General features: G+C 42.2%; 3 protein-coding genes across 4 annotated transcripts in view; 1 reads left to right on the top strand and 2 right to left on the bottom strand.

The window, feature by feature from the left end:
* Nucleotides 1-228: 228 nt before the first annotated feature.
* Nucleotides 229-38,776, top strand: scg3 (secretogranin III). 2 transcript variants are annotated; one of them, XM_034194361.1, is made up of 12 exons: nucleotides 229-618; nucleotides 1,670-1,716; nucleotides 5,132-5,174; nucleotides 5,367-5,591; nucleotides 11,284-11,426; nucleotides 13,814-13,972; nucleotides 14,053-14,290; nucleotides 14,551-14,667; nucleotides 20,179-20,262; nucleotides 20,644-20,754; nucleotides 21,788-21,877; nucleotides 38,320-38,776. In XM_034194361.1, the coding sequence occupies exons 1-12, from the start codon at nucleotides 516-518 to the stop codon at nucleotides 38,436-38,438; spliced, it is 1,479 nt and encodes a 492-aa protein (XP_034050252.1). In that variant the 5' UTR covers nucleotides 229-515; the 3' UTR covers nucleotides 38,439-38,776. The 2 variants fall into 2 exon arrangements, with proteins under 2 accessions (XP_034050252.1, XP_034050262.1); XM_034194371.1 differs by having other exon boundaries at nucleotides 5,367-5,579.
* Nucleotides 38,777-39,604: 828 nt separating this feature from the next.
* Nucleotides 39,605-78,836, bottom strand: lysmd2 (LysM, putative peptidoglycan-binding, domain containing 2). Its single transcript, XM_034194384.1, has 3 exons — nucleotides 78,406-78,836; nucleotides 56,335-56,684; nucleotides 39,605-40,223 (listed from the first exon to the last, which is right to left on the bottom strand). The coding sequence occupies exons 1-3, from the start codon at nucleotides 78,649-78,651 to the stop codon at nucleotides 40,175-40,177; spliced, it is 645 nt and encodes a 214-aa protein (XP_034050275.1). The 5' UTR covers nucleotides 78,652-78,836; the 3' UTR covers nucleotides 39,605-40,174.
* Nucleotides 78,837-129,151: 50,315 nt separating this feature from the next.
* Nucleotides 129,152-144,179, bottom strand: part of tmod2 (tropomodulin 2) — a 54,483-nt gene continuing 39,455 nt past the window's right edge. Inside the window, exons 4-9 of the mRNA XM_034194395.1 lie at nucleotides 140,976-141,044; nucleotides 140,765-140,895; nucleotides 140,568-140,675; nucleotides 140,319-140,462; nucleotides 131,106-131,250; nucleotides 129,152-129,543 (exon numbers count right to left, since the gene is read on the bottom strand). Coding sequence (XP_034050286.1) covers nucleotides 129,512-129,543; nucleotides 131,106-131,250; nucleotides 140,319-140,462; nucleotides 140,568-140,675; nucleotides 140,765-140,895; nucleotides 140,976-141,044 — 629 coding nt within the window. The 3' untranslated portion in view covers nucleotides 129,152-129,511. The remainder of the gene's footprint in view (nucleotides 129,544-131,105; nucleotides 131,251-140,318; nucleotides 140,463-140,567; nucleotides 140,676-140,764; nucleotides 140,896-140,975; nucleotides 141,045-144,179) is intronic.

Below are 144,179 nucleotides of genomic sequence, written 5' to 3' on the forward strand. Positions count from 1 at the left end.
GTGAACTGTCCAAAAAAAAAAAAAAAAAATGCCCTCAGACCCCAGAGAGTTAAACAAGTGTACAATAAATTAAATAAATTGATCATAAGCCATTAGTCTTTGCCATTGGTATTCTTGTAGTAATGTACACTTTAGGGCTAAAATATTTACATTCGTGGATGGACACTTTTTTCAGTGTCCTCCTCCTCGTCCTCTGGACAGACAGAAGGGGGCGGGGCCGTGATAGTGGGCTGTATTACTGCCTCAGCAGGTGATGCTGTGTCTCACACGGGCTCTCAGCCTCCCTGCTTATCCACAATCACAGAGGTCGACCGAGTTTCAGCACCGCAGCGCCTCGACAGCTCCGGTTCCGAGCGGATTCCGGCGCCACACCTCCCCGCCCGGCGCGCCTCTCACAGCGGCTGCACAGGACGCGGCGGCCCCGGCGGAGCTGTCCACACGTTCAGCGCTGCTCCTGTGGAGGACGCACACGGCGATCTCTTCGTGCTGGACACCGGGAGGCGCCTCCTTTCAGGATGGCGTCAGTGTCAGTGAGGCTTTGTGCGCTCCTGCTGCTCCTCACCCTGACTGTAGTGAGCCACATCACCGCCTTCCCCACGACCACAGCCTCCGTGGACGGTGAGTTCACACTGTGCCACGCACGTCTGCAACAAAGGGTGCGTAAAAAAACGGTGCCAGAAAAGCACATGATCCCTGAAAATACTGCAAAGTCAACCTAAACCTATTTTTTACCGATTAAGATTCATGCGTAAAGAATGAAAATCGGATTTCAGCGCAGTCAGACCGTGTAAAAGTCTGCTTGTGTGGAATTTTTGTTTCTGGAATTTGAGTTCATGCATGGTGTCTTAAATGGTGTAATATGCTGTGGCTCTTGCTTGATATTTTATTTTTCAGATGACCACATGAATGAAAAGTGAAGCCTTTAAACTTCATCTGCAGCTCAGCTTTGAGCTGCGTTTTAATCCCTTGTGGTCTATTTTCACTGCAGTTTAATCTTTTGTTTGATAATCCGATTAAGGTCTGCCTCTGTGCAGCCGTTTGCACCCATCAGGTCTCAATTATTAAAAAAAAAAAAAGATAGAATGGGTGCAAAAACAATAAGGAAAAGTTTTAAATATGATTATACTTACAGGTCTTTATAATTTTATCAAAAAGTGTGTTAATCTGTGCAAAATTTACAGCTGTGACCCACAAGATGTGAGTGCATTTTGGAGAGTATAAATCACACCTATTTTCTGTATGATCATCTTTTTAATTTGGGATTTTTGTGCATTATTATTGCCTACTGTTTATCCTTTTATGACTTGGGTTATCACTGAAAAAAATGATCCTTTGGATCAACTTTAAAAAAATGATGTAATTTGTTACAGCTATTCTTTTTTTTTAGTTTTTGACAATGTATATTTATGATTTGGTAAAGTAATTCCAGCAGATTTAAACTGGAAACCACAATTTTCCATTAGACCAATGTAAATAAGTACTTTGAATAACACTTTTTTTCAGTCTAGTTTTGTTCAGTGCTTTAAGCCCTGTGCAAGTAGTTATTCTAATAATTCGTATTAATAACAAACGCATTTCATTTAACGTGTACAAAAAAGACTTACTCATTAGCAATGATGAAGCCTTCCAGCTAAATGACTTAAATGTGTGTTTTTTCCTGCTGATAAAGCTGTGTACAACAGACAACTGACAGAAGAAAGACCACTACAAGAGCAGGTGAGACATTTCTTCATGTACACTTTATCTCATTTCCCATCCAATATCTGCCCACGCTGCTTTTATGGTCCTGGCTCAACCAAACTGGCTATTAGAGGAGCAAACATTATTAACCAGAGCTAATCCTGGGTGGAAACGAGCTGTTTGTTCAGTGTTTATCATTTCCATGAAAAAAAAATCACAAGCTGCTACCAATATTTTTGATTAATCAATATATTTCTTGACATTACAGATCTATATTTATGGCAGTGGTTCTTGTGTTGTTCCATATCTCCTTTCTCAATTTTGCAGCTGCCTTTCCAGTGTAGCTCGATCTACCTAAGGTTTATCAGGTCATTTTGGTGGTGCTGTAGTGTGCCTGAAATAGAATGTTTTGTCAACAGAAGTATACTTCTATTATAATATATTAGAATACAGCACGGAGGCGAGCTCACATGCGACATACAGTAGTGTTCAGGATAATACTAGTGCTATATGACTAAAAAGATGAATCCAGGTTTTGAGTATATTTCTTATTGTTACATGGGAAACAAGGTACCAGTAGATTCAGTAGATTCTCACAAATCCAACAAGACCAAGCATTCATGATGTGCACACTCTTAAGGCTATGAAATTGGGCTATTAGTAGAAAAAAGTAGAAAAGGGGGTGTTCACAATAATAGTAGCATCTGCTGTTGCTGCTACAAACTCAAAACTATTACGTTCAAACTGCTTTTTAGCAATCCTGTGAATCACTAAACTAGTATTTAGTTGTATAACCACAGTTTTTCATGATTTCTTCACATCTGCGAGGCACTAATTTTGTTGGTTTGGAATCAAGATTTTGCTCATTTACTAGTGTGCTTGGGGTCATTGTGTTGTTGAAACACCCAATTCGAGGGCATGTCCTCTTCAGCATAAGGCAACATGACCTCTTCAAGTATTTTGACATATCCAAACTGATCCATGATACCTGGTATGCGATATATAGGCCCAACACCATAGTAGGAGAAACATGCCCATATCATGATGCTTGCACCACCATGCTTCACTGTCTTCACTGTGAACTGTGGCTTGAATTCAGAGTTTGGGGGTCGTCTCACAAAATGCCTGCGGCCCTTGGACCCAAAAAGAACAATTTTACTCTCATCAGTCCACAAAATATTCCTCCATTTCTCTTTAGGCCAGTTGATGTGTTCTTTGGCGAATTGTAACCTCTTCTGCACATGTCTTTTATTTAACAGAGGGACTTTGCGGGGGATTCTTGTAAATAAATTAGCTTCACACAGGCATCTTCTAACTGTCACAGCACTTACAGGTAACTCCAGACTGTCTTTGATCATCCTGGAGCTAATCAATGGGTGAGCCTTTGCCATTCTGGTTATTCTTCTATCCATTTTGATGGTTGTTTTCCATTTTCTTGTCCATTTTAAAGCATTGGAGATCATTGTAGATGAACAGCCTATAATTTTTGCACCTGCGTATACGTTTTCCCCTCTCCAATCAACCTTTTAATCAAACTACGCTGTTCGTCTGAACAATGTCTTGAACATCCCATTTTCCTCAGGCTTTCAAAGAGAAAAGCATGTTCAACAGGTGCTGACTTCATCCTTAAATAGGGGACACCTGATTCACACCTGCTTGTTCCACAAAATTGACAAACTCACTGACTGAATGCCACACTACTATTATTGTGAACACCCCCTTTTCTACCTTTTTTTTTTACTAATAGCCCAGTTTCATAGCCTTAAGAGTGTGCATATCATGAATGCTTGGTCTTGTTAGGTTTGTGAGAATCTACTGAATCTACTGGTACCTTGTTTCCCATGTAAGAATAAGAAATATACTCAAAACCTGGATTAATCTTTTTAGTCACATAGCACTACTATTATTCTGAACACTACTGTAACTCTGCCCTAAAACCAGCGTAAGGCCCTTTGTGCATAGCATGGCATCTCTGAACACTCTGAGCACAAACTAAATTGAAATTCAGTCATTGGATTTCCAGCTAATAAATATATGTAGTCCCAACTAAAATTAAATGATCTTGCATGGATGTGCTTTTGTTGAGTTGGGGCGACATCTATTTATTAGATGGAAATCCTGCACATAACTGAATTGAGTTCATCCAATGAGTCATTTTTTTGAGCGTGTATTTTATATATATATATATATATATATATATATATATATATATATATATATATATATATATATATATATATATATATATATATATATATATATAGCAAGTGTCAGAGAGAAAACGCACCATGCTTGTTTAATCCATCACTAGTGTTCACAAGAATGAAAAAGGCAAAGGCTATTCGCCCAACCATGATTGTGTATTTGACACATTTTGACCACTTCTTTAAAGCTCTATTGCGGCATGAAAAGCGGCGTATGTTTGACACATTTAACGATGTTGTCTTTAATTACTGCGAAAAAAAAAAAACACTGTAATGGATGAAAGCAGACAAACTTCATAAGTTTTTTCAACGGAAGCCTGTTAACAATGACGGAACAGTTTTTAAAGTGTTTTTTATAGTTTTATAGTTTATAGTTTTTTAAAAGTAGGATGTTCCTAGACATCCAACTTCTCACTGATAGAAGACAGTCCTCCAGGGATTTTATGGGAGTGAAATTTCCCGCAGTTATTGGCATGTACAACTGAGTATCATCAGTGTAACAATGAAAGGCAATCCCAAAACTCCACAGTATACGCCCAAGGGGTGCTACATACAGGAAGAAAAGCAAGGGGCCTAAAACAGATCCCTGTGGAACCCCAAATCTCATGTCACCAAGGTCAGAGGTAGTGCCATTACACAAGACACATTGAGAATGACTGGACAGATATGACGTCAACCAGGCAAGGGCACTTCCAGTAATCCCAAAAAGATTCTCCAACTTATCGAGCAAAATATGGTGATCCACGGTATCAAACGTAGCACTGAGATCTAACAACACCAAAACCGTAGTGGTGTCTAAGTCCGTTGCTCACAGAAGATCTTTCACTACTTTAGTGAGCACTGTCTCTGTGGAGTGATATTTCCTAAAACATATGAACAAATATTCTACAAACATTCTTGGAATGTTGTCATACAATGCAACCAATAGAGAACCATGGACAAACGTTACTAAAATGTGTGGTGTTACTGGGATAACGCCGCACCAGTGGTTCCAATTGTCTCCTCATTGAAGGTCACAGGTTTCGTTCATCCTGTCTGTGTGGGGTTCTACCCACCATCAAAACATGAGGGTTAGTTTGGTCTTCCAGCTGAGGTTGGTGGCAGCAGGGATATTCAAGTTACTGTAAAAATTTTGAAACCACATGTGTGTAGATACTGTTGTGGTGCTGAGGTCATTTCCATATTGATATGGTTACATAGAAGTGCAGGCGTGTGCTCCTCAATCTGATCTCCTCTGATTTCCACAGATTGCTGAAGCAGACAGTGTCAAGGCTGCAGTTCAGTCAGCTGGTAAGACGAAACCTTACTGGAGATCAATTGAGTCTTTTATTTCCGAAAGCTGAGTGGCTTCATGTTGCAGTACTTCCAGTAAAATAAGCTTTATTGTATTGCTGTTGTAGCAATGACAGTACAACGTGCCAAACACATCACTGTTAACATGATGGTTTTCTTCACCAATTCTCTTGTTGGACAATTTTTCAGAGAGAAAATCTCCCACTGCCTCCAAAGACAAAGACTCCGACCAGAGCCATGATGAGTTTACTGCCCACAAATCCACGGCTGAAAGCCAGGAATCAAAGGACACTGCAGAGGTGAGCCAGAAGAAGGAGCAGTACATCCAAGATGAATCAGATTCCACCAAGAGTCGCCGTCTGGCTGAGGACTATGACTCCACCAAGAATGGAATGGAATATGGCAAGTACCAAGGTACACACACACACACACCTGTCTCACTGCACTATCGGGTCATGTTGTGAAGGGTTAACATGAGTGTGTTGGGTCTGAGTCCATCTGCCTGTTTCACTTTTGACCTGTCACCGAGGACAAACATTGCGTCACATCAGACTTAAAAAAAACAGTCTTCATCTCTTTTGCAGATTCTTCCAAAATCTAATAATTTCTATGTCAGTCCACCCATTTTTTTCCACCAAGTTCTGTGAAAATTGGTCCCCAGTGGTTCTGTGGTCTTCTAAATCCAGCAAAGAGAAGTGGGCATAAACATAAAACCCACCTTTGTAATCATTAGAAGACAGCCCTTAATTGAAAGGAAACTCTGAAGAAGAATGCTAAAGCAAGCATACAGTGTATTCTTGTGCTATGCAGTTCCTTGAATGGCCACTTGAGGCTCGCTTTAAATGTGAACAGGCACCCATGGAAGCCTATGTTAAAATGTCAAGTTTCTCTTTCCATGACACCTGTATGGTGGGTGATTTTTTTTTTTTTTTATAGCTCATTCTAATTTTTTATAATTTAGTTTAAGACATGCAGAGGCAATTTTAGACTTCCAGTTTTAGGGGTGCTTAGCACATTTTTAAAATTTTTAAAATATAGATGTCCAGAAATACAATTTCCCATGATTTCAGAGTGAAAACATTGTAAAAGTTGCATTCATTGTCAAAATGATAAAAAAAATAAAAAAAAATAACGCATATTAGCAATGGATAACGGCCCATACATAAAATTCCTGCATTCTGGTGCAGTTTATATAACAAATAATTTAATCTAATGTGGTGAGGGCAAATAGTAATTGCAACTTAGGAGCAGGTCTGAAATATTGAGAGGCTGAGTAAAGTATATTATCCTTGTTTTTATATTAGTCCTATGAGCCTATAGTTATTGAAGATTTTTTATTTCATCTTAACAGATTATTATGTCATAGTACTTAGTATAGAACACTCACCCTGGTATCACTTTTCAATTACATTTAGACAGTTTTAGGCATTACTTAGATTGTGTTTTAGTTTTGGCTATTCATTTATTTATTCTACAAACTGACTGATGTCTCGGATTTTCTAAAGTCATAAAAATACAGTAGTTGCAGTTGTTATGATCAGTGAGGTTTAGTGCCGTGTGCAGGAGGACCTGGTTTAGCACAGATGGTACACTGCACATAAATGGGTTCAGGATAAGAAATATATGAATATGAATTATTTATTGAATTAACAGCAAAGCATAGAAAGGACAGACAAGATCTAATGAAGTCATTAAAAGTAAGAAAAATAAAAATGTGTGACTTAAAAGTCAGAATTCATACCAAAACACCAGTAACACAAGTAAGACACCTCCACAGTCTGATACACATATTCAATTTACCCCGAGCTTCACTTTCCATCCTTTGCTATTCTCAATGTCCATATCTACTATCACATAAGGTCTATAGCAGGGTTCTAGCTAGGATAAAATTTTAGCGTAGTGGTAATGTCGAGGGAGTGAAGCGACCGGGGGGTGCAGAAGGGGGGAAGCTTTTGAAAATTCAAGCTAAAAATTGGCCATTCTAGGGGTACCCAAAGGGGAAAAGCCAGATACGACAGCATGTCCAGAAGGCTGGGGAAGTTTGTTGAGTGGGCAATCTCATTCTGGGTTATCCAGTACATGGCTGTCAGTGAGGCAGTCGGAGTCCATGGACATTTTTAAGTCAAGACTTAAAACCTATTTTTATTCCCTTTCTTATGAGTAGTTTTTATTTTATTATGTTTTATTCTTTTACTTCTGTTTTTAATTAGGTATTTGATTTATTTTATTTTTATTTATTTTATTTTTTTATGTTGAACTGTTCTGTGTGAGGCACCTTGAGACGGCTTTTGTTGTAATTTGGTGCTTTATAAGCTGATTAAGTTGAAATTGAACAACATTTTATTGAGTCTTAAAGTAAATAAATATGAAATTGGTTACTGGATCCTTAAATTCTGGACATAATAAACTGTACATGGTGGATCCTTGATCTCTGGACATCAACAGAAATAAAATCTGTTAGTTTTTGTCGAACGCGTTTCCTTTCAGATATTATTATTGGCATGAATGTATTTCCATACCTATGAGCTGCAGCTCTTACAGCTGTGCTGCAGGTCAGGTTTATAAAGAATGCAGGACATCTCATTTTGGGAGGAAAAAAAAACATTTTAGTTGATTGTAGTTTATTGTCTGTATTGCAACGTTTATAAGAGGTGTCATTTTATTTAAAGCGGCGATTCATTTTGAAGTTATTAATTCTGAGCGGACTCTAGAGAGACAGAGTCAGAGAGCTGCGCAGCGTTTGAAGCTGTGACAACGGAACGGAGGACGATTCTCGTTTCTAGAGTGCAATAAGACAAGTGTCCCAGTTAGTGACTTTAATCCACACAAAAGTGACTCATGATATTTTAATGGCTTTCAGAGGGGTTAAGAAGCAGACTTACCGCTTCTGAAGAGCAGTGAATCAAAGAACCACAAGCCATTCAATCAAAGCATTGCTTTGATTCATGCTTCAAACTGGAGTCGCGCTGCAGAAATGGTTGATTACAGATGCTGTATTGAAAATCGTAACGGTCGAAAATAAGCATAACGGTCCAAAATTATAGCGTAACGGGCCGTAACGCAAGTCTGCGCTAGCTAGAACCCTGCTATAAAGTGCACAAACCTCACCTGAAGCTTTTTTTTGCTTTTGAAAAAAATGCTGTGATATCCATCACCGCACTGCAGGCTTGGTTTGCCACTTACTGCCAACAAATAAAAATACAAAATGAGTTTTATGATTTATGCCTTTTTAGCAGGAATTTAAATTATTCACTTATTATCATGCTGTGCATTCAACTTTGTGGTAAAGTTTACTGTCTTAATTCTGAAATGTTGGTTAAGGACCTTAAATAAGCATTTAAGGTCAGATCTGTGTACATGGTATTTGATGTAGGAGAGTGATTTGTTCATGGAAGCTACACAGATTGAAAGGCAACACCATTTAGTAGCTGACAAGAGGATTTAGCTGAAAAAAAAAAAGACAACACTGAATCAATCTTACATTTGACCACGCACAGCGCGCACTAATTTGTAGAACAATATACTGTGTTTTGCGATAGGTAGCCAGGTGAGTAAAATAAGCACTTCAGAAAGTTGCACTTGCTCTTCACATTCAGACATAAACTGTGAATAAATACCTCGCAAAAATCACTTGACAGCACGGCTGGGCGAGGTTACCACCAGCGATCACAGGACCACGTGACACAAACACATGCCAGAGCAGAGAGAGAGATGAATGCAGGTGCGCTTTGCAGATTGAACCATTTGCCCAAGAAGGGGAGATGATCAAATTACTGTGTTCTTGTAATGCACATTTTGGCATAATGCTTGAAATAGGTTGTTTAAAAAAACAGTAGTATATATATATATATATATATATATATATATATATATATATATATATATATATATAAATTAACAAATGTGTGATGGTGTCCCTGAAAAGCAGGGACACCATCACACAGACCATCTCTGTGTGGCCAACTGGTGCTGTGTCCATGCTTCAAGACTGCTTTGAGACCACCTATTGGCAAATGTTCAGAGCGGCTGCAACAACAGGGAGCAATGTGGACCTGGAGGAATACTCATCGACTGTGCACTGCTACATCCGGAACTGCATAGACAATGTGACCACCTTCAAGACCATCACCATCAGGCCAAACCAGAAACCCTGGATGACCAGAAAGGTGCGCTCCCTGCTGAAAATTCATGATGCTGCATGCAAAGACAGCAATGCAACAGCACTCAGAGCAGCCAGAAGGAGCCTGTCGGTGGGAATAAAAAGAGCTAAGTCCACATATGCCCTCAAGGTTCAAGGCCACCTCCAATCTAACGACCCGCGGAGCATGTGGAGGGGCATCAAATGCATCACGGACTACAAAAACAATGTAGCACACTGCTCTGCAGACCCATCGCTCCCGGACACTCTAAATGCCTTTTATGCGTGTTTTGAGGCGTCCAACACCACCACCCCCTCCCGAATCCCTCCCTCCACCAAAGACCCCCCAGTCAGCAACATCACTACAGCTGAGGTGAGGAACGTGCTGCAGAGGATCAACCCCGGAAAGGCTCCGGGCCCTGACAGAATACCAGGGAGGGTCCTTAAAGACTGTGCACACCAGCTGTCTGAGGTTCTGGCCGATATATTCAACACCTCTCTGTCCCAAGCCAGAGTTCCGCCGTGCTTCAAGACATCAAGGATAATCCCTGTGCCAAAGACCTCTGCACCATCCTGCCTCAATGACTACAGGCCAGTTGCACTCACCCCCATCACCACAAAGTGCTTTGAGAGGCTGGTGATAAGGCGCCTGAAGTAGACCATCGATTGGGACTGGAGATGAGCACCAGTACGCGTACAGGCAAAACCAGTCCACAGCTGATGCCATCTCCACCGTGGTGCATCAGGCCCTCTCCCACACACAGAACAAGGACCCCTATGCGAGGCTGCTGTTCCTGGACTTCACTTCTGCGTTCATCATCCTGCAGAAACTGGTTTCCAGGCTGGCTGAACTAGGAGCCCCCTCAGCACTATGCAACTGGATCCTGGACTTCCTGACTGAGAGGCCACAGAGTGTCAGGATCAACACCACCTAATCCTCCACCATCATCCTGAACACTGGCTCACTAATCTGCCCCACTATGAGGAGACTTATTTTAGAGAGTAAACTCTTCAGTGTTAACTCAACCCACAATGTGTTAAAAATAACACTAATCATGAGTTCATTTGTACAATTCTCACTTGATCTCAGTTACGCTTTCCATAGTGTTAAAATCTTAATTCTTTGAATGTGGTAATTTTCTTTGTTTCACAGGAAGGGTGCAACAGATTAAAAACTCGTAGATTGTATTGGAACACTCTGTCCTCAACTCTTGATATTTTGAAGTGATTCTTTCCATGCTTGGAACCAACGTGCATCAAGCCTGTGACTGACTGCATCGAGCCAAAACAAGGGCAAAGTGGCAAAGGGTGTCTGCTTATAAGATGCTCTGCTGACAGGAATGCACAACTGCTTTAGTTTCTCTGCAACTCTGCATTGACATTTAGATTAGTTTAGATACAAATTTATGAATCCCTTGGGAAGACTTCCTCAGGGAAATTGAGGTTCCAGCAGCATTGTATAGCAGTACACAGGGTAAGAAGCACACAGAGCAGTCTGTTGGTCTTCAGTCTGTTGGTCCTGCACTTGGGAAGGAGCAGTCTGTGGCTGAAGAGGCTCCTCTGGTTGCTGATGACAGTGTGAACAGGGTGACTGGTATCATCCATAATGTCCACCAGTTATTACTTTTAAAACCAAGTCACCAAGACAATAAATCTGTATTTCACGCTATTATGAAAACTTTGCAATTAATCTGTGGTTCCCATGTGTGCAGAACCATGGGGGTGGTTATTTAGGATCAAGGATCAACTATGATCCATTGAATGAATAATTCACAGTGTTTCTTTATGACATTTGAAAGTATATTTTCCACACTACAGACATGACTTTAACTTTAACACTGTTCTGATGTAAAACTGCAATTTTGATGGAATAAAATCAGAAAGCAGTTTTTCACATATTCCTAAAGACACAAATACACAGCTAATAACTGTATTTTCTTAAATCACATGTTGTCCCTCTTCTCTTAGATGATCCGGAGAGCTTCCGTCAGGTGGACGGCACTCCCCTGACAGCAGGGGATATCGTCCAGAAGATTGCAAACAAGATCTACGAGGAAGATGACAGAGGAGTGTTTGACAGAACTGTTTCCAAGCTGCTCAAGCTGGGCCTGGTAAGCTGTGAATTTGGAACATCATGTGGCACTCGAGTGGAGCTGCATGTGATGTGACATTTGCTCAACAGGAGGTCTGTCTCTGTTCTCCCTGTTAGCGCGCAGTCACACTAACAGATGTGTGAATTGTGCTGCGTTCCACAAAAGGAGAAAAAAAGATTTTAAGTGTAAAACATAGAACCTAGTTGCAGTGTGATCAGTCTCTGTCACAATTGTCTTTGGTGGTCCCTGATTCTTGTTTTCCATCCCTAATGGAAATAATTTATGCAGGAATACTGAATCAGCATCATTCACACATTTTAAGGGACACAAGAGATACAAAAAAGTATTCTCTCTGAAAAGTTTGAACAAGTGACAACTCATGTTGAGGGTCAGCACAAGTACCCATTCCATGCAAACTACACAAAAGGATAAATTAAGTGAAGAATTACAAAATTTCTCCTGTTGCTTGAACAAAAATCTCAAAATCTGGAAAGGCCTGATACAAATTCAGTAGGTGTTTTTCTCTTCTAAAGGGAGGAGATGTGTTGTTAGGTGTTACTGTAAACTACGTTACCCAGAATGCTCGGAACACCAAAATGAATGACATTAGTAAAAGTTCACCAAGAAACCTACACAAAAAAACAGGAAAAGAAAAAGGAACAATTATGAGTTTGTGTTCAGTTTAAAAATACTGATGTTTATTTTTCTCTTTTGAAAGGCAGGAGATGTGTGGTTAGGTGTTGCTGTAAACTACATTACCTTGAATGCTCATAAGGGAGTACCAAAATGAATGAAGGCAGTAAAGGTTCATAGAGAAACCTACACAAAAATAAACTAGAAAAGAAAAGGGAACAATTGTCATGAGTTTCTGTTCAGTTTGAGAGCAAATGCCCCCCCTTCTAAAGAGGAGAAAATGTGTGGTTGGGTGTTGCTGTAAACTACGTTACCCAGAATGCTTGTCAGGAGCATCAAGATGGCAGCAGTGAAACTTCGTAGGCAAACCTATGCAAAAATTACCTACATTATTCTCACGGGAAAGGTTTGCATGGCTTTATATGGAGAGGTGGATGAAGTAATTATTACTAGAAATCCTTAGTAGTTTGCCATAGAATCTGCCTTAGACTGCATGTATCCATACATTCTGTGCCTTTTACCTTCTGTAAAGCAATCCATTGAAATAACCTCGGGTTCTATTAATGTCCTGTGAACACGTCTGTGTAAAAGTATTTTTCTGCTGTTTATGTCAGACATGGAGGCTTGTAAAAAGACACATTTGTAATTCATTGGCTTATTTTTGTACACGCAAAATAGTCCACTGCTCTGTGTACAGATAAAAAACAGGTGAACCATGCACATTAGTTTTTTTATGTATGACAGGTGGACAGATCACCTGCTTTTCACAAGGAACACATTCAGCCACAAATTCAGCACTGCAGGTGTCTGCCTCTGTTCCTTTACTTTTTCTTTCTCTAATAAACAACAGTCAGTTAGTGTGCACAACATACACAATCTCTGATCTCCAAGATAATGAAACTACATTGTCCCACCACAAACTTGACTTTACACTGAAATAGGTCCATGCACGTGTGACTGTATCCATATCCATTATGCACCTGTGGCATGAAATGTGTAGCGGGTTTGGATAATGTTAGAGCTGATCTACGCATTGCTCATAAATGTATGGTTTCAGCGCCGCAAGCCCACTACAGTTGACTGAGCAATGTGTTTGTGTTAATTAAATAAGACGCTGATTATTTGCAGCCACCACCAGTCTGTCTGACAGTGCGTGCACTCAGTCCTAGTTGGACTGCGCTTGCTTGGGGACAACCTTCCACCAGGTGACATTGCAATTGAACATAGTCGCGCAGAGGTTGAGTGTGCTGTATGCTCAATGTCAACTTGGCCAGACAGTCGTCAAAACTCCTGGTAATCAGTAGCTGGCAGCAACATGATTCCACCATTTTTTTCTGGTCGCAATGAGGTTGCCGTCATATTTTTCCGCTTGTGTGACTGGGGCTTTCGTGCTTCAATTTACTGCTCGGATTCCTCCTTGGATTGTAGCACGGTGTACTCAGTCATTGTTAGCAACATCTATCAAAAACTTCATAGACAAACCTATGCAATGGGTACCTATGGACAGTACTGTGTGCACATTTTATTAAATTGGACACCAAAGAGACAGAATTGCTTTTAAAAAAGTACAAACTCAGCTTACACTATTGTTGATGCTTGGAACAACCATCTTGGATTATGAAGTTGGGCATGTGGGGTTCAAACGAGTGGATGAATTGGAATTCTGACTTCAGGGTGCAATCCTAGGGTGTGTCAGTGGGAAATTATGACCTACACTGCACTGTTACATGTTTGCTGTGGTACCTCAGGGTAAACTGTGTGTGTCTCTGCAGATCACAGATAGTCAGGCAGATACTCTCGAGTACCAGGTCGCTGAAGCCCTCCAGGATCTCATCACCAAAAATGCCAAAAACAATGAGATTGAAGATATTGATGACAATGATCAAGAGACAGAAGAAGAACAGGAGGACCAGATGTCAGACCCCAACACGGTATACACTGCAACAAGTGTTCACAATGATAATGTGACAATAAAAATGGAAAACAATTACACCGATGTTGGTATTTTCAGGATACGTGGCCATCGGCTAGGCGGCATTACAGTGATGATGATGAGGATGAGGATGAAGATGAGGAGGAAGTGGAAGAAAACGAGACTGAAGATGAAGTAGAAAGAGATGCAGAAGATGAGGGTGACGACACCTTGGACAGAGATACTGAGGAAGGCAATGAGGTGAGAACTGAGGACGGACTCCAGGACCTGCAGTACTTCCCCAACTTCTACCGTCTGCTCAGGAGCCTCGACTCAGGTAAACACCACTTCTCCAATCACAGCCACAGGCACTGCTTCAGTCTTTCTAAATTTACACTTGATCAATCAGGATCAGGACTATTGAGCTCCTGTTGTCATGACAATGATGCTGTCAAGGAACAGATGCTTGCTTTTCTTCCATGTACACGACGTGGATGAAAATCAACAGGTCCATGACCCCTGCAGCCAAACGCTGTGTGGTGTCTTGGTCACCATGGTAACCAGTGGCAATTGGTGTGTCTGGTTTGTCTGTTGTAGATCGGGACACCCAAGAGAGAGAGACGCTGATCACCATTATGAAGACGCTGATTGACTTTGTAAAGATGATGGTGAAGTACGGAACCATCACGCCAGAAGAGGGAGTGTCCTATCTGGGTAAGTCTTTAATTTTTTACTTTTTTTAAATAATTGGGTTCATTCAGGTTCAGTATAATCTGCAATGATATGTATATTATAACATTTGACCGTTAGCTTTCACCTAGTTCTATGAATTTCTGCATCTGTGCATTTCTCTGACCACATTCACATTACAGCCTGAAGTGCTCCATATCTGATATTGATGCTGGACACTCTCACTCACTCATCTTCAACCGCTTACTCCAATTAAGGGTCACAGGGGAGCTGGAGCCTATCCCAGCAGTCATAGGGCGTGAGGCGGGGTACACCCTAGATAGGATGCCAGTCTGTTGCAGGGCCACATATAGACAAACAAACACATTCACACCCACACGGACACCTACAGACAATTTAGTTTCCAAAGCACCTAACCTGCATGTTTTTGGATGTGGGAGGAAGCCACAGCACCCTGAGGGAACCCACACAAACACAGGGAGAACATGCAAACTCCACACAGAAAGGCCACAGTTCGGAATCGATCCCATGACCTTCCTGCTGTGAGGCAGCAGTGCTAACCACTAATCCACTATGCTGCCCCACTCTGGACATGTGGCACCAAAATGATTTTTGGAGTAGTGTGAACAATCTAAATAAAACCTTTACATAACACATGCAATATTTGAGTGAATACATATCTGGTAAAGTGATCAGAGTGAGAGCAGTCACGTTAGATTTGACATTTCTTGTTTCACAGCTTACATCTCTTTGTGTGGCCATTTCACTGACTGTTGTACAATGCATTTTGCATACAAGTGCTAATGCTAACAGTGTTAGCTTTGACCAGTGTTGCCTGCTTGCACACATTCTCATCATTTCCATCTGAAATGTCATGATTTTTTGCTGAATGCTTCTATGTTCGGGATCTAGTTGTAATTACACCAGAGTTAAATACAACGTGCAAACATGAAAGTGAATGATGCAACATAAATATCAGATTTAGCTAATGAAACTATAAAACCTGCAAATGTGGACTCTGAGCTGGGCGTTTTATGCTAGTTACTGGTGGGTAAATTTGAAGATAATTAATCATTAAAAAATTTAGAACTGCAAGGTTGAGATATTACCAATGAATACATATCAGCAAAATACATTATTTCCTGCAAAAGTGCTAAAGCTTTTTAATACCAATGTATAAATATAGTTTGAGAACAGTTGCTAACCAGATAATCTACAAGCCTTTACATGAAGGGATTGTACTTGTATTCTTGAGTATTCACTTGTATCGGACTGCAAATTAAATTGTACATTGGTTTTACAAGTTTATACTTCCATAAGGCAGAATCTCATGCTGGTGATTAGTACTGTGACATTCAGTTAGCTTAGTATTGACTTTGCTAATAGGATAGTTGTTGCTATAAGGTAGCAAGCAGAGACAACTGAAAAAAGCAGCCCACAATATTGAGCTAGCTAAATAGCTGCTCGCCAGTAACAAATTAACAATTATGTGGAAAGGTGTATTAATATTTTCCAGTATTATCTTACCACTTCAGCTTTAACCAGTCTGTTAACATTTGAACAATTGTATTAGCTAAGTCCTGATTTCAAGCTAGATAGTTATAGCTACCTACATGTTGTTTGATAGCATCGCCATTTTGGATGAGCCTTTTTACGTAAGCATTGACAAAGCTGTTTTCCTTCTTGCTTGTCAATGCTACGTATTGGCAAAGAGAAGCAAAGCTGACTGTAGGGTGTAAAACTCCGACGTAGCCGTGCCAGCAGCAGCGGCTTCTTTCAGTCTGCTTACAAAACACATTGAAAGCTAATTAAAAATGAAAACAAACTCTAAAAGCAGAGGCTGACTATCACTGTTCTAATTAAACCTGCTGAATGGTACAGCAGTAACTAACGGGTTATTCTGTTCTTACAGAGGAATAAATTATATTAGAGCGAGGCAGGTATATACAAATAATGCAGCATGTTTCCTGGGAAACTCCTTGGTCTCATGTTGTGTTGATTTTGCAGCGATAATAGGATGACATTTCACCATCACCTAGCAACAGGCTATTGCCCCATGTCACGCCACGCCATGCCACGCCTCCACCCCCAAACGACTCGATGAGTCACACAGGTACACATCTAACCGCACAAAGCTGTCAATCAAAGCTAATCAGCCTGAAGGTGAGAGAGTGAGAGAGAGTGATACTGGGTAGGTCAAAGCACATTTTAGGCAGTGTGTGGATGGACAAGATAAGTTTCCACCCCGTTACAGGTGGGAGGAAGAAGAGAAAGCAGAGATGGAAAGTGAGATGGTTAGATAATAAGAAAGAGGAGGCAGGAGAGAAACATCAATGAGAACAAACCTTCATGTCCAGTTATAAATCTGCAGTCATAACCTTCTAAAATATTTTTCTTTCTTGATGAATCTTATTCAGCGTTTGGATCTGGCTTTTAAAAAGCACTTGTTTCAGTCATTGTCTGTCTGGTTCCTCTCGTCATTTTAATGTGAAACCTTTATTGACAACTTTGCAAATTTCCAAAGCAGTATGATCAAGACCCAGAACACGATCACACATCCAGATTACAGGTACTACAACTCTACTTGCAAAATGTCTTAATCCACAAGAATAGTAGTTATTTTACTTTATTCTTTTCGGCAACATGGTGGCTTAGTGGGTAGCACTGTTGCCTCACTCTTGCCACACCAAGAAGGTTGTGGGTTTTGCTTCCCACCCGGTCCTTTCTGTGTGGAGGTTGTATGTTTGCCTGGGAACACTCCGACTGCTCCGGCTTCCTCAGACTCCGAAAGACATGCAGGTGAGGTGGATTTGGTGAGTCTAATTGGACTGTAGGTGTGAATGAGTTTGGGTTGGTGTTCAAGAGGTCTTCTCCATCGAGCACTGATGTCATCTGTCCTCAGCATGCCCAGGCCATGCTTGCTTCGAAGAGATCCATGTTCTTTGGGGCAGGAGCTGAAGATTACTTTGGTGGCATTGATAAAGCCTCTGCTGTCATTTCTGTTGGTGAGGGCTTGGATTTCAGTAGCCTTGTTGGACCACCAATGAATTTTCAAATTGCAAGTTTCACTTCGATGAGTGCCTTTACTTTGCTAGAGTCAAAAGTTTTCTCTTGTGGGGATGGATCTTTCTGAAGGTTGAGGAACGTTTTTTGATTTTGGTCATTGGAGGAACTGGTTGTCCTAGTGTTTCCTCTTCTGATGTCCGACTGTTTCTTGGTAAGCTGTTGTCATGGCTTTTTCTGGGTCTCCAAGCTTGGTGATGTTGAACCTGTTGACAGTTTCACAGTGACTAGGCCTTCTCTTGGGGCGGATGTTCAGCCGGATCTTGGAGCACATCAGATAATGATCCTTCCAACAGTCATCTGCACCAGTCATTACCTTGGTGGACAGGACATCTTTCTGGTTGCACTTTTGACAATCATGTAGTCGAGCAGGTGCCAGTGCTTTAAGTGAGAATGTTGCCAGGAGACTTTGAAATTTTGCATGAAGATGGTCTTTGTGATGAGAGTGTGCTCAGTTTACTTCATGAGGAGCAGCATGTAGGTGACATTGCATAGTGTTCACTTGCAAGCTGGAGGTGGAGTATCATCAGCTGTTCACTGATACCCATCAGGAGTTCAGTCAGTTTTGGAAGGAGAAAGTTCTTGATGGCAAGCCGATGCCATTGGTTTGTTGTTTTCCCTCACGGAGCCCTTTCCAGAAGAAGGTGTAGCCCCTTGTGCCTCCTATAGCTGGCTTTCTCCTGCTCATCTTGTTTCACTCAAGGCGATGATGTTTGAGGTCAAGTTTCTGGAGTTTGCAAGAGACAGTAATTGTTCACCTTTCAGGTCAGCCAGATCTGTTGTTGTCCATCAAGGGTTCATATGTTCTATATCCCAGATTGCTAGTGACATGGTAATCCAGTCTTGTTAAGGTACAGCAGACTATGTTTAGAGCACCTTTTGTAGCTCCTTCTCTGTTCGGGGTGAGCAGAGTGGATCCTAACTAGGGCAGCTCAGTCGCAGAGTGTTATGGTGTGTCCTTTGTCCATGTCTGCATCCTGTGTTTGTGTTCTCAGTGTCCGGCCCCTGTCTGTATCTGTGGTTATCTGTTCTTGTGGTCTGTCTTTTGGTGTGTGTGTGTGTGTGTGTCCTTGGTCATGGTGTGACGTCAGTGTCTGTGGTCTGTCCTTTGTCTGGATCCCTGTCTATCTGTCCTTATCCTCTGCCACCCCCTTGTGACTGGTCCTGTTGTTGTTTGAGTTATCTATGTGTTTTTATTTTTGTATCTGTCCTTGTCCTTTGACTTCCCTCCTTGTGATTGTTCCCTGTGATGTTATTGTCTACGTCCCTGTGGATTTGCATGTCTGTGTACTGTCTTTATCCTTGTCCATCTTTGTTTATTTTACAGTTCTGCAGTTTAGTTCTCTTTGTCTTTGTAGTCTGGTTTTATTATGTCTCATTCCTGGGTTTATTTGATCTTGGTTTTGTTTCTTTATTGATTATAGTTTGTTCTTCCACTTTTATTTTAGTGGTCATGGTTTGCTTGTATGTTTTGATTAATATCTTCCTGTGTCTCTTCCCCAGCTGTTTTTGATTTGTAATTACTCTCACCTGTCATCTGTTTGTGTGATCACCCCAGTGTGCATTTAAGCTTCAGGTTTTCCTTGTGTTGTTTGCTTTGGTTTCTCCTGTGCCTTGTGATTTGTAAGTGCTTTGAGTGCATCTTTGTCACCTCCAGTTTAGTAGCTGTATTGTGTTCTGTGTTTTGTTCATTTCTGTCGTTACCCACTTAGTGGTTTTTGCTTGAGTGCTTTTTGCCTTGTGTTTTGATCTTTGCTTCATTTTTCCCCCTGTTGTTTTCACGTGGGTTGCTGGGCTATTTTTGGTACTTTTGGTTGAATAAATACCTACCAGTGATTTCACCTTACCTCCTGTTTTGTGACTGCCTGTATTTTTGGGTTCTTCTAGTAACGGCAGTCATAACACAGATACAGATGCTGAAAAACCCTCCTGCTTCTTTCAAGGGTCTGATGACTGAATCACACATCTGCTGCTTCTGTGCCAAGTCCGAGCATCATAGTTAGTACAGTTAAAATAAGTGTAAAAAAAAAAGGCATTGCATGATAATGGAGGATAGTGTGTTTTAACAAAATAAATAGTCAAATTAAGAGCAAGTATATTGACACTTTATGTGTGATGTGATTATTTTTTGTGCTACTATTAGTACTGTTTTCATGCAGCATATGCACTGTGTCTGTAGTGAGACTGATCTTTTGCTTTGTTGTATTCTTTAATCTTCCAACATAGACTGAATATAATTAATTTTATGTTCTGATTGGGTTAGAATGGGGTCTTTTATGTTCAAGCCCGTCAGATCTGTTTTTCCTTCAGTAGATACAACTCTGTTCTCATGATAATTGCCCTCTGAGTCACACAGGAACTGCGTATGTCTTCCAAACGGCATAATAAATTCATTCCGCCTAATTAATTCTGTGGACAGAGTTCACGTCATAAATGTAAAGTAAATGTTTATTCTCTCTCATCCACCTGCAGAAAATCTGGATGCTATGATCGCCATGCAGACCAAGAACAAACTGGGCAAGTCTCTCATGCTCCCTGACTTCACTGGACCTGCTGGTAAAATTAATTTAAATAAATAAAAATATAATGTGTCTGACAGCTGGGATGTGGCCACTATTTAGAATAATGTTGAAAACTTGATTGTCTAAAGGTTGATTCTGTAAAAAAATATAATCTCAACCTTTTAAAAAACCTTTGTAAAATAGAGCAAGACAAACCTGAAAATAGCTGTATTTTTTTGTTGTTGTTTTTGATCCCTGTATACCAGTTATTGAGAAACTCATTTACAATCCATAATATGGAGACATTCCAGGATAAAAACATACTTTTTGGGCATTTAGACTTCCCATCAATATGTGGGGTTAAGAAGATCTCAGCTACAGTATGTCTCAAACTGATGAATGATTGTAACCTCTATGATGTGTTTTGTGGTTATAGGGAAAAACTTGGATGAGGATGACAACACCAAGGCCGAAGCAGCCAAGATGCAGAAGGAGTACGAGAACCTGAAAGACTCTACAAAAGAGGAGCAGCCCCAAACGGAGACAAGTCAGTCTGACAGACACGTGCCCAATGTAATGTGACGTAGACAACAGTGTGTAAATGAAAATTTGGTGCATGTTAATGACCGTAAGCACAAAATAAAAAGAAATCAGCCAGTTAAATTGCGGTATGCAGGTGAAGGCACATCTTTATTCAAATATAATATACATGGAAGATATATTTGTATTGCCCTTGCTTGGACTGGGTGTTGGGTAGGGCTGTGAAGTCCAACATGTGGATGCCAACAGCTGGAAAATGCCATGGGTAGAGGTGGGCGATACCGGGAATTTTGATATTGATCCGATACCAAGTAAATACAGGCCCAGTATCGCCGATATCGATACCGATACTGGTACTTTTTCATATTTAGGCTTCATAGACCCAAAGGATCCAAAAGACATAGGATAGAATTTTGTCAAACATTGTACGTGACAACAAAATACATTATTATCACAATCAATATTTTTGTTTAAAAAATATCACTCAACACAACTTAAAACAAAATCTCCTGAGGTAGAGAGCTGACAAACCACAATACTAGGGTGCACAACTCCGTGTTGTGTGACACAGCGCAGCACTGCTTTTACAGACAGAGAGTAGACTTTGATGAATCTGCGTGCGCAGCAGTCAGTGCGTGCGGGAGAGAAAAAAAGCTTGACTATCGATCTTTTTACACGAAGATCATTCAGTATCAATACCCAGCGGTGGTATCTATATTATCAATATTAGGATCGATCCGCCCACCTCTAGCTATGGGGCCACTCATGTCATTTGGTTGCATCCTGCCATTCAGGACCCAGCGTGGATTCGTAGTGTGATGGATGCAGTAGTGCGTGGCACCAGCACATCACCACATCACCTTATTTGATTATTTACTCATATAACAGTAATAAATGTAAAATTGAACTCGCTCTTCTAGGTGTTCAAGTCCTGTAACAGAATGAGTCTGCATTATTTCCTAGGTTTTCTATTATATCTAACTTTAAAAAAACCTTGCTTTTTCATTTGGTTCTTCGTTTGTTTCTTCTCCAAACTTCAGATGTGCCTGGAAAGTCTGAAACCTATTTGGATGCCATCCGGAAGAACATCGAGTGGTTAAAGAAACACAATGAGGAAGAAGGCAAAGAAGGTGAGTCGAACTCACACCAACATTAAAATCCTCTCTGTAAGACAAGGTTTATTTATGTAGCATGTTCTGTATTTGGACAAAATTACAAGTGCTTTCTGTAATGCATTAAAAATGCACTGTAAGATGTTAAAACACAAAATGAGGTCAAACCAAAATTTAAAAGGAAAGCAAGCCGGATTATGTCTTTTCTATTTGAAGCCTTCAAGTCCTTCATTAGTTCCTTATTTGTGATCTTGAGGTTCTGGTGGTCCTTTGTAACAAATGCTTGTCAATTCCTGGATAATAATTTGGCCTTGAGGTTCTTATATAGTAGATGGTGCAGTTGGCCATTGCAATGAGAATCTTGTCTAGATGGCTCTTAAGCAGATCCAGAATTATGCTCTGGAAGCCAGTTGTATAGGTAGGCCCATATAGGACCCCATCACACTCAGATAAAGGCCATGATGGCAGCACCGTGTCCTGAAAATTTTGATGAACACTGTGGGGATGTGGTCAAAATAGAAAAGTTTGTTCTTTTCAAGTCCATACTTTGTATGAAATTAGTGGGAACATGTTAATTGCAGTAAGAACGTGGCAGGGAAGGACATAATCATGATAATGTTCTTACTCCAAATAATCAGATAGCACTATGTGCATACCTCATTCAGTGTGTATCCTTATCAGTACTGCGTCATGTGCTGCATTTTTTTTTTCAATTGTTCTGCAAGTTTTCTTGTGTCCACATGTAGGTTGAACAATAAACTGCAGTCAGAAAAAAAGGTCTGCTGCCAAACACACTATTAAAGACAGTGAAATGTGCATGCTTGTGGGTGAGCATGTAGGCGGACACAGTCTTTGAAGGGAACCTTCATTGCTATGAAGACGTGGGTGAGAATGTTTTATTTTTTTTGGTTGCATAGCAGCACCATGGACAGGGATCGGCACATTTCAGAACGCAGCCCTCAGACTGCTGCTGTTGTGAGATCCCATCTGTGCACGTCAGTCCCTACTAGGTTGAATTGCATCAGTAATATTAGTAATATTGTTACTACATCCTTATTATTTTCTTACTGCATCCTGATTCAACCATGTCCTCATGACATCTTTTTGAACATGTCCAACATTTGGTCACATCCATGCAGAGCAGACCAAATCTTTATCAGTTTCTACAGTATCCCTACCATGTGTACAAGTTCATGTTGCATCCACCCAGTTTTTTGCAGATGTAGTGGAAATGTGAGTGTGACAGGGTTTTTAAATACAGCCACAGGTTCCAAAATTAACTCCTAATTATGCAAGCTTTTACAAGTATACTCAACAAAAATATAAATTAAACACTCTGTTTTTGTTCTCATTTTTTCATGAATTCAAAGTAAAAGTTGTAAGAATTATTCAAGGCACATAAAAGGCTTATTTCTCTCAAATTGTCTTCACAACTGTGTCTGATAGTGTGCATTTAACCTTTGCTGGGTTGGTGTGGTACATGATTGTGGCCTTACAACTGCACGTGTAACCATGGCAGCACAGGACCATCACATCTGGCTTCTTCACCTGAGATCAGAAAGGCAGACAGCTGACGCAGCAGCTGGTTTGCACAACAAAGAATTCCTGCACAAACAACCAGAACCATCTCAGGAAAGGTTATCTGAAATCTAGTCTTCTTCACTAGGGTTCTGACTTGGCGGCAGTTAGGGAATAACCCATTTGTGTCTGATTTGTGGACGAAGGTTTGACCACATTACTCCCATTCTGGCATCCCTTCATTGGCTACCGGTTTCTGCCAGATCGGATTTTAAAGTATTATTGTTGGTTTATAAAATTGTTCACGGACTGGCACCTTCCTACCTGGTGGGCTTGGTTAAGCCCTACATACCTGCGCGGCTCTTGCGTTCGCAGGGCGCAGGGCTCCTGTGTGTTCCAAGGGTGAACAAGACGTCCGTGGGGTATAGAGCCTTCTCCTACCATGGTCCCACTCTTTGGAATGATCTACCTGCTGTTATTAGGTAGTCTGACACGGTGGAGACTTTTAAATCAAGACTGAAGACCCACTTTTTTAGACTGTCTCATCATTAATTTAATCTGTTTGTGTTTGCTTTGTAATTTATTTTTATTCTACTGTGTTTTATCTTTTTATTGTGCTTTTCTTGCTTTTAATTTTGATTTTAGATTAATTTGTGTTGTTGTGAATTGTGTGAAGCACCTTGGGGCGACTTTGTCGTGAGTTGGCGCTATATAAATTAATACATTGAAATTGATGTTAATACTGGATTTTCCAGTTGCAAATTGAGTTTTACTGGTAATGCATTAGCGGAGATAGTAAAAAGGAGTTATGCCGGAGTTTTACTGGCTCCAATAGCGTGTCGCTGGTAAAACAGATATTTGCAACTGTAAATTCCAGCATAAACATCTGCAAATCATCAGACACAAGGGGGTTATTCCCATTCATATCCAATCCCATCGTTTGCATCGTTTATTTTTCTGTAAGTAATTTGGCTGGAGAAACCTACCGTAGCAACAGCGTCTTCATGCCAAACTGTAAATTCTGTGAGCAGACCCACAGATTTCTCCATCTTGTCAGCTGCATTGAGTAATTCTGTATCAGAATCCACATCAATACTTTCGTATGATAGATTAAATTCACCCATTTCGGCATCATCGTCGCTGCACTAGTTTCTCTCGCTCTCAGCTGACGGTGCCATTATTGACATCTGCGTAGCAATGCGGTCAGGGTGCGGAGCAATACATAAAATGTGAAACGGTCGAATATTTTGCCACCGTCAACGCGATATTTTATGGTCTGAAATCTCACACGATTAACCAATCAGATTTGCAGAACAAATGTAATTGGATGAGAAATCGATTTTATTGGGCAAATCCTCACTTTTAACGACATGTGGCACTGTAGAGAAGGGATTTTGTCACAGATGAATCTCTGTTTACGCTGTAGTCATATGTCAGACAGCATGTATGGTGTTGTGTGGGAGAGCAGTTTGTTGTTGACGTTAGTGTTGTGACCAGAGTAGTCCGTGGTGGTGGCGTATGGGCACACATAAGCTACCGACAGTGCGTTCTCATACATTTTATTGATGGTAATTTGAAAGCACAGTGATCCTGTATGAAGACATCTTGTGGTCCATTGTCAGGTCATTCCTCCACCGCCATCACTGCAGAGATGTTGCAAGGATCTGTACACAGTTCCTGGAGTCTGAAAACATCCCAGTTCTTGCATAGCGTGCAAATGCATATTCAGAAAAGTCACCTGTTGAGCATGTTCAGGATACTTTAGATTGACATTTATGACAGAGTTTCAATTCCTGTCAGTATCCACCAACTTTGCACACCCATTGAAGAGGAGTGGACCCTGTTGATGAATAGATGAAAACTGCGTGAATCCAACAAGAATCAGCCCAATAAATGCATTTTTTAAAAAATACTTAAAATTGATTCATTTAAAGTGTGCGTACTTTCGCTTCATCTGTGAGGTGGAGATCAGCCAGTGGTTCAACACATAGTGGTGTGTGTTTAAAAAAAATACAGGAACACACTTTCAATGCACAATAAGTGTTGTGTGGGCCGCTGAAGAGGAGGTACTGCTGGCCCACCACCACAAGATGGCGCCCTGCTTGAAGTGCGGGCTTCAAGCACGAGAGGGCGTCGGAGCAACCAGGAGTGACAGCTGTCACTCATCCACTACTCATCACCACCACCATAAAGGCCGGACTGCAACTCCACCTCCCCGCCGAGAAATCAGCTACCATTCAGGTAATTTCTCTGTTGACTCAAACCGTTGAGTGATAATCTGAACTTCTTTTGCAGCCGTTATCCTGTGGTGTTCTGCCTTATCTGTGGGATTGGCGTTTGGTGTGACAGCGACGGCTTCGCCTCACACCCAAACCAGATAAGTGGTTAAACAGGAGCTGCACGAGTGTGTGATTGGAGGTGGAGGTTCTCCCTCCTTTACTGAACACTGACTGTGGATTACTGAGTGTGCGAACTCACACTCATCAGGACTGTCTCTGTTTCTGCCAGCAGTACCGGGTCTGACTGCTGAAGACAGCGGCCACCTGGGGCGCAGGGCTTGGCGGCTCCGGTGTTCTTCAGCTCCGTTGGTGGTGGAAGCTGTGTGGGGATCCAGCTCTTCTCTCGCCAGGCGTCTTCTATCGTCGAGCCTGCCCACACGTCACCTGGTGTATGATTGACAGTCCACCATATTGTTATTGTCTGTACGTCGTTGTGCGATTCACAACATTAAATTGTTACTTTTGGCTTATCCATTGTCCGTTCATTAACGCCCCCTGTTGTGGGTCCGTGTCACGTCACTTTCACAACAATAAGTCTGTTTCAGATGATCAGCGTTGTGTGTCGTTTTGTCAAGTTCTCGCTTCTGCTGCAACATTGATTAGCTCCTTACACCGGTTACAGCGCCACATATAGGCCCGGTGTATATACTACAGCATTTTCAGTGGGTTTGTGTATATGTATTGAAGCAGTGTTAGGTTTATGGAACACTGTTTCAAAACGACAAAGAAAAGATTGTATCCGTTTCCATGTGGACAACGCCTGAGTTTGTCATTTTAGATAAAATGTAAAGCTGAACTTGCAGGAAATGTCTTCCACTGGTAACTCAAAAAGCCAAAATGTTAGAGGTTCTTCCTGACAAAGGAGGTTGTCCGAACGGGGGTGTTGACCTCATGCCCCATCATCACCACCACCACCACCACCACCCTGCACATGACCTCTAGCGCCATCATGCTCTAGATTTCCGGTGAGAGCCCTGAAAGGATGGAAAAAATGACATATGTATTATTTAATTTATCCATTATTTATAAATACAAGTTATCAGGTAGGACAAATGTGTATAAACTGAATTTAAAAAGTTATATCTCAGAATATGAACATAAGGCAGCCTCGGAGTGTTGGTTTCCCACCTTTGTTGGTAGATTTGTGCATTAATGTTTTGTATGTTGTGTATGACATGTAACTGTTTAGTGCTTATGAGTTATTTATTCTTGTTTGTCATATTTTATGATCAACCTGGCAGTGGTAAGACCAATTTTTGTTTATTTTCTAGGTTAATCATTCAGAAATTCATTAAAAGTTGCTTGGTGGAGGACGGCGGTGGGCACTGTTCAGCTAATCCGATAACTAATTATCAAAGCTAATGTTTTTGTTAGCGCATTAGTTTTTCAGATGCTTTAAAACCATCATCGGACCAATTATCTTCCAATAAATTTAGTTCTGATAACTTTCAGTCCGCTAACATTTTTTTCTGGTAAAGTGAGCAAAGTTTAACAATCAAAAATATTTGGAAACCCTAAAATCAAACATTTTAATCCCTGTTGTGTGTAGATCAGTGGTTTATGGCAGACTGGCTGTCGCTTGTTGATGACATCATCATCAAGCGCAAGACGTGATTGGCCGGTCGACGCATCGAGCATTGTGGGTAGTGTAGTTCAGCACAAACAAAACAGACTAATTTTAACATTATTTTATCAATGCATTAATGGACGTATTTCAGTTATTTAAGCTGCAGGGTTCAAAGCCTGTGAAAAAAGCAGCAGCGTTTAGTTTGTAAATGACGGTGTAGCTAATACCGAGATAAACTTTGACTTCTAATACTGTGTTTTACTGGTTTTGAAAGATGATGACAGTGTTTGGGGTTTTATTTTTATTCATTAATTTTTCATGTGTTCTTTTAGTGTTTGTGATCGTTGAATTTACCCAGAAGCCCCTGTGATGCTTAAAGTGAAACTCGGCTGAAAGTGTAAACTGAATAAAAGTCTGAATAAAAGTTATCGGTTATCTGCAATAAAGATACATTTTTTAGCAGTTTAACATCATAAAAGATAACTTTCAGTTATCAGATTAATGGTTATTGACAGTGGTGGCGCCAATAATGAGCCAAGCTCCCCTCAGCTCCCCTCAATAATTCTGCCAATAATGTGAATAGCGACTGACATATTTGTGGATCTCAACTGCAGTTTTGCACTGAGAATGTCTCAATATTGCTTTTTATCCACCAATGCTGAATCACCCGTCACAAACAGAATTTTCAGTTTTGCAAATAAACATTTATTTGTAAAAACCCACACAAGTTACAAATCAGAAATTTGTGTTTGTGGATCACAAAGCACATGATTCTAAGTGATGTGTGTGCATTGATACCACATTTTAGAGGAGCACAGGTGACTAAAACATATACCTTGGTATTATAAAGCAATTTACTATATATTGTTCATTTTGACGACATTTTGTGGAGCACCTCCAACTTTTACCCCCTCAGCCCCCCCCCCCCCCCCCCCCAAAAAAAATAAATGTCCTGGCGCCGCCACTGGTTGTTGAGGCTAACATTTTGGTTAGCTGTGCCCACCACTGGTGAGGGACGTCATGTTTATCTGAGTTAATTTTATGGTTTCTGCTTTAATGAGCAGTAAACGATTCATCTAGTAAGAGGCAGAATCATTTGGAAGCTCTGCCCCTCTTCACTGCGCTGTTTTGCAGATCCGACTGAGATCAGATGCGAGTAAAGAACGGACAACCTTTTGTTTGCCGGAATTTGCATTTGAAATGAATGTTGGATAGATGTTCCACTCCAGATCTCAGGAACCACATGAGGTTCATTTCATTCCTGTTTGCCAGTATCTATGGTCTGTCTGTCTAATCGTGCATATTTTAATTTGGCACATGCAGTCATGAAGCCTTCTCACTACAAAAAGCAAATACACTTTGTTCTGTACAAATGCTGCAACTCTAACTGAAAGTGACACACGATCTGCAAACGGCACCAGTTTTTTTTTCACACAAAGTCCTGCTGTAAGACGAGAGGCCTGCTGCTCCAGTGTAAAATTAATGATCACTGGTGCTTAATTAAGCAAAGAGGAATGAAATGTTCATGAGTTTCCATTATGCTGCACATCCGTCCACTGGTGGTGATCACAGCAGGGCAGCTCATAATGACAAAAAAGCCCCAAGATTTCAATGAGATGAGTGTTTGCTGGCCTGATTTACTCTGAGCTAATAAACAGGTGATCCACAGTGGAAGACACATTGACAGGAATCACTGAAGAACACAACGTATGGCCCAGATTCCTAAAAAGAAACTAAAACTGCTACAATGATCAAAGCCTGGCTCTTTGCTCACAGAGCGTGATGAGTGGGGAGCAGTCTACACCTTTTAATACGGGGCTCATCTCTGACCCGGATCTATTCAGGACACCTCATTAATATTCTAGCGTGGGCAGCGGTTGTCTGGGGCAACAGGAGCCTCAATGCCCCTCTGTCAGTAATCTGAACAGATAATCACACACTAAGTTTGCACACCCCCACATTACCCCGTTTTCCTGCCATCAGATTTCTCTGATGGTATCCAGCACTTGAACACACCTCGTACCAGTTGAACTGCTCTTTAAACGACTTTGCCGGTTGCCTGTGCCTCCTTTTTTTCCCCCCGTCGTTTGTCTCCGTCTCCAGAGCTGCGGGGTAAGAAAACCTGTCAGAAAATACAAAAGTACAACAGGCAGTTCATTGTGTTCACTCCACTAGAAGCAGCCGTTAGAAGGATCCCAGCGGGCTGCCGGCATGCAAATGTGTGAACGCCTACACACAGCACAGATTAGCCTCGGAGGAACAGATGGACAGAGAGGCGACATCCTGCTTTTGGCTCTTTGCCTCACACTAAAAAAAGCGGTGCTGCCTCCACTTACGATTTCTTAATCGTCGACACTGTCACGAGTGTTTCATGTGTGTTGAGGTGACGCGGGACATTTTGAAATGCCGTGGGATTTTTGTGGCTGTTGCCACATGGGTTTGATTCAAGGAGACGGCCTGCAGTGTAGAAAGTCCCCAATACTTTCCTTTCATTTTGCACATTCATATCTGTTGAGACACTCCCACTGACCTGGAACACTGCAGGGAGAAAGGAACAGGTGCAGGGGAGGTGGGTGTGACAGGCAGCATTTGTTTTGCATTTAAAACAACAGGCACAGAAAAATATCATTTTCTTCAGACTGCTGAGGATGTAACATTTTAGTGCCTGAGTGTGTTGATTCTACCTTGAAGTTTTAAACTTTTCAAACTGGGCCTCATACGTTAGGTGTTTTTGGGTTCAGCGTTTCACTTGGAACAAAAGGGACTTTAATTGCTATCCATCATGGGCTAAACAGCTACGGTGTAATGGTACAGCGGCAAGCTGGGTGTGCATGATAAATAAATGGACTGCGTTTATATAGGGCTTTTCCATCTACATCAGATGCTCAAAGCGCTTTACAGTAATGCCTCACATTCACCTCGATGTCAGGGTGCTGCCACACAAGGTGCTCACTACACACACCGGGAGCAACTAGGGGATTAAGGACCTTGCCCAAGGGCCCTTAGTGATTTGCCAGTCAGGCTGGGGTTTGAACCAAGGATCCTCTGGTCTCAAACCCACAGCTTAACGACTAGACCATCACCTCCCATGTTCATGTGGGTTCCTTTCTTCATCTTTCTAACATGCGATTTGGTGAATTGGACACTTTTAACTGACTGTGTGAGTCAGAGTGTGAATGTGTCTGTTTATATGAGTCCGTCCTGCAATCGACTGGCGTCGTGTCCAGGCAGGGGGTATCCCACCTCTCACCCAGTGACCGCTGGAATGGGCTCCAACCCCACCACCCCTGTGACCCTTAACTAGAATAACCAGTTTTTTTTTTTTTTGGAATAAATGAATGACAATCAGAAAAAAACCCTCACTTGTACATACAGTAGTGTTCAGAATAATAGTAGTGCTATGTGACTAAAAAGATTAATCCAGGTTTTGAGTATTTTTGTTATTGGTACATGGGAAACAAGGTACTAGTAGATTCAGTAGATTCTCACAAATCCAACAAGACCAAGCATTCATGATATGCACACTCTTAAGGCTATAAAATTGGGCTATTAGTAAAAAAAAAAAAGTAGAAAAGGGGGTGTTCACAATAATAGTAGCATCTGCTGTTAATGCTACAAACTCAAAACTATTATGTTCAAAACTGCTTTTAGCAATCCTGTGAATCACTAAACTAGTATTTAGTTGTATAACCACAGTTTTTCATGATTTCTTCACATCTGCAAGGCATTAATTTTGTTGTTTTGGAACCAAGATTTTGCTCGTTTACTAGTGTGCTTGGGGTCATTGTCTTAATGAAACACCCATTTCAAGGGCATGTCCTCTTCAGCATAAGGCAACATGACCTCTTCAAGTATTTTGACATATCCAAACTGATCCATGATACCTGGTATGCGATATATAGGCCCAACACCATAGTAGGAGAAACATGCCCATATCATGATGCTTGCACCACCATGCTTCACTGTCTTCACTGTGAACTGTGGCTTGAATTCAGAGTTTGGGGGTCGTCTCACAAGCTGTCTGCAGCCCTTGGACCCAAAAAGAACAATTTTACTCTCTTTAGGCCAGTTGATGTGTTCTTTGGTAAATTGTAACCTCTTCTGCACGTCTTTTATTTAACAGAGGGACTTTGCGGGGGATTCTTGCAAATAAATTAGCTTCACACAGGCGTCTTCTAACTATCACAGCACTTACAGGTAACTCCAGACTGTCTTTGATCATCCTGGGGCTGATCAATGGGTGAGCCTTTGCCATTCTGGTTATTCTTCTATCCATTTTGATGGTTGTTTTCCATTTTCTTCCATGCGTCCATTTTGTCCATTTTAAAGCATTGGAGATCATTGTAGATGAACAGCCTATAATTTTTTGCACCTGCGTATATGTTTTCCCCTCTCCAATCAATCTGGCTTCATCCTTAAATAGGGGACACCTGATTCACACCTGTTTGTTCCACAAAATTGACGAACTCACTGAATGCCACACTACTATTATTGTGAACACCCCCTTTTCTACTTTTTTTACTAATAGCCCAATTTCATAGCCTTAAGAGTGTGTATATCATGAATGCTTGGTCTTGTTGGATTTGTGAGAATCTACTGAATCTACTGGTACCTTGTTTCCCATGTAACAATAAGAAATATACTCAAATCCTGGATTAATCTTTTTAGTCACATAGCGCTACTATTATTCTGAACACTACTGTATCTAAGAAAAAACTAATTTCTGCGATAAGATCAAAATAAATTACAAATATACTACTACAGAAATAGTAATAATAATAAAGGATTATTAACTGAGCAAGCAAGATTTTAGCAAGTCTAAGATATATATATATATATCTATATATATATAGATATATATATACGCGAACTTACAGTATCGCCCAAATATAAAAGCTGCTGACGGCTCATAGTCAGACTTGTTCGTTTCACCTCCATGAAGAACTTGCTAACAGATGGCCCGGTTGTTAGCTGGTAAGCTTTCAATCTGTGTTTTTTCCGATGCTGTTTAGATATTTATGGAGTATGTTCATGTCCGACTTGGTTTTTCTAATTGTATTTTTAGCTTTCTGGTTTGTAATGAATGTGATACGCATTCCAGACTGATTGTCATGGTAACCAGTCTGATATTTTCCCATATCAGATATATAGACCATAGTGACCATGCGATGCTACGCGCGTGTGTAGCATCGCAGCATTATAATAATAATAAATATAACACAATGCACAATGATCCCTTACAATAGGTCAACGTTGGCCATGATTCGATCCATCGACATCAACAGCCTTTTTGCTTAATGATTCCCTTATTGGTTCTTCAGAGTGGCTGTTGTTTTGGGGGTGTTTGTCAGGAAAAATGGAGCAGAACCTTTTACAACAGTCTCAAAACTGTAAATCCAAAACATCAACATGAAATTGTTTAACAATTTACCTCGATCACACCCCGCACATCCGTTGATGAGAGAGGGAAAGATGACCAGGATTCAGACTATTGCTCAGTTCTGACCTCGTCAGATTTAATAACAGATTCTGTCAAAAACATAAACGTTCTCACTAACAGGAGTTCAGGCTGGTGCTCTGCAAAGGACCTTGACTGTCTAAAGCCTAATGCTTTTTATCCCTGTCTCAATCCGTCCTCTAACAGTGTGCATGGCTATGTTTGGGCATTGTACTCATCAATCTTGGGTCTTCCAGTTCCACTTCTCATCCTAGCGCTGTGCAGTCTTCTGTACTTGACACGCGGTGTCCTTCAGGATAATTACCTAAAAAGGAGTTGTTTTGTGCATTCAACCATGTCTCATTCTATCTGCAGAAAGTCTGACCCATTTATCAGTTTCCCACAGTCTAAACCGTCTCACCCAAACAATTATATCTTGCATCTTTCACACATATTCAGCAGGTGCACAGTAGTTACACAACAACAGCTACAAAGAAAAACTTGCAACGAAGAGAAGAGGCAACGAAGGAAAAGAAGTCGTTTGCATAATATATTTTGAACTTGTCCAAGGTCTGTGTCCAAAGAATGTTCCCTGTGAATTGGAAGACCCTGGCAGTAATAGGACTGGACTTATGCTGAGCACAGACAGATAGCCAGATGCAAATAATAATAAAAAACTGCACTGGTCTCTGAATCAATCACTCCAGGACATCCATCCATTTTCTATACCCGCTTACTATAATTAAGTGTCATGGGGAGGCTGGAGCCAATGCCAGCAGTCCTGGGGTGTGAAGCAGGGTACACCCTGGGCAGGATGCCAATCTATCACCAGGGTCCACGCCAGGGGGGTCCCATGTTCATAAAGCAATCGAATAATTCTATAACATTTACATTTACTCTGGGGACTACCCAGCCAGTGGGGAATAAGTTTCATTACACTAGAAGCCTTCCTGAAAGGCGCTTGTAACTAGGTTAAGGATATGAGTTCCTCTTTATGTTCTCTAATGCCCATATACCAACACAGTGCAGATTAGCTACCTAAACTCTGTAATTCAGAGTATCTCGTCAATAGTTTTACATCCTCATTGAAGGACAACTTTGGATGCTGTAGCTCCTCTGAAAAAGAGAGCTTTTAAATCAGAAGTGCCTGACTCTGCTGGTATAACTCACAAACTCGCAGCTTAAAGCAGATAACCCGTCAGTTGGAGAGGAAATGGCATCTCCACTAATTTAGGAAGATCTTCACCTTAGTCTGGGAAAAAGGAGGTCTTTTGCTCTATAAAAAGCCCTCCGTATAAGCTAGGACCTCATTACTACTCATCACTAATTGAAGAAAATAAGAACCCCAGGTTTCTTTTCAGCACTGTAGCCAGGCTGACAAAGAGTCAGAGCTCTCTTGAGCCGAGTATTCCTTTAACTTTAACTAGTAATGACTTCATGACTTTCTTTGCTAATAAAATTTTAACTATTAGAGAAAAAATTACTCATAACCATCCCAAAGACGTATCGTTATCTTTGGCTGCTTTCAGTGATGCCGGTAAATGTTATTAAGAAATGATCAGACAGAAGGGAGTTTTCAGGGAATACTGTTAAGTCTTCAATTTCCATACCATAAGTCAGAACAAGATCTAAGATATGATTAAAGTGGTGGGTGGACTCATTTACATTTTGAGCAAAGCCAATTGAGTCTAATAATAGATTAAATGCAGCGTTGAGGCTGTCATTCTCAGCATCTGTGTGGATGTTAAAATTGCCCACTATAATTATCTTATCTGAGCTAAGCACTAAGTCAGACAAAAGGTCTGAAAATTCACAGAGAAACTCACAGTAACGACCAGGTGGACGATAGATAATAACAAATAAAACTGGTTTTTGGGACTTCCAATTTGGATGGACAAGATTAAGAGTCAAGCTTTCAAATTAATTAAAGCTCTGTCTGGGTTTTTGATTAATTAATATGCTGGAATGGAAGATGCTGCTAATCCTCCGCCTCAGCCCGTGCTACGAGCGTTCTGGCAGTGTGACTCAGGGGTGTTGACTCATTTAAACTAACATATTCATCCTGCTGTAACCAGGTTTCTGTAAGGCAGAATAAATCAATATGTTGATCAATTATTATATCATTTACTAACAGGGACTTAGAAGAGAGAGACCTAATGTTTAATAGACCACATTTAACTGTTTTAGTCTGTGGTGCAGTTGAAGGTGCTATATTATTTTTTCTTTTTGAATTTTATGCTTAAATAGATTTTTACTGGTTATTGGTGGTCTGGGAGCAGACACCGTCTCTACGGGGATGGGGTAATGAGGGGATGGCAGGGGGAGAGAAGCTGCAGAGAGGTGTGTAAGACTACAACTCTGCTTCCTGGTCCCAACCCTGGATAGTCACGGTTTGGAGGATTTAAGAAAATTGGCCAGATTTCTAGAAATGAGAGCTGCTCCATCCAAAGTGGGATGGATGCCGTCTCTCCCAACAAGACCAGGTTTTCCCCAGAAGCTTTGCCAGTTATCTATGAAGCCCACCTCATTTTTTGGACACCACTCAGACAGCCAGCAATTCAGGGAGAACCTGTGGCTAAACATGTCACTCCCGGTCTGATTGGGGAGGGGCCCAGAGAAAACTACAGAGTCCGACATTGTTTTTGCAAAGTTACACACTGATTCAATGTTAATTTTAGTGACCTCCGATTGGCGTAACCGGGTGTCATTACTGCCGACGTGAATTACAATCTTACCAAATTTACGCTTAGCCTTAGCCAGCAGTTTCAAATTTCCTTCAATGTCACCTGCTCTGGCCCCCGGAAGACAACTGACTATGGTTGCTGGTGTCGCTAACTTCACATTTCTCAAAACACAGTCGCCAATAACCAGAGTTTGGTCCTCGGTGGGTGTGTCGCCGAGTGGGGAAAAACGGTTAGAAATGTGAATGGGTTGGCGGTGTACACGGGGCTTCTGTTTAGGGCTACGCTTCCTCCTCACAGTCACCCAGTCGGCCTGCTTTCCCGGCTGCTCGGGATCTGCTGGAAGGGAACTAACGGCGGCTAAGCTACCTTGGTCCGCACCGACTACAGGGGCCTGGCTAGCTGTAGAATTTTCCACGGTGCGGAACAGAGTCTCCAATTCGCCCAGCCTGGCCTCCAAAGCTACGAATAAGCTACACTTATTACAAGTACCATTACTGCTAAAGGAGGCCGAGGAATAACTAAACATTTCACACCCAGAGCAGAAAAGTGCGGGAGAGACAGGACAAGCTGCCATGCTAAACCGGCTAAGAGCTAGTAGCTGCGCTAAGCTAGCGGATTCCTAAAAACACACAAAGTGAATAATGTGTAAATAATTTAGAGGTGATTCAGCAGAGGGAGTGCTTTAGTTAAGGCACGTGAAGATTACACTGTGAAACAAATCGTTATCTAGTTATATAGATCAATCTAACTGTGCAGATTAAACAGCTAACAGATACAGCAAAACACCGCTGTGCTCCGGAACAGGAAGTGATACAATACCGCAGTGAGAGCCAACCACCAGTAGAGGTCAGTCAAAATGGTTGATATGGGACTAAATGCTAAGTACGCCATTCTGCTGTTCGTATGGGTCAGTAAATGTTAATAATAATGAAACAAAGGCTAAATAGTTTGTGACAAGGACCAACTCGAAGTAAACAAAACTGTCGCACATTGGAGCCAGCGGTAACTGCACATGCGAGGCCGTTATGCCCGTGAAAACTGTCGGCTAACATAAGACGTTCAATCTGAGTTTAACCATCAATGTGAAACAGAGATTAGACGGATGATGTTTGGCAACTAAGTAATTATAGTAGACTAAAAGATTAGACTGCTTTATGAATCCGGGCCCAGGACATTCATATTATTATTAACCTGCTCGTGTTGATTTACTGATTTGGTAGAAAACAGCTTCAGGTTTGACTTTCAGGATTTCCCTGCATTTTGCTACATTTGTGCATTGAACCCTGCAGGTATCTTCTTAACGCCCGGTCCCACTGGCGTTTAGGAAGATTTCCATATGGATTGCGCACAAAATTGGCTCATATTCGCTAAACATCTACAATATCCGTGAAACATGCTTGTATGAGTCGGCCGACATCTGCACACGTCCGCAATTATCCACAGAGGCACGTTTTTCCGTTGCCAGGATTTTTGAGCTCCACAAAATTGTGGTTGCGGATGACATCCGCCTTACAAACTCAATACATACTGAAGCTATGCGCTGTATATCTGCCGTTATCCACTGATATCCGCAACTGACGGGGATTTGCGGCTTGGCAGCAGACTTGGAAAGTGTGTAAAACGGATATATTGCGTGCCTATCACATCCACATCACAAACTAAAGTAAGTTGCAACGAATGCATACAGATTGACCGTGTCTAAACGTTTGTATTACGTCTGCTTTGCATCTGATTTGCAATTTGCGAATGCATAACAAACATGTCACGTAACCCAAAATACTATATGTGGCAGAAATCGACATACCTGCCAGCAGCGCCAGTCCAGCTGTGGAGACGTACAGATGTAGGTATGGATCCCCAAAGACATAATAGCTGCTGCCGTCTAACAACATACTGTAAATCCCCAGCTGCAGAGAAGTCAGCCGTGGACCTCAGTTCTCTTTCAGAATGTTTAACTCCAACAAAAGGAAGAGTTGCTGTTACAGCCGCAACTCATGCCGAACTTTCTCTTTTCATGACACTCTAAAAAAAAAAAACACCATCTCACAACTTCCAGCGGCTTCCCCTCCCGCTCTCCGAACTCATGAACAGTTAACCCTTGCATGATAACATGAACATCAACTCTATGATCATTATAATACCAATCAACTTGTCCGAGTCCAGCAATTGCTCCAGAGACTGTGGTGTTGGTGTGAATAGTGATGCCGAAAGGCGCTTCTTTTATGATCGCAATGCAGATGCTGCGCACGCGCAACACGTGCGCAATGCATTAACAATACATCTGTAATACTGCCGTGATAATCGCAATGCGTCCGATCCGTTTCCTCAATACATGCATTATACAACCATCATTATTCGTCATATATTCGCTATATATTATTAATATAGCCATAATTCATACTGGGACATTTGTCATTTTTGGCCAATTTTGTTGCGGACAAGAACAAACGCCCATAATTTGTATACTCAATTCATGCGCAATTAAGCCTCTCCCCAGTGGGACTGGGCCTTAACAACATGGTGCTGCAACCACCGCCACACTGTACGGATGGCGTGTCTGTGACATCATGCAGCGTTTGGCTGACATCTAATATAGTGTTTCGTGTGATGGACGAAAAGCTAAATTTTGGTCTCAGTGCAAAGAAACTGAAACCATCAGAAACTCTAGCTGAGGTATCATGAGTTTTGTCTCTACCATAATGCTGTGACAGTGCTGCAGTCTGAATTATTTTTTTAAATGACAAATTAAAGTGTGTAAAACCCAAAGCTTTCCTTTTTTTTTTTTTTTTTTAACAGCGGTGCAGTGACTCCCTGTATCCAGAAACATACAGTGCCCTTAATCTTAATTGATAATGAGCTCTGTAGTAGATTAGGTCTTGTTTGGGTGTCCCATTTTAAGAGGTCACAGCTTCTGACATCTGACCTGTTAGTCCCCAGTCCATAAATCCACCGAATTCATGCGTTTGTCCCCACAGATTACGATCTCTCCAAACTTAAGGACTTCATGGACCAGCAAGTTGATTCTTATATTGAGAAGGGGATCATCACCAAAGACGAAGGCGACACCATCAAGAGAATCTACAGCAGCCTGTAACTCCATCATTTGTCCTCCAATCATCTGCTGGTCCCCAAATCAAAGAGCTCCAAGAAAAGCCTGAATAGTTCTCATTTGATACAGCATGGTAAAGCATATATGTATTCAGATAAACCAGGAAATCTTATTCACTTAGATTTTTCCCAAATGCATATAATAAATATGTATCCTTTACTCTGGCCAAAATGATTAACTACATTTGCACGCAATGACTGCGGATTAATAATCAGTTTAATATTTAGAAATAAATCAAAAGTTGTTCATATAACCTGCTCACACACCTGACTAGAATGATTTATTAAGGACTGATTTTTTTTTTTTTTAAATGTTATTAGAGTACGTCGCTGTATGTTTATTCTCAAACGTTTCTGAAGCATTTACCAACAATTTACATGTATATCAAACTATACTTATTCAGCATTATGTCTGAGCCCATTATGACCCTTTTCCCATGTAAGACCCTAACGTGTTCTTGCTTTTATTCTACCATTTTTTGTGCATCATGTTAAGTGCTCTGTTCTGCTGTTATTGTTCTGGAGCCCACTAGGGGGCAATGGTTGTTTAAATTTCTATCAGCTTGTCTCTGTGTTAAACATTTCCATCCCTTTAGAGACACAAAATGAAGTATTTTTAAATGTAAATATTTGTGATTTTTTTCCTAATGTGTAAAACCAATTAAAGCATTGCCTTTTCTTTACAAGTGTTATTTTACTGAGGACATCCTGCAGTGTGTGTGTGCGCGCGATAAAAGTATGCTTAGGTGATGGTGGTTTGGCGAAAAATTCTTTTAACCTAATTTATATGCAGAAATACAGAAAAAAAAATTCGTAAATTACAGTCAGCTCACGTACTTGTTGGAGATCAGGTTGGTGAGTGGATAAGGAGCTGGCCTGCTAAACTGCAGGCCTGAGTCTGAACCCCACACATGCTGCCCATCTGTGTCAACCTACATTATCTCAGTCCACCCAGCTGCAAATGAGTAGGAAACCTACACTGGACTAGCATCACATCCAGGGGGAGTTATACACTCATCAACTTGACGCTATAGAACCCAGAGATAGGCACTGGCACCAACGGGCCTCAGTGCCTACATAGGCCTTACTTCTCAAGGTGATGCCTATATGGTGCAAGTATCAGGTGTCCAATGAAACAGTGGCACTGTACTGTCCTTTAAATAGATATTTATTCTCCCTCAATAAAACCAACAGAATTGTAAAGCACATTAAAACAGCTGTCACAGACAGATACACGCATACACAAATGCATTCACACTTCAAAAATATATAGTTCCTTCAGCTCTAAAAAGGACAATAAATATTTGTACAAAGCAAACAAGTTAAAAGGCTCAAGTCCATTCGCTGCTCCTGTTTGGATTGTGCACATACGGAGGGGGTGGACACCGAAGAGGAGATATACTTGCCGATGGTGGTGGCGCTAGTCTATGATGGGATTTAGAACATGAGAAGCAGTTAGCTAACAAGCTAATCCTTCTGCAACCGGTTAATGCAAAAGTAAGCAGCAGGTGGGTACTGTACAGCAGCTTGTGTCTTTGCTACGAGCCTCCACGTAAACCTGTACAAAACCGCAACAATCATATACAAGTATATTATAATTGGTACATTTTGACAAATGAAAGGCAAATGGGACATTTTTTTTTCCAATTTAATATGGTTTTTGGTAAAAGCAACATAAGAAAACTGAGCAATGAGGCGCATCTGAGTGACTGTGGCTCGTCTTTAAATCTGGTATGATGTCGTGGCGGCTGTAGAGGTCCCCTCACTGCTCCTGCGAAGGAGGACATTCAGAAGTTTTAGTTTTCTTGGCATTTTCCACAGTGGAAACAAACATTTAAATGCAGATTCCTCCACTCTTTTGAGTTATGTGCACAGCACAATGGATAGGTGTGCACTTTGTGTGAATAATGGATGAAGCTGTCACAGCTGAAGGCTCATCTGGGCAGACGATGGTCTCAGCACCATACAACATCATCTTGGCCTACGCTGCTTTTATTCATTTGATCTGGCACTTTTTTTTTACTGCAGAAATACACACAAGCCATCAGAGTCCTTCATAGAGGAGAAAGTTCCTTCATCAAAGTTGTTCTTCAGGTCCATACTTCATCAATGCAAGCAAAAGAACAGCTACTCATGAAGTGCAACTAATCAGTATGTGACCTACATGAATTATCATCAGTCGAGGATCAGTGACGAGAAAAGACACGTCTGACACCAACACCACCCAAGAACAATTTTCAAATGAACATTTGTGTAAAGAAGTTCTTAATGCATTTTTGTGTCCAAGAGGCCTTTTATGTCACTGAGCACCGCACCAGATCAATAGTGCACATTCCAAAGTTACCAAATCAGAGAAGAGAAACTCAATTACTACTGGTGGTTGGCTCTCACTGCGGTATTGTATCACTTCCTGTTCCGGAGCACAGCGGTGTTTTTCTGTATCTGTTAGCTGTTTAATCTGCGCAGTTAGATTGATCTAGTTATCTAGATTACGATTTGTTTCCCAGTGTAATCTTTACGTGCCTTAACTAAAGCACTCCTTCTGCTGAATCACCTCTAAATTATTTACACATTATTCACTTTGCGTGTTTTTAGGAATCCGCTAGCTTAGCGTAGCTACTAGCTCTTAGCCGATTTAGCATGGCGGCTTCTCCTGTCTCTCCCGCACTTTTCTGCTCTGGGTGTGAAATGTTTAGTTATTCCTCGGCCTCCTTTAGCAGTAATGGTACTTGTAATAAGTGTAGCTTATTCGTAGCTTTGGAGGCCAGGCTGGGCGAATTGGAGACTCGGCTCCGCACCGTGGAAAATTCTACAGCTAGCCAGGCCCCTGTAGTCGGTGCGGACCAAGGTAGCTTAGCCGCCGTTAGTTCCCCCCTGGCAGATCCCGAGCAGCCGGGAAAGCAGGCTGACTGGGTGACTGTGAGGAGGAAGCGTAGCCCTAAACAGAAGCCCCGTGTACACCGCCAACCCGTTCACATTTCTAACCGTTTTTCCCCACTCGACGACACACCCGCCGAGGATCAAACTCTGGTTATTGGCGACTCTGTTTTGAGAAATGTGAAGTTAGCGACACCAGCAACCATAGTCCAATTGTCTTCCGGGGGCCAGAGCAGGCGACATTGAAGGAAATTTGAAACTGCTGGTTAAGGCTAAGCGTAAATTTGGTAAGATTGTAATTCACGTCGGCAGTAATGACACCCGGTTACGCCAATCGGAGGTCACTAAAATTAACATTAAATCGGTGTGTAACTTTGCAAAAAACAATGTCGGACTCTGTAGTTTTCTCTGGGCCCCTCCCCAATCAGACCGAGAGTGACATGTTTAGCCGCATGTTCTCCTTGAATTGCTGGCTGTCTGAGTGGTGTCCAAAAAATGAGGTGGGCTTCATAGATAATTGGCAAAGCTTCTGGGGAAAACCTGGTCTTGTTAGGAGAGACGGCATCCATCCCACTTTGGATGGAGCAGCTCTCATTTCTAGAAATCTGGCTAATTTTCTTAAATCCTCCAAACCGTGACTATCCAGGGTTGGGACCAGGAAGCAGAGTTGTAGTCTTACACACCTCTCTGCAGCTTCTCTCCCCCTGCCATCCCCTCATTACCCCATCCCCGTAGAGACGGTGCCTGCTCCCAGACTACCAATAACCAGCAAAAATCTATTTAAGCATAAAAATTCAAAAAGAAAAAATAATATAGCACCTTCAACTGCACCACAGACTAAAACAGTTAAATGTGGTCTATTAAACATTAGGTCTCTCTCTTCTAAGTCCCTGTTGGTAAATGATATAATAATTGATCAACATATTGATTTATTCTGCCTAACAGAAACCTGGTTACAGCAGGATGAATATGTTAGTTTAAATGAGTCAACACCCCCGAGTCACACTAACTGTCAGAATGCTCGTAGCACGGGCCGGGGCGGTGGATTAGCAGCAATCTTCCATTCCAGCTTATTAATTAATCAAAAAACCCAGACAGAGCTTTAATTCATTTGAAAGCTTGTCTCTTAGTCTTGTCCATCCAAATTGGAAGTCCCAAAAACCAGTTTTATTTGTTATTATCTATCGTCCACCTGGTCGTTACTGTGAGTTTCTCTGTGAATTTTCAGACCTTTTGTCTGACTTAGTGCTTAGCTCAGATAAGATAATTATAGTGGGCGATTTTAACATCCACACAGATGCTGAGAATGACAGCCTCAACACTGCATTTAATCTATTATTAGACTCTATTGGCTTTGCTCAAAAAGTAAATGAGTCCACCCACCACTTTAATCATATCTTAGATCTTGTTCTGACTTATGGTATGGAAATAGAAGACTTAACAGTATTCCCTGAAAACTCCCTTCTGTCTGATCATTTTTTAATAACATTTACATTTACTCTGATGGACTACCCAGCAGTAGGGAATAAGTTTCATTACACTAGAAGTCTTTCAGAAAGCGCTGTAACTAGGTTTAAGGATATGATTCCTTCTTTATGTTCTCTAATGCCATATAACAACACAGTGCAGAGTAGCTACCTAAACTCTGTAAGGGAGATAGAGTATCTCGTCAATAATTTTACATCCTCATTGAAGACAACTTTGGATGCTGTAGCTCCTCTGAAAAAGAGAGCTTTAAATCAGAAGTGTCTGACTCCATGGTATAACTCTCAAACTCGTAGCTTAAAGCAGATAACCCGTAAGTTGGAGAGGAAATGGCGTCTCACTAATTTAGAAGATCTTCACTTAGCCTGGAAAAAGAGTCTGTTGCTCTATAAAAAAGCCCTCCGTAAAGCTAGGACATGTTTCTACTCATCACTAATTGAAGAAAATAAGAACCCCAGGTTTCTTTTCAGCACTGTAGCCAGGCTGACAGAGTCAGAGCTCTATTGAGCTGAGTATTCCATTATCTTTAACTAGTAATGAGTTCATGACTTTCTTTGCTAACAAAATTTTAACTATTAGAGAAAAAATTACTCATAACCATCCCAAAGACGTATCGTTATCTTTGGCTGCTTTCAGTGATGCCGGTATTTGGTTAGACTCTTTCTCTCAGATTGTTCTGTCTGAGTTATTTTCATTAGTTACTTCATCCAAACCATCAACATGTTTATTAGACCCCATTCCTACCAGGCTGCTCAAGGAAGCCCTACCATTATTAATGCTTCGATCTTAAATATGATCAATCTATCTTTGTTAGTTGGCTATGTACCACAGGCTTTTAAGGTGGCAGTAATTAAACCATTACTTAAAAAGCCATCACTTGACCCAGCTATCTTAGCTAATTATAGGCCAATCTCCAACCTTCCTTTTCTCTCAAAAATTCTTGAAAGGGTAGTTGTAAAAACAGCTAACTGATCATCTGCAGAGGAATGGTCTATTTGAAGAGTTTCAGTCAGGTTTTAGAATTCATCATAGTACAGAACAGCATTAGTGAAGGTTACAAATGATCTTCTTATGGCCTCGGACAGTGGACTCATCTCTGTGCTTGTTCTGTTAGACCTCAGTGCTGCTTTTGATACTGTTGACCATAAAATTTTATTACAGAGATTAGAGCATGCCATAGGTATTAAAGGCACTGCGCTGCGGTGGTTTGAATCATATTTGTCTAATAGATTACAATTTGTTCATGTAAATGGGGAATCTTCTTCACAGACTAAAGTTAATTATGGAGTTCCACAAGGTTCTGTGCTAGGACCAATTTTATTCACTTTATATATGCTTCCCTTAGGCAGTATTATTAGACGGTATTGCTTAAATTTTCATTGTTACGCAGATGATACCCAGCTTTATCTATCCATGAAGCCAGAGGACACACACCAATTAGCTAAACTGCAGGATTGTCTTACAGACATAAAGACATGGATGACCTCTAATTTCCTGCTTTTAAACTCAGCTAAAACTGAAGTTATTGTACTTGGCCCCACAAATCTTAGAAACATGGTGTCTAACCAGATCCTTACTCTGGATGGCATTACCCTGACCTCTAGTAATACTGTGAGAAATCTTGGAGTCATTTTTGATCAGGATATGTCATTCAAAGCGCATATTAAACAAATATGTAGGACTGCTTTTTTGCATTTACGCAATATCTCTAAAATCAGAAAGGTCTTGTCTCAGAGTGATGCTGAAAAACTAATTCATGCATTTATTTCCTCTAGGCTGGACTATTGTAATTCATTATTATCAGGTTGTCCTAAAAGTTCCCTAAAAAGCCTTCAGTTAATTCAAAATGCTGCAGCTAGAGTGCTGACGGGGACTAGAAGGAGAGAGCATATCTCACCCATATTGGCCTCTCTTCATTGGCTTCCTGTTAATTCTAGAATAGAATTTAAAATTCTTCTTCTTACTTATAAGGTTTTGAATAATCAGGTCCCATCTTATCTTAGGGACCTCGTAGTACCATATCACCCCAATAGAGCGCTTCGCTCTCAGACTGCAGGCTTACTTGTAGTTCCTAGGGTTTGTAAGAGTAGAATGGGAGGCAGAGCCTTCAGCTTTCAGGCTCCTCTCCTGTGGAACCAGCTCCCAATTCAGATCAGGGAGACAGACACCCTCTCTACTTTTAAGATTAGGCTTAAAACTTTCCTTTTTGCTAAAGCTTATAGTTAGGGCTGGATCAGGTGACCCTGAACCATCCCTTAGTTATGCTGCTATAGACGTAGACTGCTGGGGGGTTCCCATGATGCACTGTTTCTTTCTCTTTTTGCTCTGTATGCACCACTCTGCATTTAATCATTAGTGATCGATCTCTGCTCCCCTCCACAGCATGTCTTTTTCCTGGTTCTCTCCCTCAGCCCCAACCAGTCCCAGCAGAAGACTGCCCCTCCCTGAGCCTGGTTCTGCTGGAGGTTTCTTCCTGTTAAAAGGGAGTTTTTCCTTCCCACTGTAGCCAAGTGCTTGCTCACAGGGGGTCGTTTTGACCGTTGGGGTTTTACATCATTATTGTATGGCCTTGCCTTACAATATAAAGCGCCTTGGGGCAACTGTTTGTTATGATTTGGCGCTATATAAAAAAAAAATTGATTGATTGATTGAATTTTCAAAAAATATATGTTCATAAAAAAAAAAAATAAATAAAAAATAATGTGTACACCTCATAGTAGTATTCAGAATGAGTCTGTGGCACAAACCAAGATCCAGGACAAACTGAAAACAGAAGACAAGGCGACATTACTACAGTCTGGTCCATAAGTACAGCTAAACCTCGTGAGTCGTGTTTTAGCGATTTACTCGCTGTCGATTTGTGGACCCCAAAAACTTACAACCCTAATTCCCATGAAGTTGGGACATTGTGGAAAATGTAAATAAAAACAGAATACAATGATTTGCAAATCCTCTTCAACCTATATTCAACTGAATACACCATAAAGACATTTAATGTTCAAACTAATAGACTTTTTTGTTTCTGTGCAAATATTTGCTCATTTTGAAATGGATGCCTGGAACACATTTCAAAAAAGCTGGGACAGTGGTATGCTTATCACTGTGTTACATCACCTTTCCTTCGAACAACACTCAATAAGTGCTTGGGAACTAAGGACACTCATGATTGGGTATAAAAGGAGCATCCCCAAAAGTCTCACCCGTTCACTAGCAAAGATGGGGCGAGGATCACCACTTTGTAAACTACATGAAAAAAATAGTCCAACAGTTTAAGAACAATGTTTTTCATTATTCAATTGCAAGGAATTTAGGGATTCCATCATCTACAGTCCATAACAATCAGAAATTTCAGAGAATCTGGAGAACTTTCTACACGCATGCGGCAAGGCTGAAAACCAACACTGAATGCCCAGTTGAAGAGGATTTACAAAGTATTGTATTCTGTTCTTATTTACATTTTACACAAGGTCCCAACTTCACTGGAATTGGGGTTGTAGACTACTGTATAAAAGTCCATTTTGTTTTTACTGTTTTTGGCACGAACCGTCTGTGCGGATGATTCTGGATGCTGATTTCCTCTTCCTCCTGTGTGCGGTGGGTGTGTGTGTAAATTCTGGCCCAATCTGAACTGGCGGGAAGGATCTAAAAAGGAAGCTCGCATCCAAAAACTTTGAATTGTCCAGAATCGTCCGCCCTCATCGCTGATGTGCAGCAGCTGGAGGAGGAAGAACAAGATCCTGAACCCACTCCAGATGATGAAATCATCACCATCCAGAAAGGAATCACACTTCAAATGGCTGAAACTATTGTAACATGGCATGGTAAACTGATTTGAAGTTTTTTTGGTCAACCTCATTAACTCGCAATTTCAGATAACACGCGGCCCGATTTCGTGGACCCCAACTTGCGCAGGTTAACAAGGTCTATTTGTAGTGTGACTGGGAGCACAGAGCTGGCTCTGCCATCTTTGTCTGCAGAGAAACCACTCAACACTTCTCCACAAGAAAAAAAAAGCTACTCATTAGCTGTTTGTTGTCATATGGAAGCAGAAAAAAAAAAGAAAAATCCCACAAACAGCACATTTTAATCTTTAAGATGCAGGTGTAGCCAGTCAGTTTTGGGAGAGCCTGACCAATATGGATTTTTGGGGGGCCTCTACAGATATTAGAGAGTAAAAACTTTATACTTTAAATATCTGCTGATAAACACTGAAAAATGGCAATGATTCCTAATATTTTGTCATTAAATCCTTATAATAAAGAAATGCAATTTAGGCTTGATATTTACATAGTAACTATAAATTTAGCCTTCAACCAACAAATGCACAGCCATGCTGCCGTCGCTCAGACTCAGCATATCCATAAAATAGACGTCTCATCTATTTTGGCCTCATTTAGCTGGCAGCATAATGACCACGTCTCTTGTCGCTGTAAAATGCTGGCTCTGGCTGAAAATAAACGGCAGCTGGTAGGTTTGTCTCCGTTTCCTGTAGATATTGTGACCATGGGGTGATGGGGCTTCCAGCTGTGGTTAACAACATTGTGAACAATGCTGTCAGACCACCCTCTGCTGGTCCAAACTATGTAATGACAACATTTCCAACAGCCAATGTGTTTTTCTGTGATGTCGATTTGATAAAATAAAGTTGTTGATATCGGCAAAAATAGTGGCAACACCAATATGTTTGTAATGTGAGATCAGCAGCATTATCAGCTAACTGACATCAGTCGGCCTCTAGTTTTTGGCTTGCATGTCAATGTACAGACACACACACACACACACACACACACACTACCTCAAAGCATTTTCTGAGTTAATGATGGTAAGAAAGAATTGGTAAAATCAAAATTGTCGTAAGAAAAGGAACCATAACATCCATTACATGGAAGTGGTTTGGTTTTATATATATATATATATATATATATATATATATATCAACAACTCCTTGTCAGAAGGGCAGCAGACTGATGAAATCAAGCCAGGGTGTTTTTGAGCAGGCTCTGTTGATTTAGTAAACATTTTGTCACAAAGGATGAATGCTGTATGTGTCACTCTGAGCTACCGACAAAGAAACTTTCCATGTCGAAACACACAGGCCCTCTGACGAAGGCAAAGGTAACTTAATCTGATATTCGGTAGCCATTAGCAAAGACAAAGCCAGCGGCCGAATGGAAAATGTGATTGCTGTGAACTCGACACCGTAAAGCATGTTCGTATGGACTGCAACAGATTCAGATTCTGAAGAAAGGAAGCTGAAGTATGAAAAACCCACAGTAAAGGCAGGATCAAGGGTTAATGTTTGATTAGCATGGCAGATTGAACAATACATTTTAGATTATGTGGTATGTTACCGTGTCTATGCGTTGCAACGCCCCCCTCCCCAGTTTCATTAAAACTGATTAAAAGCCTATGTTAAAATAATTCATTTTGTGACTCCAACAAATCGTGCAAAGCAAAAAAAAAATGTGTTTAAGACATTTTTCTCATTTTTTTGCTTCTGCGTATTACCTGTGAAGTTGTCACAGAAGATGTGCGCTGGTAATAGTTGCATAGCAACAACGTCAATTTGTGAGTTTGCAGTATGAGAGTTGCGCATAAGACGGAACAGAGCAAAAGAGCAGCGTGCGCAAAAGAGTGATTTTGCAGTCAATAATGGATAAACACAAAGTTAAAAGCTGGATTAGTGTCGAATGTGTGTTTAAAGCCACTGAAGAAATGAAGTCAGCGAGAAGGAGAGCAGAGGCGGCTGTCCAAGAACGCATGCGCGCAAAAGAGAGATTTTGCAGACATTAACGGACGAACACAAAATTAAAACTTGGATCACGGTGTCAAAATACCTGTTAAACCGCTGAGGTGACTGTCCAGGAACCCGTGGTTCGGTTCTAGCCGGTCTGGTGCATTTAATGACTCTGGAAGACAGGTGAACTGCATTTTAGCGCACGGCGCACACTGCACTGGAGCGTCTATTTTTGGACTGTGTTCAAAAAATGTGACATCTTGAATGGACACTGAACTGAAAACCCACACTTTAAAAAGGGACCAAGTGTGGGAGGGCTGGAGGTTTGGACCAAACCCACACCAAACGTGCACCAGCGTCGCATTAACATGGTGCTACATGGATCATATGTGGCTTGACGTGGATCATATGCAGCGACATGAGTCATTTGAGGCTGGACGGGGCTCAAATGACAGGTTGGTCATGCCTCACTAGAGGCTGATACCTGGCACATGTGAGGTACAGAGAGGCACATAGAGGCTAATAGATAATAGTAAGAGATGACACTTGGATCATTCTTCAAATAAATCGCTGACACACCCATGCGTGGCTCATTATTCATGGCTTATTATTCGGTGGGACCGAGGCTTAAGAAACCACAGCCTTTTCACGACACTCATAGTGCAGGTGGAGAATAACGCCAATTTTACTGTATAAGCAAGCAAGATGACCAACAACTGCAATGTTGTGTAATGGAGAAGTCAATCACCTGACCTGAATCCAACAGAGGTCTTTACTTACTGCGGTCAGAACTGAAAGAAAACATGAGGAACAAAGAGACTGAAGATGCAGCAGTGAAGGACTGGCAGCTGATCACCAGGAACAAACCAAACATCTGCTGATGTCTTTGGCTTTCAAATTTCAGGTAGCCATCAACGGTAAAAAAAAAAAAAAAAAAAAAGAATTCATTAAATTCCTGACCATCTCCTACCAAAACAGAAAGTCCTCTTTTTACTACACTGCTCCCCAAATATACAGTGTCAATACCCTCAACTCAAATGAAGCTACACTTTGACATAAAATGTACCGTTTGACTTCACCAACAAGCTGTGAAAAAGTAAAATAACTTTGTGTGTGCCCAAATATTTATGATCCAAACTGTAAATTAATAGTGACATAATAACCGCAGTGTTTGACTAGTTCCACTAAGACACGAGACACGACATTAGTCGCAAGGAAGCCAAACAGACATATGGTCCATATTTGTTTTGGGACTTTGTGTTGAACAGTTTAAATATACTGCAGAGATAAAAGTGTTTGATGTGAGCACAGGCATGTGCGCATGCAAGCTTTGCTGAAGCTCATCTTTAAACATTAAACAGATTTCATAGGATGCCACACGGTAGCATTTAGCAGCATTTCACAGAAAAGCTAAGAGGAAACAAACACTGTTTAAATAATAAATTCCCTGCAATAACTATACTGACCAACAGTAGATGGATTTACTGATATTTTGAGAAAGGGGGTAGTGACCAAGTGCTTAGTGCGCTTGATTTCAGTGCAGAAAGTTCCTGGTTCAAACCCCACCTCCGCCACATTTCTCCATGTAATGTGGAGTTGTGTCAGAAAGGGTATCCGGCATACAACTTGTGCCAAGTCAACATGCAGATCCACCTCGGATTTGCTGTGGTGACCCCGAGTGCAAACAAGGGAGCAGCCGAAGGGTCTTACCTTTTGCTGCCAACAATTGTAAAAAGACAGCATTTCCATTGAATGCTTCCGCTGGGTTTGGTCATCTTGTGACAAAGTCATTTCACCAAGGCTCTAAGCAACAACGTAATTCCAAGTGTCATGGTGATAGATTGATAAGTCCTGCTAAATATTGGAATTTTCATTTTTAAATCCAATGTTGCCATAATTTCTCTCTTATAATGTTTAATAAGGTCTCTTACTTCATCCACGTCACGTCATCTGTGATGATTTCTGTGTATCATGTGACCTGTAACAGTGGAAAAAGTATTTCCATTGTGGTTTTTCAAAATAAGTATTTTTTTTTTAATCGCCTGAAAATTCACCTCTTGCTAGCATATAAAAATGTTTTTGCAAAATCTGCGAGGTGTTTTGAAATACACACGTTTCTATCAAGCATAATTCAATTTGTTATTTCAAATTAAGTGCTATTTGAAGTGTAATGGAAACCCAGCTACTGTGAAAACTTAACTGGACCAACTACTGATCATCTATCACATAGTATGTATACAACACTGTATCAGACCAATTTTCTCTCAGCCTCCTTCCTGTTAGACAGCTATTTCACTTCCTCATTCATTTATCTGCATCATCCTGTGAAGCTGAATCTATAGTTTAATCTACTTTTTGCCCTGATCTTTGCAGTACCAAGTAGTTTTCTTACAGCTCAAGCTGTTGGGACAATATATATATATATATATATATATATATATATAAATAAAATGTCTCTGTTGGCTGAGTAAAAGTCAAATGTTAATTGATTCTTGTACTTCATTTTCAGCTGCTTCCATGTACTTCTTTCAGGTACAGGACTGGACCCAAATGAAACTAACGCTTTAATATTAATTTTCATCTGTAATATTATACTTGTGATTAAATATTAAATAAATCAAAGATACACATTCTCTTCAACAGTGATTTTCTCCCATGTCATTTATTGTTCCATTGCAGTAGCAACAGAACAGCGTTGTGCTGAACTTTTATTTATGTATGGTTTGATTTTTTTGTTAGTGGTTGCCATGGTGAATCCCAGTATTGATTCCATTAACTCTGAGTTTTGTGCATACACAAAACTCAGAGCCATGTGTTAAGAGCACTCTGATCTGCTCGGAAGGACGTCAGGAGTGCTACAATCGCAAATCGGGGATATCCAGCATGTTGGCTCGTCTTGGCCTGATATCGCAGTGTGTGTGGTGTCCTCCAACCACAAACGAGCATACAGCCTGCTGAATGTGATGTGCAGCCAATCAGAAAGCAAGGTGACGGATGCACAGAGCAGAAAATAAAATCAAAACAGCTGTTCTTTTTCTTTTTGTATCCTTTTTTCCCCCTCTGTTGTAAATAGTCCACAAAGTATCTCCATTTGTTTACTGTGAAGTCACATTAATCTCGAGAGATTTTGTGAGATTTCCTGTCTGACCTGGGAATGTTCATGTGTGAAATCTTTTCGTGTGTGGTGTTGTTGTCCTGACCGTGTGGCTGAACACCACACTGTACGACCAAACTCATTAAATCTATGATTTTTTTTATCTGCACGTGTGGTCTCTCAGGTTTTGGAAACCTACTGATAATTTTAAAATCTTGCCATATGAACCAGGCTTAAGGGAGTAGTTAAGCAAAAAGGCTACTGATGTCGGTGGATCGAATCATTTCTTAACAATTCTCAAAAAGATCCGGTTCTTGATATCCATCCCTTGCACCCACCACTGGGATAAAATGTTCCGTCCGATCGCAATGCATTTCCAATAAAAACCACTCACATGTGATACCGGAGTCTTTCCCTGATTAAAAAAAAAACGTTTATTTTTTTTTTCACGCTGTGCTCTGACTCGGACCTGCAGCCTGACATGCACCTGTTAAATCATACACAGCAAAAGGCTGTGATTTGACTTTTCTGCTTTCACTCCATCTCCCATCATATTGTAATAGTTTTTGCAGGGCACATGCTGATTACATTTTGGGATCACATACGTTTGGCAGAAAAGTGCGCAACTTTACAGCACGAAGTCGGAAAAAGATGAAATTGTACAGCTTACCTTTGAAATGGAGGTGATGACTGTAGAGGGTCAAATTAATCCATAATAAGTCATAATCCAGTGATGGAGAACTTTAAAACGGTTACGTACATCATTGCATGACACGGAGTTACAGAGCTGCAGATGCGTAAATCAGGCTTCATATTAATTCAATCAATTATAAATCATAAATTGTAAATTTATGTAAATTAGATAGCTTAACTATTTCTATATTTATTTTGATAGTACCTTTACCTGGATGAAAAAAAATGTTGAAAACATAAAAGGTTAACTGAGTAGTTCAGCACAGTTGGACCCAAAATGGAGCCATGTTCTGAGTTGACGCTACTCTCTCAATTTTTGGGGGGGGAGATTTCAGCTACAGTTTAGCAAAAGGCACATGGGAGATGTTAGCTTTACAATCTTGTATGGTCACTCAGTTTTGTACGGAAGCATATTGCATTCACTGGATAAAAAAATTTTTGACCACTGATCTCATAATTACGAGATCTTTTCTCGTAATTACGAGATCTTTTCTCGTAATTACGAGATCCTGATCTCGTAATTATGAGAAAAGATCAGGTGTGTAAATAGTTTTATGTATATACTTCCGTACTTCCAGTCCCTCAGCACAGATGTGAGCTGAGCTCAGCCGATGATAACACACTATAATCAAACACAAAGTGTGGATTTTCCCCCTGAAGTGCTCCCGGATGAATGTCCAGGGAGGAGCACGGGGCGACTTCCAGCTTTCACTCACACAGACCCACCGACCACTGAGGGACACAGTGGGGCTCACTCCCACCTGGGCACATGCCAGTCTGTGTGCCCGAGCTGTGCCTCGCCTCGCTGGAGGAGTTTCATTCATCCAGCAACAGTTTAGTGGGAAATCCACACTTTGTGCGCGCGGTGGTGTGGATCACAGTGCAGTGTTGGAGGTTACAAATTGGCCTATTTTTGATTATGACTCGGGCACTCACGCTTGGACTGGAAGTACGGAAGCAATTACACACACACACACAGAAAATAAATAAATAAAAACAATAGCTTGATCTCATAATTACAGCGACGTGGAGCATAATTTCTTGTTATAATGTGATAATTTCGCGTTATAACGTGAAAATACCGCATCATGAAATAACATGATAATTTCATATGACGAAATAACGTGATAAGTATCATGTTATAACATGAAACTTTTCACGTAATTGCATGATACTGAGCCAAATATATATTAGGGCTTGGCAGCTCAGAGCTTCCGTACGTAAGAAAGAGAGCGACGTCCAGCACGTCAGACTGGGCTTTCCGCCGGAACAGTCCCAAGGACTTGAGATGCCTGCGCAGTGTTGACATACTAATATTAATATCATCCTCATTTTTAAGAAATATCAGTATTTCCCAGTGTCTCAGACCGAGAAGGTGGTAACAGCAGATTAATTGCAACAGCGCCATCATGCCCGCTGATCATTGAGGAAGCGCGCATACGGGGAAGCTGGAGACCACTGATCTCGTAATTGCGAGATCAGGATGTCGTAATTGCGAGATCAGGATGTCGTAATTGCGAGATCAGGATGTCGTAATTGCGAGATCTTATCTCGAAATTACGAGATCTTATCTCGAAATTACGAGATCAGTGGTCTTTTTTTTTTTTTTATCCAGTGAATGCAATACGCTTCCGTAGTTTTGGAGAACTGTCTACTCAAAACAGACTGCAGTACCATACTGTTTGCATTACTTAAAGATCGAGGTAAGTAAAATCCAAGACATATTCAGTGATTTGGAAATGTTAATGTATCCATCCCATGAATTTTCTAAAGAAAACTATCTGTAAAAGTGATTATTTAAAGCTGCGGAACATGCATGTCTGTATTATTTAATTCTCTATATGAATGAATTTTGTGTTGTTCAGTAACTGTACATTTTATTTAATATTCAGATCATACAAATACAGTTTGTTTGCAGTTATTTATGAACATATTTTAAACTCTTCACTTAAAATACAGGGTAACCAGTAATTCCTACCAGGACTGTATTCATTATAATTTCTGACTAGAAATGTCTTTGTGGCACAATCGTGGTTCATATTCCCACATGTAAAGCATCCTTCTAGATCAGCTAAGTCGGTGCATTTCACAAATTGGTTTCCTGCAGACACGGCTCGTTGTTGTAACGAGCCTCTGATTTATAAGGCAATCAATGCAGCAGGACAGAAGTGATACTGTGGGTGCTTGTGATGCTGTTCAAATGTGGTTACAGGTCCCTACTTATTCCTGCTTCCTGTGTCACTGTATCAGACCCACAACCCCAAAATAGTGGTTTCACTGTCCTTCCTCCTTCCTTTGAACGTAAACATACCTACACTCGAATTTGCATCAAGATGTATCAAACTAGCATTTAATGTGGACTAAGTCATCAAGTTTGAAACTTTCAAGTTCCATCTTAATGAAAACACCAACTGTAGATGATGCTAAATGCTAGCATCAACCGTGGTTAGTGTACTGGTGTAACCTTATTTAAAAATAAATAAGAAATGAGTGTAGTGACATGATACAAATGCTGTCGCTAATTTCTCCGAAAATATTATCCTTATCAACTTTCCGTTTTCGTAGCGTTCATCCTTGACCCAAAATACATAAGCATACCAAACAGAAAATGTCAGCTCTCCCACGTTTCTGCATGCACACCATACACACACACACACAAGTCACTTGGTTATTATAATATAGATATAAAACATTTTCATTTTTGGTTTTAATTTACTTATTGTGTATTTTATGTCACTGACAATTTGTGCAAATGCATACTAACGTTTTATTGTCATGTATTGGAGTGAACATGTTTTGATGGAATTACCTAATGATGTTTTCAATGTTTCACAAATACCTTAAGAAGTATTGTAAGTTTGAGTGGTTGTTGATTGTTAAGCTACAATTACTAGATATAAGAGGTTCATGATGAACTATTTTATGGTTTCCATCATACTTTTCAGATATATGCCACAGAAACTTTGTTTGACAGATGTAGTACTGTATGTTTGATGGTATAATGGGAATGTTCATGTGTGAAATCTGGTCATGTGGTGTTGCTGTCCTTACCGTGTGGCTGAACACCACACACTTTTTTTTTTTTTTTTAAATCACCACGTGTGGTCTCTCAGGTTTTGGAAACTTACCGATAATTTTAAAATCTTGCAGTATAAACCAGGCTTAAGGGAATAGTTAAACAAAAAGGCTATTGATGTCGGTGGATCAAATAATTTAACGATTCTCGAAAAGAACCGGTTCTTGATATCCAAATGGTATATCTTCCTCAAAAATTATGTGACTTGCATTTTTTTTTCGTGACTGTCAATAAATTTATCGAATATTCAAATTTACATGTTTTAGACTGATGCACCATCTTTGCTCAGACATTAAATGTCCTTGAAATGGAATTGAAACTTACATATTTTTTGGCTTTTTTTTTGCAATTGTTTTCATTTTTAATTCAGATTTTTGGTGCTACTATGGTTCGCCTATGTTTTCTGATTAAAACAAGTGTCATTTATATAATAAACATGTAAATATTAGCAGAAAATGATAAAGATGGGATTATCATTGCTTCTTACCTGATCGTGAAACTGCCCATATTGTGATATAATTCTGAAGCTATATCGCCCACTCCTACCTGGCAGTACAACCACAAAGAAATCAAGGGGTTTTTTTCTGTTTCATTTTTACTTCTTTTTGTTCTTAATGAGACTGACATCTTAATAATTGATAAGATTCTTGAGTAAAAAACAAAAACAAAACTCAAATTTAATATGAATAAGAATGTTTCAACATTCAAATTGGTCACTAAATTTGATTTTCTTTTGACCTACTGATTTTTTTTTAAACTACGAAATACTACATTTTTAATGTATTTCCTCAGTGCTTAAATTTGTACAGTGGTGTAAGTCAATAAAAATAACCAAGTGTGATCATTCACAGTCATTTTTAAAGATGGACTCACATTAAAATACCATAATAAGATATAATTTGTATGATTAAGACCCTTACCTGTCTTCTTCCTCTTCTTTCAGCTTGCGCGCCGCCTGCTTTGATTGTTTAATTTGTAAGTCCAGTCTGTGTAAGAAGTCTTTGGCTGACAGCTCCTCCGGTAGGGGCTGGACAGGTTTGGAATCATCAGCAGGTGGGGAAAGGGGTGGGGAGGGCCCATCAATATCCTGCAACACAGCATAGGAGGTATTGGATTCTTGACACGTTGTCTCCAAATCCCCATCAGGAGATTCCAGAGACAGTCCATTAAATATGCAGCGCTTCTCTGACACCACTGGGATGTTGAGGCTGTTTCTCAGGAAGATGCAGTCATTGCTGAATAACTTGTTGGCTCTCTTAATTTGCTCCATCTGGAATCACGGCAACAACAAGAACAATGTTATTAGCAGTACAAATATGACAGTCCCTATGCTCTTCAGTAAAGATTTCAGTTTCATATATATGGTGCTACTGTTAATTTCTTCAGTGAGTGTTTTTGTTGTTGTTTTTTTTGTTGTTGTTTTGTTTGTTTATTTTTTGACATTTTTCACTTTAGTGCCAATAGTGGCACTCAGTGTGTACTGAGACATTACATAGCGGAATATGAAACTAAATTCTTAGAAGGGAATTTCCTGTAATTAACTGCGAAAACAGTGAATTCAGGGAAAATCAAGAGTTAGGATGAAGGACAACCATGGCTGAAATGGTGAATTAGAAGTACATATGAATTCACAGAATTGGAGATTCCCTGACAGTAACAATTTTCCAAATGTGATCAGCCCAGACTTGCACTGTTGCTATAATCATGCTGTTAATTTGTCAAAAATCAATTCTGTCAAGCATGAAATTCCCAAATAATGAGAGTACTGAGCTAATGAACTAATGGTAGGATTTTTTCGTGGCTCAAAATGGATCTTGTTTCTGGCACATGTACCATATCTTTTGAAGTACAACCCCTGGCAAAAATTATGGAATCACCGGCCTCGGAGGATGTTCATTCAGAGGTTTAATTTTGTAGAAAAAAAGCAGATCACAGACATGACACAAAACTAAAGTCATTTCAAATGGCAATTTTCTGGCTTTAAGAAACACTAAGAAATCAAAAAAAAAAAAATTGTGGCAGTCAGTAACGGTTACTTTTTTAGACCAAGCAGAGGAAAAAAAAATATGGAATCACTCAGTTCTGAGGAAAAAATTATGGAATCATGAAAAACAAAAGAACGCTCCAACACATCACTAGTATTTTGTTGCACCACCTCTGGCTTTTATAACAGCTTGCAGTCTCTGAGGCATGGACTTAATGAGTGACAAACAGTACTCTTCATCAATCTGGCTCCAACTTTCTCAGATTGCTGTTGCCAGATCAGCTTTGCAGGTTGGAGCCTTGTCATGGACCATTTTCTTCAACTTCCACCAAAGATTTTCAATTGGATTAAGATCCGGACTATTTGCAGGCCATGACATTGACTATGTGTCATTTTGCAAGGAATGTTTTCACAGTTTTTGCTCTATGGCAAGATGCATTATCTTGAAAAATGATATCATCCCCAAACATCCTTTCAATTGATGGGATAAGAAAAGTGTCCAAAATATTTACCTTTACCTGACATGCAGCCCCATATCATCAATGACTGTGGAAATTTACATGTTCTCTTCAGGCAGTCATCTTTATAAATCTCATTGGAACGGCACCAAACAAAAGTTCCAGCATCATCACCTTGCCCAATGCAGATTCGAGATTCATCACTGAATATGACTTTCATCCAGTCATCCACAGTCCACGATTGCTTTTCCTTAGCCCATTGTAACCTTGTTTTTTTCTGTTTAGGTGTTAATGATGGCTTTCGTTTAGCTTTTCTGTATGTAAATCCCATTTCCTTTAGGCGGTTTCTTACAGTTCGGTCACAGACGTTGACTCCAGTTTCCTCATTTGTTGTGCATTTTCAATTTTTGAGACATATTGCTTTAAGTTTTCTGTCTTGATGCCTTCCTTGGTCTACCAGTATGTTTGCCTTTAACAACCTTCCCATGTTGTTTGTATTTGGTCCAGAGTTTAGACACAGCTGCCTGTGAACAACCAACATCTTTTGCAACACTGCGTGATGATTTACCCTCTTTTAAGAGTTTGATAATCCTCTCCTTTGTTTCAATTGACATCTCTCGTGTTGGAGCCATGATTCATGTCAGTCCACTTGGTGCAACAGCTCTCCAAGGTGTGATCACTCCTTTTTAGATGCAGACTAATGAGCATATCTGATTTGATGCAGGTGTTAGTTTTGGGGATGAAAATTTACAGGGTGATTCCATAATTTATTCCTCAGAATTGAGTGATTCCATATTTTTTCCCTCTGCTTGGTCTAAAAAAGTAACCGTTACTGACTGCCACAATTTTTTTTTTCTTGATTTCTTATAGTGTTTCTTAAAGCCAGAAAGTTGCCATTTGAAATGACTTTAGTTTTGTGTCATGTCTGTGATCTGCTTTTTTTCTACAAAATTAAACATCTGAATGAACATCCTCCGAGGCCGGTGATTCCATAATTTTTGCCAGGGGTTGTAAATAAGTAACCGTTACTGACTGCCACAATTTTTTTTCCTGATTTCTTATAGTGTTTCTTAAAGCCAGAAAGTTGCCATTTGAAATTACTTTAGTTTTGTGTCATGTCTGTGATCTGCTTTTTTTCTACAAAATTAAACAACTGAATGAAAATCCTCCGAGGCCGGTGATTCCATAATTTTTGCCAGGGGTTGTATAAGCTGCACAACCTCACATACTTGTGCTAAAAAAAGTGACATACTCCGGAAAACATGGTCCATGCATTAATGGCCTTAGATTTGCAGATTACTTAAATAAAAAGAAAATAATTGAGAAATTATCACAAAACAATCTCAAAACTGAAGGTGTGCTGTTCTATAGATAAATGAAAAGGCTACAGCAGTTCAATAAACTAAGTGTTCACTGACTTGGAGCTGTTCCACATATGTCTTTATGTAACGGCTGAATGGATCCTTGTCATTTGATTGGTGCTTTGTATGTCACATGACATGGATTATTTATCCCATTTGTGTTGCATTGCATTTAGAGTGCATTTTTGGTTCCATTTAGAGTGTAATTTTGGTTCCATACATTTGATGCCATTGCATTCAACACACACACACACACACACACACACACACACACAACAAATCCACTGCGCTGTAAGCCATCTGATGTGACTTTTTTCGCTGCACTGAGGAAATACAGTTTTTTTTTTTTGGTAGTACACGCGCGCAAGCACCGCACGCATGCTCACACAAGCTGGGTGGCACTTAGTTTTAAAACAAACATGGCGGAGTTTGTTTTGCTGACAGATGAAGATTTGATGCACGGCATGGCGAACTTCATCATCAGAATTATTTCTGGACTCCTATTTAAAGTTTGTGTTGGATTACTGATGTCAAAGGTAGCAGTTTCGCACCAAAGCTGGATTAATTTCTGACGTAATTTTTTTTGCCGCACTGAGGAGGTACCAAAATGTAAATCCCTTTTCTGTGGTTTGGAAATTAATATAAAATGACAAGGATCTATTTTAGCCGTTATATAAAACAAATAATGAATGTTTTTACATTCTTTCAATGGAACAAATATTTAATTCAGTGAAAGCTGAAACATACCATTCAACAAGGCAAAGCAGAGTTGAATGGTATGTTCCAGCTTTCACCTCATAAAACATTCGTACCATTGAACTGATAAACATTCATTATTTGTATAATAGTCAATAATGACTACTTTATTACTTGCTAGAGAAGCCAAAATAAATTATTTTTAATTGTAATTTTGTACTATGCTACAAATGATTTGACCAGTAGATGGCAGTATGATGATGACTAAGGATTTTTTTCTCAGAGGTAGATGCTAATCTTGGAAGATCTTTCTATGCAGATAATGGTGCATTGGAGGTTTTTTTTTGTTTGTTTGTTTTCCCCATGGATGGCAGCGCATGCACACGCAGCGGCTCCTCTCGCTCCCAACACAATGATGTTTTTGTGTTTTTTGTGTTTCTGTTCATCGTGCTCGTCTCACCCTTACATCTCTAGGTGCACTTATTCCCGGGAGTTTCTGCTTGACATCTGCAGAAATACGGCCAGAATCACGCACCTAACTACAGCGAACTTGGAAAAGTTACGTGAGGACGGCTTACTCCGGACGCCTGTCAATCCCCAACCCCCACTCCTGTATCCAGCCCACAGTGGAGGCGCCATGGACGGAACCTGAGGAAGCAGAAGAGGGGCAAGCGCAGAGGTATCAGGGCTAGGTTAACCGCCAGACCTAGGGATGGGTATCGAGAACCGGTTCCTTTCGGGTATCGTTAAGAAATGATTCGATCCACCGACATCAATAAGCTTTGTGCTTAACGATTCTGTTATCGGTCCTTCAGAGTGGTCGTCGTTTTGGGGGGTGTTTGTCAGGAAAATGATCATTTCTCTACATTGATTACAGACCCTGCAGCGGGTCCGTTATCAACTTTTCTGCAGCGCGGCTTTGCTCTGAACCTTGAATCAATTGAAGCATGGTTCGCAGATTGAAGCAATGCTTCAACCTGTTGCTTTGTTTATACTTTCTTTCTTTCGCTTAATTTTCCCCCGCTAAAACCCTAAAGAGCATACGTCTGAGTATTATTTACCTTTTCTATGTTAAACCGACCTGTTATGGTCTTCTGAAACAGTTGATAGATGTATTTTATAACTTAAAAACGGGAGCAATGCTAACGCGTTAGCATGTCTATGGCATTTTCAATGTTAAAAGTTAGCATTACGCATTTGCAGCTGCCATCACGTTCGGGTGCATCTGTTTTCAAATTGGAATATTTCTTAAATTTATTTTTGCTTATATATTAATAATCTAATGCTTATTATATACAATTTTAGAGAAAAAGACAAAAAGAACCTGAATAGAAACACAACAGAAAATATAAAAACAACTAACAATGAACATACATAAATAAATAAATACATATAGAAATAAATAAGTGTTTCCTGTCAACACCTAGTGACTCTCACACCTCCATTTCATCCCTGTCTTATTTAATTTTAATGACAGTTTGTTTCGGTCAAACCATATTTTCAGTTTGTTAATTTCTTCAGTGATTTCCTCCAGAACTATCTGCCAAACTAGAAAACTGCTGCATCCTAGAAAGAGCAGAATACTACTGGAATGAATTTGAATTCACTGCAGTTTATCGTCTGGAATAGTCCCAGATTGCATTTCAGAGCTTCTAGAATTCAAACATTTTCGTGCAGGTGGTGTTGGGGGGTAATTTTGGATTTCAGCTTTTTTGTTTTTCACCACTTTCATCCCTGAATATGTCAATCGTGAGTCACGTTTGTGCGGATTAAAGTTACTAACTGGAACTCCTGTCTAAACGAGAATCGTCCTCCGTTCTGTTCACACAGATCCAAACGCTGCACAGCTCTCTGACAAGTCAAAATAGAACGATAGAATCCAGTCTGAAACACCGTTTTGTTTATTTTTATTTATGTCCAGAGATCAAGGGTACAGTGACCAATTTCATATTTACTTTAAGACTCAATGAAATACATAGAAAACCTGTAAAGCCTACTTTTAGTACAAAAGGTATCGAGGTATCGATAAGGGAATCGATAAGGAATCGGATCGATAAGCAGAATCGATAGATAAAATCTTATCAATACCCATTCCTAGCCAGAACTTACTGGCCGGCTATCCCTTCCATCACCCTGGCCAACGTACGCTCGCTGGACAATAAACTGGACCATATTCGTTTACTCCAGACATCTTCCAAGACTGGAGGTGAGTGCTGTGTCTTTGTTTTTGTGGAAACATGGCTCAACGACAGCGTCTCGGACCATGCTATCCAGCTAGCGTGGCTAACATGCTACCGGGCGGACAGAGTGCTCGTCGAGGGGGGAAAGTCCCGTGGCGGAGGACTCTGTGTTCCTGGTGCCGCAATGCTGTTGTTGTTTGCAAGCACTGCTCACCACTGGGGGAGCTGATGATTATTAAGTGCCGGCCATTCTACCTGCCGAGGGAATATACTGCTATTCTGCTGGCAGCTATATACATCCCTCCCAGCTCCAACAACAACAGGAGCGAGGCACTGAACGAACTCCACAAGCACATCAGTGAACAGCTGACAGCCCACCCTGATGCCTTCCTCAGCCTGGCTGGGGATTTCAACCATGCCAACCCCAAGAGTGTGTTTCCACAACTCCATGGACATGTCAACTTTCCCACTAGAGGCACCAATATCTTGGACAATGTTTACACCACACACAAGGAAGCCTACAAAGCTTTCTCCCTCTCCCACCTTGGGATCTCCGACCACTCCACTGTTATGCTAATGCCTGCATGCAGACCGCTGGTTAAAGTCACAAAACTAGCCAAAAAGGTGATCCGGGTGTGGCCAGAGGGGGCATCAGAAGCGCTCCAAGACTGTTTTTACACTACTGACTAGAGCATGTCCAGACAGACAGCCACCTACAACAACACCACAGACCTCCAGGAGTACACGGAGATCGTCACTGTCTACATGGGGAAGTGCATGGATGACGTCACGGTCTCCAGATCCATCACCATTCGAGCCAATCAGAAACCTTGGGTGACAGGGGAAGCCCACAGGCTCCTGAAGGCTCAAAACGTTGCCTTCAGAGCTGGGGACGAGGTGGGCCTAAGGACAGCCAGGGCCAACCTGTCACGAGGAATCAGACAGGCTAAGAGACAGTACTCCAGGAGAATCGCTGACCACTTCAAGGACAGCAGAGACTCCAGGAAACTACGGCGGGGTATTCGGACCATCACAGACAATAAGTCCACCCTGCAGATCTGCGACAACTCCCCCTCTCTGTTGAATCAGCTGAACAACTTCTTCGCTCGCTTTGAGGTGGACAACAACATTCTAGCACAGAAGATCCCTCCGCATTCTGACATCCAGGTGCTGTCACTACCGTCGGACAGCGTGAGGTGAACACTCAGAAGGATCAACGCGAGGAAAGCCCCTGGTCCCGACGATATTCCTGGTCGGGTCCTAAGGGACTGTACTGAGGAGCTCACGGATGTCTTCACGGACATCGTCAACATCTCGCTGAGACAAGCTGTTTTCCCAACGTGCCTCAAACCACCACCATCATCCCGGTCCAGAAGAAGTCATCTCCCTCCTGCTACAATGACTACTGCCCAGTCGCACTCACTCCCATCATTATGAAGTGCTTCGAGCGGCTAGTCATGGACCACATCAAATCTGCTCCCCCCCCCCGGGCCCCTACCAGTTTGCATATCAGTCCAACCGCTCGACCAACGATGCCATCTCCACTGCCCTCCAATCAGCCCTCTCTCACCTGGAGACCAAGGACTCGCACGTCAGAAGGCTGTTCATCGACTTCAGCTCAGCATTCAATACAATCATCCCCCAGCAGCTCATCCACAAACTAGTCCAGCTGGGACTCAACAACTTCCTGTGCAACTGGCTGCTGGAGTTTCTGACAGGGAGACCACAGGCAGTTCGGGTCAGCAGCAACACCTCCAGCACCATCAGGCTGAACACAGGAGCCCCCCAAGGATGTGTGCTGAGCCCTCTCCTCTTCACTCTGCTGACCCACGACTGCACACCTACATCCAGTTCCAACCTCTTCATCAAGTTCGCAGATGACACGACTGTGGTGGGTCTCAATCAATCAATCAATCAATCAATTTTTTTATATAGCGCCAAATCACAACAAACAGTTGCCCCAAGGCGCTTTATATTGTAAGGCAAGGCCATACAATAATTATGTAAAACCCCAACGGTCAAAACGACCCCCTGTGAGCAAGCACTTGGCTACAGTGGGAAGGAAAAACTCCCTTTTAACAGGAAGAAACCTCCAGCAGAACCAGGCTCAGGGAGGGGCAGTCTTCTGCTGGGACTGGTTGGGGCTGAGGGAGAGAACCAGGAAAAAGACATGCTGTGGAGGGGAGCAGAGATCGATCACTAATGATTAAATGCAGAGTGGTGCATACAGAGCAAAAAGAGAAAGAAACAGTGCATCATGGGAACCCCCCAGCAGTCTACGTCTATAGCAGCATAACTAAGGGATGGTTCAGGGTCACCTGATCCAGCCCTAACTATAAGCTTTAACAAAAAGGAAAGTTTTAAGCCTAATCTTAAAAGTAGAGAGGGTGTCTGTCTCCCTGATCCGAATTGGGAGCTGGTTCCACAGGAGAGGAGCCTGAAAGCTGAAGGCTCTGCCTCCCATTCTACTCTTATAAACCCTAGGAACTACAAGTAAGCCTGCAGTCTGAGAGCGAAGCGCTCTATTGGGGTGATATGGTACTATGAGGTCCCTAAGATAAGATGGGATCTGATTATTCAAAACCTTATAAGTAAGAAGAATTTTAAATTCTATTCTAGAATTAACAGGAAGCCAATGAAGAGAGGCCAATATGGGTGAGATATGCTCTCTCCTTCTAGTCCCCATTAGTACTCTAGCTGCAGCATTTTGAATTAACTGAAGGATTTTCAGGGAACTTTTAGGACAACCTGATAATAATGAATTACAATAGTCCAGCCTAGAGGAAATAAATGCATGAATTAGTTTTTCAGCATCACTCTGAGACAAGACCTTTCTAATTTTAGAGATATTGCGCAAATGCAAAAAAGCAGTCCTACATATTTGTTTAATATGCGCATTGAATGACATATCCTGATCAAAAATGACTCCAAGATTTCTCACAGTATTACTAGAGGTCAGGGTAATGCCATCCAGAGTAAGGATCTGGTTAGACACCATGTTTCTAAGATTTGTGGGGCCTAGTACAATAACTTCATGTCTTTATGTCTGTAAGACAATCCTGCAGTTTAGCTAATTGGTGTGTGTCCTCTGGCTTCATGGATAGATAAAGCTGGGTATCATCTGCGTAACAATGAAAATTTAAGCAATACTGTCTAATAATACTGCCTAAGGGAAGCATGTATAAAGTGAATAAAATTGGTCCTAGCACAGAACCTTGTGGAACTCCATAATTAACTTTAGTCTGTGAAGAAGATTCCCCATTTACATGAACAAATTGTAATCTATTAGACAAATATGATTCAAACCACCGCAGTGCCTTTAATACCTATGGCATGCTCTAATCTCTGTAATAAAATTTTATGGTCAACAGTATCAAAAGCAGCACTGAGGTCTAACAGAACAAGCACAGAGATGAGTCCACTGTCCGAGGCCATAAGAAGATCATTTGTAACCTTCACTAATGCTGTTTCTGTACTATGATGAATTCTAAAACCTGACTGAAACTCTTCAAATAGACCATTCCTCTGCAGATGATCAGTTAGCTGTTTTACAACTACCCTTTCAAGAATTTTTGAGAGAAAAGGAAGGTTGGAGATTGGCCTATAATTAGCTAAGATAGCTGGGTCAAGTGATGGCTTTTTAAGTAATGGTTTAATTACTGCCACCTTAAAAGCCTGTGGTACATAGCCAACTAACAAAGATAGATTGATCATATTTAAGATCGAAGCATTAAATAATGGTAGCGCTTCCTTGAGCAGCCTGGTAGGAATGGGGTCTAATAAACATGTTGATGGTTTGGATGAAGTAACTAATGAAAATAACTCAGACAGAACAATCGGAGAGAAAGAGTCTAACCAAATACCGGCATCACTGAAAGCAGCCAAAGATAACGATACGTCTTTGGGATGGTTATGAGTAATTTTTTTCTCTAATAGTTAAAATTTTGTTAGCAAAGAAAGTCATGAAGTCATTACTAGTTAAAGTTAATGGAATACTCAGCTCAATAGAGCTCTGACTCTTTGTCAGCCTGGCTACAGTGCTGAAAAGAAACCTGGGGTTGTTCTTATTTTCTTCAATTAGTGATGAGTAGAAAGATGTCCTAGCTTTACGGAGGGCTTTTTTATAGAGCAACAGACTCTTTTTCCAGGCTAAGTGAAGATCTTCTAAATTAGTGAGACGCCATTTCCTCTCCAACTTACGGGTTATCTGCTTTAAGCTACGAGTTTGTGTGTTATACCACGGAGTCAGACACTTCTGATTTAAAGCTCTCTTTTTCAGAGGAGCTACAGCATCCAAAGTTGTCTTCAATGAGGATGTAAAACTACTGACGAGATACTCTATCTCCCTTACAGAGTTTAGGTAGCTACTCTGCACTGTGTTGGTATATGGCATTAGAGAACATAAAGAAGGAATCATATCCTTAAACCTAGTTACAGCGCTTTCTGAAAGACTTCTAGTGTAATGAAACTTATTCCCCACTGCTGGGTAGTCCATCAGAGTAAATGTAAATGTTATTAAGAAATGATCAGACAGAAGGGAGTTTTCAGGGAATACTGTTAAGTCTTCTATTTCCATACCATAAGTCAGAACAAGATCTAAGATATGATTAAAGTGGTGGGTGGACTCATTTACTTTTTGAGCAAAGCCAATAGAGTCTAATAATAGATTAAATGCAGTGTTGAGGCTGTCATTCTCAGCATCTGTGTGGATGTTAAAATCGCCCACTATAATTATCTTATCTGAGCTAAGCACTAAGTCAGACAAAAGGTCTGAAAATTCACAGAGAAACTCACAGTAATGACCAGGTGGACGATAGATAATAACAAATAAAACTGGTTTTTGGGACTTCCAATTTGGATGGACAAGACTAAGAGTCAAGCTTTCAAATGAATTAAAGCTCTGTCTGGGTTTTTGATTAATTAATAAGCTGGAATGGAAGATTGCTGCTAATCCTCCGCCCCGGCCCGTGCTACGAGCATTCTGACAGTTAGTGTGACTCGGGGTGTTGACTCATTTAAACTAACATATTCATCCTGCTGTAACCAGGTTTCTGTAAGACAGAATAAATCAATATGTTGATCAATTATTATATCATTTACTAACAGGGACTTAGAATCAATCAATCAATCAATCAATCAATTTTTTTTATATAGCGCCAAATCACAACAAACAGTTGCCCCAAGGCGCCTCATATTGCAAGGCAAGGCCATACAATAATTATGTAAAACCCCAACGGTCAAAACGACCCCCTGTGAGCAAGCACTTGGCTACAGTGGGAAGGAAAAACTCCCTTTTAACAGGAAGAAACCTCCAGCAGAACCAGGCTCAGGGAGGGGCAGTCTTCTGCTGGGACTGGTTGGGGCTGAGGGAGAGAACCAGGAAAAAGACATGCTGTGGAGGGGAGCAGAGATCGATCACTAATGATTAAATGCAGAGTGGTGCATACAGAGCAAAAAGAAAAAGAAACAGTGCATCATGGGAACCCCCCAGCAGTCTACGTCTATAGCAGCATAACTAAGGGATGGTTCAGGGTCACCTGATCCAGCCCTAACTATAAGCTTTAGCAAAAAGGAAAGTTTTAAGCCTAATCTTAAAAGTAGAGAGGGTGTCTGTCTCCCTGATCTGAATTGGGAGCTGGTTCCACAGGAGAGGAGCCTGAAAGCTGAAGGCTCTGCCTCCCATTCTACTCTTACAAACCCTAGGAACTACAAGTAAGCCTGCAGTCTGAGAGCGAAGCGCTCTATTGGGGTAATATGGTACTACGAGGTCCCTAAGATAAGATGGGACCTGATTATTCAAAACCTTATAAGTAAGAAGAAGAATTTTAAATTCTATTCTAGAATTAACAGGAAGCCAATGAAGAGAGGCCAATATGGGTGAGATATGCTCTCTCCTTCTAGTCCCCGTCAGTACTCTAGCTGCAGCATTTTGAATTAACTGAAGGCTTTTTAGGGAACTTTTAGGACAACCTGATAATAATGAATTACAATAGTCCAGCCTAGAGGAAATAAATGCATGAATTAGTTTTTCAGCATCACTCTGAGACAAGACCTTTCTGATTTTAGAGATATTGCGTAAATGCAAAAAAGCAGTCCTACATATTTGTTTAATATGCACTTTGAATGACATATCCTGATCAAAAATGACTCCAAGATTTCTCACAGTATTACTAGAGGTCAGGGTAATGCCATCCAGAGTAAGGATCTGGTTAGACACCATGTTTCTAAGATTTGTGGGGCCAAGTACAATAACTTCAGTTTTATCTGAGTTTAAAAGCAGGAAATTAGAGGTCATCCATGTCTTTATGTCTGTAAGACAATCCTGCAGTTTAGCTAATTGGTGTGTGTCCTCTGGCTTCATGGATAGATAAAGCTGGGTATCATCTGCGTAACAATGAAAATTTAAGCAATACCGTCTAATAATACTGCCTAAGGGAAGCATGTATAAAGTGAATAAAATTGGTCCTAGCACAGAACCTTGTGGAACTCCATAATTAACTTTAGTCTGTGAAGAAGATTCCCCATTTACATGAACAAATTGTAATCTATTAGACAAATATGATTCAAACCACCGCAGCGCAGTGCCTTTAATACCTATGGCATGCTCTAATCTCTGTAATAAAATTTTATGGTCAACAGTATCAAAAGCAGCACTGAGATCTAACAGAACAAGCACAGAGATGAGTCCACTGTCCGAGGCCATAAGAAGATCATTTGTAACCTTCACTAATGCTGTTTCTGTACTATGATGAATTCTAAAACCTGACTGAAACTCTTCAAATAGACCATTCCTCTGCAGATGATCAGTTAGCTGTTTTACAACTACCCTTTCAAGAATTTTTGAGAGAAAAGGAAGGTTGGAGATTGGCCTATAATTAGCTAAGATAGCTGGGTCAAGTGATGGCTTTTTAAGTAATGGTTTAATTACTGCCACCTTAAAAGCCTGTGGTACATAGCCAACTAACAAAGATAGATTGATCATATTTAAGATCGAAGCATTAAATAATGGTAGGGCTTCCTTGAGCAGCCTGGTAGGAATGGGGTCTAATAAACATGTTGATGGTTTGGATGAAGTAACTAATGAGAATAACTCAGACAGAACAATCGGAGAGAAAGAGTCTAACCAAATACCGGCATCACTGAAAGCAGCCAAAGATAACGATACGTCTTTGGGATGGTTATGAGTAATTTTTTCTCTAATAGTTAAAATTTTGTTAGCAAAGAAAGTCATGAAGTCATTACTAGTTAAAGTTAATGGAATACTCAGCTCAATAGAGCTCTGACTCTTTGTCAGCCTGGCTACAGTGCTGAAAAGAAACCTGGGGTTGTTCTTATTTTCTTCAATTAGTGATGAGTAGAAAGATGTCCTAGCTTTACGAAGGGCTTTTTTATAGAGCAACAGACTCTTTTTCCAGGCTAAGTGAAGATCTTCTAAATTAGTGAGACGCCATTTCCTCTCCAACTTACGGGTTATCTGCTTTAAGCTACGAGTTTGTGAGTTATACCACGGAGTCAGACACTTCTGATTTAAAGCTCTCTTTTTCAGAGGAGCTACAGCATCCAAAGTTGTCTTCAATGAGGATGTAAAACTATTGACGAGATACTCTATCTCCCTTACAGAGTTTAGGTAGCTACTCTGCACTGTGTTGGTATATGGCATTAGAGAACATAAAGAAGGAATCATATCCTTAAACCTAGTTACAGCGCTTTCTGAAAGACTTCTAGTGTAATGAAACTTATTCCCCACTGCTGGGTAGTCCATCAGAGTAAATGTAAATGTTATTAAGAAATGATCAGACAGAAGGGAGTTATCAGGGAATACTGTTAAGTCTTCTATTTCCATACCATAAGTCAGAACAAGATCTAAGATATGATTAAAGTGGTGGGTGGACTCATTTACTTTTTGAGCAAAGCCAATAGAGTCTAATAATAGATTAAATGCAGTGTTGAGGCTGTCATTCTCAGCATCTGTGTGGATGTTAAAATCGCCCACTATAATTATCTTATCTGAGCTAAGCACTAAGTCAGACAAAAGGTCTGAAAATTCACAGAGAAACTCACAGTAACGACCAGGTGGACGATAGATAATAACAAATAAAACTGGTTTTTGGGACTTCCAATTTGGATGGACAAGACTAAGAGACAAGCTTTCAAATGAATTAAAGCTCTGTCTGGGTTTTGGATTAATTAATAAGCTGGAATGGAAGATTGCTGCTAATCCTCCACCCCGGCCCGTGCTACGAGCATTCTGACAGTTAGTGTGACTCGGGGGTGTTGACTCATTTAAACTAACATATTCATCCTGCTGTAACCAGGTTTCTGTTAGGCAGAATAAATCAATATGTTGATCAATTATTATATCATTTACCAACAGGGACTTAGAAGAGAGAGACCTAATGTTTAACAGACCACATTTAACTGTTTTAGTCTGTGGTGCAGTTGAAGGTGCTATATTATTTTTTCTTTTTGAATTTTTATGCTTAAATAGATTTTTGCTGGTTATTGGTAGTCTGGGAGCAGGCACCGTCTCTACGGGGATGGGGTAATGAGGGAATGGCAGGGGGAGAGAAGCTGCAGAGAGGTGTGTAAGACTACAACTCTGCTTCCTGGTCCCAACCCTGGATAGTCACGGTTTGGAGGATTTAAGAAAATTGGCCAGATTTCTAGAAATGAGAGCTGCTCCATCCAAAGTGGGATGGATGCCGTCTCTCCTAACAAGACCAGGTTTTCCCCAGAAGCTTTGCCAATTATCTATGAAGCCCACCTCATTTTTTGGACACCACTCAGACAGCCAGCAATTCAAGGAGAACATGCGGCTAAACATGTCACTCCCGGTCCGATTGGGGAGGGGCCCAGAGAAAACTACAGAGTCCGACATTGTTTTTGCAAAGTTACACACCGATTTAATGTTAATTTTAGTGACCTCCGATTGGCGTAACCGGGTGTCATTACTGCCGACGTGAATTACAATCTTACCAAATTTACGCTTAGCCTTAGCCAGCAGTTTCAAATTTCCTTCAATGTCGCCTGCTCTGGCCCCCGGAAGACAATTGACTATGGTTGCTGGTGTCGCTAACTTCACATTTCTCAAAACAGAGTCGCCAATAACCAGAGTTTGATCCTCGGCGGGTGTGTCGTCGAGTGGGGAAAAACGGTTAGAGATGTGAACGGGTTGGCGGTGTACACGGGGCTTCTGTTTAGGGCTACGCTTCCTCCTCACAGTCACCCAGTCGGCCTGCTTTCCCGGCTGCTCGGGATCTGCCAGGGGGGAACTAACGGCGGCTAAGCTGCCTTGGTCCGCACCGACTACAGGGGCCTGGCTAGCTGTAGAATTTTCCACGGTGCGGAGCCGAGTCTCCAATTCGCCCAGCCTGGCCTCCAAAGCTACGAATAAGCTACACTTATTACAAGTACCATTACTGCTAAAGGAGGCCGAGGAATAACTAAACATTTCACACCCAGAGCAGAAAAGTGCGGGAGAGACAGGAGAAGCCGCCATGCTAAATCGGCTAAGAGCTAGTAGCTACGCTAAGCTAGCGGATTCCTAAAAACACGCAAAGTGAATAATGTGTAAATAATTTAGAGGTGATTCAGCAGAAGGAGTGCTTTAGTTAAGGCACGTAAAGATTACACTGGGAAACAAATCGTAATCTAGATAACTAGATCAATCTAACTGCGCAGATTAAACAGCTAACAGATACAGAAAAACACCGCTGTGCTCCGGAACAGGAAGTGATACAATACCGCAGTGAGAGCCAACCTCCAGTAGAGGCAAGCAAGAGATCATTGATCTCATCAACAAAAACGATGAAACAAGCTACAGGAGTGAAGTGAGCCGCCTGGCCACGTGGTGCACAGACAACAATCTCCACCTGAACGTGGAGAAGACAAAGGAGATTGTCGTGGACGTCAGGAGAGAGCCCGCTCAGCATGCTCCACTAACCATCAATGGCGCTGAAGTGGAGTGGGTGAGCAGCACAAAGTTCCTGGGTGTACACATCTCCCAATACCTGTCCTGGAACATCAACATCACATATCTGGCCAAAAAAAGCCCAACAGCGACTCTACTTTCTGCAGAAACTGAGGAAAGCAAGAGCCCCGACCCCCATCATGTACTCCTTCTACAAGGGTACCATTGAGAGCATCCTGACCAGCAGCATCACTGTGTGGTACGGTGCCTGCACAGTATCCTGCCGCAAGGCCCTGCAGTGCACTGTGAAAGCAGCTGGGAAGATCATCGGTGTCCCCCTCCCCTCTCTGCTCGGACATCTACCACACCCACCTCACCTGCAAAGCCACCAGATCGCAGGTGACCCCACCCACCCAACTCATAGCCTTCTTACCCTTCTGCCATCGGGGAGGAGACTGCAGAGTCTCCGGGCCAAAACCAGCAGGCTCAAAGACAGTTTCCTCCAACAAGCAGTCAGGATGTTCAACTCCCTCCCTTCTCTGCCCCCACCACCACCACCACCGCCACCACTGACCCTGCATGTCCACACACACCTCACTTTATCCTCCCCATTGCACTATTGCATCCACATCAGGACCGCCTGTACTGGTACATTAGTATACAGTCATTGCACTATCATCATCGTATTTAATGTCATACTGTTTACAATGGTACACTTTTGCCATTTGCACAACAGCATCATACTGTTATATTTACATGACCTACACTGTTTATACTGTTTTATATTATTTTTATTTGTAAATCAGTAATATTTAAGGTAAATTTTTTTACTTAGCTTACTAGTAGTTTTTATTCTATACTCTGCACCGTGGGTCTGAGAGCACTGAAATTTCATCTGTGCCTTATGTCGAGCATGTATAGCATATTTGACAATAAAGCTGACTTTGACTTTGAAGGGTCGAAATGCTGCACTTATTGGGAAAACGCTTCAGGTGGCTGTCAGCCCAGTGGAGAGATGAGGCAATAAGTGGGGATTCCATTTTTCTCTGAAAAAACAAAACAAAACACAAGCCATATATTTATCCAAAAAGCATAATAATCCACCAATTCCAATTAAAGTTAGTGTGCAGTCAGTTAAGCAGGTTCAAACTGTGCGGCTTTTGGGTGTCTGAATGGATTGTATCCAGACAGTTGTAACAAGATGTAAAAAGGCAGCAAATATCATGAGGTATTTGGCAGGGAGCTAGCATGAAGTCTCTGAATCAAATCTATTTTGCCATAATAAGATCTGCCTTAGATTGTGCATGTATTGTATACAGCTCAGCCGCAAAATCTCAGCTACAAAAGCTTGATGTGATACAAGCTCAGGCCCTCCATGTATGTTGTGGAGCTTTCAAGACATCGTCAATCCCAGCTCTTCAGGTAGAGGTTGGGGCATTACCTTTAACCTTGATGTGTCTCCAATCAACTATGGGGTACTGGACAAATTTACAGGCTCACAAACAAACACATCCTACCAAATCTGTTTTAAACCCATATTGAGAGTTTTGGTAGTGTTAGTGCACTTGCTTTCAATGCGGAAGGTTCCTGGTTCAAACCCCACCCCGGCTAGGGCAGTCACAATTATTACAATATTCGCCAATCACAATTAGTTTTCATATTCGTGAATATTTTTCATATTCGTGACTACTGTGAATTATTTATTTTATCCACAAAGTTGCATAAAACGACTCAGAATCTGCGGCAGCAGCAGCAGCCGCACGCAGCGTTGCAGCCTCTCTCACTCTGTTTCCCTCGTCGTGGTCGGATGGTTAGCGAGGCTAGGATATTAACATGGAGGGTGAGGAGGTTCTGGTTCAAATGCCACGTACCACGGCACCACTGTGTATGCATTTCGGTTCAAGCCTAACGATAAGGGAGAGCCCAGTAACGTGGAGGAAGTGATATGTAAACTTTGCTGTAAAAAAGTGCAGATCAAAAGCGCTAACACAACAAATCTGAGACAACATCTACAGACCCACCACCCACAGCAATATGCCGAATTTGGAAAGACCACACCACCACAATCGCCAGCCAGTGCAACAGCAGCTGGTGCATCCTGTTAGCTGGCTCTTAGCAAATGTGAGTTTGTTTCAGTGCTTGCCCTGTTGCAGCAAACTGATCACAATACATCCTCTTAAGGAATGGAGAAGATACTAATGTCTTTGCTTATTTCTTGATGTTCAAAACATTAAGAAATTTCTCTTATTAAATAAAGTGTAGAGTACAGCACAGATAGTGTCTCATTAAAGCTAATTATACTACGGTACTGCTAATTATACTACGAAACTGCTAATTGTGACAGCCCTAACCCCGGCCACATTTCTCCATGTAATGTGGAGTTGTGTCAGGAAGGGCACGTAAAATTTGTGCCAATTCAACATGCAGATCTACCTTGGATTTGCTGTGACGGCCCGAGTGCAAAACAAGGGAGCAGCCGAAGGAACTTAAATAGGAAATAGTTACAAGTTACAAGTGTTTCACGTGGGTTCCATCTCATTCTGAAATTGAGGACAATGAAGGAGTACATCAGCTGGCAAAAGCAGCTGTGAAATCAGAAATACAGATCAACATTCTACTTTGTAAATCTGAAGTCAAAACAATCACCAAGACAGAAATGAATAAAGCACAGCAAAAGCAATGGGACAAGGAATCTAAGGGTCAGTTTTTTGTATAAAATTCTGGAACAAGTTGTATCACAGAGACAGGGTAGATGGAGTCACAGGGAAGAAGAAGTAATCATGACTATACAGGTTTAAATCATACACAACATCATTGGAAAACATAAAACCGATCAGTGTTTAGATGCAGCAGCAGGGAGACTGCTGAGGAAGCGTTACCGGAGTGCCAAACATACGACAGACAGCAACAAATTCTATTAGATGATGTCAGAGCGCTAGGACTAGACATGGGCCGATAACCAGTTTCACGGTATACCGCGGTATGAAAAAACCACGGTATCAAAACCACTAAACTTTTCTGTTACACCGTCCCTACAGTATGAGCGGGTTATGAGAATTTTTGACAGGCAGAGCGGAGGCGGCTGCCGCCCTTCCCCCCCGGCATGCACCTCTGTCTCTGTTTACAAACAGACAGCTAATGTTAGCTAGCTCTGCATCATGGTTGAAGGAGGCGAAAACTGCAGTGAACTTTTCCCTTTGTCTAAAAGGACCAAGTCGGCTTTTTCATTTTATTTTCCGCACAACAGCCCTTCAAGGCAAAAATGGTGGCAACAAAGCACTGTAGCTATGGCCTGTGTCGGACTCAGAGTGATTCAAGATACCCACAAAGGATTACATGGAAGAAGTAAACTTTATCCCATCTTTGAAACCACTGAGAAGTACAAGCAGTGGACTTGAGTCGTGCTGGTGTTTAACCAAATTTCTCCCACAAACATGTCAAGAAGGACAAATACATCTATTCCAAGTACTTTGTTGGTGAAGCTGGGCCAAGTATTGAGCATCCGGAGTTCCGGACGTTATTCCAGCCATGTTTCTCCCAAACCATGTAAGTCACGTTTCCCACGGGGCAGATGCTACATGTCTAAAAGAGTGACTATTATTTTGGTATTTTCTCTAAAGTTATCAGTGATATAGTGCTCATAGCGGTAGACATCATGTCAATTAGTGTGCCTGAATCACGTGCGCTTCATATGCAAATAGCCATAATGTTGTTAAAGCACATTTTAAAGCTATACATAATACCGTGAAACTGCGGTAGTTTTGCCCACGATTATCATACCGTCCAAATCTCATACCGGCCCATGCCTAGCTAGGACAGACCAGTTTTTCCGTGTTTTGGCCCGACGCGTCGTTCCTATTGGACAGCGCAAAGCTACGTCACAGTTCAGAGCGGCGAAAGTTAGACTGGGTTGAACTTTGACCGCGTCAGCCTGCTGACAAGCGGCAATGCGCGCTCCCATCAGAAGCATCGCTTTAGCTTTTGACGCCTCTAAAGAGCAACATGTCTCATTGAAAGTAATGCTTTTTAGACCAATTCCTGACGCCTCTGATGCTTCCAAAGCGTCCAGTTTGAAAGGCCCTCACTTTAGGGATTACTTTCTTTTTCTATCAATCAATCAATTTTTTTTATATAGCGCCAAATCACAACAAACAGTTGCCCCAAGGCGCAACAGACTCTTTTTCCAGGCTAAATGAAGATCTTCTAAATTAGTGAGACGCCATTTCCTCTCCAACTTACGGGTTATCTGCTTTAAGCTGCGAGTTTGTGAGTTATACCACGGAGTCAGGCACTTCTGATTTAAAGCTCTCTTTTTCAGAGGAGCTACAGCATCCAAAGTTGTCTTCAATGAGGATGTAAAACTATTGACGAGATACTCTATCTCACTTACAGAGTTTAGGTAGCTACTCTGCACTGTGTTGGTATATGGCATTAGAGAACATAAAGAAGGAATCATATCCTTAAACCTAGTTACAGCGCTTTCTGAAAGACTTCTAGTGTAATGAAACTTATTCCCCACTGCTGGGTAGTCCATCAGAGTAAATGTAAATGTTATTAAGAAATGATCAGACAGAAGGGAATTTTCAGGGAATACTGTTAAGTCTTCAATTTCCATACCATAAGTCAGAACAAGATCTAAGATATGATTAAAGTGGTGGGTGGACTCATTTACATTTTGAGCAAAGCCAATAGAGTCTAATAATAGATTAAATGCAGTGTTGAGGCTGTCATTCTCAGCATCTGTGTGGATGTTAAAATCGCCCACTATAATTATCTTATCTGAGCTAAGCACTAAATCAGACAAAAGGTCTGAAAATTCACAGAGAAACTCACAGTAATGACCAGGTGGACGATAGATAATAACAAATAAAACTGGTTTTTGGGACTTCCAATTTGGATGGACAAGACTAAGAGTCAAGCTTTCAAATGAATTAAAGCTCTGTCTCGGTTTTTGATTAATTCATAAGCTGGAATGGAAGATTGCTGCTAATCCTCCGCCTCGGCCCGTGCTACGAGCATTCTGGCAGTTAGTGTGACTCGGGGGTGTTGACTCATTTAAACTAACATATTCATCCTGCTGTAACCAGGTTTCTGTAAGGCAGAATAAATCAATATGTTGATCAATTATTATATCATTTACTAACAGGGACTTAGAAGAGAGAGACCTAATGTTTAATAGACCACATTTAACTGTTTTAGTCTGTGGTGCAGTTGAAGGTGCTATATTATTTTTTCTTTTTGAATTTTTATGCTTAAATAGATTTTTGCTGGTTTTTGGTGGTCTGGGAGCAGGCATCGTCTCTACGGGGATGGGGTAATGAGGGGATGGCAGGGGGAGAGAAGCTGCAGAGAGGTGTGTAAGACTACAACTCTGCTTCCTGGTCCCAACCCTGGATAGTCACGGTTTGGAGGATTTAAAAAAATTGGCCAGATTTCTAGAAATGAGAGCTGCTCCATCCAAAGTGGGATGGATGCCGTCTCTCCTAACAAGACCAGGTTTTCCCCAGAAGCTTTGCCAATTATCTATGAAGCCCACCTCATTTTTTGGACACCACTCAGACAGCCAGCAATTCAAGGAGAACATGGGGCTAAACATGTCACTCCCGGTCCGATTGGGGAGGGGCCCAGAGAAAACTACAGAGTCCGACATTGTTTTTGCAAAGTTACACACCGATTCAATGTTAGTTTTAGTGACCTCCGACATCATTACATAAGCACAAGTTGAGTGAAATGACAAATGGTAAATTGGCAAGAATCTGCTGGCTGAAACCTGCTCATGCTTTGGCTAAAATGAAGTAATTAGTTTTTTTTTTATGATTGAGAATGTTATTGTCGCTTGCTAATTCTAGTCTGTTGTACATACTGTAAGATGTGTTGTTTGATCCACATTTGTGATTTACTTCTGTTTCCCCTATCCACTGGGTCGTTATTGTAAATAAGATTTTTTTTTTTTCTTAATAACTAACCTGGTTAAATAAAATAAATAAATAATCACTGATTAACATCTTGACTTTTTAATAATACAATTTTTTCTTTTTTTTTTAAAGTTAGCTATCTGGTGTTTTGACAAAATGCCATAATTGTCACTCTGTTGCTACTGAGGTGCCACAAGTTAATTAACTTTCCATCCTGACTCTACTCTGGCAGCAGTTATATGACTCAATTCAACCCAATCACCTTCCTAAATCTGTCTTACATGTAGATGGACAGAAGTAAGTTCTGTGTGCAAACCAAACAATATTTGAAATGCAACTTTCTTTGTATGTTTCTCTGACTTCTGCAGTTAATTTGATTTTAAGCCCCAGCAGCGTGCACGTGTGATGGATCATGCATGATGAGCAGCTGACTGCACACGCACACACGGTGACCTGCTGTGGAAGGGGAAAGCGAAAGCGAGCTCACCGTCACTCCGTATCTGAGCGCGACGCCCTGCAGGGTGTCGCTGTCCGTAACACGATGCTCGATGTATTTCTCCCCCAGTGACGCCGTCACGCTGGCTGTGCTGCCGTACGAGCGGATCTTGGTCCGGGCCAAACTCTGGGAGAGTTCGCTCTCTGACTCCGAGCCGGACCTGGACCGAGGGAAGACGGGCTGGACAAGCCGTCCTCCTGCATCCCGAATCGACAGGACGGGCGAGAACTCCGCCATCTTCTCCCAAATAAACCCCACACCACCCCGCTTCTGTGCCTTTAAAGCTCCGGGTGACTCACTGCAAATAAAGTAGTTATTTGTGCCGCAGGAAGACTCCCAGTCTCGGATACATTAAACACGGCAGTCCGGACACGGAGACATGTTTCAAACAAACGGGACCGCTGCTGCCGCTAGCTCAAGTTAGGGTTTTTGTTTTTTTCTACATGCCCTCTGATGACGTCAACGCGTAGAACACGTCACAGTGCGTCAGCGTTGAAGCAGGAAGCAGAGGGGTATTTTTAAACTCTGGATGGATCAGCCAGTGATCCCCCCCCCCTATTAAATAATAACGAATGAGCAATAGTTAAAAAGCCAGAGAGCAGTCACACAAAATTGATACAAAGGCATTAAAAGTAAGATGAGTTGCATTATGGGGCTGGTCACCAAGGGCACAATTTAGAACTACAAATTGGGGGAGACAAAGTGCTAGGCCCACAGGGCCGAAGCCAATAGGCCGGGGGTCTGGGGGCCGCTTTAGGCACCCCAGAAGCCAACGGTTTCTAGATAAGCTCAGATGCATTCTGAGCATCCAGAACAGTAATTTTAATGTTTTGAGAAGACCATAAAGTGGACACCATTTGACTTATACAATTTGAAATTGTGGATATAATTACTTTATTCTGAGAATAGCCAGCATTGATTTTATTAACATCCTGGTGTAAATAAGGTATCACCACAACAAATATCTTTAAAAAAACAACTGCAATGTGGTAAAATGTTTTCATAAATATGACAGAACAGGCTCTTACTCTTAATAATTATTAACTATTGCTGTATATATACTGTATTTTTTTTCTCAAGATTTGTTTTTGAATAAGTTTGAAAAAACAACAGATCATAAGTTTAGGATAACTTACTTATGAATTTAATTTTTGAAGTGGCACTAATGACACTCACGCCGAACATAATTTCACTTGCAGATGGGCTTTCTGAGGTCCCAGATAGCTTTTCTGATTTCCTTTTCTAACTTTCAGAATTTAGTAAATTAGCATATGGTCCATTGATACTTATGTGTAGATACTTGTCCCTAGAGGCAACTATTTTTGGTTTCAAATCTGGGCAAATGCAGTCACAGAAAATTCCGAATGTGACAAACAAGAAACAGGTGTTGTAAACAAGTCAATGCTGCTAAAAATACAAACTTGCATATATATATACGAGGTCTGTCAATAAAGCAACGTCCCTTTTTATTTTTTTCAAAAACTATATGGATTTCATTCATATGTTTTTACGTCAGACATGCTTGAACCCTCGTGCGCATGCGTGAGTTTTTCCACGCCTGTCGGTGACGTCATTCGCCTGTGAGCACTCCTTGTGGGAGGAGTCGTCCAGCCCCTCGTTGGAATTCCTTTGTCTGAGAAGTTGCTGAGACACTGGCGCGTTGTTTGATCAAAATTTTTTCTAAACCTGTGAGACACATCGAAGTGGACACGGTTCGAAAAATTAAGCTGGTTTTCAGTGAAAATTTTAACGGCTGATGAGAGATTTTGAGGTGATTCTGTCGCTTTAAGGACTTTTCACGGTGCGAGACGTCGCTCAGCGCTCTCAGCCGCCGTCGTCAGCCTGTTCAAGCTGAAAACCTCCACATTTCAGGCTCTATTGATCCAGAACGTCGTGAGAGAACAGAGAAGTTTCAGAAGAAGTCGATTTCAGCATTTTATCCGGATATTCCACTGTTAAAGGAGATTTTTTTAATGAAAGACGTGCGGACGGATCCGCGCGTCGGGACGCAGCCGGCGCGGTGCGGCGGCACAGGAAAAACACCTCCATGTTGATAACCATTTGTAAAATCCAGGCGGCTTTTGATGGCTTTCAGTGGAGTGAGTATATGAGAAATTGTTTAACAGCAGGACATGTTCCAACTTGTCCTTAAGGCTTTCAACAGAGGTGTTTTTCCTGTGGCGGAGCCCGTCCGCACGTCTTTCATTAAAAAAAATCTCCTTTAACAGTGGAATATCCGGATAAAATGCTGAAACCGACTTCTTCTGAAACTTCTCTGTTCTCTCACGACGTCCTGGATCAACAGAGCCTGAAATGTGGAGGTTTTAAGCTTGAAACAGGCTGACGACGGCAGCTGAGAGCGCTGAGCGACGTCTCGCACCGTGGGAAGTCCTTAAAGCGACAGAATCACCTCAAAATCTCTCATCAGCCGTTAAAATTTTCACTGAAAACCAGCTTAATTTTTCGAACCGTGTCCACTTCGATGTGTCTCACAGGTTTAGAAAAAATTTTGATCAAACAACGCGCCAGTCTCTCAGCAACTTCTCAGACAAAGGAATTCCGACGAGGGGCTGGACGACTCCTCCCACAAGGAGTGCTCACAGGCGAATGACGTCACCGACAGGCGTGGAAAAACTCACGCATGCGCACGAGGGTTCAAGCATGTCTGACGTAAAAACATATGAATGAAATCCATATAGTTTTTGAAAAAAATAAAAAGGACCGTTACTTTATTGACAGCCCTCGTATATACGAGGTCTGTTAGAAAACTACCCGACCTTTTTATTTTTTGCAAAAACTATATGGATTTGAATCATGTGCGCTTGCATCAGCCAAGCTTGAACCTTCGTGCGCATGCGTGAGTTTTTTCATGCCTGTCGGTTGCATCATTTGCCTATGGGCAGGCTTTGAGTGAGCAGTGGTCCACCCCCCTCGTTGGATTGTCATTGTCAGGAAAATGGCAGAGTGACTGCCGCTTTGCTGCATGAAAATTTTTTCAGAAACTGTGTGAGACAGCCAGGTGGAAACCATTCGGAAAATTCAGATGGCTTTCGGTGAAGATTCTATGGGGATCACACAGATTAAGGAGTGGTACAGCCAGTTTAAAGACGGCCCACAATGGTGCAGGGCGCGCAGCGCTCTGAGCGGCAGTCAACAGGCTGAAACGACCAGATCATTTCCAAACTGAATGCTGTGTTGATCCGGGACGTCGTCTGACTACCAGAGAAATGGCACAAGAGGTGGACATCAGCCATTTTTCGGCAGATTCCACTGTTACAGGAGATTTTGTAATGAAAGACATGCGGAGGCATTCACGCCTCGGGACGGAGCCACTAATGGTGGAGAACAAAAGCAAGTCCGTGTTGGAAGTCTCACAGGACATGTTGTGACATGTCAAGCTCTCCACAATTTCTCGGATACTCACTCGACTAAAAAGCCACCGAAAGCCGAATCTGATCCTCAGTCCGTTGGGGATGGCAGATCCACTCACATTGCTCCCCAGAGGAGTGGGTTTTCTGTTTTATACCTCAGCCATGACTATTTTTTATGAAACTGATACGTTAAACAAGATTAGGGATCCATTTTGTGTGGAATTATTGTCCCTCCATCAACAAATATGGCCGAAGGAAAGTAGTTTGGCAAATCCTGGACCCGCTACAACGTAGAGGTGGGTGGATCAGTCCTAATATCGATAATATCAATAGCAATGCTGGTATTGATATTGAACGAACCTTGTGTAAAAACATCGATACTCAAGCTTTTTTTCTCTCCCGCACGCACTGACTGCTGCACATGCAGATTCATCAAAGTCTACTGTCCGTTTGTAAGAGCAGTGCTGCGCTGTGTCACACAACATGGAGCAGCGCACCCTCCCCCCTCTGGTCTTTTGTTGTTGCGCCATCACGTGGCTCAGCGGCGCCAGCCAACAGCCACGCAGGTAGGCTCAGCCTGGCCAGCCCACTCAGCGCTCTCCTCGAGTCAGCCCTCTACATCAGGAGATTTTGTTTTAAGTTGTGTTGAGTGATATTTTTTAAACAAAAATGTTGATTGTGATATTAAAGTATTTTGTTGTCACGTACAATGTTTGGTGAAATTCTATCTTGGGTCTTTTGGATCCTTTGGATCTATGAAGCTTAAATATGAAAAAGTATCGGTATCGGTATCGATATTGGCAATACTGGGCCGGTATTTACTTGGTATCGGATCAATACCAAAATTCCCGGTATCGCCCACCTCTACTACAACGCATATGAGGGGCCTGGGTCCACTCATAAACCTGAGGATCCGCATCCGGCTGAGGTATAAATACGAGGTCTATTAGAAAAGTATCCGACCTTATTATTTTTTTCAAAAACCATATGGATTTGAATCACGTGTGATTGTGTCAGACAAGCTTGAACCCTCGTGTGCGTGCGGAGACTGGCAGCTGGAAACCATCAGAAAAATTTATCTGGCTTTCGGTGAAAATTTTACGGGCTTCACAGAGAATAAGGAGTGTTACTACAGCTTTAAGGACGGCTTTAAGGATGCTCGGCGCGCCGCGCTCCGTGCCGCCATCGAGAGCCACGAACCACCGAATCATTTCTAAACGGATGGCTCTGTGGATCCGAGACCGTCGTGTGCACTTTCTCTGGTTATCACAAGAGCTGGACATCAGCCATTTTCCGGCAGATTTCACTTTTAACAAGAGATTTTGTCATGGAAAGCCGAGCAGAGGCTTCGCGCGTCACAACCGATTCGCAGATGAAGCGAGACAAAACCACCTCCGTTTTGGTCTCACATGACGGCTTTGAGATGGCGTTCAGACAGCTGTTGGTGGTTTTTCCATCGAGTGATTATCCAAGAAATTGTGGCTGTGCCTGGACATGCCAGAACATGTCTCGTGAGGCTTCATCACAGTGTTGCTTTGCGCCATGCGGCACCGCTGCGACGTGTGGAATTCCTCCGCACGTCTGTCTCAATGTGCCGAAAAAGTGCTAATGTCCACGTCTTTTCACAATTCCTGTGCTAGTCAGACGACGTCCCGGATAAAACACAGCATCCAGTTTGGAAATGAACGGCACATTCCACTGTTACAGGAGTTTTTGTCATGGAAAGAGGAGCGGAGGCTTTGTGCGTCGGCAACGCCGTGATGAAGCGGGACATGTTCTGGCATGTCCAGGCACGGATAATCACTCGATTGAAAAACCACCGACAGCTGTCTGAACGCCATCTCAAAGCTGTCCTGTGAGACCAAAACGGAGGTGGTTTTGTCTCGCTTCATCAGCAAATCGGTCGTGACGCGCGAAGCCTCCGCTCGGCTTTCCATGACAAAATCTCTTGTTAAAAGTGAAATCTGCTGGAAAATGGCTAATGTCATGCTCTTGTGATAACCAGAGAAAGTGCACACGACGGTCTCGGATCCACAGAGCCATCCATTTAGAAATGATCCGGTGGTTTGTGGCTCTCGATGGCGGCACGGAGCGCGGCGCGCCGAGCATCCTTAAAGCCGTCCTTAAAGCTGTAGTAACACTCCTTATTCTCTGTGAAGCCTGTAAAATTTTCACCGAAAGCCAAATAAATTTTCTAATGGTTTCCAGCTGCCAGTCTCTAACAGTTTCTGAAAAACCTCTGCTATCTTTTTACCCAAAGGCATTCATTCATTCATTTTTCTACACTCGTTTATTCCAATTAAGAGTCACGGGGTTGGAGCCCAGCACAGCAGTCAATGGGCGAGAGAGGGGTACACCCTGGACAGGAAGCCAGTTCATGACAGGGCCTAAGACAGTTTTGTCCTGAAAACAAAACAAAAAAGATAGTTCATTTTATATATACAGTAGTGTTCAGAATAATAGTAGTGCTATGTGAATAAAAAGATTAATCCAGGTTTTGAGTATATTTCTTATTGTTACATGGGAAACAAGGTACCAGTAGATTCAGTAGATTCTCACAAATCCAACAAGACCAAGCATTCATGATATGCACACTCTTAAGGCTATGAAATTGGGCTATTAGTAAAAAAAAAAAAAGTAGAAAAGGGGGTGTTCACAATAATAGGAGTGTGGCATTCAGTCAGTGAGTTCGTCAGTTTTGTGGAACAAACAGGTGTGAATCAGGTGTCCCCTATGTAAGGATGAAGCCAGCACCTGTTGAACATGCTTTCCTCTTTGAAAGCCTGAGGAAAATGGGACGTCCAAGACATTGTTCAGAAGAACAGCGTAGTTTGATTAAAAAGTTGATTGGAGAGGGGAAAACTTATACACAGGTGCAAAAAATTATAGGCTGTTCATCAACAATGATCTTCAATGCTTTGAAATGGAAAAAAAAAAAAAAAACAGACACATGAAAGAAAACGGAAAACAACCATCAAAATGGATAGAAGAATAACCAGAATGGCAAAGGCTCACCCATTCATCAGCTCCAGGATGATCAAAGACAGTCTGGAGTTACCTGTAAGTGCTGTGACAGTTAGAAGATGCCTGTGTGAAGCTAATTTATTTGCAAGAATCCCCCGCCCTCTGTTAAATAAAAGACGTGTGCAGAAGAGGTTACAATTTGCCAAAGAACACATCAATTGGCCTGAAGAGAAATGGAGGAATATTTTGTGGACGACAGTGAAGCATGGTGGTGCAAGCATCATAATATGGGCATGTTTCTCCTACTATGGTGTTGGGCCTATATATCGCATACCAGGTATCATGGATCAGTTTGGATATGTCAAAATACTTGAAGAGGTCATGTTGCCTTATGCTGAAGAGGACATGCCCTTGAAATGGGTGTTTCAACAGGACAATGACCCCAAGCACACTAGTAAATGAGCAAAATCTTGGTTCCAAACCAACCAAATTAATGCCTCACAGATGTGAAGAAATCATGAAGAACTGTAGTTATACAACTAAATACTAGTTTAGTGATTCACAGGATTGCTAAAAAAGCAGTTTGAACATAATAGTTTTGAGTTTGTAGCGTCAACAGCAGATGCTACTATTACTGTGAACACCCCCTTTTCTACTTTTTTTTTTTACTATTAGCCCAATTTCATAGCCTTAAGAGTGTGCATATCATGAATGCTTGGTCTTGTTGGATTTGTGAGAATCTACTGAATCTACTGGTACCTTGTTTCCCATGTAACAATAAGAAATATACTCAAAACCTGGATTAATCTTTTTAGTCACATAGCACTACTATTATTCTGAACACTATTGTATATGTCTTTGGATGTGGGAGGAAGCCAGAGCACCCGCAGGAAACTCACGCAAACAAGGGGAGAACATGCAAACTCTACACAGAAAGGCCACAGATGGGAATCGATCCCATGATCTTCTTGCTGTGAGGCCACTAAGCCACTGTAAATCACATACAGTTGGACTTAATGATACGAAAATGTATTCTTACAAACAATAATTGTGAGAGACATACAGTATAAATCAACATATGGGTTCTCTGGAATGCTTTTGAGAATCGTGTCATCCAAAGTCCTGCAGCTGTACCTCTGGAAAATAAATATCTTTTTAATTCAGTTAAACTAGTTAAAATATTAATTAGCACCACACTAACAATGATAACATGATGTGGGGGATCAGAGGTTAGTTCTTGCTGAAGTAACACCTCTCCCAGTCACATGAGCCATTTCTCACTTCTTTTTTGCTCAGCCGCCTCTGCAGTTGTCTCAGGAGAAGCATCCAAAAAAGACAACATAAGGCACGAACAGACTTTGTTTGTGTAGATTTAATTTACGTTTTGTGCTGGTTGATTTGGGCAGCGTAATGTGCAAGTAGTTAGTGCGGTTACTTTCAGAAGGTTCCTGGTTGAAAATCACCCTTTCCTAGGGTGACCATATTTTGATTACTGATAACCAGGACACTCGGCCCGGCAATGAGATACTCAAAGTTTACTCAAAGATGCTCAAATATTAAAAAACAAACCAATGAAAAGCAGGACATTTTCATCACTTTCTAAACAAAACCTAGGACAGCCAGGACAAGACGTGAAAACAGGACATGTCCTGGGAAAACAGGACGTTTGATCACACTACCCGTTCCCATTTTTCTGTGTAGTGTAGAGTTCTATCAGGAAGGGACATCAGTACAGCACGCAAAAGACACATCTGGTAATGAATTAAGAGTGGGGAATCTTTTTCAGACTGGGTGGAAACATTCAGCACATCTCTGTCAACACTGATTCGTGACAGGGCTCATTGTGAAGCATGTGCTCCTGTAACAGGAACCTGTTTAATCATCACATGTTCAGTCATGTGGGGAAAAAAGCTGTTGCATATTGTCACCATATGGATAAAATCTATTACAGAACATAACGGGAGTTTCCCAAGTTTAATCATCAGTGCCGTAAAATCTGCCAAATGAGGAATATGCCTGATTTATACAGTAAAATAATAATTTAAAAAATCCATATTTCTTACAATCCCATTGATGGCATGGCACAAACGAAAGACCGACCTTCAATAATGACAAGGAAAAAGATTCTTTATTAAAAAGGCATACACAATCACTTGTAAGATCTGACAGGATCCAGTGTACACAGAGCGGAACGGCTGTGAGGTTTCCTCACTAATGCATTGTTTAAATAACCGGAATAGATAGCGGTGGATGAGAGCAGGTTTTTCTGAATTGATGGGGCAAGCATTTTTCTTGTACCAAGTGATTTTATGTCAGCTCTGTGTCTGACCACACCTCGGTTTTAGAGTAACACGCTCACATCACATCGCAAGTGGTGTTGGGAAGGTTTCGTAGCACGGACCCACAACAGGGGGCGCAAATGAACGGACAATGAATAAGCCAAAAAGTAACAATTTAATGTTGTGACAACACACAACTAAATACACAAAATTTGTAAAGTCAATTAACACCAGGTGACGTGTGGGCAGGCTCGAAGATAGAAGACCCCCGACGAGAGAGAAGCCGCGTCCCACACGGCTTCCACCACCAACGGTCTGAAGAACACCGGAGCCGCCAAGTCCCGAGTCCCAGGTGACCTCTGTCTTCGGCTGTCGACCCTGGTACTGCCGGCAGAAAACAAAGGACAAGATGAATGAGTGTGAGTCCACACACTCAGTAATCCACAGTCTGCACTCAGTTAGGAGGGAGCACCTCCACCTCCAAACACACACTCGTGCAGCTCCTGTTTCAACCACTTATCTGGTTTGGGGTGTGAGGCGAAGCCGTCGCTGTCACACCAAACGCCAATCCCACAGATAAGGACGAACACCACAGGATAACGGCTGCAAAAGAAGTCCAAATTATCATTCAACAATACGAGTCAGCAGAGAAAATTACCTCTTCGGTAGTCGGTTTCTCAGCGGGGAGGTGGAGTTGCAGTCCGGCTTATATAGTGGTGTAGATGAGTGACAGCTGGTGCGATGAGTGACAGCTGCCACTTCTTCTGGGTCTGGCGCCCTCTCGTGCTTGGAGCCCGCACTCCAAGCAGGGCGCCCTCTGGTGGTGGTGGGCCAGCAGTACCTCCTCTTCAGCGGCCCACATAACAAGTGGATTACATGAATTACAGGACATGGACAATGCGTGGAATTCCACAAGTCCCATGCTCCCACCCCCTTTCCCCTCCTTTGTGTTCCTGAAATCTTGATCCAGATCCAGATCCGGCTCACCTCCAAAATTCAGTGGAGTCTTCCATGGCCTAATATATGTCCTTGGTTAAAATTGGGTGAGAATCCGTGAAGTAGTTTTGATGTAATCCTTCAAAACCTGTATAAAGTGAAACTTAATCCATAATCCGGATCCAGGTCTGGATCACCTCCAAAATATAAGGGAGTCTTCCATGGCCTAATATGTATCTGTGTTGAAACTTTCGTCAAAATCCGTGAAGTAGTTTTGACATAATTCTTCAAAGCCTATATAAAGTGAATCTTGATCCAGAATCTGGATCCGGATCTGGTTCACCTCCAAAATTCGGCGGAGTCTTCCATGCCCTAATATCTATCTGTGGTGCAAATGTGGTGAGAATCCATTTTGACGTAATCCTTTAAAGTGTATATAAAGTGATATCTTGATCCAGAATCCGGATTCGGATCCAGATGACCTCCAAATTTTAATGGAGTCTTCCATGGTCTAATATGTATCCATGGTGAAAATTCGGTGAGAATCCGTGAAGTAGTTTTGACGTAATCCTTCAAAGACTATATATAGTCTTCATATATGAAGTGATCAACTTTCACTTCATATATGAAATGAAACTTGATCCACAATCCAGATCCGGTTAAAAAGTCACATTCTGTTTCATTCTGTTCCATTTTGTTTTTGAGTGGCGGGGTGCCAGCCAGTCAGAGTAGAGCTGCACCATGACGTCAGTGGCTGGTCTCTCCAAAACTGCTTTGTTTTGTGGGTTTATACATCTTTCTCATATTTTGTAAAAGCTAGCGAGAAATAAACACTTTTAAAACTGAAAACACCATTTTTGAAACCTAATAACGCCTCTGAACTTATTTACAAGACATTTCGTGGGTGTTAACATGGTGACGTCACAGGCTGGTAGCCAGCTGCAAACTCTGTTTTGTTATGTGTAATTATATCCTCTTTGTCTTATATTATGTAAAAGCTAGCAAGAAATAAACACTTCTAAAACTGAAAATGCCATTTGTGGAACCTAATAACACCTCTGAACTTATTTACAAGACATTTTGTGGGTGTTAGCATGGTAATATCACAGACTGGTAGCTAGCTGCAAACTCTGTTTCTTTTATGTGTAAATATATCCCCCTTGTCTTATATTATGCAAAAGCTAGTGAGAAATAAACACTTCCAAAACTGAAAATGCCATTTTTCGAACCTAATAACACCTCTGAACTTATTTACAAGACATTTTGTGGGTGTTAGCATGGTGACCTCACCGGGTGGTAGCTAGCTGCAAACTCTGTTTCGTTTATGCTGTAAATATATCCTCTTTGTCATATATTATGTAAAAGCTAGTGAGAAATAAACACTTCTAAAACTGAAAATGCTGTTTTTGTAACCTGATAACACCTCTGGAGTCATTTAGACTTTGTGGTATTAGCATACACACTAACTTCCACTAACTCAAAACTAACTTCCTATAGAGTTAAATTTGTCTCATTAATACCAGCAAATGCACAGAAGTTGATCTACAAATATTCCTTGATTTGCATAACTTCCATTCTTGTCAAAAGCTCATGAACACACATACACACAAGCAAGGCCTCTTGCAGACGCAGTTAAAATGTTAGTACTGTTTTTGATTGATTAATAGAAGGCCTTTATTGAACATGTACAAATTGAAGACAATAGGATCTTAATAATTAATTAAACAACTGCAAATTATAAAGAACACAATGCTCATATGGCCAAGGGCCATACTGATAGCTTTGCGTGAAATTATTTTGAATTGCTGTGGTTTGACAGCCTGCAGTCAATCTCCAATTCAAAACATTTAACTAAGCATAAATATTAACACAGCTTGTGTAATGACCATATGAATGGTTGTCTGAAAGACACAGGAAAACAACTGGAAGCAACAAATGGATTAATGAACTCTCAGAGATTCATGTATTCAACCAGTCTCTGTCGGATGTGGATGAAGCTGTGGAAAACTCGGTGTCTGCTGTTTTTATGATGGAAATCAGGTCGACACAGTTGTGTAACAGCGCTGGCAGAGGCAGAGAAGAAGGAGGGAGCTAGGCTCATTAATTATCCATGATGACTGAACCGTAAATCAACTCTGCATTAATGCAATATTTTCTGTGCTTCTTCATTCTAATTTTCTGTTGTAAATGCACCCAGATTAAGACACGGATGGAGGAAGAAATCTTTATTGTTCAAATTAGAAATCTGAGTCATTCTTTTATTTGCTTTCAGCTCCCGCAGGACAACAGAGAGGCTGTCCACAGTACAATCCAAATATAACACCCACGTTATGTCTTAAGACAAAACTAAATAAAGAAAACAAAGGGGCGAAGTTGCACCAACACTATACTCATCTGTCACTTTACCATAACAACAATCTTGCCAGTAGTCGTATCGTCCCTGCCTTTGGAAAGCAAATATATTGCAATCAGCGCAGCTGTTTTGTACGGAGGCAGCAGGGCTCGTCCAATGTGCCGTGTAGGCCGGAGGCTTAATGTGTCCTCAGGGCCAAAGTTCATTCCACAGTGAGTGGGAGCTGATAGGAACAGAAACCGTGTTGATCATGTTAAGAAGACGGGTTATAATAAACACAGCTCTCCTATAAATGTTAACGGAGTCAGATTGTGTAACTCTGGTTTAATTAATCTTTTACAGGTAGACAGGTAGTCCTACAATTCCACTGTGAATTTTGAATTCCTATATCCCCAAAATGATTCAAACCATTTAAATACCTCATGCATTCAGTCATTCATTTTATTCCATTTATCCGTGTCCGGTGTAACATGACAAAATATCCCTCCTGGTCAGAATATACCAGGAGTTTAAATCATCTTAGACTAGCGGTGATAAGTTGGGGGGGGGGGGTAAACTAGCCTACAATATATTATACTCCATCTGGACAGTTTATACCCCATCTTTCCCCAATATAAAAACACACAAAACAAGATAAATCACTGACATACAATTTATTTTATATGAAACATGTTTTTACAATTGTTAAAATATTAAAGTGGCCATAAACGTTTTCGAAATAAGAAGCATAATCTGTTGTATTTTTTTAAAGCTAGCTGGATACATTAGCCATTCCATTAGTCAGTCCAAGCATTGTATATACAACATTATCACATATTACAACAAAAATCTGCCCTATACTCATAAACCAGCCCTCATGAGACGGCTGATAAATAGGGCACTTTTCGTATCAATTTTACTGCCCTAGAAACTGTGGGATACAGGGATACAAATCTTAAGACAGGGTGATACAAAAAAGACATTGAAAATACCAGGCATTGTATCACCCCACTTTTCATCCAATCAGGAGCCCCCATTTCTCAGTCACACCAATGACACACCCCCATTTTGTGTTACCCTGGTGACAAGTGCAGAATCCTGATACAGGATCCAGATCATTTCATTCAACCAAGATGTCTGATCAAGGTGAGAGAGTTTTAGACTCCCTAGCACGGAGAATTCTACAACTTGAGTCTCATACTGAAGTTTTGAGACACCAAGAAGTTAGTGAAGAGGACACACATGACTTAATAGAGAGACATAAGAACAAGAACATCACCAGGAAAACAGACAGTGATGTGAACGTGTTCACTGAATGGCCGGTGGAACTTGACAAATGGGGTTTGTCGATAATTATATGGTTCTTGTTCTTGGCGAATGTCAGAATTTCATTACACTGACAAGTTTGAATTGGAGGAATTAGAAGCAAACAAGCTCAACTCAGCCACATGGGGTGTGCAGCCAGTACATTCTGAGTGCCGGTCCCAAGCCCGGATAAATGAGGAGGGTTGCATCAGGAAGGGCATCCGGCGTAAAACAAGCCAACCCAACTATGCAGACTCAGAATCGAATTCCCATACCGGATCGGTCGCGGCCCGGGTTAACAACGTCCGCCACCGGTGCTATTGCCCAACAGGGTGCTGGTGGAAATTGGGCTACTGCTGGGCGAAGACGACGAAGAAGAGGAGGAAAACGTTGCCATGAACAGCGGGAGAAGAAGAAAACTAGAAGGGTGGAAATGAGAGTGGGGACTTTGAATGTTGGTAGTATGACTGGTAAAGGGAGAGAGCTGGCTGATATGATGGAGAGGAGAAAGGTAGACATATTGTGTGTGCAAGAGACCAAGTGGAAGGGAAGTAAGAGCAGGAGCATCGGCGGTGGGTACAAGTTGTTGTACCATGGTGAGGACAGGAAGAGAAATGGTGTTGGGGTCATTTTAAAGGAAGAGTATGTTAAAAGTGTGTTGGAGGTTAAGCGAGTGTCTGACAGGGTGATGAGTGTGAAGTTGGAAATTGAAGGGGTGATGATGAATATCATCAGTGCATATGCCCCACAGGTAGGTTGTGAGATGAAGGAGAAAGAAGATTTCTGGAGTGTGTTAGATGAGGTGGTGGAGAGTGTGCCCAAGCATGAAAGAGTGGTGATAGGAGCAGACTTCAATGGGCATGTTGGTGAAGGGAACAGAGGTGATGAGGAAGTAATGGGTAGATATGGTATCAAGGATAGGAATGGGGAAGGACAGATGGTAGTTGATTTTGCAAAAAGGATGGAAATGGCTGTGGTGAATACCTACTTTAAGAAAAGGGAGGAGCACAGGGTAACATATAAGAGTGGAGGAAGGTGCACACAGGTGGACTACATTCTTTATAGGAGATGCAAGCTAAAAGAAATCACAGACTGTAAGGTGGTAGCAGGAGAGAGTGTCACTAGACAGCATAGGATGGTTGTTTATAGGATGACTTTAGAGGTAAAGAAGAAGAAGAGAGTGAGAGCTCAACAAAGGATCAGATGGTGGAAGCTGAAGGAGGAAGACTGTTGTGTGAAATTTAGCGAACAGGTGAGAGAAGCACTAGTTGGAGGGGAAGCAATTTTGGACAACTGGAAAAGTACTGCAGATGTGGTGAGGGAGACAGCTAGGGCAGTACTGGGTATGACATCTGGACAGTGGAAGGAAGACAAGGAGACTTGGTGGTGGAATGAAGAGGTCCAGGAAAGCATAAGGAGAAAGAGGTTGGCGAAAAAGTTTTGGGATAGTCGGAGAGATGAAGAAAGTAGACAGGAGTACAAGGAGATGCGGCGTAAGGCGAGAACAGAAGTGGCAAAAGCAAAGGAAAAGTCATATTGCGAGCTGTACAAGAAGTTGAATAGTAAGGAAGGAGAAAAGGACTTGTACCGATTGGCCAGACAAAGGGACAGAGCTGGAAAGGATGTGCAGCAGGTTAGGGTGCTAAAAGATGCACATGGTAATGTGCTGACAAGTGAGGAGTGTGTGCTGAGAAGGTGGAGGGAATATTTTGAAGAGTTGATGAATAAAGAAAATGAGCGAGAGAAAAGGCTGGATGATGTGGTGAGAGTAAATCAGGAAGTAAAAGAGATTAGCAAGGACGAAGTGAGGGCTGCTATGAAGAGGATGAAGAGTGGAAAGGCAGTTGGTCCAGATGACATTCCAATGGAGGCATGGAAATGTCTAGGAGAGATGGCAGTAGAGTTTCTAACCAGATTGTTTAATAAAATCTTGGAAAGTGAGAGGATGCCTGAGGAGTGGAGACGAAGTGTGCTGGTTCCTATTTTCAAGAACAAGGGTGATGTGCAGAGCTGCAGTAACTACAGAGGCATAAAGCTGATCAATCAATCAATCAATCAATCAATTTTTTTTTATATAGCGCCAAATCACAACAAACAGTTGCCCCAAGGCGCTTTATATTGTAAGGCAAGGCCATACAATAATTATGTAAAACCCCAACGGTCAAAACGACCCCCTGTGAGCAAGCACTTGGCTACAGTGGGAAGGAAAAACTCCCTTTTAACAGGAAGAAACCTCCAGCAGAACCAGGCTCAGGGAGGGGCAGTCTTCTGCTGGGACTGGTTGGGGCTGAGGGAGAGAACCAGGAAAAAGACATGCTGTGGAGGGGAGCAGAGATCGATCACTAATGATTAAATGCAGAGTGGTGCATACAGAGCAAAAAGAGAAAGAAACAGTGCATCATGGGAACCCCCCAGCAGTCTACGTCTATAGCAGCATAACTAAGGGATGGTTCAGGGTCACCTGATCCAGCCCTAACTATAAGCTTTAGCAAAAAGGAAAGTTTTAAGCCTAATCTTAAAAGTAGAGAGGGTGTCTGTCTCCCTGATCTGAATTGGGAGCTGGTTCCACAGGAGAGGAGCCTGAAAGCTGAAGGCTCTGCCTCCCATTCTACTCTTACAAACCCTAGGAACTACAAGTAAGCCTGCAGTCTGAGAGCGAAGCGCTCTATTGGGGTGATATGGTACTACGAGGTCCCTAAGATAAGATGGGACCTGATTATTCAAAACCTTATAAGTAAGAAGAAGAATTTTAAATTCTATTCTAGAATTAACAGGAAGCCAATGAAGAGAGGCCAATATGGGTGAAGCCACAACATGAAGTTATGGGAAAGAGTAATAGAAGCTAGGCTTAGAAAACAGGTGAAGATCTGTGAGCAACAATATGGTTTCATGCCGAGAAAGAGCACTACAGACGCAATGTTTGCTCTGAGAATACTGTTGGAAAAGTACAGAGAAGGACAGAAAGAGTTACATTGTGTGTTTGTGGACTTAGAAGAAGTGTTGTGGGCTGGGGTGTTTGGCTGGCTTGGTTTTTGTTTTCTGTTTCTCCCACCAGGTGGTATGCATTCAGGACTGAGTGGCTGAGCATCAGGACCTCACCCTGAACACCTGAGGCTTGTTATCACGTGCAGGTCATCAGGACTCACAGCTGTGGTGTATTTTGTCATAATCAGAGATTGCTGCATTTAAACCTTGAATGCACAGTGTGTGATCGCCAGAGACGCGACCTTGTGAGCAGACGTGTGAGATCGACGTCAGGAGAACAATATCACCATCACGGACGCAGAGACCGCTCCAGGTTTGACGCCACAGTCTGTGAAGGAGGATTGGGTGAGGTCTCACGCTCTTCAGCACACCTCCTGAGGTAATTTGGTTTTGGTGACTTTTATGAAGTAATGACAGTGGATTAGGTGTCCCTCACATCTTGTGTTAGTGAGCTGTCACGTTATGCTAATTGTCGAATCAGCTTCTGCTGCAGTGGAGATTTGAACTGAGTTGTTCCGTGCCTGCAGGGTAAGAAGCTGATGTATAGCTTTAAGCCAGGAAGTGTTTGCTGATTGCGTGCACCTTTGAGTTGTGTCTCTCTGTGTGGAGTTGGACTCACCTCATGTTTTCTTTCTTCACAGAGTTGGTTTGTCGCGGCCACCTGGGGGGTGTCGGCGGGGTCCCTGGGTCCGAACTGCTGTGGCTCCGGACCGTTTGCGCTGCTGAGAGCACGCCGTGTTTCCACCTCACCAGACCGCGGACTGTTTAGTTGTTTAGCATCACTACACTGTTATGTTTATTAAATTCTGTTATCTTTTGAACCGTGCTCTGCTTATTTTATGCTGGCTCCTTTCAAACGCTGGGTCGGTCCTCCGACCGCGTCTGAAACATAACAAAAAGCTTATGATAGGGTGCCAAGAGAAGAGTTGTGGCATTGTATGAGGAAGTCTGGAGTGGCAGAGAAGTACGTTAGGGTAGTGCAGGACATGTACAAGACTAGTGTGACAGCGGTGAAATGCGCAGTCGGAATGACAGACTCATTCAAGGTGGAGGTGGGATTACACCAAGGATCAGCTCTGAGTCCTTTCTTGTTTGCAGTGGTGATGGACAGGTTGACAGATGAGATCAGACAGGAGTCCCCACGGACTATAATGTTTGCAGATGACATTGTGATCTGTAGTGAGAGTAGAGAGCAAGTTGAGTCTAGTCTGGAGAAGTGGAGATATGCTTTGGAGAGAAGGGGAATGAAAGTCAGTAGAAGCAAGACTGAGTACATGTGTGTGAATGAGAGGGAGCCCAGTGGAATAGTGCAGTTACAAGGAGTAGAAGTGGTGAAAGTAGATGAGTTTAAATATTTGGGGTCAACTGTTCAAAGTAATGGAGAGTGTGGTAGAGAGGTGAAGAAGAGAGTGCAGGCAGGGTGGAGTGGGTGGAGAAAGGTGTCAGGAGTGATTTGTGACCGAAGAATATCAGCAAGAGTGAAGGGGAAAGTTTACAAAACAGTAGTGAGACCAGCTATGTTGTATGGTTTAGAGACAGTGGCACTAACAAAAAGACAGGAGGCAGAGCTGGAGGTGGCAGAGCTGAAGATGTTGAGATTCTCTTTGGGAGTGACAAGAATGGACAAGATTAGGAATGAACATATCAGAGGGACAGCTCAGGTGGGACAGTTTCGAGACAAAGTCAGAGAGGCGAGATTGAGATGGTTTGGACATGTGCAGAGGAGGGACCCAGGGTATATAGGGAGAAGGATGCTGAGGATGGAGCCACCATCTTGTGTAGCACCTGTACACTCTCTTGCCTGCGTTGTGCTTTGACTCCTCCCTTGGGACACAAATTGTTATGTGGGCCGCTGAAGAGGAGGTACTGCTGGCCCACTACCACCAGAGGGCGCCCTGCTTGGAGTGCGGGCTCCAAGCACGAGAGGGCGCCAGACCCAGAGGAAGTGACAGCTGTCACTCATCACACCAGCTGTCACTCATCTACACCACTACTTAAGCCGGACTGCAACTCCACCTCCCCGCCGAGAAATCGACTACCATTAAAAAGGTAATTTCTCTGCTGACAGACACTTTGAGTGTTTAACCTGAACTTCTGTTACAGCCGTTTTCCTGGAGTGTTTCCTTGTCTGAGGGACTGGCGTTTGGTGTGACAGCGACAGCTTCGCCTCACATCCCAACTCAGATAAGTGGTTAAACCAGGAGCTGTACGAGTGTGTGATTGGAGGTGGAGGTGCTCCCTCCTAACTGTGTATGGACTGTGGATTACTGAGTGTGCGGACTCACACTCATACATCTTATCTCTGCTTTCTGCCAGCAGTACCAGGGTCGACAGCCGAAGACAGAGGCCACCTGGGGACTCGGGACTTGGTGGCTCCGGTGTTCCTCAGACCGTTGGTGGTGGAAGCCGTGTGGGACGCGACTTCTCTCTCGTCAGGGGTCTTCTATCTTCGAGCCTGCCCACACGTCACCTGGTGTTTATTGACTGTGCAAATGTCTGTACATTTAGTTGTGTATTATCACAACATTAAATTGTTACTTTTTTGGCTTACTCATTGTCCGTTCATTTGCGCCCCCTGTTGTGGGTCCGTGCTACGACACCTTCCCATCGTCATGGATTCCGAGGGGCGTCAACCCGAGCTTGAACAGCCAATGGAAGAGCCAGGAGCGCAGGCGTCAGCAGGAGGCGTGTTGAGTGAGCTGCAGCAGATCTTAACCGCCTTCACGGCTCGGTTAGATTTAGTGACCGAGCAGAATGTCCTCCTTAACTGGAGGGTGGAGGCTCTCACCGCCAGGGTGGAAGCGCACGATCAGGGCGCTGCTGCAGCCACTCCTCTGGCTGGTCCTGGGCCTGTATCAGACGTTCCACTGGTCGTTCAACGACCCCCCCCCCACCGTCCCCTGAAGCATACATAAGCCCTCCGGAACCGTACGGGGGCTGTGTTGAGACGTGCGCAGACTTCCTCATGCAGTGTTCACTCGTCTTTTCACAGCGCCCTGTCATGTACGCATCAGACACCAGCCGGGTGGCTTATGTTATAAATCTGCTTCGAGGAGAGGCACGCGCCTGGGCTACGGCGCTTTGGGAGCAGAATTCACGGCTCCTAACGTCTTATACTGGGTTTGTACGGGAGTTCAAACAAGTGTTTGACCATCCCAACAGAGGCGAGACCGCTTCGAACGTGCTGCTGTCTATGAGACAGGGGCGCCGTAGCGCATCCGAGTATGCAGTCGACTTCCGCATCATGGCAGTGAGGTCTGGCTGGAATAACGTTGCGCTCCGCGCCGCCTTCGTAAATGGACTGTCCCCGGTCCTGAAGGAGCACCTACTGGCTAAGGAGGAACCGCGGGATTTTGACGGGCTTGTCAATTTAGTTATACGCTTAGACAACCGCTTAAACGAGCATCGTCGGGAGCAGGCCGGGGGGCGTGACCGGGCACGAGCTGTCCCTCCCCCTCCCGGTTCCGAAAAGGTGACGTCGTCCCCACGCTTCACTGCCAGAGAGCTCCGTGTGGCTACAGCTCCCCCTGCTGAGGACGCTATGGACACGAGCAGGGCCAAAGTGAAAACAAACATTAGACAAAGGAGGCTGGCCCGCGGGGAGTGTTTTATCTGCGGCTCTTGTGAGCACTGGCAGAAGGACTGCCCCAAACGGTCAAACTACAACGCCCATCCTTAGAAACTGGGCTAAGGGTGGGCCATAACACGCACGCGGGGAAACCCCGCAAATCTGCACGAATCCCAGTAACAATCCTTTGTGGGGATTTAACCCTTCATGCCCCAGCACTGGTAGACACGGGGTCGGAAGGGAATCTGCTGGATAGCAGATGGGCAAAGGAAGTAGGGCTCCCCCTGGTGGCTCTGCCGGCACCATTGCAGGTGCGAGCACTAGATGGCACCCTGCTTCCATTAATCACACATCAGACACATCCAGTGACTTTGGTTGTGTCTGGGAATCACAGGGAGGAGATCGTGTTCCATGTAACACCATCTACCTCCCGAGTGATTTTGGGCTTTCCATGGATGGTGAAGCACAATCCCCGGATAGATTGGCCGTCCGGGGTTGTGACGCAGTGGAGCGAAACCTGCCCCGGGAGTGTTTAGGATCCTCGGTTCCTCCCGGCACGACGGCTAATGAGGAGGTCAAAGTCCCCCCCAATCTATCGGCGGTGTCAAAGGAGTACCATGATCTTGCTGACGTTTTCAGCAAAGATCTGGCGCTCACTCTTCCCCCACACCGACCGTACGATTGTGCCATCGATTTGGTCCCGGGCGCTGAGTACCCGTCCAGTAGGTTGTACAACCTCTCACGTCCGGAACACGAATCAATGGAGACCTACATCCAGGACTCCTTAGCTGCCGGGCTGATCCGGAACTCCACCTCCCCGATGGGTGCTGGTTTAATTTTTGTGGGTAAAAAGGACGGCGGACTCCGTCCATGCATTGATTACAGAGGGCTGAACGAGATCACGGTTCGCAACCGATACCCGTTACCTCTGTTGGATTCAGTGTTCACACCCCTGCATGGAGCCCAAATTTTCACGAAATTGGATCTTAGAAACGCGTACCACCTGGTTCGGATCCGGAAGGGAGACGAATGGAAGACGGCATTCAACACCCCGTTAGGTCACTTTGAGTACCTGGTCATGCCGTTTGGCCTCACTAACGCCCCCGCGACGTTCCAAGCTTTGGTAAATGACGTCTTGCGGGACTTCCTGCATCGGTTCGTCTTCGTATATCTGGACGATATACTCATCTTTTCCCCGGACCCTGAGACCCATGTCCAGCATGTACGTCAGGTCCTACAGCGGTTGTTGGAGAACCGGCTGTTTGTGAAGGGCGAGAAGTGCGAGTTCCACCGCACTTCTTTGTCCTTCCTGGGGTTCATCATCTCCTCCAACTCCGTCGCCCCTGATCCGGCCAAGGTTGCGGCGGTGAGAGATTGGCCCCAACCAACAAGCCGCAGGAAACTACAGCAGTTCCTCGGCTTTGCAAATTTCTACAGGAGGTTCATTAAAGGTTACAGTCAGGTAGTTAGCCCCCTGACTGCCCTGACCTCCACCAAGGTCCCCTTCGCCTGGTCGGATCGGTGCGAAGCCGCGTTCCAGGAGTTGAAACGCCGGTTCTCGACTGCACCAGTTCTGGTGCAGCCTGATCATGATCGCCAGTACATAGTAGAAGTGGACGCCTCTGACTCAGGGATAGGAGCCGTGCTGTCCCAGAGCATGGAGGCTGATAAAGTTCTCCATCCTTGTGCCTTTTTTTCCCGCAGGTTGACCCCAGCTGAACGGAACTATGACATCGGCAATCGGGAGCTCCTCGCGGTGAAGGAGGCTCTTGAAGAGTGGAGACACCTGCTGGAGGGGGCATCGTTGCCCTTCACGGTTTTCACGGACCATCGGAACCTGGAGTACATCCGGACCGCCAAGCGGCTGAACCCCAGGCAAGCCCGCTGGTCTCTGTTCTTCGGGCGCTTTGACTTCCAGATCACGTACCACCCCGGGACCAAGAACCAAAAATCAGATGCATTGTCCCGGGTGCACGAAGAAGAAGCCAAAGCGGGGCTGTCGAACCCCACCGAGACCATCATCCCCGAGTCCACTGTCGTGGCCACCCTCACCTGGGACGTGGAGAAGACCGTCCGGGAGGCCCTGACAAGGAGCCCGGACCCGGGGACCGGCCCCAAGAACAGACTGTACGTCCCACCAGAGGCAAGAGCTGACGTATTGGACTTCTGTCACGGGTCCAACCTCTCCTGTCATCCCGGAGTGCATAAGACCGTGGCAGTGGTCCAGCAGCGCTTCTGGTGGGCGTCCCTGGAAACCGACATTCGGGACTACGTCCAGGCCTGTACCATCTGCGCCAGGGGCAAGGCAGACCATCGGAGGACTTCGGGACTCCTCCAACCCCTGCCGGTGCCTCATCGCCCCTGGTCTCACATCGGCCTGGACTTCATCACGGGCCTCCCGCCGTCCCAGGGCAACACCGTAATTCTCACGATAGTGGACCGGTTCTCCAAGGCGGCCCACTTCGTGGCCCTCCCGAAGCTCCCGACGGCCCAGGAGATGGCAGACCTCCTGGTCCACCACGTCATGCGACTGCATGGGATACCATCGGACATCGTTTCAGATCGTGGTCCCCAGTTCTCTTCGCAGGTGTGGAAGAGTTTCTGTAAGGAGCTGGGGGCCACCGTGAGTCTCTCATCCGGGTACCACCCCCAGACAAACGGCCAGGCAGAGCGGGCCAACCAGGAGCTGGAGCAGGCCCTTCGATGCGTCACCTCCGCGCACCCAGCGGCCTGGAGTCACCATCTGGCCTGGATCGAGTATGCCCATAACAGCCAAGTTTCGTCTGCTACCGGCCTCTCCCCTTTTGAGGCATGTTTGGGGTACCAGCCCCCATTGTTCCCGCTGGTGGAGGGAGAGGTCGGTGTGCCCTCGGTCCAGGCCCACCTCAGGAGGTGCCGCCGGGTGTGGCGGGCTGCCCGCTCTGCCCTGTTGAAGGCCCGGGCGAGGGCCAAGACCCATGCGGACCGCCGGCGTTCCCCGGCCCCCACATACCAGCCCGGGCAGGAGGTGTGGCTCTCAACAAAGGACATCCCCCTCTGTGTGGACTCCCCCAAGTTAAAAGACAGATACATCGGACCATTCACAATCCTCAAAATCATCAACCCGGCCGCAGTGAAGCTCCAACTCCCAGCTTCACTGCGGATCCACCCTGTATTCCACGTGTCCCGTATCAAGCCACACCACACCTCGCCCCTCTGTGCACCTGGACCTACGCCGCCTCCTGCCCGGCTCATCCACGGGGAGCCTGCTTGGACAGTCCGCAGGCTCCTGGACGTCCGTCGTAAGGGCCGGGGGTTCCAATATCTGGTGGACTGGGAGGGGTATGGACCTGAAGAACGCTCCTGGGTGAAGAGGAGCTTCATCCTGGACCCGGCCCTCCTGGCCGAAGACACCCTGACAAGCCAGGTCGGGCGCCAGGAGGCGCCCGTTGAGGGGGGGGTCCTGTTATGTGGGCCGCTGAAGAGGAGGTACTGCTGGCCCACTACCACCAGAGGGCGCCCTGCTTGGAGTGCGGGCTCCAAGCACGAGAGGGCGCCAGACCCAGAGGAAGTGACAGCTGTCACTCATCACACCAGCTGTCACTCATCTACACCACTACTTAAGCCGGACTGCAACTCCACCTCCCCGCCGAGAAATCGACTACCATTAAAAAGGTAATTTCTCTGCTGACAGACACTTTGAGTGTTTAACTTGAACTTCTGTTACAGCCGTTTTCCTGGAGTGTTTCCTTGTCTGAGGGATTGGCGTTTGGTGTGACAGCGACAGCTTCGCCTCACATCCCAACTCAGATAAGTGGTTAAACCAGGAGCTGTACGCGTGTGTGATTGGAGGTGGAGGTGCTCCCTCCTAACTGTGTATGGACTGTGGATTACTGAGTGTGCGGACTCACACTCATACATCTTATCTCTGCTTTCTGCCAGCAGTACCAGGGTCGACAGCCGAAGACAGAGGCCACCTGGGGACTCGGGACTTGGCGGCTCCGGTGTTCCTCAGACCGTTGGTGGTGGAAGCCGTGTGGGACGCGGCTTCTCTCTCGTCAGGGGTCTTCTATCTTCGAGCCTGCCCACACGTCACCTGGTGTTTATTGACTGTGCAAATTTCTGTACATTTAGTTGTGTATTATCACAACATTAAATTGTTACTTTTTTGGCTTACTCATTGTCCGTTCATTTGCGCCCCCTGTTGTGGGTCCGTGCTACGACACCTTCCCAACACAAATTCACAATCTTCGGCATGGGAGGCAGATGTTCTGTCCAGTTGGCTAAAACCCGGACAATGGCCTGAGTGGCCAGAGTATCCTTTGGCTATTGGGGGAGTGAGGCCTATTGACTACTACATGCACAGCAACTCCTGCTGGCCTCCATCACACTCACCACCCTAGAACCTCACTCCCATCCGGGACACCAATATAGTGGCTTTTCTGCATTGCATTGTTGTTTGACTCCTCCAACTTGCTCCGATCGGGAGATGGATGCTCTGACCACTCGGCTAACAACCCGGACTCTGGCCTGAGTGGCCAGAGAATCCTTTAGCTGTTGTGGGAATGAGGCCTGTTAACTAGCATATGCACAATCGACAATCATAGTTCTTTTTCTGGACATAGTGTGCAGCAGTAATCTTGGTGGCAATGGTCAAACAGAGTTTTTTGCAAATCATTTGCAGAGTCTTATGGCCCAGTCACACGGCACTTAACGAAGGGTGACGAAGCCCTGACGAAACAAGAAATCTGGACTTTTGTTGACTGTCGTTGACATCATTTAACCTTCGCGCAGCTTCGTTCCTGCAGCAGGCGCTTCGTCAGGATTTTTAAACTGTTGAAAAATTTGAACGAAGGGCAACGAAAACCTCAGTTCGTCTGTGTTTCGTTTTGCTGTCGTTCTTGACGTTTTTTAATCGTTTGTGCAGTTTTTGTAACGTTATTGTTTAATTTGACTTCGTTGGAGCAGCTGAACGTTTTCACACAGTGCAGAAGCCGGTTTGTGAGCGCTGAGGCTGCTGCTGCGTACATGTACATCGGAAATTACAGTGCAAACTCAGCCTGTTTGCTTGGATTTTTTTATCTGTGTGGGGGGGCAGCTTCAATGGGCTCAGGCACATTACATAGGCCAGAATTAATCATTTGTGTGGATATAATTAATTATTTTGCCACAAGCAACTGTTGAATTTGAAACAACGAAAAAGTTGTGTAATTTCCAACGGTACTTGAATGCAGCATCAGCAGCAGCAGGAGCTCCTGCGTGCGCTTATTATTTTGTATTAAATATAACAATATGAGTGTAGGAATGACAATCCAGTCCTGTACATGTGGCGACAGGCAGATGAATCAAAATGATGATATAAAGAGCTGTTCTAGAAGGAAGAATTCACGTTGTGGATCAGTGATCAGCTGGTGGAATAAGCACACGAGTCAATGCGCGCATTCACACGCACTGATTAATTTACTGTTCTGATATATTCTAACCTCAGGAAGGTAGACAACGAGCGACAACCTTATTTTTATCCATATGAGCCGTCCTCTGAGCTGAAAAAAAAAAAATAACACTGATCTGAACAGGCAGCCGGCAGAGAAACGGAAGCTTAGGGACCGTCTACAAAGTGCATACATGGGGAAAAAAAGACACCAGAAAATTATTGAATAAATCATTGTAATAAGGAGTGATATCACCAAATTCACTGCACACATCAGTGGGGTCCTGCTGATTATACTACAGAGCTCAGTTTGGAAAAGTGCCATTATGAAAAACTTTGCAGAATGTTTTATTTTTTTAATTTTTAATAGCATCAAAGTCACAAGATGTGGTGTCACCAAATTCACTGCAAACAACAGCCGTGTCCTGTTGATTATACCAGAGCACTCAGTTTGGGAAAAAGTAATTTTAAAAAAATTTGGAGAATTTTTCATTGATTATATTTTCAATAGCATCAAAGTCATAAGGTGTTGTGACACAAAATTTGCTGTACACAACAGTGGTGTCCTGCTGATTATACTACAACACTCACTTTGGGAAAAAGTCATTTTCAAAAATTTTGGAGAATTTTTTATTGTTTATATTTTCAATGGCATCAAAGGCATAAGGTGTAGTGACACAAAGTTTACTGCACACAACAGTGGTGTCCTGCTGATTATACTACAGGACTCAGTTTGGAAAAAAGTAATTTTAAAAAATTTGGGGGGATTTTTCACTATTTAAATTTTCAATAGCATCAAAGTCATAAAGTGTAGTGACACAAAATTTACTGCACACAACAGTGGTGTCCTGCTAGTTATACTACAATACTCAGTTTGGAAAAATGTCAGTTTAACATGTGAGAGATTTGTTGTTTAAATTTACAATTGTGTCAGTGTTAGAAGGTGTAATTACACAAAATTTCCTGCACACGTCTGCTTAGATTAGATCTTACGAAAACTCCCTCAGGGAAACCGAGGTTCCAGCAGCACTGTATAGCATCACACAGGGTAAGAAGCACACAAAGTATCAAAAGTGAAAGTAAAAAAAAAGTTTGTAAATATAAATATAAATACCAGACATACGGATCAATACTGGTTTACTGGCTCCTACTGTTTCTCTCCTTCCCATCATCGGTCTTCCTGTTACTCCTCCTCCCCCAGTGAGGAGTTCTCCAGTCTGACTGCATAAGGGACAAAGGAGTTTTTCAGTCTGTTGGTCCTGCACTTAAGAAGGAGCAGTCTGTGGCTGAAGAGGCTCCTCTGGTTACTAATGACGGTGTGCAGAAAGTGACTGACATCTTCCATAATATCCAGCAGTTTGTCCAGTGTTCTCTTCTCTGCCAGCATCACCAGAGAGCCTAGCTTCATGCCAACCACAGAGTCAGTCCACCTGGTCAGTTTGTCCAGCCTGAATGTGTCCTTCTTGGATATGCTGTGCTCCCCGAGCACACCAAAGTTTAAAAGAGGACGGTGGCTACTATGGACTGGTAGAACATCCACAGGAGTTTCCTGTTAAACGGCTGCAGCCTCTTCAGAAAGTCCAGCTTGCTCTTTCCCTTCCTGTACAGGTGGTTGGTGTGGTTTGTCCAGTCCAGTTTGATGTCCAGCCACAGCCTGAGGTACTTCTAGGAATCCACAGCCTCCACCTCAGCTCCCTGGATCAGAACTGGTTGTGGATTTGGTCTGGACTTCCAAAAGTCAATGACCAGCTCCTTTGTCTTTTAGGTTTTGAGCTGTAGATGGTTTCTGTCGCACCAGGCAGCAAAGTCCTTCACTAGGCTCCTGTACTCCTCGTCTCTGTCATCCCTAATGCATCCAACAATGGTTTTGTCATATATGAACTTCTGAATGTGACACAGCTCAGAGTTGTAGCAGAAGTCTAAGGTCTACAGGGTGAAGAGAAGAAGGGCCAGCACCGTGCCCTGGGGTGTGCTGGTGCTGTCAATTACAACGTCAGATATGGTGTCCCTCAGCCTGACATACTGTCTGTCTGTGAGGTAGCTAGAGATCCAAGTGACCAGGCAGGGGTCCACTCACTTCCTATTCAGTTTGTCCTGGAACACAACGGGCTGGATGGTGTTGAAGGAACTCGAGAAGTCCAGGAAGAGAATCCTCACTGTGCCATTTCCCATTATCCAGGTGTGAGTGGACTTGTAGCAGGTAGAGGATGGCATCCTCCACACCAACAGCTGCACTATATGCAAGCTGCAGACAGTCATGGGTGTGTTGCACCTGGGGTTTGAGGGAGTCGAGGAAGAACCGCTCCAACTTCATCAGGTGTGGAGTGAGTGCCACTGGTCGGAAGTCATTCAGCTGGCTGGGCTGGTTCTTCTAAAGAACTGGAAGGATGCATGAAGTGTAACTGAGGGTGGGCACTCTCCCTCACTGCAGGCTAGGGAGAAGATATGTCATAGCGGTTCTCCCAGTTCAGTTGCGTAGGTCTTCAGTAGTTGGGGACACACCTTGCGTGGGCCTGCCGCTTTCATGGGATGAAGTTTCTTTGGCTGTTCTCTGACTTGGTCCACAGTGATTTGTGAAGGAGGTTGTGTTGAGATGGGGGAGGTGTCCACCACATCAGCGGTGTCCTGCTAGTTATACTACAGCACTTTTATAAGCTGTAGGGTGATGTAAACATCAGCACATATACTCCATATCATGCTGTTTACACTACAACACTTGGCTTGGAGATTTTGGCTTTCACTCAATGCTGAGGAAGTCTTTATACCTACCAAAAAGGAAACGTCATTTCTGTGTCATCACCTTTTAGTAGCAGTGCTCAGTTTGAACAGCAGGGGTCTCTTTTATTTAGTTCATTAATTGTCATAAATTATTACTATATTTCAAAAGTGAGTGTTGTAGTATAATCAGCAGGACACCACTGTTGTGTGCAGTAAATTTTGTGTCACTACACCTTATGACTTTGATGCTATTGAAAATATAAACAATAAAAAATTCTCCAAAATTTTTGAAAATGACTTTTTCCCAAAGTGAGTGTTGTAGTATAATCAGCAGGACATCACTGTTGTGTGCAGTATAATTGTGTGTCACTACACCTTATGACTTTGATGCTATTGAAAATTTAAACAATGAAAAATTCTCCAAATTTTTTAAAATTACTTTTTCCCAAAGTGAGTGTTGTAGAATAATCAGCAGGACACCACTGTTGTGTGCAGTAAATTTTGTGTCACTACACCTTATGACTTTGATGCTATTGAAAATTTAAACAATCAAAAATTCTCCAAATTTTTTAAAAATGACTTTTTCTTAAAGTTCGTGTTGTAGTATAATCAGCACGACACCACTGTGGTGGGCAGTAAATCTTGTGTCACTACACCTTATGACTTTGATGCTATTGAAAATTTAAACAATCAAAAATTCTCCAAATTTTTTTAAATGACTTTTTCCCAAAGTGAGTGTTGTAGAATAATCAGCAGGACACCACTGTTGTGTGCAGTAAATTTTGTGTCACTACACCTTATGACTTTGATGCTATTGAAAATTTAAACAATCAAAAATTTTCCAAAATTTTTTTAAAATTACTTTTTCCCAAAGTGAGTGTTGTAGTATAATCAGCAGGACATCACTGTTGTGTGCAGTATAATTGTGTGTCACTACACCTCATGACTGATGCTATTGAAAATATAAACAATCACAAATTCTCCAAAATTTTTGAAAATGATTTTTCCCCAAAGTGAGTGTTGTAGTATAATCAGCAGGACATCACTGTTGTGTGCAGTATAATTGTGTGTCACTATACCTTATGACTTTGATGCTATTGAAAATTTAAACAATCAAAAATTCTCCAAATTTTTTAAAAATGACTTTTTCTTAAAGTTCGTGTTGTAGTATAATCAGCACGACACCACTGTTGTGGGCAGTAAATCTTGTGTCACTACACCTTATGACTTTGATGCTATTGAAAATATAATCAATGAAAAATTCTCCAAAATTTTTTAAAATGACTTTTTCCCAAACTGAGTGCTCTGGTATAATCAACAGGACACGGCTCTTGTTTGCAGTGAATTTGGTGACACCACATCTTGTGACTTTGATGCTATTAAAAATTAAAAAAATTAAAAATTCTGCAAAGTTTTTCATAATGGCATTTTTCCAAACTGAGCTCTGTAGTATAATCAGCAGGACCCCACTGATGTGTGCAGTGAATTTGGTGATATCACTCCTTATTCAATAATTCAATTATTCAATAATTTTCTGGTGCCTTTTTTTTTCTCCATGTATGCACTTTGTAGACGGTCCCTAAGCTTCCGTTTCTCTGCCGGCTGCCCGTTCAGATCAGTGTTATTTTTTTTTTCAGCTCAGAGGACGGCTCATATGGATAAAAATAAGGTTGTCGCTCGTTGTCTACCTTCCTGAGGTTAGAAACTAGTGGTTTTTGTCTTTCTACAACGTTTCTCTTCAGATCTATTGAGCCGTGAACTTCGAATCTGTGAATATCTTTCTAACTTTACCTAAGTTCTGCACTAGCTGTGGCTCCAGGTGCGTTTCGTTGAGATCGTGAGCTTCGGTTTTGTTAAGTTCGTCTTTCGTCCCTTTTGCGCTCTTGCTTCGCAGACTGTTCGGTGATAAAAGCTCTTTCGTCCACCTTTTCTCAACGAATTGTAACGTTTTTTACTTTTTCCCTTCGTTCAGGAATCGTCGTGTGCCGTGTGACTGGGCCGTTAAGGACATCTGGGTTGTCAGGGTCTGGTCCTGTGTTAGGGTCATCAGTGTCATCACAGGGACCTACGTATATTAGTAATGTTGCAATATGGCCATACATCACTTCAAATGGAGTGCACTTTATTGATACATGGACAGAGGTGTGGTAGGCAAACAGAACACCTGGGATGAACTGATCCCAGTTATCGGATTGGTCATTCAAGAGCTTATTCGCCTTTAGTGTCTATTCCCATTGGACATTTGACTGTGACTAGAATGCAGAGGTGATGCAATGGTTTGTCTGAAAGTGATCCAAGAGTTGAAGAGAGTCAACTACTTTCTTCACAAACTCATTGCCCTGGTCACTAATCAAGGTGTCCATACAACCCAGATGACAGAATACAAGGATTGTGCTTCTTTGCACTCTTATCTGGGACAGCTGCTGCTTCAGACCACTTAGAGAAATGGTCAGTTAGGGTGACAATGTACTTGTTGCCAATGGTTGTCTCTTGTAGGGGTCTGATGATGTCAATACCAACCAGGCCCCAGATCCTTGCAGGCACAGGAATGGGATGTAGTAGTGGGGCCTCCTTGCGACTTTAGGGTTGACAGCAAAGCATTTTTCACATGCCTTTATGTATTCTTTAATGTCATTTGTCATACCTTTCTAGTAGTGCCTTTGTGCTATCTTACTCAGTGTTTTCTACCAAAGTGTCCTCTGGTTGAAGGGTTATCATGGCAAGCTTTTCAGGATGGTGGACAAACAGCTCTTGAAATTCGATATTTTGGGGGCGTCGCACATGGTCGCAGCAAAATCGCAAAATAGCGCCCCCTACAAATTTTCAAAAACCCCTCTGCATTGGGCTTTTTTCATCGTAGACTCACGAAATTCGGTACACATATTTACCATGCCAGGACGCATGAAAAAGTCTCTTACTGTCATCGTGAAATATCGACAGGAAGTCGGCCATTTTGATTTGAAGTTTCGATTTTGAGCAAATTTTTGCCATTTTTGGACATTTCCACTACTTACATTTGAACGAACTCGTCCTAGGGATTTCATCTGATCGTCTTCAAATTTGGTCAAAATCATCACAACACAATGGTGATCAAAAGTTATCAAAAGATTCTAATTAAGTCAAAAGGCGTGGCTGCTAGGGGTCGTCAAACTTTGGCGAGCTTTTCGGAGCACCCCATTTCACTTCGAACGGCTGTCACGCCCACATACTTCATCGTAGATCCTTCAAACTTGCTGGACATGATGAGGGCTCTGCCCTGAATGTCTACATATCTTAAGTTCCCACCTGCGCCATAGCACCCCCCGGTGGTGGCAGCAAAGGTCCTATTTTTACTTTAAGAGGTCCTGATGTCACATACTTAACCCAATCAACTTCATTCCACTTCTAAAACATGCAGAACAAGTTGGTGAACGTAGGCGATGAACGCCGTGAAGTTATGAGTAACGGCGTCCGTGTGGCTGCATGCCGAATATTGCCCATTCGCCATGAAATTACGTTCTTCCTTTTGACGGCTTTAATTTTGTCACATCATGAAAATTGATACACAGGTCGAGCACGACAACCTCTTACAATTCATAGGGGCGTCGCCTATGGGCGGGGCAAAATGCCTCAATAGCGCCCCCTTGAAACTTTCAAAAACGCCTCCACATAGGGGTTTTTTGGGAGTAGGGAGATGAAAATTGGTACACGTGTGACTTGCATAGACGTACAAAAAAGTCTCTTGCACCATGGGTCTACTCCAAACAGGAAGTCGGCCATTTTGAATTTTCTTCTCATTTTGGCGTGATTTTCACATGTTGTATTTGAACGAACTCCTCCTAACGATATTGTCCAATGCACTTCAAATTTCTTTGACAGCATCCAGAGATGACACTGACCAAAAGTTATCAAAAGCTTTTCTCTATGTTGAAGGGTGTGGCCGCTATGGTGCCGCCATTTTGACCCTTTGCCATGGAACATCAAGTCATGATAACTCCTTCATGCTTTGCCTGATTGACTTGAAACTTCACATGTATGATGACAGGTGGCCCCTGAACACACCCAGCCCCTCTGTTTGTACACTGAGCGCCCCCTAGTGGATGAACAATCAACATGTCATAACTCCTTGATGCATTGTGTGATTTGTTTAAAATTTTAACTGTGTGATGAGTGGTTGCCCCTGCATGCACATGCCCACATGTGGTCACAAGGGGACCCAGTGGCCTGGGTAGGCGGTTGTGTGGAACGAGGGCCCGTATATGACTGCTTGCAGTCCTAGTTTATTATTATTATTATTCTTGCCACTTTTGAAATCGAAATTTCGGCCTTTTCCCATGCTCAAAAACTCACCAAACTTTCCAAAGTCATCCAGCTGGATCCGAAATTCGATATTTTGGGGATGTCGCACATGGTCGCAGAAAAAGCGCGAAATAGCGCCCCCTAGAATTTTTAAAAAACCCTCCGCATTGGGCTTTTTTCGTCGTAGCCTCATGAAATTCGGTACACATATTTACCATGCCAGGATGCACGAAAAAGTCTCTTACTGTCATGGTGAAATATTGACAGGAAGTCGGCCATTTTGATTTTAAGTTTCGATTTTGAGCAAATTTTTGCCTATTTCGCCATTTCCACTACTTACATTTGAACAAACTCATCCTAGGGATTTCATCCGATCGTCTTCAAATTTGGTCAAAATCATCACAACACAATGGTGATCAAAAGTTATCAAAAGATTCTAATTAAGTCAAAAGGCGTGGCTGCTAGGGGTCGTCAAACTTTGGCGAGCTTTTCGGAGCACCCCATTTCACTTCGAACGGCTGTCACGCCCACATACTTCATCGTAGATCCTTCAAACTTGCTGGACATGATGAGGGCTCTGCCCTGAATGTCTACATATCTTAAGTTCCCACCTGCGCCATAGCACCCCCCGGTGGTGGCAGCAAAGGTCCTATTTTTACTTTAAGAGGTCCTGATGTCACATACTTAACCCAATCAACTTCATTCCACTTCTAAAACATGCAGAACAAGTTGGTGAACGTAGGCGATGAACGCCGTGAAGTTATGAGTAACGGCGTCCGTGTGGCTGCATGCCGAATATTGACCATTCGCCATGAAATTACGTTCTTCCTTTTGACGGCTTTAATTTTGTCACATCATGAAAATTGATACACAGGTCGAGCACGACAACCTCTTACAATTCATAGGGGCGTCGCCTATGGGCGGGGCAAAATGCCTCAATAGCGCCCCCTTGAAACTTTCAAAAACGCCTCCACATAGGGGTTTTTTGGGAGTAGGGAGATGAAAATTGGTACACGTGTGACTTGCATAGACGTACAAAAAAGTCTCTTGCACCATGGGTCTACTCCAAACAGGAAGTCGGCCATTTTGAATTTTCTTCTCATTTTGGCGTGATTTTCACATGTTGTATTTGAACGAACTCCTCCTAACGATTTTGTCCACTGCACTTCAAATTTCTTCCACATCACCCACAGACGATACTGACCAAAAGTTATCGAAAGCTTTTCTTTATGTCGAAGGGTGTGGCCGCTATGGCGCCGCCATTTTGACCCTTCGCCATGGAACATTATACTTAAACAGGTACTGATGTGACATACTTTACACCATCAACTTCCTTCCACTTCTAAAACATGCAGAACAAGTTGGTGAACATAGGCGATGATCGCCGTGAACTTACGAGTAACGGCTTCTGTGTGGTGGCGTACCGAATATCGCCCCTTCGCCATGAAATTACGTTCTTCCTTTTGACAGCTTTAATTTTGTCATATCATCATGAAAATTGATACACTGGTCAAGCACGACAACCTCTTACAATTCATAGGGGCCTCGCCCATGGGCGGGGCAAAATGCCTCAATAGCGCCTTCTTGAAAATTTCAAAAACCCCTCCCCATAGGGGTTTTTTTGGAGTAGGGAGATGAACATTGGTACACATGTGTGACTTGCATAGACGTACAAAAAAGTCTCTTGCACCATGAGTCTACTCCAAACAGCAAATTGGCCATTTTGAATTTTCTTCTCATTTTGCAATGATTTCCACATGTTGTATTTGAACGAACTCCTCCTAGGGATTTTGTCCAATGCACTTCAAATTTCTTTGACAGCATCCAAAGATGATACTGACCAAAAGTTAATGAAAGCTTTTCTCTATGTTGAAGGGTGTGGCCGCTATGGTGCCGCAATTTTGACCCTTTGCCATGGAACATCAAGTCATGATAACTCCTTCATGCTTTGCCTGATTGACTTGAAACTTCACATGTATGATGACAGTTGGCCCCTGAACACACCCAGCCCCTCTGTTTGTACACTGAGCGCACCCTAGTAGATGAACAATCAACATGTCATAACTCCTTGATGCATTGTGTGATTTGTTTAAAATTTTAACTGTGTGATGAGTGGTTGCCCCTGCATGCACATGCCCACATGTGGTCACAAGGGGACCCAGTGGCCTGGGTAGGCGGTTGCGCGGAACGAGGGCCCGTATATGACTGCTTGCAGTCCTAGTTATTATTATTATTATTATTATTATTATTATTATTATTATTAGGGCCCGAGTAGGCAACATCCTACGAGGACCCTATTGTAATTGCGCTGTTTATTATTATTATTATTATTATTATTATTATTCTCACTCTTGAAATCGAAATTTTGGCCTCTTCCCATGCTCAGAAACTCACCAAACTTTCCAAAGTCGTCCGGCCGGATCCGAAATTCGATATTTTGGGGGCCTTGCACATGGTCGCAGAAAAATCGCGAAATAGCGCCCCCTAGAAATTTTCAAAACCCCTCCGCTTTGGGCTTTTTTCGTCGTAGCCTCACGAAATTCGGTACACATATTTACCATGCCAGGACGCATGAAAAAGTCTCTTACTGTCATGGTGAAATATTGACAGGAAGTCGGCCATTTTGATTTTAAGTTTGGATTTTGAGCAAATTTTTTGCCATTTTTGGCCATTTCCTCTACTTACATTTGAACAAACTCTTCCTAGGGATTTCATCCGATCGACTTGAAATTTGGTCAAAATCATCACAACACAATGGTGAATAAAAGTTATCAAAAGATTCTAATTAAGTCAAAAGGCGTGGCTGCTAGGGGTCGTCAAACTTTGGTGAGCTTTTCGGAGCACGCCATTTCACTTCGAACGGCTGTCACGCCCACATACTTCATTGTAGGTCCTTCAAACTTGCTGGACATGATGAGGGCTCCGCCCTGAACGTCTACATATCTTAGGTTCCCACCTGCGCCATAGCGCCCCCAGATGGTGGCGGGAAATGTCCTATTTTTACTTTAAGAGGTCCTGATGTCACATACTTAACCCAATCAACTTAATTCCACTTTTAAAACATGCAGAACAAATTGGTGAACATAGGTGATAAACACCATGAAGTTATGAGTAACGGCGTCTGTGTGGCGGCATACCGAATATTGCCCATTCGCCATGAAATTACGTTCTTCCTTTTGACGGCTTTAATTTTGTCACATCATCATGAAAATTGATACACAGGTCGAGCACAGCAACCTCTTACAATTCATAGGGGCGTCGCCCATGGGCGGGGCAAAATGCCTCAATAGCGCCCCCTTGAAACATTCAAAACCCCTCTCCATAGGGGTTTTTTGGAGTAGGGAGATGAAAATTGGTACACGTGTGACTTGCATAGACGTACAAAAAAGTCTCTTGCACCATGGGTCTACTCCAAACAGGAAGTCGGCCATTTTGAATTTTCTTCTCATTTTGGCGTGATTTCCACATGTTGTATTTTAACAAACTCCTTCTAGGGATTTTGTCCAATGCACTTCAAATTTCTTTGACAGCATCCAAAGATGATACTGACCAAAAGTTATCGAAAGCTTTTCTCTATGTTGAAGGGTGTGGCCGCTATGGTGCCAACATTTTGACCCTTTACCATGGAACATCAAGTCATGATAACTCCTTCATGCTTTGCCTGATTGACTTGAAACTTCACATGTATGATGACGGTTGGCCCCTGAACACACCCAGCCCCTCTGTTTGTACACTGAGCGCCCCCTAGTGGATGAACAATCAACATGTCATAACTCCTTGATGCATTGTGTGATTTGTTTAAAATTTTAACTGTGTGATGAGTGGTTGCCCCTGCATCCTAGTTATCGAAAGCTTTTCTTTATGTCGAAGGGTGTGGCCGGTATGGCGCTGCCATTTTGACCCTTCGCCATGGAACATTATACTTAAACAGGTCCTGATGTCACATACTTAACCCAATCAACTTCATTCCACTTCTAAAATATGCAGAACAAATTGGTGAACATAGGCGATGAATGCCGTGAAGTTACAAGTAATGGCGTCCGTGTGGCGGCGTGCCGAATATTGCCCATTCGCCATAAAATTACGTTCTTCCTTTTGACGCCTTTAATTTGGCACATCATCATAAAAATTGATACACAGGTCGAGCACGACAACCTCTTACAATTCATAGGGGCGTTGCCCATGAGCGGGGCAAAATGCTTCAATAGCGCCCCCTTGAAACTTTCAAAAACCCCTCCACATAGGGGTTTTTTTTTGGAGTAGGGAGATGAAAATTGGTACACATGTGTGACTTGCATAGACGTACAAAAAAGTCTCTTGCAGCATGGGTCTACTCCAAACAGGAAGTCGGCCATTTTGAATTTTCTTCTCATTTTGAAATGATTTCCACATGTTGTATTTGAACGAAATCCTCCTAGGGATATTGTCCAATGCACTTCAAATTTCTTTGACAGCATCCAGAGATGACACTGACCAAAAGTTATCAAAAGCTTTTCTCTATGTTGAAGGGTGTGGCCGCTATGGTGCCGCCATTTTGACCCTTTGCCATGGAACATCAAGTCATGATAACTCCTTCATGCTTTGCCTGATTGACTTGAAACTTCACATGTATGATGACAGGTGGCCCCTGAACACACCCAGCCCCTCTGTTTGTACACTGAGCGCCCCCTAGTGGATGAACAATCAACATGTCATAACTCCTTGATGCATTGTGTGATTTGTTTAAAATTTTAACTGTGTGATGAGTGGTTGCCCCTGCATGCACATGCCCACATGTGGTCACAAGGGGACCCAGTGGCCTGGGTAGGCGGTTGTGTGGAACGAGGGCCCGTATATGACTGCTTGCAGTCCTAGTTTATTATTATTATTATTCTTGCCACTTTTGAAATCGAAATTTCGGCCTTTTCCCATGCTCAAAAACTCACCAAACTTTCCAAAGTCATCCAGCTGGATCCGAAATTCGATATTTTGGGGGTGTCGCACATGGTCGCAGAAAAAGCGCGAAATAGCGCCCCCTAGAAATTTAAAAAAAAACCTCCGCATTGGGCTTTTTTCGTCGTAGCCTCATGAAATTCGGTACACATATTTACCATGCCAGGATGCACGAAAAAGTCTCTTACTGTCATGGTGAAATATTGACAGGAAGTCGGCCATTTTGATTTTAAGTTTCGATTTTGAGCAAATTTTTGCCTATTTCGCCATTTCCACTACTTACATTTGAACAAACTCATCCTAGGGATTTCATCCGATCGTCTTCAAATTTGGTCAAAATCATCACAACACAATGGTGATCAAAAGTTATCAAAAGATTCTAATTAAGTCAAAAGGCGTGGCTGCTAGGGGTCGTCAAACTTTGGCGAGCTTTTCGGAGCACGCCATTTCACTTCGAACGGCTGTCACGCCCACATACTTCATCGTAGATCCTTCAAACTTGCTGGACATGATGAGGGCTCCACTCTGAACGTCTACATATCTTAAGTTCCCACCTGCACCATAGCGCCCCCCGGTGGTGGCGGGAAATGTCCTATTTTTACTTTAAGAGGTCCTGATGTCACATACTTAACCCAATCAACTTCATTCCACTTCTAAAACATGCAGAACAAGTTGGTGAACATAGGCGATGAGCGCCGTGAAGTTACGAGTAACGGCGTCCGTGTGGCGGCGTGCCGAATATTGCCCATTCGCCATGAAATTACGTTCTTCCTTTTGACGGCTTTAATTTTGTCACATCATCATGAAAATTGATACACAGGTCAAGCACGACAACCTCTTACAATTCATAGGGGCGTTGCCCATGAGCGGGGCAAAATGCTTCAATAGCGCCTCCTTGAAACTTTCACAAACCCCTCCCCATAGGGGTTTTTTTGGAGTAGAGAGATGAAAATTGGTACACATGTCACTTGCATAGACGTACAAAAAAGTCTCTTGCACCATGGGTCTACTCCAAACAGGAAGTCAGCCATTTTTAATTTTGTTGTCATTTTGGCGTGATTTCCACATGTTGTATTTGAACAAACTCCTCCTAGGGATTTTGTCCAATGCACTTCAAATTTATTTAACAGCATGCACAGATGATTCTAACCAAAAGTTATTGAAAGCTTTTCTCTATGTTGAAGGGTGTGGCCGCTGTGGTGCCACCATTTTGACCCTTCGCCATAGAACATCAAGTCATGATAACTCCTTCATGCTTTGCCTGATTGACTTGAAACTTCACATGTATGATGACAGTTGGCCCCTCAACACACCTGGCCCCTCGGTTTCTACACTGAGCGCCCCCTAGTGGATGAACCATCAACATGTCATAACTGCTTCATGCATTGTGTGATTTGCTTGAAATTTGAACTGTGGGATGAGTGGTTTCCCCTGTACGCACATGCCCACATCTGGTCACAAGAGAACACACTGCCCTGGTTAGGCAGTCGCGCGGAACGAGGGCCCGTATATGACTGCTTGCAGTCCTAGTTATTATTATTATTATTATTATTTGTTTATTTATTGTAGTTGTTTTTTTGGTTATTTCTACTCAATTCTTTTCTTTCCTTGCTTTGTCTAGCTTTGCTAGTCTTTTTTGTGGTGTTTCTGTGTATTATGTTTAGATGTTTATGTGGGACTTATATGTGGGACTATACATGTGCTGATGGATGAATGTATTTGACTTTGTGTGTATGTTTATATGAATTATTGCATATATCATGTGTATAAGTTAATTATGTTATTTACATAAGGACAAGGGGTGGGAGTAAATAAGTTATTATCCTTCTCACTCTTTTTCGACTATCCATTGATTATGGTTTTCTTTATATTTTATATTATTATTGTTGTTATTTATTTTGTATATTCGAAATAAACATTTCAGTCACAATCACAAACACAATGTTCATTTCCCTGACTTCCCTGAATAATATTTATTAACGCAATAAACAGTTTCTACCTCTTATCTCACACTGTGAAGATAAAAATTAAAATCTAATGAAACGTGTCAATAATGGAGCCGAAATGTCATGTGACAGTATTTTAACCAATCGCACCGCAAATCGACGAAAACCGGAGTTGACCGGTCTTCTTTGTTGAGGTCGCTGACATTTATGAGTTTCTGCTGACCCCTACTGGAAGGCTGGAGCACTTCAGCTGTATAATTCTTCAAAATATTAACAACAGATGGCGATGACCGTCGAGGTGAAGAAGAGGAACAGTCAGAGCTCATCCAAGGAACAGATGGTGGAAGCTGAAGGAGGAAGACTGTTGTGTGAAATTCAGTGAGCAGGTGACGGAGGCGCTGGATGGAGGAGAAGCAACTTTTGGACAACTGGAAAAGTACTGCAGATGTGTTGAGGGAGGTCGTTGGGAAGATATCGGTTATGACATCTGCGCAGTGGAACCACAATTCTAAAGCAATGTCTGAATTTCATTCGTTAATTTTCAGTAAATTTCTATGACATCCGCTAAATCATCAGCGTTTATTTATTCGTCTGTCTGACTGTTAGCAGGATTACGTCAAAACAACTTGATGGATTCTCACCAAATTATCACCACAGATACATATTAGGCCATGGAAAACTCCATTGAATTTTGGAGGTGATCTGGCTTTGGATTCTGGATCAAGATTTTACTTTATATACAGTACGCTTTGAAAGATTACGTCAAAACTACTTCACAAATTCTTACCAAATTTGCACCACAGATTATTAGGCCATGGAAGACTCCAGAGAATACTGGAGGTGATATGAATTTTGGATCAAGATTTCACTTTATATTTTCACGGATTTGCATCACAGTGGATTAGTGGTTAGCACTGTCACCTCACAGCAAGAAGGTCACGGGATCAATTCCCACCTGTGGTTTTTCTGTGTGGAGTTTGCATGTTCTCTCCGTGTTTGTGTGGGTTTCCTCCCACATCTAAAGACATCCAGGTTAGATGAACTGGAAACTTTATAATTGTCCAGGTCTCCCTTGTAAAAGAGGTTGTGATCTCAGTTGGACTAACCTGATTCAATAAAGGTAAAATTAAATTAAATTTTAAAAAATGCACCACAGATAGATATGAGGGCATGGAAGACTTCACTGAATTTTGGAGGTCTGAGGTGTGATCTGGAGTATGCCAAAACATTTTACTGATGGATGTTCACATTGAAAATATTAATTTTGCATGTTGAAATTAAGATACATTTGTATATTTTTGTACACACACACACATACACACATATATATATATACGAGTATATATAAAAATGACATATTTGGTCAAATGATGTTAAAGATATAATTGTGTTGTTAAACCTTCAACTTATATCTGTAACTTGTCATTAATGACTGGCAGATTTCCTTCCAAAATGAAAGTGGTACCGCTGTTCAAATCCGGCAACAAACATGTTTTTTCAGTGTTTTTTCAGAACAATCTCACTCCTCCCTCAATTTTCAAAAATTCTGGAAAAAGTATATGATTTTATATCCAAACATCACCTACTAAATGAGCAGCAATATGGATTTAGGAAAAATTGTACTACTTCACTGATGGTAACTGATTTTGTGGAACACATCACAAATGCAACTGAAAACAAACAATACACCGTAGTTTTTTTTTTTTTTTTTGACTTACAGAAAGCATTTGATACTATAGAGATCATACCGTATTATTTGATAAATTATGGAAGTATGGCATCAAAGGATTAGCACATGATTGGATAGCCAGCTACTTGCACAACAGGTATCAGTATGTTCACTTGGGTGGGATAAACTCTGAATTTTTGAGGTGCACTTGTGGGGTGGCCCAGGGCTCAGTCCTTGGGCCTTTGCTGTTTCTTTTATATATTGACGACATTTGTTTAGTTTCTAAGGTTGTGAGTTGTATTTTATTTAGTGATGACATGACTGTGTTTTGTAGTGGGGATCATTTGGGACAGGTTCTGGACACAATGGAGAGGGAACTACAGAAGTTTAAGGAATGGTTTGATTCTAACAAATTGTCGCTTCACTCTGGTAAAACAAAGTGTATCATATTTGGTAATAAGCCCAGGGGTTTATGTACAAATGCATGAGTACACAATGTTGAAACTCAACTCCTAAATGAAACTAAATTTCTTGGGGTCTTTAATGATGATAATCTAAGATGGAAAACACATATAAATTATGTTAAATCTAAAATGTCAAATGTCATTGCCATTTTGTATAAACAGAAGACGTCCTCTCCCAACACTCATTAGTTATCTTATATCATTCATTACTTGTTCCATACGTGACCTACTGTGTTGAAGTTTGTGGAACCATCTACAAAACTAATACAAATCCTATATTTTTACTTCAAAAGAAAGCTATAAGAATTATTAGTAAGAAACCATATTGTGAGCCAACAAATCTATTGTTTGTCCATTTGCATATTTTGGGATTTGATTGATTATATCATAATACAAAATATGTTCAAAGTACAGAATAAACTTCTACCACAACATGTCCAGGACCTGTTAAAAATGAGGGACTCCAGTTATAATCTATGAGGAACATTGTTATTTCAGAAATCAAAGATTCGAACTACCAAAAAAAGTCATTGTGTTTCTGTTAAAAGTGGTAATATTTGGAATAATTGCCCGGATAACATAGAATTACTTGGTACTTTGGTTGGCTTTAAAAGGCTCTACAGAAACTATTTGAATACTCGCTGTAGTATTATGTTAAATTAGGTTTGTTGATTTTGTCTTGTTTTTGGTGTACTGCTAATTGCACATTTATGTTTTTGAAATTTTAATTCAGTGATCAATTTATACTTGTAATAGGTATATGTATAACTTCAAATACATATGTATAATTTTTATTTTTGGTTAAAGGGGGTAGGCGTTAACAAGCTTTTGCGTCTGCCTACACCCTTTCGGGCGCATGGGTGCCGCTGAGTCATCATAGATGAAAAAGAAATTAAACAAATTAATATAATTTATGTAGTTAGATTTTTATTGAAAGAAAAAACTGAACAAAAAGAGCATAGGTCATTAAAAAAATCAAGTATAGGTTGGGGTGAAGGGGAGAACCCCAACAACAATAAATAAATAAAAAACAATTAACCAAAAAAAAAAAAAAATCCACCACCCTTCTCCTGGTGGAATGCACACAGACAACTGTGTGTACAAACCAGTTGTCTGTGTTCTGATGAAAGCATGAATTGCTGAGTGGCCATGAGCACTCATTCATAGGGAGCTCGATGACCCCGCCTCCCCAACCCCCCTAAAGGTGGACTAGATGCCTACTTGGACTTTCGATTGTTATTGTGTTCTATATAGCAAACCTTTTTGATAGAATGGCCTAAGCAGAGGGTGACTCCTTTGAGTCTGGTCTGCTTGAGGTTTCTTCCTCAACATCATCAAAGGGAGTTTTTCCTTACCACTGTCACCTGTGTGCTGGCTCTAGGGGTTGGTAAGGTTAGACCTCACTTGTGTGAAGCACCTTGAGGCAACTTTGTTGTGATTTGGCACTATATAAGCAAAATGGGTGTGCAGCCAGTACATTCTGAGTGCCGGTCCCAAGCCCAGATAAATGAGGAGGGTTGCGTCAGGAAGGGCATCCGGCGTAAAACAAGCCAACCCAACTATGCAGACTCAGAATCGAATTCCCATACCGGATCGGTCACGGCCCGGGTTAACAACGTCCGCCACCGGTGCTATTGCCCAACAGGGTGCCGGTGGAAATTGGGCTACTGCTGGGCGAAGACGACGAAGAAGAGGAGGAAAACGTTGCCACGAACAGCGGGAGAAGAAGAAAACTAGAAGGGTGGAAATGAGAGTGGGGACTTTGAATGTTGGTAGTATGACTGGTAAAGGGAGAGAGCTGGCTGATATGATGGAGAGGAGAAAGGTAGACATATTGTGTGTGCAAGAGACCAAGTGGAAGGGAAGTAAGAGCAGGAGCATCGGCGGTGGGTACAAGTTGTTGTACCATGGTGAGGACAGGAAGAGAAATGGTGTTGGGGTCATTTTAAAGGAAGAGTATGTTAAAAGTGTATTGGAGGTTAAGCCAGTGTCTGACAGGGTGATGAGTGTGAAGTTGGAAATTGAAGGGGTGATGATGAATATCATCAGTGCATATGCCCCACAGGTAGGTTGTGAGATGGAGAAAGAAGATTTCTGGAGTGTGTTAGATGAGGTGGTGGAGAGTGTGCCCAAGCATGAAAGAGTGGTGATAGGAGCAGACTTCAGTGGGCATGTTGGTGAAGGGAACAGAGGTGATGAGGAAGTAATGGGTAGATATGGTATCAAGGATAGGAATGGGGAAGGACAGATGGTAGTTGATTTTGCAAAAAGGATGGAAATGGCTGTGGTGAATACCTACTTTAAGAAAAGGGAGGAGCACAGGGTAACATATAAGAGTGGAGGAAGGTGCACACAGGTGGACTACATTCTTTATAGGAGATGCAAGCTAAAAGAAATCACAGACTGTAAGGTGGTAGCAGGAGAGAGTGTCACTAGACAGCATAGGATGGTTGTTTGTAGGATGACTTTAGAGGTAAAGAAGAAGAAGAGAGTGAGAGCTCAACAAAGGATCAGATGGTGGAAGCTGAAGGAGGAAGACTGTTGTGTGAAATTTAGCGAACAGGTGAGAGAAGCACTAGTTGGAGGGGAAGCAATTTTGGACAACTGGAAAAGTACTGCAGATGTGGTGAGGGAGACAACTAGGGCAGTACTGGGTATGACATCTGGACAGTGGAAGGAAGACAAGGAGACTTGGTGGTGGAATGAAGAGGTCCAGGAAAGCATAAGGAGAAAGAGGTTGGCGAAAAAGTTTTGGGATAGTCGGAGAGATGAAAGTAGACAGGAGTACAAGGAGATGCGGCGTAAGGCGAGAAGTGGCAAAAGCAAGGGAAAAGGCATATTGCAAGCTGTACAAGAAGTTGAATAGTAAGGAAGGAGAAAAGGACTTGTACCGATTGGCCAGACAAAGGGACAGGGCTGGAAAGGATGTGCAGCAGGTTAGGGTGGTAAAAGATGCACATGGTAATGTGCTGACAAGTGAGGAGTGTGTGCTGAGAAGGTGGAGGGAATATTTTGAAGAGTTGATGAATAAAGAAAATGAGCGAGAGAAAAGGCTGGATGATGTGGTGAGGGTAAATCAGGAAGTAGGAAGTAAAAGAGATTATCAAGGAAGAAGTGAGCGCTGCTATGAAGAGGATGAAGAGTGGAAAGGCAGTTGGTCCAGATGACATTCCAATGGAGGCATGGAAATGTCTAGGAGAGATGGCAGTAGAGTTTCTAACCAGATTGTTTAATAAAATCTTGGAAAGTGAGAGGATGGCTGAGGAGTGGAGACGAAGTGTGCTGGTTCCTATTTTCAAGAACAAGGGTGATGTGCAGAGCTGCAGTAACTACAGAGGCATAAAGCTGATCAGCCACAGCATGAAGTTATGGGAAAGAGTAGTAGAAGCTAGGCTTAGAAAACAGGTGAAGATCTGTGAGCAGCAATATGGTTTCATGCCAAGAAAGAGCACTACAGATGCAATGTTTGCTCTGAGAATACTGTTGGAAAAGTACAGAGAAGGACAGAGTTACATTGTGTGTTTGTGGACTTAGAAAAAGCTTATGATAGGGTGCCAAGAGAAGAGTTGCGGCATTGTATGAGGAAGTCTGGAGTGGCAGAGAAGTATGTTAGGGTAGTGCAGGACATGTACAAGAATAGTGTGATAGCGGTGAGATGCGCAGTCGGAATGACAGACTCATTCAAGGTGGAGGTGGGATTATACCAAGGATCAGCTCTGAGTCTTTCTTGTTTGCAGTGGTTATGGACAGGTTGACAGATGAGATCAGACAGGAGTCCCCATGGACTATGATGTTTGCAGATGACTGTGATCTGTAGTGAGAGTAGAGAGCAAGTTGAGTCTAGTCTGGAGAAGTGAGATATGCTTTGGAGAGAAGGGGAATGAAAGTCAGTAGAAGCAAGACTGAGTACATGTGTGTGAACGAGAGGGAGCCCAGTGGAATAGTGCAGTTACAAGGAGTAGAAGTGGTGAAAGTAGATGAGTTTAAATATTTGGGGTCAACTGTTCAAAGTAATGGAGAGTGTGGTAGAGAGGTGAAGAAGAGAGTGCAGGCAGGGTGGAGTGGGTGGAGAAAGGTGGCAGGAGTGATTTGTGACCAAAGAATATCAGCAAGAGTGAAGGGGAAAGTCTACAAAACAGTAGTGAGACCAGCTATGTTGTATTGTTTAGAGACAGTGGCACTAACAAAAAGACAGGAGGCAGAGCTGGAGGTGGCAGAGCTCAAGATTTTGAGATTCTCTTTGGGAGTGACAATAATGGACAAGATTAGGAATGAACATATCAGAGGGACAGCTCAGGTGGGATGATTTGGAGACAAAGTCAGAGAGGTGAGCTTGAGATGGTTTGGACATGTGCAGAGGAGGGATCCAGGGTATATAGGGAGAAGGATGCTGAGGATGGAGCCACCAGGCAGGAGGAGAAGAGGGAGACCAAAGAGGAGGTTCATGGATGTGCTGAGAGAGAACATGCAGGTGATTGGTGTGACACAGGAAGATACAGAGGACAGGGTGAGATGGAAACGATTGATCTGCTGTGGCGACCCCTAACGGGAACAGCCGAAAGACAAAGAAGATAAGCAAAATGAATTAAATTAAATCACTCTGATCCAAAAATAGAATATCCATTATATTTTAACTTGGCATCAGTAACTATGCAGCCAAATCCATATTCATGCAAAAAGTATTTATTTCAAAACTCAAAACAAAACAACAAAACAACTTCACTGTAGGGATGGTGCCTGGTTTCCTCCAAATGACGCCTGGCATTCATGAGTTCAATCGTTGTCCCCTCAGACCAGAGAATTTTGTGTCTCATGGCCTGAGTCCTTCAGGGGCCTTTTGTCAAACTCCAGGTGGGCTGCCATGTGCCTTTTACGAAGGAGTAGCTTCCGTCTGGCCACTCTACCATACAGGTCTGATTGGTGGATTGCTGCAGAGAAGGATATCCTTCTGGAAGATTTTCTTCTCTCCACAGAGGAATGCTGGAGCTCTGACAGTGATCATCAGGTTTGTGGTCATCTCCCTGACTAAGACCTTTCGCCCCGATCACTCAGTGTAAATGAGCAGCCAGCTCTACAGAGCCCTGGTGGATCCAAACTTCTATTGACAGATCATAGAGGCCACTGTGCTCATTAGAGCCTTCAAAGCAACACAAATGTTTCTATAGCCTTCCCCAGATTTGTACCTTGAGACAATTCTCTCAGATGTCTAGTAAATTCCTTTGACTTCATGTTTGGTTTGTGCTGACATCCACTGTCAACTGTGGGACCTTATATGTAGACAGGTGTGTTCCTTTCCAAATCATGTCCAATCAACTGAATTTACTCCATGTGGGCTCTAATTAAGCTGCAGAAACATCTCAAGGATGATCAGATCAGTTTTGAGCTTCATGGCGAAGGCTGTGAAAATGTATATGGTTTCTTAGGTTTTTATTTTTAATAAATTTGTAAAAATCTAAAAAAAAACAACAAAAAAAAACCCTTTAACATTGTCATTATGGGGTACGATGTTGTCTTGGATACTTTGTGTGTTAACAGCACTTTGGTAATGCAAAAGTATAAAAAATGTTTGCAAAAGGAAGACTACCTGCTTCCAACCATGTCCCGGACAGAAAAACAGGAAACCTGACTTGAATCTGTGTCAATGATGCGTCAGAAGCATTTCTCAAACATGGAAATCAAAACTCAAAAACAGCACACAGACTGAGTACGTAAAAACATTTATTGTTGAGGCCGTCCTATTTAGCACTGTGCTTTGCCATTATTGTAGTATTACACTAGTACATATCCCTTGTTAAGTCTACACCTGGATTTAACATACAAAAAAAAAAAAAAGTCTCAGCAGTGATTTGTGCAGACTTGTGTGTTAACACATAAAAGTGGGTGTGCACTATGAATACGAGATATTTTACAGTTAATATACATATCACTGCCCAGTGATATACGTAAGTGTAATCACTGTAAGTGACCGTCCACCAGCAAAGCACAATACAGCAAAAAAAAAAAAAAAAAAAAAAAAAAAAAAAAAAAAAAAAAAAAAGGTTCAGAGAAATAACAACAGATGTGAAAGAAGTATACAGACATATACTCAACAAAAATATAAATGCAACACTTTTGGTTTTGCTCCCATTTTGTATGAGATGAACTCAAAGATCTAAAACTTTTTCCACATACACAATATCACCATTTCCCTCAAATATTGTTCACAAACCAGTCTAAATCTGTGATAGTGAGCACTTCTCCTTTGCTGAGATAATCCATCCCACCTCACAGGTGTGCCGTATCAAGATGCTGATTAGACACCATGATTAGTGCACAGGTGTGCCTTAGACTGCCCACAATAAAAGGCCACTCTGAAAGGTGCAGTTTTATCACACAGCACAATGCCACAGATGTCGCAAGATTTGAGGGAGCGTGCAATTGGCATGCTGACAGCAGGAATGTCAACCAGGGCTGTTGCTCGTGTATTGAATGTTCATTTCTCTACCATAAGCCGTCTCCAAAGGCGTTTCAGAGAATTTGGCAGTACATCCAACCAGCCTCACAACCGCAGACCACATGTAACCACACCAGCACAGGACCTCCACATCCAGCATGTTCACCTCCAAGATCGTCTGAGACCAGCCACTCGATCAGCTGCTGAAACAATCGGTTTGCATAACCAAAGAATTTCTGCACAAACTGTCAGAAACTGTCTCAGGGAAGCTCATCTGCATGCTCGTCATCCTCATCGGGGTCTCGACCTGACTCGTTCGTCGTCGTAACCGACTTGAGTGGGCAAATGCTCACATTCGCTGGCGTTTGGCACGTTGGAGAGGTGTTCTCTTCAACTCTACGCGAAGGAGATGTGTTGCAGTGCATGAGGCAAATGGTGGTCACACCAGATACTGACTGGTATGCCCCCCAATAAAACAAAACTGCACCTTTCAGAGTGGCCTTTTATTGTGGACAGTCTAAGGCACACCTGTGCACTAATCATGGTGTCTAATCAGCATCTTGATATGGCACACCTGTGAGGTGGGATGGATTATCTCAGCAAAGGAGAAGTGCTCACTATCACAGATTTAGACTGGTTTGTGAACAATATTTGAGGGAAATGGTGATATTGTGTATGTGGAAAAAGTTTTAGATCTTTGAGTTCATCTCATACAAAATGGGAGCAAAGCCAAAAGTGTTGCGTTTATATTTTTGTTGAGTGTATAATCCAGAGTACTGAACTCAGCCATACAACTCTTCCTCGAGGAAAGTGAGCTTAAGAACATTTTTGGTCAACAGAAAGGTGATGTTTTCACAAGTGATGACTTCATGCCAGCGTATTATTCCTGTGAGACAAACTTTAAAATATGCACAAGTTTCAAGTAACTTCTACTTCCTGTTATACCCATCTCCAGCAGGTTAGTGCACATACAAGGAAATTGAGCTTGAGATACATAAAACATCTATATCTTACCATACGGAATAACATGCTACTGTTGGATATCCTGCAGAGTGCTAAGTGAGACATGGATAATTCACGGTCTGAACAAGGCTCTTCCTATCCTGCTGACTGCAACTGCTTAAGTAGTTGCAACCTGAGTAGTAAAATTGAAGCATCACACAAACTGCCTGATATATCGGTAACAAATACATTGTGGTCTAATAATGGTCTACGAAACTGAAACATAACATGGTGTAATCTAAAACAACATACACAAGGCAGCAATCATTTTCATTCCAGAGCCCTTTTCCATTTGTTCTAGCTGACAAAACCAAACCTGCATCCAAAAATGAGTAAATTCACAAATGATGAATTAAGCACGACATGTGTTAGTCTTTGGCATTGCTTAAGGTATCAGAGAAGCCCAATGAAGCCAACGCTGACAAAATCATTAGCAAGAAGAGCGCACTCAGATGAAAACCTCTTCAGTCTGGACCGAGGTTGCGATGCTGTTCCTTTTACAGTATAATCCCTCTTTGACTTGGTCCAAAATATTAAAAAACAAAAAGTAAAATTACCATTTCCAGTTCAAGAAAATGTGCAGCAAAATCAACATCAGTATCAAAATAATATTTTCATTTTTGATTTAACCGTGAACAGAAAACATTTTAAACAAAGGAATGAGCCAACGTCACATCTGCCACCTGAACACAAACCGTGAGGCCATACGGAGGATTGCCTCGCACATATAAACCATAACACACACCCGTCAACTCACAACCGATCCCCAAAATCATCCCATCGTTACAATACAAAGGAGTTTTAGAACTCAACATCCTGCAACAGACTAAAATAATCATTATCAGATGGGCTAAGCATTACATACAGTTAATATTTTTAGATTTGTTCATGTAAAAAAGGTATATGCTTATTTAAATTTATGATCATGTAAAAATGACACACACACACACGACATAAAAATGACAATTATTCTGTATTAGGAAGAAGAGATTTTCTCCGTCGGCCACGGAGGGGAGGATATAGAATCACGTGTTTGTCCATTAGTTAAGGTTTTCTGTCAACACTAAGTCATGAATGCCTTATTTAACTTTTATTTAATTATCCAGGTTTGACTTTGACTTAGAGATCTCTTTTACAAGGGACACCTGGAAATTTCTTTTTTTTTCAGTTTCCAGTTCACCAAACCTGGTTGTCTTTAGATGTGGGAGGAAGCAGGAGCACCTGGAGGAAACCCACAGAAACACGGGGAGAACATGCAAACTCCACACAGAAAGGCCACAGGTGGGAATCGATCCCATGACCTTCTTGCTGTGAGGCAACAGTGCTAACCACTAAGCCACTGTGTATAATGCCTTATACAATTCAGTCCCAAGATTATATGCATAATTATATATATACCATGTTTCCTCATCCTAAAAACCTTGGGCCCATTAATCAGTGAGTATTTATTTTTTTTAAACAAACAGCCACTCTAACCACTGGATTTTGTACATTATACGACGGTGAACAATGTTGATAACCTCAGTCCAATTTATATCCATAATCATACTAGGTTTCCCCACATTATGAACTATTGGGCCATATCAGCATTATGCTCCATCTGTGCGAGTGTGTGTCCTTTCCTGGATTACGAGTTTGAGTTACACATGAATGCTTCAGGTACTATTGGTGGGAGAATTCTTGGCCAGGAGTTACCATGCTAATTATTTATTTATTTCACTTTTTTTTTTTTTCTTTTTTTTTTTTTAAAGGGGGGTACCCCTTTAATGTGGCTATTCAAGGCAAACACAAAAATAATAATAATGAAATTTTGAATCACACTGTAGCCGTAATGTAAAATCATCACCATGGCAGAGCCAGTAGCATTTAGTTATACTGTATCATGTACCAGGCTTTTCACACTGAGGCCACAGCTAAGATTTTTTTTTTTCCCCCACACTACGTGAGAGACGACAGAACTGCAGTTCAAATCCATTCAAATCGCCTGATGATGATAAAGTCTACAACTGGTGAGCATCTCCGGCTCTTATACTGACAAACTGCTGCTACTTTGATATCGGATAACCAGTGAACGTGTCGCTGATCGCGATGATGCAGGACACATGGCGGTTTGTCTGCCTTAACATTCACAACCTGATGTCTGTGTTACTTGGTAATGTTTGCATTTATTTCACAAGATTACACAGTATAAAACAATAAAAAGACTGGAGATAGCATATAAAGGCTCAAAAAAAAAAAAAAGGAGCAACTGAAAAGAAGCGACTAAAAACTAATCCGATGTATATCATCAATAATAACAATAAACATGGATATGAATGGGAGAGAGCAACAAATCCAGTTAATTCCCTTCTTCTCAGGGGTATGTTTGAGCTGGGGTGCCTTGCTCCACAGTTTGGCACAAGACTAAGACTCCACAGTGAGATGAGACCAGGACATTGGCTGAAATTACTCCACATGATGAGATGAAACAACAAGATTGGCTGGTAGATGGGCAGGGATCCGCCCCTACAGGTCCCCTTCCACTCGCCTCCTGCGGACTGCAGAAGAAATTCAGAATGAACAAGATAAAAACAAAAACGACTGTCCCCACATCACTTCGCAGGGAGAAAAAGTGAACTGCAAACACGATAATACAAGTTTCACCCGACACAGGCCCATTAGTTAAAACAGTGAGTCATCAGACTGCAGTCAAAGTACTTCAACAACATGTCAGTGTGTAGTTGAAAACACAAAGTGAGACGCTGCTGCTTTTAAAGGTCACACTGTGCAAGAACGTTGATACTGTTAGACGTCCTTCAGACTGGGGTTTGCAATCCAGCTCGAGTCACATCCTAAACCAGACTGGAAAGTTTGAGTTCTGTACTATTTTGCACGGAAATAAACTGGAAATGAATATGTAACAATAAACTGATAAATTTTATCCCAGACACTTCTTTTACTCAAGCTTAATTCCTTGACATTGTAACAAAATTCTGATTTATCTGGTTTTCGACAGCTTGTCACTACACCAAAAATGCAGGAAATCGTAGCTAAATATTCATTCACAAATGCATGGCCACCCCCACCCCCACACAAAATCCTGAATCCGCCCCTGGGATTTCAGAATGACTTTCGATGTACTCTAGCTCTTATTTTGTGCAAATGCGGATTTTGTGGGGAAACTGCACAAGGAAGAACTTCTCTGCGCACAAAGACTTTCCAGTCTGGACGCTGTGACGGTTTTCTGACATCTGAACGAGCGTTGCAGAGTGCTTGTTTTCAGTGTGGCGATAAGGCGCCACAGAGAAATTGCATTACTTTAGAAGACACAGGGTGCACGGATGTAGTCTGACGTCCCGAGCTCATCCTACAGACGCGTCCAACTTCAAGTCATGTATGCACACGAGCGTGGGGTGCTGCCGTTTTATGTTTACCAATGAGGAATAACAGACAGTTTGATGGATTATTTAACTGCAGAGTTGACTCATTTAAACAGGTAAACATCAATTTGTGTGATCTTCTTGTTAAGCTCACGTCATCAAACTGCAATCTGTCGCTGCAGATAACGTCAATTCTGCTGTGACGGTTTTCTGACACAGACATTGGAACGAGCGCGGGTGTGTGTTTCTGTGTGGTGGCACTGCAGAAGAAGAAGTTTGTTGAGCACTTTAGTGGAGAAGATGGAGTGCACAGACGTAGTTTGACGTCACGGTCCTGAGCTAGCCAGATTCAAGCTGCATTTGCGTTCAGACTTCAGTGAATCCATCCGGCTCAACCCACCTCCGAGACGTAGGATGAAAAGAGTCTGGCTTGAGTCGGATTTGGATTCAGCAAGATGCTGAAGCCAGAGTGCAAACCTCAGTCTGAACGGGGTCATAATGCAGTAAGTGCTCCACAGCGAGGGGTTTGAAATAAAAGACAAAAATCAATGCTACACATGCTGCGAACACATCCGTGCATCAGACCTGTAAAGCTGGGACAGGATGAGGAACTAAAACAGAGAGCAGAGGATGTCATGGAAAGAAAAGCCCCAAACAAACAGAGGAATGTGCAGCTGAGGTTTCGGCGAGATAAGGACTCTGCTTTAACAAGTTCAAACGCACTGTGACGTGACTCATACCCAGGTCGTTGTTCTTGGTGATAGCTGCAGCAGCCCTGGAGCGAGGTCCCTGCTGGGTGAAGTGGTATCCAAACTTCACTATGTTGCTGTTCTCTTCTAACATTTTTGCTATTTCCATCTCAACACCACTGCCAAGCTGCTGCCTCTGAAATTCACATGTACAAGAGTCAAATCCTTTGGTTTCTTCTTTTTTTTTTGGTTTTAATTTAGCTTTAGCAGTGCTCAACATTTGTGACCTGATTTTACAGTAGCAAAGAATGTGAGACCGCTTTGGCTTAGAACATGGAAGTACCAAAAAACAGTTTTATTTGTTATTATCTATCGTCCACCTGGTCGTTACTGTGAGTTTCTCTGTGAATTTTCACACCTTTTGTCTGACTTAGTGCTTAGCTCGGATAAGATAATTATAGTGGGCAATTTTAACATCCACACAGATGCTGAGAATGACAGCCTCAACACTGCATTTAATCTATTGTTAGACTCAATTGGCTTTGCTCAAAATGTAAATGAGTCCACCCACCACTTTAATCATATCTTAGATCTTGTTCTGACTTATGGTATGGAAATTGAAGACTTAACAGTATTCCCTGAAAACTCCCTTCTGTCAGATCATTTCTTAACATTTACTCTGATGGACTACCCAGCAGTGGGGAATAAGTTTCATTACACTAGTCTTTCAGAAAGCGCTGTAACTAGGTTTATGGATATGATTCCTTCTTTATGTTCTCTAATGCCATATAACAACACAGGGCAGAGTAGCTACCTAAACTCTGTAAGTGAGATAGAGTATCTCGTCAATAGTTTTACATCCTCATTGAAGACAACTTTGGATGCTGTAGCTCCTCTGAAAAAGACAGCTTTACATCAGAAGTGCCTGACTCCGTGGTATAACTCACAAACTTGCAGCTTAAAGCAGATAACCCGTAAGTTGGAGAGGAAATGGCATCTCACTAATTTAGAAGATCTTCACTTAGCCTGGAAAAAGAGTCTGTTGCTCTATAAAAAAGCCCTCCGTAAAGCTAGGACATCTTACTACTCATTAACTGAAGAAAATAAGAACAACCCCAGGTTTCTTTTCAGCACTGTAGCCAGGCTGACAAAGAGCCAGAGCTCTATTGAGCTGAGTATTCCTTTAACTTTAACTAGTAATGACTTCATGACTTTCTTTGCTAATACAATTTTAACTATTAGAGAAAAAATTACTCATAACCATCCCAAAGACATATCGTTATCTTTGGCTGCTTTCAGTGATGCCGGTATTTGGTTAGACTTTCTCTCCGATTGTTCTGTCTGAGTTATATTCATTAGTTACTTCCTCCAAACCATCAACATGTCTATTAGACCCCATTCCTACCAGGCTACTCAAGGAAGCCCTACCATTAATTAATGCTTCGATCTTAAATTTGATCAATCTATCTTTATTAGTTGGCTATGTACCACAGGCTTTTAAGCTGGCAGTAATTAAACCATTACTTAAAAAGCCATCACTTGACCCAGCTATCTTAGCTAATTATAGGCCAATCTCCAACCTTCCTTTTCTTTCAAAAATTCTTGAAAGGGTAGTTGTAAAACAGCTAACTGATCACCTGCAGAGGAATGGTCTATTTGAAAAGTTTCAGTCAGGTTTTAGAATTCATCATAGTACAGAAACAGCATTAGTGAAGGTTACAAATGATCTTCTTATGGCCTCAGACAGTGGACTCATCTCTGTGCTTGACCTCAGTGCTGCTTTTGATACTGTTGACCATAAATGTTTTTTACAGAGATTAGAGCATGCCACAGGTATTAAAGGCACTGCGCTGCGGTGGTTTGAATCATATTTATCTAATAGATTACAATTTGTTCATGTAAATGGGGAATCGTCTTCACAGACTAAGGTTAATTATGGAGTTCCACAAGGTTCTGTGCTAGGACCAATTTTATTCACTTTATACATGTTTCCCTTAGGCAGTATTATTAGACGGCATTGCTTAAATTTTCATTGTTACGCAGAGGATACCCAGCTTTATCTATCCATGAAGCCAGAGGACACACACCAATTAGCTAAACTGCAGGATTGTCTTACAGACAAAGACATGGATGACTTCTAATTTCCTGCTTTTAAACTCAGATAAAACTGAAGTTATTGTACTTGGCCCCACAAATCTTAGAAACATGGTGTCTAACCAGATCCTTACTCTGGATGGCACTACCCTGACCTCTAGTAATACTGTGAGAAATCTTGGAGTCATTTTTGATCAGGATATGTCATTCAATGCGCATATTAAACAAATATGTAGGACTGCTTTTTTGCATTTGCGCAATATCTCTAAAATTAGAAAGGTCTTGTCTCAGAGTGATGCTGAAAAACTAATTCATGCATTTATTTCCTCTAGGCTGGACTATTGTAATTCATTATTATCAGGTTGTCCTAAAAGTTCCCTGAAAAGTCTTCAGTTAATTCAAAATGCTGCAGCTAGAGTGCTAACAGGGACTAGAAGGAGAGAGCATATCTCACCCATATTGGCCTCTCTTCATTGGCTTCTTGTTAATTCTAGAATAGAATTTAAAATTCTTCTTCTTACTTATAAGGTTTTGAATAATCAGGTCCCATCTTATCTTAGGGACCTCGTAGTACCATATCACCCCAATAGAGCGCTTCGCTCTCAGACTGCAGGCTTACTTGTAGTTCCTAGAGTAGAATGGGAGGCAGAGCCTTCAGCTTTCAGGCTCCTCTCCTGTGGAACCAGCTCCCAATTCAGATCAGGGAGACAGACACCCTCTCTACTTTTAAGATTAGGCTTAAAACTTTCCTTTTTGCTAAAGCTTATAGTTAGGGCTGGATCAGGTGACCCTGAACCATCCCTTAGTTATGCTGCTATAGACTTAGACTGCTGGGGGGTTCCCATGATGCACTGAGTGTTTCTTTCTCTTTTTGCTCTGTATGCACCACTCTGCATTTAATCATTAGTGATTGATCTTTGCTCCCCTCCACAGCATGTCTTTTTCTTGGTTCTCTCCCTCAGCCCCAACCAGTCCCAGCAGAAGACTGCCCCTCCCTGAGCCTGGTTCTGCTGGAGGTTTCTTCCTGTTAAAAGGGAGTTTTTCCTTCCCACTGTTGCCAAGTGCTTGCTCACAGGGGGTCATTTTGACCGTTGGGGTTTTTCCGTAATTATTGTATGGCCTTGCCTTACAATATAAGGCACCTTGGGGCAACTGTTTGTTGTGATTTGGCGCTATATAAATAAAATTGATTTGAATTGAACATGAAATAATCCTAAGTACTAACCTCAGGAACTTGATGTACTTGTAAATTTTGCTTAGAGTGACCATTAGATCTGGAAAAAACTACAAAGACCTGGTCATTTTGAACAGGAACAGACAGTCACTATGCTGTAGTTTACTACCGTTTGTGTTTAAATGGACATTTACAAAGGAGACACGTGACACAGAAACAGAAAACACCATGAACGTGATCTCTTCTAAAGGACCTGTTGAGTGTATCCAGGTAAACTTAATGCCGAAAGCCCCAGTCACACTAAGGAACCATACAGTGAGGAAAATAAGTATTTGAACACCCTGTGGTTTTGCAAGTTCTCCCACTTAGAAATCATCGAGGGGTCAATTCTGGCTCACACAGACCTGTTAATTTTTCTTTAAGAAGCCCTCTTATTCTGCACTCTTTACCTGTATTAATTGCACCAGTTTGAACTTGTTACCTGTATAAAAGACACCTGCTCACACACTCAATCAAACACACTCCAACCTGTCCACCATAGGCAAGACCAAAGAGCTGTCTAAGGACACCAGGGACAAAACTGTAGACCTGCACAAGGCTGGGATGGACTACAGGACAACAGGCAAGCAGCTTGGTAGAAGACAACAACTGTTATGATTATTTATTAGAAAGTGGAAGAAACACAAGATGACTGTCAATCTCCCTTGGTCAGGGATTCCATGCAAGATCTCACTTTGTGGGGTAAGGATGATTCTGAGAAAGCTCAGAACTACACAGGAGGACCTGGTCAATGACCTGAAGAGAGCTGGGACCACAGTCACAAAGATTACATTAGTAACTCATGATGCTGTCATGGTTTAAAATCCTGCAGGCCAGCAAGGTGCCCCTGCTCAAGGCAGCACATGTCCAGGCCCGTTTGAAGTTCACCAGTGATCATCTGGATGATCCAGAGGAGGCATGGGAGAAGGTCATGTGGTCATATGAGACCAGAATAGAGCTTTTTGGAATCAACTCCACTTACCATGTTTAGAGGATGAGAACAACCCCAAGAAAACCATCCCAACCGTGAAGCATGGTGGTGGAAACATCATACTCTGGGGGTGCTCTTCTGCAAAGGGACAGGACGACTGCACCGTATTGAAGGGAGGATGGATGGGGTCATGTATTACAAGATTTTGGCAAATAACCTCCTTCCCTCATTAAGAGCATTGAAGATGGGTCATGGTTGGGTCTTCTAGCATGACAATGACCCCCAAATACACAGCCAGGGCAACTAAGGAGGGGCTCCGTAAGAAGCATCTCATGGTCCTGGAGTGGCCTGGCCAGTCTCCAGACCTGAACTCAATAGAAAATCTTTGGAGGGAGCTGAAACTCCAAACCTGAAAGATCTGGAGAAGATCTGTATGGAGGGGTGGACCAAAATCCCTGCTGCAGTGTGTGCAAACCTGGTGAAAAACTACAGGAAACATTTGACCTCTGTAATTGCAAACAAAGGCTACTGTACCAAATATTAACATTGATTTTCACAGGTGTTCAAATACTTATTTGCAGCAGTAACATACAAATTAATTATTAAAATACATTGTGATTTCCGGATTTTTTTTTTTAGATTATGTCTCTCACAGTGGACATGCACCTAAGATGAAAATTTCAGACCCCTCCATGATTTCTAATTGGGAGAACTTGCAAAATCGCAGGGTGTTCAAATACTTATTTTCCTCATTGTATGAGGAACTGACTATATATTCGTGTTCGGTTTTATCTGAAAAGTAATTTTCCCATATTTTTCTTTCACCAAACCATCAAATCTAGGCCTGCATCTCAGATGTACTTTCTGGCAAACTGTAGCTGAACTTTCAGATCTTTTTAAGAAAATCCTCCTCTATACCACTTCATCATGAAGCTGTATAACTGGAGATACAAAACACAAAACATACACTATGCACAATTTCTCCAATCACAGCCAGAGAAGCCTATAACTTCTTCTCTGGGTGTCTTGGTCACTTTCCTCACTCTATTCCTTCTTGCACAGTTACTCAGTTTTTGAGAACTGTCTGCTCCACACAGATTTACCATAGAGTGTCATATACTGTTTGTATTTCTTCATAATTTAAGTAAATAAAGTCCAAGACATAGTCAGTGACTTGGAAATGTTTATGTAGCAACCTCTGAATTGTCTGAAGAAAACTGGCATTAAAACTGATTATTTACAGGTATTATACCAAAGTGTTCTATTACTTATGCACCCTATCATCTTGGCTTTTATAGCTTTCATTAATTTATATCAAGTTGTAGAGATTTGCTTTCAGTTTGAGTTTAAGCAAGATAATTTTAGAACAGTTTTTTTTTTTTGTATTTGAAATGGCATAAACAAAATAAAATTTGTGACGACCAAGTGTTCCAATACTTTTGGGGGGCACCGTAAGTACTCAGCCTTTGCCATGAAGCTCAAAATTGATAAAAAAAAATTTGAAATAAGGCTGTAACATAAAATGTGGAAAAAGTAAAGCCCTGATTACTTTCTGGATTCACTATATATATGTACACACACACACACACACACACACACACACACACACACACACACACACACACACACACACACACACACACACACACACACACACACACACACACACACACACACACAAAAAAATACATTAGGGTACATAATTTTCCCCCTATCAAAAAGTTTATCAGAAAGTTCTGAAAATCACCTTGTCTCAAGGTTTCTTTTGTTACACTATACAAGAAATTACTACAGCACAAATTTCAGCAAAATCAAGCTGCTTATAAAGTCTTCAAAAACAACCCAAAAATAAAAACAAAAATCTAAATTTGTGATTTCAAAGAATTGTTAATATAAACTTTGTTCATATTGCTTCTAACACAATAGAAGGCACAGAGAGATGTTTCATGAGGTATGAAACTAGTTGGGAAGTAAAGCTGCCTGAATTTGTTTTCCAGAAGTTTCAATCGGTAGACTACATAGTCAATTTTATCTGAGGATCATATTTACCATCAATCAGGAAATCAGCAAATTTAAATTTGCAGAGAATTATAACACCACTGTGGTCTCCAAAAACATTAACCAAATCACGTTATTGTCTGGAATTGAACATTTTTGAAGTGAGGACATAGATAGCTATGACTTAGGGAGAAAATGATGCACCCTAATTTTTCCACTCTTAAAGAACTTACTCTCCAGACATTTCTAAGGGCCACTTCACACACACTGCAAATTTGGTCGAATTACGCATTAAGTGCGCATGAAGCGGGAATCGTAAGCAAACCGTGTAATTTCGTAGCTGCTTCCAACGCCTCGTACACCTGTTGCTATAACTATTTGCGCACACCAGCGGCTGAAATTCTTCACCGACTCCTACATGGTTACAGCTGCCACCCTGGGATGGTTTTCATACATTTTTGTGTAGGCCATGATACATCGAGGCTGGATTCTAAGTGTCGTTTGGTCACCTTCAGTGGTAACGAAAACCTGCTTGGCCCATAGACTACTTCCGCTCCCCTCTTTCTTCTCGCACTCTTCTCTAAACAACTTCTCCATTTTTTTTAGTCCTTAGGTTTCGCTTGTGGGTTTTGTTTGTTTCTTTTTGTTCCATAACTTTCATTGTTTGATGTACCAGTTTTATTTTTAAATAACCTTTAAGGTATGAGTCAAGTTAGTTTTTCAAATTAAGAATGAATTTGTGAGTCTCCAAATTCCTGTTTACTTTAATTTTTCTCCACAACTTTCTTTGCCAAGACTTTTTCTACTATCTACTTTTTCTATTTGGGCAATTCTGTGGTAACGTAATTACAACAGCAGCAAAATCTGGACATATGGCATTTAACCATGACAGATTAGCTCAGATTGTAATTCCGTTACTGTAAAATTGCCCATTTTTACAAAGACTTCAAATTGATTTTCCATAAGTTTTGTAAGCTGCTGCAGCATTTTTGACAGCCAACACCAAAATCTTCATCCTGAGTTGGTGGGTGAACCAAACTGCTATGGAACCACTGAACCATCACGTTTGGTCCCACTGGGAAACCAAAGCAGTCCACATGGCTGTAGTCATTTGGGAAGGCCCAGTGGGTTTACCTTGATGTAGGTCAACTAAAGAAAGCCAGCAAACAGCTTATCGGGAAACGGGACCGGACGTCTGCATGCCACCCGATCTAAATATAAGTGAACCTTCAACTATTCTGATGGTCTTTACTCTTGGTGATGCAAAGTGGCTTTCTTTGTTTAATTGTATTAATAATAATTTGTGAACCCACAATTCACTCCTAAATTCCGACCAGGTTTATTATTATTTCGTACCTTGTTCTTTCATTTCCCTTATTTCTCACCTGTCTCATCAACATATTGTCTCAGTAATAAAATATAAATCACTATCCATATTCTCAGTCACCTGTGTTTGTAAGAAATCTGTAAATATTACGTGGGCTGTATTGTCTTGTGTCCAGGTGAAGACAGAAGTTTAAACTCGACAAAACTACACTCAACATGACTGCTTCACCTATATTAAAACTATGCCCCCCCACAACACAGTCACCTTGGTTCAATGATTACTTGCATGACCTCAAGCATAAGGCTAGCTGTCTAGAACGGAAATGGCGTAGTTCAAAATTAGAAGTATTCCACCTCATATGGCATGATTCTCTCTCAGACTACAAGCTATTGTCTACAAAGTGGACCTACTACTCTGATCTGATCAACAAAAACATGCATAACTTAAAGTTCTTGTTCAACACGGTGGCAACACTTATTCATGGACAACCACCTGTGAGTCGCTCTCCTTTTATGACAACACTGCACCACATACTTTGTAAAACTGCTCACACATGCCCCATGATGCTGCATCTTACTAGTTTAGAGAAGAAAAAAATCTCTAAAATTCACTGCCACTGTGAGCTACTGTCATCACTGAAACTATGAATTTGGTGGGCAGGAACAATGGCCCAGGAGCCAAACACATCCCAGTTTCTCCCACCTAACCAGTAAAAATATTACCCAAGTTCCTGCTGTAGAAAAAGACAATTAAAATTTGAAAAGTGCCAGAAAAAAATTTAGCCTCAGAGTGTATGGTTTTCTTCAGGGTGTAAAAAGCCACATTCACTGGTGAACAACTTGATAATGATTTTATAATATACCTATAAATGATAAATACACACAGAACACAATGCACGTGCTCTCCCTTCGCTCACTGCCTCTGGGGGTACGGATGTGGGACCCGCAAAGAATCCAAGTCATGGCCACGGAGCTCTGCGGCTGCGGTTACCGAGACCATGCAGCGGGCGCTGCGCATCAAAACAGCGAGCGTAGTCTCTCTGGACCTGTTGCTGGAGTTGGATGCAGCTCAGCACAGCAGACAGGGGGCGGAGTGAGTGGCCCGCTGTGGCGCTTACTGAGCCCGCAGACTTGGTAAGCGCATTGGAGGCAGTGAGAGCAATCGCGGTGATGCCGAGCGGTGCCGCGAATGGCCTGCCTGATAAGGACGCAGAACACAATGTGCTGAAATAAATAAAAAAAAAAAAAAAAAAGAAGAAGCATGCAAAATTGCACTAAAAAATTAAAAAATCTGCAAAACTGTGAGGTTGTGAAAGGTGAACCGCAATATAGCGAGGGACCACTGTATTAAATTACACACTGACAATATGTAGGATCGCACGTGCTGTGACGTCACAACATATGTATGGATTGGCTGATTACCAAGGCGACATTCACTTACTAGGGTGGTATGAAAAATATTACCAGTCCGTGAAAAATATCACAAGGGTGTATTGCTATTTATTCTTTAGTGTTTTATCCAATCATATTGGTGTATCATTTATAGGTATATGATAATAATCCATCTTTCTTTTTATGTAGTGGGTATGATGCAGTTCCTACAAATTTATGCTGCATCAAAACACTATTGTGCAATTGGAAAGACACGTAGCAGTAGATCACCATACTTCTAAACTATGGTGTGTGTGTGTGTGTACACTACCTGGTTGTCTATCTTGATCTCTGTGAGTGTATCATTGTCTCGTAATGCATCAACCAGAGCCTGTATCCCTGCCCCAGTGATAAAGTTGGACTCTACATTCAAACTCCGTAAGGTCTTGTTTTCTCTCAGCATATCACTGAAAGCCTAGTAAGGCAGGAAAGAGAAAAGACATTTTTTTTTTATTTCTTTTTTGTGTGTGTGTGTGTGTGTCAACTGAGCCACTAAGGCCCACAAATCACACCCTCTCACCACAGCAATGGGGTCGTTGCTCCGTGTCGCTGCCAGGCTGAACTTTGTGACGTGTGTGTTGCTCGCCATAGCTTTGGCAAACTCCTTCAGTGTGGGAATTGGAATGTTCTGAAAAAGCAAGAAAAACTCCAGTCACCTCAAAAACAGACAAACATACACATACACACTCTTTAGGACTTTTGTTTCTGTGTGTGCACCTTTATGTTGTTGAGGTTGACCTCCGTTAAGGAGCCGTCATTGTTTTTTATCTTCTGCAGAGTTTCTTCTACATTGGTGGGATTTGGTGGTTCATCAAACACTGGGTCCAGCTTCTCCCCTTTTATCACATCTTTGAAGAAAGAAAAAAAGGTCACCAGTGAAGACTTAATTTTAGTGCTTAAAAAAAAGTTTAATTGTTATCATACTTACTATTGTAAGCCTCTTTCGTCCCATCATATGTCTGATTACTGGTAACCAGTGTGTGTACACCCAGAATCGCTAAAAATCAAGCAAATTCATTAAGTGAGTAATCTGTGAATAGCAAGACCTCACTTCTGTGTGCTTGATAGCCCCCACCAGTAATTCGTGTCACAACATTCAGTTCGTGTTTGTTTAATCACTTTGGTGGATAAATCAGAAGGTATTCACATGTCTTGTGTTCTAATACTGTTTTCTGCAAATAAAAATCAGCTGTGTTGCTGTAACAATCACATTAACACATTTGGATATGAAGAAATAAAACAATTTGGATTTTACAACTTAAAGCTGGAAGGTTTGCAATTTATGCAGATGAAATATTGATGGGGTTTTGCATATGTGTGTGTGTGTGTATATAGGGTGATTGGTATGAGTAGAAATGTGAAAAAGAGCCAGCTAATACCAGCTGAATGAATGAGTAAACACATAAATAAGTAGATAGCTAGCTAGGTATCTGTAAGCAAGCTTAAAAAAAAAAAAAAAAAAAAAAAATATATCTCCTGTGTATTTCTTCATGACTGATGTCAATAAAGCCCAAGACATATTCAAGGACTTGGAAATGTTCATGTATTCATGCCCTGATTTGTCACCATAAAATTGGTTGTAAAAGTGATGATAGTTTTAGTTTGTCCATTACATATGCCCTCTGAAAATGGAGTGACCGTGCATAAAAACAATGGCATAATTCTGAAATTGTTAATGTAATATTTTTGTTCAGCCCCCTGAATTAAAGCAGAAAGTCTACACAACCAGAACATCTTGACTGTTTCATTTCAACTGCACTGTGGTGATAACATGACAAAACTTGTCAGTCCAAATACTTATGGACTCAAGGAACCTGGAAGTCAGTCAGAGGTGGGAATGCTGAGAAAACATTTAGGCTATATAATGGTATCACATTTAATTCTGCGCAGCAGTGCAAGATTTGTGATTTTTTTTTTTTTTTTTGCAAAAACTTTGCATCCATCTGTCCGTCTGTCTGTCTGTGCTCAGCATAAGTCCATCCATCCATCCATTTTCTTCCGCTTCATCCGAGGTCGGGTCGTGGGGGCAGCAGCTCAAGCAAAGCCGCCCAGACCTCCCGATCCGCACACACCTCCCCCAGCTCCTCCGGGGGAACCCCGAGGCGTTCCCAAGCCAGCTGTGAGACGTAGTCCCTCCAGCGTGTCCTGGTTCTTCCCCGGGGCCTCCTCCCAAAGGGATGTGCCCGGAAAACCTCTCCAGCGAGGCGTCCAGGGGGCATCCGGAAAAGATGCCCGAGCCACCTCAGCTGGCTCCTTTCTATGTGGAGGAGCAGCGGCTCGACTCCGAGCTCCTCCTGAGTGACGGAGCTCCTCACCTTATCGCTAAGGGAGCGCCCAGCCACCCTGCGGAGGAAACTCATCTCGGCCGCTTGTTCTCGTGATCTTGTTCTTTCGGTCATGAGCCAAATCTCATGACCATAGGTGAGGGTCAAAACGTAGATTGATCGGTAAATCAAGAGCTTTGCCCCCTGCTCAGCTCTCTCTTCACCACGACGATCCGCTACAGTGATCGCATCACTGCAGATGCAGCACAGATCCGTCTGTCAATCTCACGCTCCATCCGTCCCTCACTCGTGAACAAGACCCAGAGATACTTAAACTCCTCCACTTGAGGCAAGGACACAGCACCTTTTTCCGGTCGAGAACCATGGCCTCAGATTTGGAGGTGCTGATTTTCATCCCGGATGCTTCACACTTGGTTGCAAACTGCCCCAGTGCACGCTGAAGGTCCTGATTTGACGAAGCCAACAGAACTATATCGTCTGCAAACAGCAAAGACGAGATTCTGTGGTTCCCAAACCAGACCCCCTCTACACCCTGGCTGCGCCTAGAAATTCTGTCCATAAAGGTAATGAACAGAACCGGTGACAAAGGGCAGCCCTGGCGGAGGCCAACGTGCACTGGAAACAGGTTTGACTTACTACCAGCAATGCGAACCAAGCTCCTGCTGCGGCCGTACAGGGACCAGATAGCCCTTAACAAAGGACCTCAGACCCCATACTCCCAGAGCACCCCCCACAGGGCACCTCGAGAGACACGGTCAAACGCCTTCTCCAGATCCACAAAACACATGTGAACCGGTTGGGCGAACTCCCATGAACCGTCAAGCACCCGATGGAGGGTGTAGAGCTGGTCCAGTGTGCCATGACCAGGATGAAAACCACACTGCTCTTCCTGAATCCAAGGTTCGACTATCGGTCGAATTCTCCTCTCCAGTACTCTGGAATAGACCTTACTGGGGAGGCTGAGGAGTGTGATCCCCCTGTAGTTGGAACACACCCTCCTGTCCCCCTTCTTAAACAGAGGGACCAAGACCCTGGTAGCCAATCCAGAGGCACCGTCCCCGACTGCCACGCGATGTTGCAGAGAGGTGTCAACCAAGACAGTCCCACAACATCCAGAGACTTAAAGTACTTAAGCAGGCTGAGCAGCGGCTGGACTGGGGAATCCATCCAATCCGCATTTCTGATGGCTACGATCAGGCTGCGCTTATTGCCACTGAGCATTTGGACAAAATCGCATAGACCTTCCCCTGCGACCCTAGCAATACTGAACCGCTCATCCAGACTGCCATGACAACACTGGGCTCCAAAATCAACCATGCCACAGACAGATGGCGGAGATCGCAGTGAATGCCATCCTCACTGTCGCCGACATGGAAAGGAAGGATGTCGACTTCGAGCTGATTAAGGTGGAGGGCAAAGTGGGAGGAAAGCTGGAGGACACGCAGCTCATCAAAGGAGTGATCGTGGACTAAGAGTTTCAACATGAGTCCAGTCCTGTAACTGCCAGAGTCTTCAAATTCACAAGGAACATTCTTGGGACACAAACCTTGGAAAAGTTCAGAGATGGGTAACCTTGACCTATTTTAAGAGGTTAAGAAGTTACATTCTGTTTAATTTATTTTATATTTTTTGAGGGGCGGGGGTGACAGCTAATCAGAACAGAGCAGCACACTGACGTCAGTGACTGGTCTAGCTAGCTGCAAAATCACAGTTTGTGTATAAATATAACCCCTTTGTCACATATCATGTAAAAGCTAGTGACAAATAAACACTTCTAAAACTGAAAATGCTGTTTTTGGAACCTGATAACACCTCTGAATTGACAAGACATTTTGCGGGCATCAGCA

The sequence above is a fragment of the Thalassophryne amazonica genome, chromosome 2, assembly GCF_902500255.1.
Source record: "Thalassophryne amazonica chromosome 2, fThaAma1.1, whole genome shotgun sequence".
Classification (NCBI taxonomy): domain Eukaryota; kingdom Metazoa; phylum Chordata; class Actinopteri; order Batrachoidiformes; family Batrachoididae; genus Thalassophryne; species Thalassophryne amazonica.

Coding starts and splice junctions, on each gene's coding strand:
- scg3 (XM_034194361.1), top strand. CDS start 516: ATGGCGTCAGTGTCAGTGAGGCTTTGTGCGCTCCTGCTGCTCCTCACC. Junction 619..1,669: donor GACCACAGCCTCCGTGGACG/GTGAGTTCACAC, acceptor CTGCTGATAAAG/CTGTGTACAACAGACAACTG. Junction 5,592..11,283: donor GGAATATGGCAAGTACCAAG/GTACACACACAC, acceptor CTCTTCTCTTAG/ATGATCCGGAGAGCTTCCGT.
- lysmd2 (XM_034194384.1), bottom strand. CDS start 78,651: ATGGCGGAGTTCTCGCCCGTCCTGTCGATTCGGGATGCAGGAGGACGG. Junction 56,685..78,405: donor CGCTCAGATACGGAGTGACG/GTGAGCTCGCTT, acceptor CCGTGATTCCAG/ATGGAGCAAATTAAGAGAGC. Junction 40,224..56,334: donor AAAGAAGAGGAAGAAGACAG/GTAAGGGTCTTA, acceptor CCTCCTTCGCAG/GAGCAGTGAGGGGACCTCTA.